At 32.0% G+C, this 144,179-nt stretch overlaps 11 protein-coding genes and 3 long non-coding RNA genes across 21 annotated transcripts; 6 read left to right on the top strand and 8 right to left on the bottom strand.

Moving 5' to 3' along the window:
• The first annotated feature begins 6,722 nt into the window (after window positions 1-6,722).
• LOC128040631 (uncharacterized) lies at window positions 6,723-14,710 on the top strand. Its single transcript, XR_008195436.1, has 2 exons — window positions 6,723-6,866; window positions 14,398-14,710. It is a non-coding gene; the product is annotated as an uncharacterized LOC128040631 (long non-coding RNA).
• Window positions 14,711-16,901: 2,191 nt separating this feature from the next.
• On the top strand, window positions 16,902-17,694 carry LOC128040632 (uncharacterized). The gene is made up of 2 exons (XR_008195437.1): window positions 16,902-17,280; window positions 17,411-17,694. It is a non-coding gene; the product is annotated as an uncharacterized LOC128040632 (long non-coding RNA).
• A 4,009-nt stretch (window positions 17,695-21,703) lies between these two features.
• LOC105778846 (pollen-specific leucine-rich repeat extensin-like protein 3) lies at window positions 21,704-24,340 on the bottom strand. Its single transcript, XM_012602604.2, has one exon. The coding sequence runs from the start codon at window positions 23,524-23,526 to the stop codon at window positions 21,886-21,888; it is 1,641 nt and encodes a 546-aa protein (XP_012458058.1). The 5' UTR covers window positions 23,527-24,340; the 3' UTR covers window positions 21,704-21,885.
• Window positions 24,341-36,033: 11,693 nt separating this feature from the next.
• LOC105779532 (uncharacterized) lies at window positions 36,034-43,514 on the top strand. Its single transcript, XM_012603323.2, has 15 exons — window positions 36,034-36,349; window positions 36,677-37,079; window positions 37,172-37,349; window positions 37,433-37,572; window positions 37,908-38,757; window positions 38,921-39,021; window positions 39,239-39,383; window positions 39,469-39,537; window positions 39,636-39,681; window positions 40,453-40,919; window positions 41,053-41,132; window positions 41,722-41,857; window positions 42,123-42,318; window positions 42,868-42,950; window positions 43,053-43,514. The coding sequence occupies exons 1-15, from the start codon at window positions 36,250-36,252 to the stop codon at window positions 43,173-43,175; spliced, it is 3,117 nt and encodes a 1,038-aa protein (XP_012458777.2). The 5' UTR covers window positions 36,034-36,249; the 3' UTR covers window positions 43,176-43,514.
• A 1,120-nt stretch (window positions 43,515-44,634) lies between these two features.
• Window positions 44,635-47,947, top strand: LOC105779533 (B3 domain-containing transcription factor VRN1). Of its 3 annotated transcripts, none has more exons than XM_012603326.2 (4): window positions 44,635-44,981; window positions 46,441-46,942; window positions 47,026-47,225; window positions 47,303-47,947. In XM_012603326.2, the coding sequence occupies exons 1-4, from the start codon at window positions 44,922-44,924 to the stop codon at window positions 47,657-47,659; spliced, it is 1,119 nt and encodes a 372-aa protein (XP_012458780.1). In that variant the 5' UTR covers window positions 44,635-44,921; the 3' UTR covers window positions 47,660-47,947. The 3 variants fall into 3 exon arrangements, with proteins under 3 accessions (XP_012458780.1, XP_052485066.1, XP_012458782.1); XM_052629106.1 differs by lacking the exon at window positions 44,635-44,981 and adding an exon at window positions 45,077-45,594; XM_012603328.2 differs by lacking the exon at window positions 44,635-44,981 and adding an exon at window positions 45,608-45,793.
• A 1,226-nt stretch (window positions 47,948-49,173) lies between these two features.
• On the top strand, window positions 49,174-51,632 carry LOC105779535 (B3 domain-containing transcription factor VRN1). 2 transcript variants are annotated; one of them, XM_052629300.1, is made up of 4 exons: window positions 49,174-49,382; window positions 50,263-50,824; window positions 50,903-51,108; window positions 51,206-51,632. In XM_052629300.1, exons 1-4 carry the CDS (start codon window positions 49,287-49,289, stop codon window positions 51,452-51,454), a joined length of 1,113 nt encoding a protein of 370 aa, XP_052485260.1. In that variant the 5' UTR covers window positions 49,174-49,286; the 3' UTR covers window positions 51,455-51,632. The 2 variants fall into 2 exon arrangements, with proteins under 2 accessions (XP_052485260.1, XP_012458783.1); XM_012603329.2 differs by having other exon boundaries at window positions 49,175-49,382; window positions 50,278-50,824.
• Window positions 51,633-60,480: 8,848 nt separating this feature from the next.
• Window positions 60,481-61,752, bottom strand: LOC105779537 (uncharacterized). The gene is made up of 2 exons (XR_001129029.2): window positions 61,407-61,752; window positions 60,481-61,149 (listed from the first exon to the last, which is right to left on the bottom strand). It is a non-coding gene; the product is annotated as an uncharacterized LOC105779537 (long non-coding RNA).
• A 3,234-nt stretch (window positions 61,753-64,986) lies between these two features.
• LOC105780835 (uncharacterized protein At4g06598) lies at window positions 64,987-69,148 on the bottom strand. Its single transcript, XM_012605353.2, has 5 exons — window positions 69,002-69,148; window positions 67,529-68,242; window positions 67,083-67,158; window positions 66,838-66,964; window positions 64,987-65,595 (listed from the first exon to the last, which is right to left on the bottom strand). The coding sequence occupies exons 2-5, from the start codon at window positions 68,221-68,223 to the stop codon at window positions 65,402-65,404; spliced, it is 1,092 nt and encodes a 363-aa protein (XP_012460807.2). The 5' UTR covers window positions 68,224-68,242; window positions 69,002-69,148; the 3' UTR covers window positions 64,987-65,401.
• Window positions 69,149-72,211: 3,063 nt separating this feature from the next.
• Window positions 72,212-75,437, bottom strand: LOC105780209 (magnesium transporter MRS2-4). The gene is made up of 4 exons (XM_012604404.2): window positions 74,793-75,437; window positions 73,224-73,672; window positions 72,738-73,019; window positions 72,212-72,649 (listed from the first exon to the last, which is right to left on the bottom strand). Exons 1-4 carry the CDS (start codon window positions 75,151-75,153, stop codon window positions 72,371-72,373), a joined length of 1,371 nt encoding a protein of 456 aa, XP_012459858.1. The 5' UTR covers window positions 75,154-75,437; the 3' UTR covers window positions 72,212-72,370.
• Window positions 75,438-75,893: 456 nt separating this feature from the next.
• On the bottom strand, window positions 75,894-81,456 carry LOC105779956 (transmembrane 9 superfamily member 1). Its single transcript, XM_012603984.2, has 12 exons — window positions 81,175-81,456; window positions 79,575-79,767; window positions 79,380-79,484; window positions 79,102-79,119; window positions 78,909-79,006; window positions 78,673-78,825; window positions 78,385-78,519; window positions 78,118-78,284; window positions 77,577-77,671; window positions 77,112-77,485; window positions 76,608-76,881; window positions 75,894-76,393 (listed from the first exon to the last, which is right to left on the bottom strand). Exons 1-12 carry the CDS (start codon window positions 81,271-81,273, stop codon window positions 76,326-76,328), a joined length of 1,779 nt encoding a protein of 592 aa, XP_012459438.1. The 5' UTR covers window positions 81,274-81,456; the 3' UTR covers window positions 75,894-76,325.
• A 14,344-nt stretch (window positions 81,457-95,800) lies between these two features.
• On the top strand, window positions 95,801-98,791 carry LOC105779388 (serine hydroxymethyltransferase 7). Its single transcript, XM_012603133.2, has 4 exons — window positions 95,801-97,191; window positions 97,432-97,834; window positions 97,976-98,077; window positions 98,178-98,791. Exons 1-4 carry the CDS (start codon window positions 96,133-96,135, stop codon window positions 98,390-98,392), a joined length of 1,779 nt encoding a protein of 592 aa, XP_012458587.1. The 5' UTR covers window positions 95,801-96,132; the 3' UTR covers window positions 98,393-98,791.
• Window positions 98,792-101,142: 2,351 nt separating this feature from the next.
• LOC105779385 (UDP-glucose:glycoprotein glucosyltransferase) lies at window positions 101,143-117,109 on the bottom strand. The gene is made up of 37 exons (XM_012603130.2): window positions 116,788-117,109; window positions 116,180-116,623; window positions 115,909-116,062; window positions 115,284-115,455; window positions 114,615-114,688; window positions 114,304-114,400; window positions 114,111-114,223; window positions 113,873-113,988; window positions 113,234-113,291; window positions 112,443-112,595; window positions 112,236-112,334; window positions 111,966-112,124; window positions 111,416-111,484; window positions 110,562-110,650; window positions 110,272-110,434; window positions 109,713-109,847; window positions 109,511-109,616; window positions 109,324-109,418; window positions 109,094-109,206; window positions 108,767-108,977; window positions 108,493-108,561; window positions 108,201-108,343; window positions 107,763-107,864; window positions 106,713-106,860; window positions 105,268-105,324; window positions 105,061-105,191; window positions 104,835-104,923; window positions 104,372-104,721; window positions 104,187-104,279; window positions 103,549-103,613; window positions 102,957-103,059; window positions 102,682-102,840; window positions 102,445-102,585; window positions 102,269-102,312; window positions 102,064-102,178; window positions 101,818-101,970; window positions 101,143-101,728 (listed from the first exon to the last, which is right to left on the bottom strand). Exons 1-37 carry the CDS (start codon window positions 116,946-116,948, stop codon window positions 101,546-101,548), a joined length of 4,926 nt encoding a protein of 1,641 aa, XP_012458584.1. The 5' UTR covers window positions 116,949-117,109; the 3' UTR covers window positions 101,143-101,545.
• A 2,924-nt stretch (window positions 117,110-120,033) lies between these two features.
• On the bottom strand, window positions 120,034-127,919 carry LOC105779386 (membralin-like protein At1g60995). Of its 2 annotated transcripts, XM_012603131.2 has the most exons (14): window positions 127,514-127,919; window positions 126,803-126,865; window positions 126,248-126,685; window positions 126,093-126,174; window positions 125,609-125,670; window positions 125,414-125,508; window positions 125,178-125,257; window positions 124,150-124,233; window positions 123,659-123,775; window positions 123,213-123,298; window positions 122,972-123,078; window positions 122,397-122,488; window positions 122,239-122,315; window positions 120,034-120,742 (listed from the first exon to the last, which is right to left on the bottom strand). In XM_012603131.2, the coding sequence occupies exons 1-14, from the start codon at window positions 127,664-127,666 to the stop codon at window positions 120,257-120,259; spliced, it is 2,022 nt and encodes a 673-aa protein (XP_012458585.1). In that variant the 5' UTR covers window positions 127,667-127,919; the 3' UTR covers window positions 120,034-120,256. The 2 variants fall into 2 exon arrangements, with proteins under 2 accessions (XP_012458585.1, XP_052485065.1); XM_052629105.1 differs by lacking the exon at window positions 124,150-124,233.
• Window positions 127,920-134,287: 6,368 nt separating this feature from the next.
• LOC105779389 (12S seed storage protein CRD-like) lies at window positions 134,288-137,406 on the bottom strand. Of its 4 annotated transcripts, none has more exons than XM_052629447.1 (4): window positions 137,381-137,406; window positions 136,861-137,084; window positions 135,289-136,021; window positions 134,288-134,617 (listed from the first exon to the last, which is right to left on the bottom strand). In XM_052629447.1, exons 2-4 carry the CDS (start codon window positions 137,054-137,056, stop codon window positions 134,461-134,463), a joined length of 1,086 nt encoding a protein of 361 aa, XP_052485407.1. In that variant the 5' UTR covers window positions 137,057-137,084; window positions 137,381-137,406; the 3' UTR covers window positions 134,288-134,460. The 4 variants fall into 4 exon arrangements, with proteins under 4 accessions (XP_052485407.1, XP_052485406.1, XP_052485404.1 ...); XM_052629446.1 differs by lacking the exon at window positions 137,381-137,406 and adding an exon at window positions 137,279-137,304; XM_052629444.1 differs by lacking the exon at window positions 137,381-137,406 and adding an exon at window positions 137,216-137,301.
• Window positions 137,407-144,179: the final 6,773 nt, after the last annotated feature.

The following is a 144,179-nucleotide window of genomic DNA, read 5'->3' as shown; positions in this document are numbered from 1 at the left end:
AAACATTTTCAAAGTATTTTATAAAACTTGTAAGAGTACTCCAAAACATGTTCTAAATGTGTTTTAATTTATCTAAATATGTTTGAGTCAATCCAAAATGTTCGTAAGTGTTTTAAACTCATTTTATACAAGTCTGAGAAGCTCAATTGGTACTTGGAGGCAGTTCTACCAATAGAAGCAAGACAGAGAGCACCCCAAGCATTCGTCCAGACTTCTGGGGGACTTCTATCAATACAAGTCCACTTCTACCCATACATCTTGTGAATTGTATCGGTATAAGTCTGTCTGTAATGCTTCCAATGACTAGAAACTATCCCCAACAGCTATAAACGGTCACAAATTTTCCCTTGTTATATATACACATCAAGAACACTTTCAAAATACAAGAGACGAACATCCAAGCGTAGAAATCAAGAGAAAAGCCTTCAATTCTTTATATTCATCATTTTCTCATATACATATTCATTGAGAGCTTATTGTAATATCTTTTTCACTCTCAAATATTTGTATTTAGAGTTTCAATTTCCAAACACACACCTACTAGAGGTTCATTGTCAGTTAGCTCATCTTCTCTTTGTTGTAAAAAAACATACTCAAGGTTTTTGAGGTATAAAATCTTAAGTTGATTGTAAAAGGTTTCTAGTTGAGCCACAAAAGCTAAAAAGTTTTAGTTAAGGCATAAAAATTACGGGGAACGTTCTATGAAAAAGATGGGTATTGTAAAAGTTATACATTTTTCTTGAAAGGCAATAATTCAAGTATAGTGAATTGGGAAATCCTTGGTTGAAGTATACTAATGTAATAGAGGTAGGCAATTGGGGCCGAACCATTATAAATCGAATTATCCAAGCTTTTCTTCCCTTTCCTTATTATTTAAAAAACTTTTTAGAAAGTTTTAAAATATCAATTCACCCCCTCTTGGTATTTTCGGGTCTAACAATAATTTTTGAAAATAATTTCAAAACATCAAAATAAATGAAATAAATTGTTGATTTTTTTATCCATCGATAATGTTAACCGATTTGCTACTATAATTTTGAATCTTAACATTTAAAGGTTTATATTTCAAAACCCAAATTTAGAATTTTCGACTATGGGATAAAAAGTAAAATTTGACAATTTCGCTTTAATCCTTAATTTTTTTTTACCCCGATCAATACTTAAAAAAAATATTTTTTGAGTGACCAAAATAAAAGTACAAACATAATGTGGCATGTACAATTAACCGTTATTAAAAATTTAACACTTAGATGACAAAAATTTCGTTTTAAGTGACCAAAATAAAAACTCTCAAAAATTGAGTCACCAACTAGATACTTTACTCATTGTGAATCTTTATTCATCCATGGCCACGTCGAGGTAAACCTGCCTCCCAACTCAATCATTTTTGTAACCAAAGAGCAAAGAGTTTGCAGACAAGACAGACACAGATAAAATCACATGTTTTTCTTTTCTTTTTTCACTCAGAAAAAAATTTCAAAGAGACCACATTCAAGTTATTTCATCAACACTTCTTTCCACTGATTCAAATGGACACATATTTCACAAGCTCTCTTCAAGCAATTCTGAGTTAAAATCTTGTGGAGGAAAAAAAAATACTTTCGAGAGAATTTTATCTTCTACTTAAGAGTTTGATCTAATTCGGTTATACCCAATGATCTCACATCATGTCCTGATGTTTATGCTAGTCAATTTCATGTAGTACCGGAGCTAAAAAAATTTTTTGGAGGGGATGGAATTAAATTGTATATTTTTACGATAGTAAAAATGTAATTTTATCATTTTAATAGTCTATATCTTTATAATTTTTAAACAATTAAATCAAATTTGTATCATTTTTGGGAGACCAAAGTGTAATTTTGTCATTACTAATTTAAAATTTTATAAATTATAAAGGGCCTAAATGAAAAATTTTCCATTTTAGGGGGAACCAGGGCCCTTGCCAGCCCCCTGGCTCCGCCACTGACTCTATGAGATGGAATTTTCTTACGAGCTAGTAACACATAAAAGGTCAAAACTCCGGGTCCATTACCTTAATTACAAGATTGACACCCTACGAACTTACACACATGACATAAACAAAATATTTGTCATTCGTACATCACATATATTTGTTATTTTGATATGCAATCAAGATCAATTGATTTCCAGGAAATATGAAGCTAATACAAGGATGACATGTGGCGTATGCGGAAAGGACCAGAGATGGCCTTTTAAGACCCATGCATAGACATTAGAACCGACCCATATGTGTTTGTCTGGGTATTTCATGTTCTTGAATTATTGGTATTCTTTTCTACGTTAAATCAAAAAACACATCAGTCATTTTGTTAAAAATTTCATCCATTTGTATTACTAAAATCTGATGTGGCTGACGAAATAACCAGAAAGTGATACATGCTGTGCCACGTGTACCTCAGAAATGGATAGAGTTTTTAATAGAAAGACCAATCTGTTGTTTGATCTGACGTATAAGGACTAATTTGTCTATCTTTTTAGAAAGGGTAAAACGCAATTCAACTCTTAATACAAATGTCTCCATAGTACTTTTACCATTTTTTAGCTGATTGTTGCATTTAACTTTTATGAGTTTATTTATAGTCTTATTGTAGAACTTCTTGCAAATTTGCATACAAGGACGGGACAGTGCTTGGGGGTAGGTAGGTACTTGATCCAAAATGGTAAATTTATATTTAGTATTTCGTTGTAAAATTTTAAGTTAATATATTATTAAAATTGTATTTGGTCCTTCGAAAAAATTATAATTCGATTTTGGCCCATCTGAAATGGTAAATTTATAATTTAACCTATCAAAAAATTGTAAAATTTTAAGTTAATGAAATGATGTAATTATACTTTAACCCCCTCTAAAAATTGATACTTTTAACTCTAGCTCCCACTTCCTTGATTGCAAATACGAATTTCAATATGCTTTAGGGTGAAGCCTGGGATAAGCATGCCCCTTCATCGAATGGAATTTTTTTTTTTATCTCCTTCCAAAATTTAAAGCATTCAATTTAAAGCTTTTTAGTTAAATGAAAAATTTTCATTTTGGCCCTTATGAAGAATTATAAATTCAATTTAAGTCATTTAACTAACCCTGTTTTTTAAGTTTTGACCCCAAAATCTTATAATTTTATCTCGACTCCCTAAATAAAATTATTGGCTTCTTTGCACTATTGATGATGATGAACGTAATGTGTCTATGAAGGACTAGAGGTATTCATGGGTCAAGCCTGTGTACGATATTAATAAGTTTTAGCTTGTGAAAGCAGAGTCCAACGTTCAAATTTTGCCTAAACTTATTTGTATTTTTAAATGGTTAATTCAATCTTATTTTGGACCCACTCATATTTTTTTATTTTTTAAAATTGTATTATTTTTAATTTAATATCTATGGGTCAAGCATGTGTATCATGTGTGTTGAAGAGTAGATAAAAGAAAATGTATCAAGGGAAACCATCAACTAGAGGTGCTCATGGGCCAGGGGGCCCGGCCCGATGGCCCGCCTGAAATATGGGAGGGTTTGGGTAAAAATATAGGCCCGAAATATGGGCTTGGCCCGGCCCGGCCCGATATAATAAATATATTTATTTTTAAAAATTTTTTTAATTTTAAAATATTTTTAAAATACTTTTTTAAATTTTAAAATATTTTTAAAATATTTTTAAAATACTTTTTTTAATTTTTTAAATTTTTAAAATAAATTTTTGGTATTTTATTAAAAAATGGGCCGGGCGCGGGCCGGGCACAGGCTTATGATTTTTTCCCGGGCCGGGCCTGGGCAAAATTTCAGGCCCATATTTCGGGCCAGGCCAAAATTTTTTATGGGCCTGGCCCGGCCCGGCCCATGAGCACCTCTACCATCAACCATACATTAATCAAATAAGCCACATGTCTTCCTACTATGTATAAATTTAGAATTTTGTTCTCGTAGTTTTATTTTAAGGAATTTAATTCTATTTTTTAAAAATTTTAAAATTTAAGTCCAACTATCAAAATTCTTAAAATTATTTTATTAAATTTAGATTCATTACAACGTCATTTTTATTTACATAGCTATTAAGTATCTTTTTATTTCAAAGTATCACACCAACAAATTTAACAACAAAAAAAAATGTTAAAGATTAGACATAAATTTGAAATCTAAAAAGTAGAATGAATAAAATTATTGAAAATAAAAGCACATGAATTAAATTATAAATTCTGAAAAATATATGAACTTATGACATATTTTAACCAACCAAATATTGCGAGATTCGAAAAGGTTCAATTCCATGATTAGGCTCATCAACATTATATGTATAATTTTATAGAAATTCTGATATGTAATGCTCATGTTTACCATGCATTCAAACATGAGTTTTTTTCATGTCTATTTTATAGTTTATATTTGAGATTCGTAATTACTTTTTTCAATAATAATACACTCACGTAGAACGAGAGTTACACTTAGGGGTAAGTGTTCGATCAAATTGGGTGAAAATTTTCGAATTAATTGAGTTGACGAGCCCTATTTTATCATCCTAACCCGATTTGAAATATTTTCGAATCAAGTCGAGTAAAATGAAATTCGAATCAAATCGAGTTAAATTAAAAAATTAAACATGTCAAATTAAGATCTTGTTACAGTATAACTAATTTCATGTTGGAGCAAATAAATTTGAAACCATATATATTTGAAAAATATTTCAAATAAAAAAACGAAGATACTTTAGTATGATAAACTTATTAATTAACTTATTTAGGTCCCAAAATTATTATTTTAGAAAAAATTACATTTTAACTTTCTTTATATATTCTTTAGAATTTTTTTTTAAAATTATTATAATTTTAAAAAAATATATAAATTTTGAATTTTAAAATATTTTATTTTTTTGTAATTTTTTGAGAGAAAACCAATTTACTCATTTTTAAAATTGATAGGGACCAAAGGGGTGTTTACACCAATCTATTATTTGAATTGTAAAATTCAAATTGATTCGAACTCATTCGAGTTGACTCGAATCACTTATTTGAGTTGACTCGAATCACTTATTCGAATTGACTCGAATAACTCGAATCCATTAACTCAAAATTTAAATTTTTTTCGATTTTTTCGAATCGAATCGAATTTCGCCCACCTCTAATTACACTTGAGTTCAAATGAGATAGTTAGTACGATAAACCTATATTTTGTACTATTTACATGGGTAAAAATGTACGATAAATATACGCAGTGGCGGAGTGTAGTGGAGATCAAAGGGGACCATGGCCCCTCTTAAAATGGTAAAATTTTAATTTAGGTCTTTTATAAGTTATAAAATTTTGAATTAGTAATGGTAAAATTACATTTTGATCCCTCCAAAAATGATAAAAATTTAATTTAATCATTTAATATTTATAAATATATAAACTATTAAAATGATAAAATTACATTTTTACTATTGTAAAAATATATAATTTAGTTCTATTACCATTAACAAAATTTTAGGCTCCACCTTTGATTGTACGTATGTATTTTGGCACGGGAATTTATGCTGTATACAGTGACATTCCCAATTCCTACAAGATTCCGTCATTTTCAAGTCCCTGTACATGACAAGATTTTGAGATGACTTCATTTTCATGCAATTTAATTATAAAAATACAAAATGGTAAATTATAAACTATTATTAAATTTATGTTTTAATCACTTAACTTTAAAAAGTTACAAAATGGTCATTAACTATTCAAAAGTTTTCATTTAAGACACCGAGTTGTTAAAATAGTTATTGTATGGCCTTATCTATTTGCATCACTTGCACCAATCGAGAATCCTCTATAATTCGATTTTTTCATGATACAAATTTAAAAACCACGAATCTACGAACCAAAATCCAAACAGTTTTTTTCTCTGATCTCCAATATTGACTGTCAGATCGGCTTGGATCTAAGATATGTTCTTCTAGTCATAGATGGATATTGATCCACAGTACCAATTGTCAAATCGTCACTTGGAGCTCGCTAGCCGGACTTTAAAAAACATATGAATAGCTCAGTGACCATTTTGTAATTTTTTGAAATTGAGTAGTCCCTCTATTATGTTTAAATTTATGATTTAATCTCTATATTTTAAGCTGACATATATAATTCAAGGTTGTACTTTCTTTTTCTTTTTATTATCATAGATTAGTGGTTAAATTTCAATTTTAGTCCCTCTATTATGTTTAAATTTATTATTTAATCTCTATATTTTAAGCTGACATATATAATTCAAGGGTTAAATAGTAAATTAAACCTCAAATTATACACTCTTAGCAATCATTTATTATTTCCTTTTGATTAAAATGTGCGCATAGTTTTTGTATTTTTCAAAATTAGTTTAGCCCTTATACTTGTATTTTTAAGAATTTAGTCTCTTTACTTCTCGTATTTTAAAATTTAGGTTCAAATGTTAACACGGTTAATTTTTTTTGTTAAATTAGTTGTTGTGACATTTTGAAAAAAAACTACTCACTTACGAGCCATATAATTAAAAAATGATGTTGTAACTAACCTGAATTTAACAAAAAATTAACAGTATTAATAGTTGGGATTGAATTTTAAAATCTAAAAGATAGAGACTAAATTCCTATAAATACAAGTATAAGGACTAAATTTATAAATTTTGATAAGTACAGGGACTATTCCTATATTTTAACTTTTTTGTTTGCCCACTAAGGCCGTTCAGTGGTATGTAAACACGAAACCGACATCATGAAGCTCAGAAAAAGAAAAAGAAAGAAAGAAAAAAAGCAGCAGCAGAAAGAGCAAAGAGCTTTGCGACAATGTTGGTTAAGAGAATGGAGATTTGCATAGAGCTAGTGAAATTCGCTATAAAGTTTGTCATTGCTCAGGTCGAGAAGGTGATAAACGAAAACCTCCGCCACCGCAGGCCGCCCCCGCCGGTGGCAATGAGGATGCGGTCTTTGTCCCCTCCGCTCCCAATCGTCGGGCCTTTTTAAAGAATTCTGTTTTTGTAAAAAAAAAAAAACATTGCAGGTTTCGACCATTTGGTAATTTGCTCTTTCTATTGCTAGCACTGGTTTCGAGATTTGAATGATAATGCCGTTAAAATATTTTCTATTGCACTTTCTGTATTTTAGAATATTTTCTATTTTTATTTTCAGGAATTTAACGGATTTTCATTTTTCATGATTTCAGATATAAATGATAATGCCGTTAAAATTTTTATGTTAAATTCACTTGTATTATATATATATTTTTAAAAAAGTACTCACTAGATTGCTGTGTAATAAAGAAAATGACATTGTAATAAATCTTAATTTAATAGAAAATTGTTAACGGTATTAATTATTGGAGTTGTATTTTAAATCTTAAAAGTAGAATGAATAATTTATTTGAAATAAAAGTAGAGGATTATATTTTGAATTTATGAACGGTACGGAGATTTAGGCATATTTTAACATTTTTGTTTCTATCAAACTACAGTATTGTTTAGGTTTAATATATCATTTGGTACCCAAGTTCGATACTTTTTTCTAATGCGGTACTTGTATTATTTTTTTTATCCACTCTAATATTTACATTTGACAAAAGTTATATATTTTATTACCCAAAGGTAACGATAACTTAGAAAATTGGCCCTAACGACATCGGGCAAGGGCTATTACCTACCAAGCTTATACACTTAGAAAATTGGCCACTAGGAATAACCTGCATTGAACCAGGTATGGTGCCCTTTAAACTGCAATTCCGCAACCCACATTTAAATTGCATGGTGAGATTGGCAAAATCCCATACAATTGGCCCTAACGACATCAACCATTGAATACCTAGCACCACATCAAACCCTTTGACTGATAACACCAAAAAATCAGTAACACATTTATAACCTTGTGCCTCCCATACAATAGCTCTACAAAGTCCATGAGTGTTTAATTTCACCCCGTTTGCCACCAACACTTTCAAACTAGGCTCAGGTTCGATGACCAGCTTCAACCTTCTAGCTACCTTGAAATCAATAAAATTGTGTGTACTACCAAAGTCTACCAAAACCACCACCTCACATTGGTCAATAGTTACTGGAAACCGCATGGTATTGTGTCCCTGTGATCCATGTAAGGCATGTAATGACAATACAGGAGATGAATTCCCAAATCATAATTCTGTTGTTTCCAACTGCTCAGGACAGTCCTGAAAATCCTCTTGAACAGGACTTCTTATGTCTGGACAACTGTCCTCCCATGGTTCCACAACCAACTGGTACATTTGAGACTTCGAGCATTTATGGCCTGGAGAATATTTAAGACCACACCAAAAACAAAGCCCCTTCTTCCTCCTATCCTCTAATTCGGCCTAAGACAAGGACTTTGAGGGTACTCTAAAATTAGACTTCCCATTTGTTGACTCACTTGTTGAATTTAAACTACTGCTTCCCCTAAAACTCCGGGTCACAAGAAGTAAGGGTCTGCCCACTGGACTACCACTAGTAAGCAGATTTTCTTTTTTGACTGGTTCGTGTACAATATTCTCCACCTGTCTCGCTAGGTTGTACCCCTCTACCAGTGTTTGAGGTTTAAACAACCTAAGGTATTGACCTATCACTGGCTTGAGATTGCTGAGGAAAATGCTCAAGGCGTAAGGTTCAGGAAGGTTCAACTGATGCAATAAACTTAAAAACCCATCATGATACTGGTCTACAGAACCAAGTTGCTTGAGGGTCACCAGTTCTGCCATGGGATCCAAAAAAGAGTCCAATCCAAAGCGCTCCTTAAGTCCCCTCGCATAAATTTCCCAAGACAGTTGATATAGTCCCCCATGTCGCAGAGCAAAAAAATGATGCCAATCAAGAGCCTTACCTTCTAAATGCAACATAACCAACCGCACCTTTGCGTGATCCCCAATTCCCTCCTCTTCAAAGTACTGCTCAAGCTTGGACCACCAACCTCGAAAGTTCTCATCATCGAATGACGGACATTCCATCCTAAAAGTGGAACGATCAGCTTCCACCATCACCCCACGTGAAGACATACTTGAATGACCTAGCTCTGCCATTGGAGATACTACTAAGTGCTTCTAAGATGAGAACCCATGTGGTGTTCCCAAAATTTCTTTGCCTTTACTGTTCACCGTTCCGTTCACTGCCATTGGAGGTCCATGCCCAAAATATTGTTCAAATAAAGAATGAAGTTCAGAACGAAGCTCCGTACGTACCTTTAATTTGATTCCCTCCTGTAGATCATTCAACCGAACATCAATTTTTGCATCCAACTGAGAGAACTCTGTTTGAATGTGAGTAAGTTCCCCTTGAATCTATCCAAGTTCCTTTTGCATTCTCGTGGTTACGCTGTCGCCTGTCATGAGGATCGAGAAGCTCTGATACCTTTGTTGAAGAATAAATCGAGATCGGACTAGAAATGAGAATAGAATAGAAGAATTTAGAGAGAAAAGAACAGTGAGAGAATATAGACTGAAAACCAGATTCAATATTGCATGCCTTTCTTTCATTCTGTTACAAATCATATATGGAAATCAATAACTGCTACTGTAATAGACAAAACGCATCCGTTTTGACAATGTAAAACTCACCGTATCACTAAACCACTTTAATAAAACGCGACGTTTAACTAACTATTATTTTAACAGTCTTAACAGAAATCTAAACAAAGATATGACCGTTAACGACCCATAACAGAACCATACCTGGGAGGGGCTTGTGAAGCCTTTCTCTGTTCTGTGCCGAGTGCAGAATGAAGGAGTAGAGGGGTTCTGGAAGAAGCGGCACATGCAGGAGGGGAATAACCTAGGGTTTTTTTATTAAAAGGTTTTAAATGGCTTTTTATGTAGCATACAAAAACAGTGCCGTTTAATGGCCATGGACCTGCGCATTTTGACCACTGGTGGGCTATTTACGCGTTGGGTCCTTTGTTTTTTTTGAAGTGTGTTTAATCATTTTTTTAATTTCTTTTCAATTTCGCTACATGTTTTATTACTATTTCATTTCAGTCCATGTTGTTGTGCAGTGTTTGAGAGGTTTGGGTAAATTTCCCTTTGGGTCCTCCTCATGTTGCGCGCATTTTGATCTGGTCCCTTTTCATGTTTCCTATCTTTGAATTCGGCCCTTAAACTCTATTTATTTTCATTTTAATCCTTAATTTGTTGTTTTAGTTTTTTTTTAGTTTTTTCATATATTATTAATTATGTTATATTAATTATTACTATTATATTATTTATTATTATTGTTATTATTATTACTATACCTATACATATATACGCGCATATGTATTTTATAATATATATATGTATATTTCAAATGTTTTTAATACATATACATATTTTTATATATTTTATTATTATTTTATTTTCCGCATTTTTTATATACATATATATATACATATTTTCATAATTTGTTAATATATTATACTTATACATTTTATTTTTTTGTAAATGCATGTACATATTTTATATATTTTATTATTGTTTTATTTTCATGACTTTTGTGTACATATATATATATATATATGCATTAATATTTTATAATACATATACATCTTTTATATTTCATAATCCATGCACATATACATGCATTTTCAATAATATGTATTTATGTACCCTTTTAGAATTATTATAAGTGTTTTGTGTATTTCACGTTTTAATATATGTATACTTATATATACATGTTTTAATATATGCATATGCATATACATATTTTCAAAATTTACTTATATATTATACTTATATATATACGCATATGTACATACATATACATATATGATTTAAATTAAAGTATTTGTTTCATGTTGTATATTAACATTTTATCATACTTTTTAAAGAAAATATGTTTGATTTCACTAAAGCATTAAAACCATTTTTTTCAAAGGCTTTTCAAAGGCTTTCAAGATTGTAATATTCGAAATTTGGGATTTTTGAGAAGATTGAGCCCTAACGTATTGGGTTTCATTTTTCCTAATCAACCCTAAATAATCTAGAATATCTTTTTCAAAACGCATAAATATAAAAATCATTTTCGGGAATTCAACATGTGATGTCCTAACGTATTAGGCATGACATATCGTTTTCTTGATATGAGAGTTTTTCCTATAAAATAAAAGCGATATTCAAAGTTTGGGGATTTTGAGAAATTGTACCCTAACGTATTGGGTCTCGATTTATTCGTCTGACTTAAACAATTGATTATCCTTTTTAGATTTCATCATTTGAGTTTTTTTTTAATATTTTTAAAATACTTTTTTAAATTTTAAAATATTTTAAAAATATTTTAAAAATATTTTAAAAATACTTTTTTTAATTTTTTAAATTTTAAAAATAAATTTTTGCTATTTTATTAAAAAAATGGGCCGGGCGCGGGCTTATGATTTTTCTCGGGCCGGGCCTGGGCAAAATTTCAGGCCCATATTTCTGGCCGGGCCAAAATTTTTTATGGGCCCGGCCCATGAGCACCTCTACCATCAACCATACATTAATCAAATAAGCCACATGTCTTCCTACTATGTATAAATTTAGAATTTTGTTCTCGTATTTTTATTTTAAGGAATTTAATTCTATTTTTAAAAATTTTAAAATTTAAGTCCAACTATCAAAATTCTTAAAATTATTTTATTAAATTTAGATTCATTACAACGTCATTTTTATTTACATAGCTATTAAGTATCTTTTTTATTTCAAAGTATCACACCAACAAATTTAACAACAAAAAAAAAAAGTTAAAGATTAGACTTAAATTTGAAATCTAAAAGTAGAATGACTAAAATTATTGAAAATAAAAGCACATGAATTAAATTATAAATTCTGAAAAATATATGAACTTATGACATATTTTAACCAACCAAATATTGCGAGATTCATGATTAGGGATCATCAATATTCTATGTATAATTTTATAGAAATTCCGATATTTAATGCTCATGTTTACCATGCATTCAAACATGAGTTTTTTTCATATCTATTTTATAGTTCATATTTGAAATTCGTAATTACCTTTTTCAATAATAATACACTCATGTAGAACGAGAGTTACACTTAGGGGTAAGTGTTCGATCGAATTGGGTGAAAAATTTCGAATTAATTGAGTTGACGAGTTATATTTTATTATCCTAACCCAATTTGAAATATTTTCGAATCAAGTCGAGTAAAATGAAATTCGAATTGAATCGAGTGAAATTGTTCGAGTTAAATTAAAAAATTAAACATGTCAAATTAAGATCTTGTTACAGTATAACTAATTTCATGTTTTAGCAAATAAATTTGAAACCATATATATTTGAAAAATATTTCAAATAAAAAAAGAAGAAGATACTTTAGTATGATAAACTTATTAATTAACTTATTTAGGTCCCAAAATTATTATTTTAGAAAAATTTTACATTTTTAACTTTTTATATATTCTTTATAATTCTTTTTTAAAATTATTATAATTTTAAAAAAATATAAATTTTGAATTTTTATAAATATTTTGATTTTTTTTTGCAATTTTTTGAGAGAGAGACCAATTTACTTATTTTCAAAATTGATAGGGACCAAAGGGGTGTTTACACCAATCTATTATTTGAATTGTAAAATTCAAATCGATTCAAACTCAAAGCTCGAATCACTTATTCGAGTTGACTCGAATAACTCGAATCAATTAACTCAAAATTCAAATTTTTTTCTATTTTTTCGAATCGAATCGAATTTTACCCACTTCTAGTTACACTTGAGTTCAAATGAGATAGTTAGTACGATAAACCTATATTTTATAATATTTACATGGGTAAAAATGTACGATGAATATACGCAGTGGTGGAGTGTAGTGTAGATCAAGAGGGACCATGGCCCCTCTTAAAATGGTAAAATTTTAATTTAGACATTTTATAATTTATAAAATTTTAAATTAATAATGATAAAATTACATTTCGGTCCCTCTAAAAATAATAAAAATTTAATTTAATCATTTAAAATTTATAAAAATATAAACTATTAAAACATTAAAATTATATTTTTATTATTGTAAAATTATATAATTTAATTTCGTTACCCCTAACAAAGTTTTAGGCTCCACCTATGATTGTACGTATGTATTTTGGCATGGGCATTTATGCTGTATACAGTGACATTTCCAATTCCTACATCACATGATTTTGAGATGACTTCATTTTCATGCAAATTTAGGAGGAAAAAGACAAATCCAAGGGAGCGTCTAAGCGACGCCGTTGAAAAATGGTAAATTATAACTAAGGTCATTAAACTATTAGTAAATTTATGTTTTGACCACTTAACTTCAAAAAGTTACAAAATGGTCATTAACTATTCGAAAGTTTTCATTTAAGACATCGAGTTGTTAAAATAGTTATCGTATGGCCTTATCTATTCGCATCACTTGCACCAATTGAGAATCCTCTATAATTTGATTTTTTTCATGATACAAATTTGAAAATCACGAATTTACGAACCAAAATCCAAATAGCTTTCTTCTCTGATCTCCAATACTGACTGTCAGATCGACTTGGATCTAAGATATGTTCTTCTAGTCGTAGTGGGTATTGATCCACAGTACCAATCGTCAAATCGTCAAATCGTCACTTGGAGCTCACTAGCCGGACTTTAAAAAACATTTGAATAGCTCAATGACCATTTTGTAATTTTTTGAAATTGAGTAGTCCCTCTATTATGTTTAAATTTATGATTTAATCTCTATATTTTAAGCTGACATATATAATTCAAGGTTGTGTTTTCTTTTTCTTTTTATTATTATAGATTAGTGGTTAAATTTCAATTTTAGTCCCTCTATTATGTTTAAATTTATGATTTAATCTCTATATTTTAAGTGACATATATAACTCAAGGGTTAAATAGTAAATTAAACCTCAAAACACTCTTAGCAATCATTTATTATTTCCTTTTTGTTAAAATGTGCGTATAGTCTTTGTATTTTTCAAGATTAGTTTAGCCCTATACTTGTATTTTTAGGAATTTAGTCTCTTTACTTATCGTATTTTAAAATTTAGGTTCAAATGTTAACACGGTTAATTTTTTTGTTAAATTAGTTATTGTGACATTTTGAAAAAAAACTACTCACTTACGAGCCATGTAATTAAAAAAATGTTGTAACTAACCTGAATAGTTGGGATTGAATTTTAAAATCTAAAAGATAGAGACTAAATTCCTATAAATACAAGTATAAGGACTAAATTTATAAATTTTGATAAGTACAGGGACTATTCATAGATTTTAACCTTTTTGTTTTCCCACTAAGGCCGTTCAGTGGTATATAAACACGAAACGGATATCATGAAGCTCAGAAAAAGAAGAAGAAAAAAAAAAAAAGCAGCAGCAGAAAGAGCAAAGAGCTTTGCGACAATGTTGGTTAAGAGAATGGAGATTTGCATAGAGCTAGTGAAATTCGCTATAAAGTTTGTCATTGCTCAGGTCGAGGAGGTGATTAACGAAAACCTCCGCCACCGCAGGCCGCCCCCGCCGGTGGCAATGAGGATGCGGTCTTTGTCCCCTCCGCTCCCATTCGTCGGGCCTCTTTAAAGAATTCTGTTTTTGTAAAAAAAAAAACATTGCAGGTTTCGACCATTTGGTAATTTGCTCTTTCTATTGCTAGCACTGGTTTCGAGATTTGAATGTGTACTAAACTGTTCAATTGTACTTTCTGTATTTTAGAATTTATTCTATTTTTATTTTCCGGAATTTAATGGATTTTTATTTTTCAAAATTTCAGATATAAATGATAATGCCGTTAAAATTTTTATGTTAAATTCACTTGTATTATATTTTGAAATTTAAAAAAAAATACTCACTAGATTGCTGTGTAACAAAAAAATGACATTGTAATAAATCTTAATTTAATAGAAAATTTTAACTGTATTAATTATTGGAGTTGTATTTTAAATCTGAAAAGTAGAATGAATAAATTATTTGAAATAAAAGTAGAAATTAAATTTTGAATTTATGAACAGTACGGAGACTTGGGCATATTTTAACATTTTGTTTCTATCAAACTATAGTATTGTTTAGGTTTAATATATCATTTGGTACCGAGTTCGATACTTTTTTCTAATGCGGTACTTGTATAATTTTTGATCCAAGCTAATATTTGCATTTGACAAAAGTTATATATTTTATTACCCAAAGGTATGGATAACTTTTTGTGTTTAATACGAGTTTTAGAGTTGATTTAATAAAACTCAATTGCCACTATTGTCGGGTTTAAATTTTTCTTTAATAGAATAAAATTAGTGTTAATTGTGAATTTGTTTATTTTTGCATTTAATTTTTCAAATATAATAGATGAATATGATTTATTTCAACTTTTAGTGTTGATTTGATAGAAATTAATTTATAATATTATTAGCTAATTATGAATTTTCATCAAATCAACGCTAAAACTTGAATTAAGCACTAATAAGTTAACACTGGTTGAAGGTATCAAAATATATGATTTTTGTCAAATACAGATACCATATTGGGTAAAAATAATATAGGTACCATATTGAAAAAGTATCAAAATTGAGTACCAATTTGTGTATTAAATAGAGTAGGCTAATGTTTTGTAGGAGTGGTGTTTTTTCTAAAACTAAGAATATTTTGATTTTCACCTAAGTTGGTTTTTTTTTAAATCAAGCAATTTAATTTTTAAAATTTTGAAAGTAAGTAATTAAGGACAACTAATTCTTTGTATTAATATCTTCATTAATTGTACATAATTTAAATTGATATAACAAATTTAGCCCTCGATGTTTATATATATTGTCAATTTGGTTTTGATTCTAAAAGGTTCAACAAATTTAGTCTCAATATTTACACAAATTTTGTGGGCTAAATTTATGAAATCAAGACCAAATTGACAGAAAGTATAAACTTTGAGAGGTACATTTGTTATTATACCAATCAAAATTATATACAATCAACAGAAAACATTAATGCAATGATTAATTGTCTTTAATTGCTCACTTTCGAATTTAACAGGGATTAAATTGATCCACTTTTTTTAGAGGGATCAATTTACTCAATATTGATATCAAGAGGGACTGAAAAAGTCCTTTTACCGTTTTTTGACATTTTTTTCAATAATTAAAAAGTAAATATATTCGAAAACTTCTTATGTAAATGGTTCTAATTAGAAGTGATCATGGGCCGGGCCGAGTCGAGCTTGAACAAAATTTTAGACCTATTTTCTATGCCCGGGCCCGGCCTGACCCGAAATATGGGCCAAAAATTTGTCCAAGCCCAGCCCGAAAGAAAATTGTTAAACTCGAGCCCAACCCGGCCCATATCAAATATATATATTTAATATATATAATATATATATTTGACTAAAAATAAATATATATATATGTGATTAAAAATAAAAAAATATTTAATATATAATTTGGGTCGGGCCTGGGCCAAAAAAGTTTTACCCGAGGCCCCACCCATTTTCTAAACGGGCCTCGTTTTTTTACCCAAACCCATATTTTGGGCCTATATTTTTACCCAAACCCTCCCATTTTTCGGGCAGGGTAACCCAACCCATGATCACCTCTAGTTCTAATATTTCTATTCTAGTTTTTCGATAAATTTTGGTTTTGGTTCTTCTATTATGATCAAATTTAGGATTTAGCTTTTTTTTTTCTTTACTTCAATTTGATATACTTTAATTATCTACTTTCATAATGTCATTAGTTAATGTTAGAGATTGTGTGACCCGAATCCCGTCTCTTGTTGAAGAAATAAATACAGAATTTGATTAGAACAGAGTTTTTAACCTTTAAATAGATATAGTCGAAACTCCTCTTGTATCATTTACTTTTCAACATTAGTGAATTTTTTTCTCCTCTGCTCATAGTTTTTTCTCTAAAAAATTTTCATGTAAAATTTGTGTATTCTTTTTTTTTTTGAAAATAACTGTAGATTGGGCTTTATTAATAAATTCAAAATACATAACAAATTTCCTATATAAGACCAGGCCCGATTGTAAGTTTTGGCCCAGCAACGGAATAAACAAAGCAATAATAAAACTATGGACGTCAAAACAGATCCTAATTCAACCTAAGGACAGCAGAAAAAGCAGAGACGGAAGTTTCTAGAATCCATTAATGCTGCTGTTGTTTTTGCCCAATCAACAAAATGACTTTTCATCGCCTTGTCACTTCAGCTTTCCTTTCTTCTTCAAGACGCATACACACTCTCGAGGGAACATTAATTTCAACCTTTCCTTACCAGCCCTCATTCAGATTTACCCCATTTCATCTTCTACCTTCCTGATCAATCCGACTCTCCCTCTCTATCCCTTTCCTCTTGATCTTCTGCATATTCAGGGACTCCCCCAACCAGGTACACTATTACTTTATCCTTCATCGTTTCTTTTGCTATCGTATGCGCAAGACTGTTAACTGCTCCTGGGACATATTCAAATCTTCATTCCTTGAGTTTTGATAGTAGCTTATGAATATCGCTAATGTAGGCACATACCTGTGATTTATCTGGGATACTTGACTTGCACTTTTTTATTATCGATAATGAGTCTCCTTCGATAATAATTTTTTCCCATTTCCTTTCTATGTCGATTTTGGTCGCTTTCCGGCATGCGAGCGCCTCAGCCGCAAAGGCTGATGTAAAATTTGTGTATTCTTATTTTTCCTTTTCTTATTGCTTTGCGATTATTCTGGTACCATTATCGTCTTCTATTATAACAATTAACATTGTTAATATTTTGGTTAAAATATTGACTTAAATTTTTCTTCAAAACATCACTTCCTGCAAGAGGTGATGCTAGGGGCACCTAAAGGCTTTCGCACTAAAAATGGTAAATTTATAGTTTAGCCTTTCTAAAGATGATAAAATTATATTTCATCCTCTCTTTAAAAATTATAATTCAATTCTAATTTTTTCAAAAATATTTTGACTTTGCCCCCCATTCGGACACACAAAACCCATGTAAGCCTGATGAGTTGAAAAGCAAAGCTCTTAAGAATATATATATATATATATATATATATATATAAACATTTTAAACTGTAATAGTTAATGATGTTAACTACGTAGAGTAACTAAATAAATTATATAAAAAAATGCTAAGAGCTATCAAATTAAAATATAAGGATTAAAATTTTAAGTCAAGTACAATAAAAGGATCAAAAATAAAATTTAACCTTTTATTTTTTTTAATGTTTTATACCAACTTTATTGTTAGCAAAAGAGGTACAGACCTTATGACTTTGCTCTTTTCGAGAAAAAATATAAAAATTATACATGAATTTTGATTCGGTGTAATTTGATACATGAACTGAAACTTTGATTGTGGTTCAAATGCATACATGAAATTTCAATTTTGATTCAATCATACACGTTTAAAGAAATAAATCTCATTATAGGTTTTTATTATATCTGCTCTTTTTGATACAATGCTTAGAACTAATCTATAGCCCCTCCCAACCCTTTAATAGGAGGATATTGCGTTAAAATCGAACCCACGTCCTCTTGCACTGACAACAATACTAATGCCAATCGAGCTAACTCAACCGACAATGTTATAATCGTGTTTTAAATATACGTAAATTTTGAAATATAATTAATTTTTAAAATTTATCTCTATTTTTATGAAATATCAAGTGCTTTTTTTAAGTAAATTTTGTGATATCGTATTTAAAATTTACCTTTTTTTAGTTCAGATTTATTTTAATTTATTTCTTATAATATATCAATCTTATTCAAATTTAAGGAGATGACTTCATTTTCAAGCAATAAAGTAGAACAAAACAAATCCAAAACAACGTTTACGCGATGGCGTTTAAAAATGGTAAATTGTATCTAAGGTCATTAAATTATTAATACGCTTATGTTTTAGTCACTCAACTTCAAAAATTAGACTTTTATTTAGGCTGACAATATTTCAAAGTTGCTCATGCAAGCTGATATTTTAAAGGAATTGTTCACACAAATTGACATCATATCGGGGTTACCCATCCGAGCTAAACCAACGATACATATAATTTGAGAATCTATAATAAATGATAAATCTTGTAACATCATGTAAATCCTTGATTAATTACGTGTATAACCTTAGTGGCATGTCATACGTATCCTAACTTTTTACTAAGTTCTCACAAGCATCAATTCCGTATAAATAACATTATCATTTATTGTACACCATTTCATTTTTATATAAGACATATACTCAGTCAACATTAGCATTTTCATTTTGTTCTATTTTCATATAACCAACATTCTCATTATTTTTACTATTCAGGTCATTTTTTAGTTATAAGTGCCAAATTCACTAATTCATTTCAATCTAACACATAACTAAAATAGAAAAAGTCAAAATAACATAAAGTAAAGTAAGCAACTTTCATATGAACTTACTTGACCAAAACAACAACCAAGATGAGACTTCAGGGATTAATCTATAATTTTGCTTTTCCCCATTTTCTCTAGTTCGATCCAATTTACTATCTATGCAATTATTTTATTCAATTCATCAATATTAAACATTTATTCATTTTATCATGTCATGAATGAACCTATAAAATTTCATTTTCCATTCTCCTAAAGTTTTACATTTTATTCAATTTAGTCCCTAATCTTGAAATAGCCATAAATTTAAATTTGAAGCTTTGGTTTAAAAATCGACTTCAATTATACCACTTAAGGAATCTCTACTTTCTATTATTACTAAAATTTCACATTAATTTCACAATTTATTCACTTTAGTCCTTATGTACAAAACTAACAATTAAACATTATAATTTAGTCCTTTTTCACATAAAAGCTCAAAATCTATCAAATTAACATCAATTTATTCAAGAAATCATCAATGGAACCTTTTAAAAACTTCAACAATTTTGCAAATTAGTACATGGACTAGCTAAATTAAGCTCTCATGACCTCAAAAACATAAAAATCACAAGAAAAGGACTTAGAATTACCTACAAATTGATGGCCGAAAGTCTTGAAACCGTTAGATGGTTTTTCCCTTTTCTTTGCTAATCACACTTAACGGTTTTAATCATCACCATCCACTGACTTATATTCCAAAATGGTTAAATTGTCATTTTGGATCTTTGATTAAATTCAATTTAAGTCCCTAAATCTTTGACCAATTAAAAAATTATAGCGATAAGACTTTTTACAATTTAGTTCTTGTACCCTAATTAAGCAATTAATAGATAGAATTGAAGGATCAAGCTTTAATATTCTTTTATATCATCTAAATATTTACGGACCCAGTTTATGAAAATAGAGTTCTGAAACTATCTTTTCCGACACCATTGAAAATTGAACTATTACATAACGTTAACTCGAATTCCCAAAAACTAGTACCTTATTGAATGTGTGTTTTCTAACGTTTCAATAATAAAAGGTTTGAAAAATAAAAGGTTGAAATTTCAAGATTTAATTAGAGTACTATGAAAATTTACAAGATTTTATTGTTTGAGTAAATCAATTGTACAAAAGCAAAGAAAAAGCTTTCATATATATATATATATAAATATATATATATATATAAATATATATATATATATATATATATATATATATACACACATATATATACACACATATATTATTATTAATTTGTTTTTGAATGACAATTTTAATGATTCACTAGATTTAAAAAAAACCAATTATTTTATAAATGATGATCAATAAAATATTTCTCGTATTTTACGGCTAAAATCTATTAATTGTCTTAACTTGAGTCTTAGCTTGAAGGGATGTAGTCAAGGGACTAAGCATGGGCTAAAATAGAGTACTTACATTTTTAATTCTCTAATAATTAATAATTAAATTCGATTTTATTGTATTTCTATTTTTAATCTCTCTTAAGAATTAATAATTTTTTTAACAATTCTATTATAGTTTCCGATCATATCTGTTCTTTTTGACACAATGTTTAGAACTACCCATAGCCCCTTCCCAACCTATGAATAGAAAGATAATGTGCTTCAACGCACTTAAACCCACGTACTCCAAAATGAAAATTTTGACTTCTTTCAACACATTAGGGATTACGAATTTAGAAGCATGGAATTGTGTACATGAATATGAATAAAATAACCTAAAAATTAACTTAACATCATCTATGTCATCATGTTTACTAAAATATTATCAACAAATTTTGTAAGTTTATAATATAATATAAATATAAATTTATATTGGAGCGATTATAAAATAAAATCAAATAAATACAAAAGTATAAATGGATAAAGACTAGAAAAATAATTAGGTAAAATCCATACACGATAGTCAGTATATGGTAAAATTAGAGATCCGCACATTATAATTGAAGACTCAAACTTGAATATTCAAAATAACTAGATGCAATGCAATATAAGTACTCTTTGGGAATTTTTTTATTTTTATTTTATGCGAATTTTATCGTAACCATGAACAAATGGTAAAGGTCACGTGTAGGTATACAAAATGATATTAATCAATAATATTATTTAAAGGTTTGATTGAGTTGATGACACTCTTTAATCGGATCTCAATTCAGGTTGTGAAATTACCAAAAATTATTACTTTTATGAAGCAATCAATATTATTTTAAGGGTATTATTGTCTTTTATATTCTTATATAAAATTAGAAAAATTTTATACATGTAATATATAGGATTTGAAACCAAAATATTATGATCTTTACCAATTCAACCAAAACCGAATGAAATTAAACAAATGATTTTATTGCTATTGTTTGAGTTAAGGCTAAAATTGACACATTCGAAAAATACAAAGACTAAATTAATCAAATTAAAGTATATAAAATTAAATCTACAATTTTGATAAAGTATAGGGACTAATAATAAGTTTTAACCTATTAAAAACTAGGAGATTCAATCTCTAAAACAAAATATAATCCCAACAGTAAGATATTGGAATTTAACAACATGACTTCTTACCCTTTTTATACAAAATAAAAAGGTTTTATAATACTATTTAGTAGCCTGGGAACATGGGTGGAGGTGGTGATGAATATTGGAATCCCAAGTTTGGCGGGAGGTGAATTCCCTCGGTAGGTCGTGGTGGCGGTGACTTAACCGGTGGTGGTGGAGAATGGACAGGTGGTGGAGGGGAGTAAACTGGTGCTGGTGGTGGCTTAACCGGTGGAGGTGGAGAATGGACAGGTGGTGGTGAGGAGACGGGTGGAGGGTGAATTGGTGGTGCTGGTGGCCTAGAACGCTCGAGTGGGGATACTTCTTCTTTACCTGCTTGTTTAATAGGAGTCTTCGGAGATTCTTTAGGTGGTGATGGTGGAGGATGATGGTGTACCGGAGTTGGCGGGTGTGGTTGCTTAGGCTGTTGAGGTTCCGGGTTTGGCTTTGGTTTATGTTTTGGCTTGTGTGGCGACCTACCCCCGCCGCCGGCACACTTATCCTTACTACAATCAACAAGTTGGCTTATTACAGGTTGGCATTCTTTAGTTGATCTTTGTTTTGGTCGACCAGGCAAACAATTATAGGTATCGTCGAACACAATGTCTTTCTTGGAAGGTACTTGACAATCATTAGGCTCATTTTGGAAATAGTTGCGAGAGAATGTGAAATTAGACAACTTCGGCAACTTACAAACATTTTCCGGCACCGTTCCGGTTAGCTTGTTGTGTGAAAGATCTAAGGATTCGATGTTTTTCATACCGGCAAGGCTTTCTGGCAATGAACCCGTGAATGCGTTCGAGCTAGCGTCGAATATCGTTACGTTGGTAAGCATCCCGACTTCCTCTGGGAAACAACCGACGAGGTTGTTGTTCATAAAGATAATCTCGTTCAAATTAGACATCTTACCGATACTGTGTGGAATACATCCTTCGAATTTGTTATTGGCGAACGTCACGACGGAAACGGTTGATTTACCGATCGCTTTAGGGATGGTGGATTTGAACCTATTGTTGTTCAAAAACAAGGCATCCAAGTTCTTTTCGAAGAGTTCGGGCGGTATGCTACCTTCGAAGTTGTTGTACCTTAGATCAATGAACCTAATGGTAGGCCATGAAAGGGCAACTTCAGGGAAAGGACCGACAAAACGATTATTGCTGATATCAAATTCATACATCAACTTTAGTCTAGACATCGTTTTAGGTACAATCCCACAGAACCTATTGGAATTTAAATGGATCAACGCGAGATCAGTCAGGTACCCCATCTCAGCTGGAAAGTGTGCCGCGATGTCAGCATGATTAAGATCAACCCCTGAAACCACAGTTAAGGTCTTGTCATCCAACGCCTCGGAACAAAACACGCCGGTGTAATTGCACACATTGGAGCCTACCCAATCGCCAGTCTTGTTCATAGGATCAGAGTATATAGCCTTTTTCAAAGCCTGAAGGCCGATGTATGCTTTCTTCAGCCTCTGGTTGGAAAACGTTAATGATACTTTAACCTCATATTCGACTTCCGGAGGGAGTTCATCGTTAGGAGGAAGAGTCTTAAGCTGGCGGCGAACAATGTAGGCCGCTTCTGCATCGGTTAATGCAAAGGTGGTGGATGTTGGTAATAAAGAGAAGAGAGAAGAGAATAAAAGAAAACAACCAAAGGCCTGTAATATTTGAAGCTTATACATAGGATTGTCAATGAGGGACATTGATGTGAGGAGGATGATATTGAGCAATGTGAAAAGGGCATGGGTTTAGACAACAAATGAAGGTGATGGGGGAAGCTTGTTGGGATCATTTTACACACCACACAAATTTTGGAGGGGGTGAATTCTAATTTTAGGAACCAACATTTGATGGTTGGGGCCTCTGTTTTGTAAGCCCCTAATTAACTATTTGACCTAGTCTTTTCTTTTTTTTTGATTACATCTCATTCTTGTCCGAATGACATGGTTGGAATTGTCTTTTGTTTTTGCTAGGTTAAGGTTATATATATAAAGTTAAAGTATGCATATAGTCTTTACACGTTTTGAAAATTAAGAATTTAGTCCATGTACTTGTATTTTTGGGAATTTAGTCTCTCTATTTTTCATATTTCAAAATTCAAGTCCAACTGTTAATACTGTTAATATTTTTTTAAATATCAGGTTAATTACAACATTTTCTTTAATTACATGACTGCCAAACGAGTAGCTTTTCATTTCAAAATGTCAAAATAACAAATTTAACAAAGAAAACAATGTCAACAATTGGACTTGAATTTTGAAATCTGAGAAGTAGAGGAACTAAATTCCTAATTCCCGAAAAGTACGAGAGCTATAGGCACATTTTAACCACTATATAATATATATCAAATAAATTTTAATTATGATTTTTTTAAAAAGTTTAAAAGGTTAAGATTTAAACTAATAATTGGTTTTCGAAGCACGTTACGCATTGGGTCAATTATTTTTGGACTAAATAGTTAAATTTTAAAGGTTACAATATGTTCCAAGTTTTGTATTCTCTCTCTATATATGAGAAGTTTAGTTCATGTATTTTATTTTTAAGAATTTAGTCTATCTATTTTTTGGATTTATAAATTCAGGCCAAATTGTTAATACTGTTAAAATTATTCATTAAAGTTGTTGGTGTGACATTCTAAATTTTTTTAAAAATACTCACTCGATAATCATATAATGAAAAATGGCATTGTAATGTACTTGAATTTAATAAAAAATTAACGATGTTAACAATTCTTTAAATTTTCATCAACATTTTAATTAGAATAAAATATTTAAGCTAATTAATGATATTATGAACATTGACGTACTAAATTAAGTAAAAAATAAAGCATAAAGATTTAATCTCAAATTTGAGCACAATATAGTCCAAAAACACGTAATGATTTGACCTAGTCTTTTTTCCTAATTACATTCTTGTCCGCTTGATATGGTTGGGATTTTATTTTATTTTTAGGTTAAAATATGCCATAAATTTATATACTCTTGAATATTTAGAATTTAGTTTCTTTGCATATCATATTTTAAAATACATGTCTAATTGTTAATCTTGTTAAAATTATTTTGTTAAATTTAGGTCCATTGCAACATCATTCTTTTAGTTACGACTACCACATGAGTATTTTTTATTTAAAATATCACACCAACAAATTTAACCAAAAATATTAACAATGTTAACAGTTGAATCAATTTTGAAATATGAAAAGTAAATGGACTAAATTCCAAATTTGTGAAAGGTACAAGACTTATGGCATATTTTAACCTTAAATATATAATATATCAAACAAATTTTAATTATGATTATTTTAAGTTTTAAAGTTAAGATTTAAACTAATAATTAAGTAATAGAGCAATAATGATTGAAACAAATAATTTTTACAAACAATTATGTTGAATATGAGTTGGTCAAATTAATTGGACAAGTCCTTATACTCTTTGTATATTTGAATTTAGTCTCTTCATTTTTAGATCTAAAATGCAAGTTCAATTTATTAATATTATTAAAATTCATTTGTTAAATTCAAGTTAATTGCAATGCTATTTCTTTTATTATATGGCTACCATGTGGGTAGTTTTATAATTTCAAAATGTTACACCAACGAATTTAACAAAGTAATTTTAATGATATTAACAATTAGACTTGAATTTTTAAATCCAAAAAATGAAGAGACTAAATTCTAAATATGCAAAGAGTAGAGGGACTTGAAACATAATTTACCAACAATAAATCACGTAGCGAATTTGGGGCTCTTCCAAATAGAGTAATCCTGATACACCATTAAGAGCATATTTTGTCATTTGGTCGGCAACTTCGTTTAGAGATCTTGAAATATGATGAAATCAGGCTTTTCAATTTTGGGTTAGCAATTGATGAATTAGACACAATTCCATCATTTTACTACTGACACCGCCAGATATAATAGTTTCTACTAGAAGTGCATATCACACTCCATATCTATTTGTCTAAAATTCCTCTCTGAAGCTATACTCAACCCTTTTAAAACCGCTCTTGCTTCACCTCTGAAAATTGAATCCTTACCAACCCTCATCAAAAAGCCACATAACCAATTTGCATTTGAACCCCTAAACACTCTTCCAATAGAAGCATTATAAACATTCGACGAACTTACCCCATCTGTGTTGAGCTTAACTCATCTTCTATCCTGTGGAAACCAACACTTGCTCGTTACCAGTAGAATAGAATGCATTATATTGGTGTTCGATCCCATGTAACTCCTCGCCCATGCAACACATGTATCCACAACCTCCCGTACATAATTATGGCTATTAGTCAAAACAAATTTATTCTAACCTTTTCAGAGTAACCAACATAGTATGGAAAAAAGAGTTTTGTCATTTAACATCATTATTATTATTTAACTACGTGATAGTGTCACGGGCCAAAGTGCAAAGCCCGTGACCATGCCACAAGAAGTGCCCTATGGAGGTCTATCGATTAGATGGGGGACATTTAGCCCACGAGAACTGGCCCGATTCAGAGAGCTATTAAAGAAGCCTATCAGATTGAAGCCTGGTTGGCCCGATAATGAAGACATGGCAACTTAGGCTAACTTTGGTAACTAATCTTAGAAGATAGAGAGAATCGTATCTTGTAAAGATTAGATTAGATTTTATATGGTAAATCTTGTAAATCCCTAAAATCAAGGGATATAATGAATCTCGTCTGTCGATGTAAATGTATCTTGACTGTCGGTTTAGGGGGAGCTCAACTATAAATAGAGAGCCTCCCCCTCATTTGTAATCATCCATTGTAACTTGAATTCTTAAGAGTAATAGAATTCTTGAGCATTTACTCAAACACTTTGTGTGCATTTTTTCTTTGGCTTTCTGTTGTTTTCTTGTAGCTTCTTTTGGCACAATCGCTTCCGCTATACAAATTGGTGCCTTGGAGGAATTCTAAGGAATCTTCACTTTTGGGCGTAAAGGCTGACTTAGGCGAGTTTGGAGCAAACGGATCGCCTAAGGCCGCACGGTTTGCGAGACGAAAGGTCTAGCCCCGTGACAATAGATCATATTAATAAAATTTAAAATCAATTAAAATTTACTAAAACAACATTTTGGGTGTAATAGCCCGATTTTAGGCTTAGTCGGAACAGTGGTTTCGGGACCACAAATTCGACGAAAAAAAAATGTAATGGCTTGAATTTTCAGAGGTGTCGGAACGGTGATTCGAGATCACTAAATTCGACAAATGGGTAGAAAATATTATTAATTTAGTAAGTATAAGTTAAATATGAAGTTAGGAAAATTTTTGAAATAGTGAATAGTGCACTAGAAATAAATATTAAAATAATTAGAATCGAAATGAGGAATCAAGACCTCGGGGATTTTAAACTGAGCCATAAATATTTTATAAATATTTATGGAGTGTTAAAAAGTTAGTATTAAAGTTTCGTTAAGAAATTTTAAAGTTCCGATAATTAATTGAACAAAAAGGACTAAATTGTAACAAATGCAAAATTTTGGGAAATGATTAAATAGCTTAAATGATAAAAGGAAGAGGGCTTAAAAGACAAATAGACCCAAGGTCTATTTGGGCTGGATGGCAGAGGCATGAAATCAGCAAGAAAGTAAGGAGAATTAAGGGCAAAATTAGAAAATTGCAAAATTTGCTTAATAAAGTTAGGACCCAAGTGGAATTATCTAGATTTCTCTTCATTTTTCTGAATTCTCATCAGCTAAAACACCATGGAAGGGCTTCTTCAAGCTTGTTCTTCATATTTTTATTACAAGTAAGTTCAATTCTTGACTATTTCTTGAAATTTTGTATTTTATGACTTTTACAACTAGGCCCACTTGTTAAATTCATTAGTTTTGATTTTATGAAAGAAGTTGAAAGTTGATATGAATATGTGCTGGAAGTATATGATGATTTAGTATGAAATTAGAGCTTTAAATTGTTCATATGCTGATTTTATTGAAAGAATTGAATAGAAAGTGAATGTTTGGGACCTAATAGTAAAAGAGTTTGAAGATAGAGTTATATGTGGAAATTCTGAATTTCAATAGTTGTGTAACAACTTATAATGTCTAGTAAAGTACTAATTGAGAAAATTAGATTAATTGAGGGGTTAATTGAGAAAGGACCGAATTGTATAAACTGTGAAATTTGGGGCAAAATGGAAATCAACATTTTGCACTAAAGCAGTTTTGGACAGCAGCAGTAGTGTAACTTTGAAAAATCACCAAAAATTATAGAGATTGAATTAGAGGATGAATAAAATATGAAACTAAAGCTTATTGAGTCTAGTTTCTTATAAAAGAAATGATGTAAGCAATGGAATTGTAAATCATGAGATATAATAGATTTTGTGAGACAAGGTCAGAATGAATTCGGGTTCCCCTGTTCTGACTTTAGAAAATCATTAAAAATTGTAAAAAAATGATTATGAGTTATAGTTTATATGGTTAGAATCCTTAATGAGTCTATTTTTAGAAGAAACAAGCTAAAACATCATCCGAATTCTGTACAATGAGATAATTAATTTTTAGTGAAGAGTGGTCGGAATTGTCAGATAGCGAAACAGGGGAAACTTTAAAGAATAAACTATACTATTTGGCTAAACCAAAAATTATGAAAATTTTATGGTATGAAGATATGTGAATCTAGTTTCAGGGAAAATTATCGGATCTTAATTTGGAGCTCTGTAGCTCCGGATAAAAATAATTTAGTGACTCTGACTCGGATAAATAGCTTTGAATATACATGTTAGTGAATATTGAAATTATGGTTAATGTTTTTTAAGTGTGTTATACACATTAAGGATGTGGAATGGAGAGGAGGAGGAGGAAAATTGGGAAATATATGAATGATTCGTGTATAAATGGTCATATGTTTGATTATAACTCATAAACGATGAAATATGAATGATGCTTATTTTTGTGCATTATTGGTCATGGTTTAAGCTCATGTGTGAAAATAAAGTTTCATAGTATGTGTGTATGGTATATTCAGATATGATTTGGCATGAAATAATACCATGAATGGTTTATGAATTAACACATGTTGGTAAGCCCGATATATGAATAAATGATCAAATTGAGCGGAACGCGGATTTGAGTACTTCCGATCAAGTGACAAAGTGATAAGTGGTAACTTTAGCTACACTTATCTGATCAAGTGACAAGTGGAAAGTGATAAGTAATAGCTTCGGCTATACTTATCTGATCAAGTGACAAAGTGATAAGTGATAGCTTCGGCTATACTTATCTGATCAAGTGACAAAGTGATAAGTGGTAGCTTTAGCTACACTTATCTGATCAAGTGACAAGTGAAAAGTGATAAGTGATAGCTTCGGCTATACTTATCTGATCAAGAGACAAAGTGATAAGTAATAGCTTTAGCTACACTTATCTGATCAAGAGACAAAGTGATAAGTGGCTACACTTATCTGATCAAGAAACAAAGTGATAAGTGGCTACACTTATCTGATCAAGAAACAAAGTGATAAGTGGCTACACTTATCTGATCAAGAAACAAAGTGATAAGTGGCTACACTTATTTGATCAAGAAACAAAGTGATAGGTGGCTACACTTATCTGATCAGGGACAAGTGATAAGTGATCATACGTAAGACCATAGTTATACTATGGCAAAGTGAAAGTGAAGTACTCAATTTTCCGTGACTGTTCCTAATTTGATTAAGGATGGTAAGTGACAAATGGGCCCGAAAGAATTAAAGTAAATGGATAAGTGGTAGTGTATTTATATCGAGACGATGTTGTTATTCAAACTAAAGTGATATTTTCATTGCTAAATTGAGAATTTCATAAATGTGTTATTGAATGGTATAATCAATAAACATTGAGTTAAATGGTAAATACGTATTAGTTTTGAATTTGATGTCATTGAATTGTACGTGAATTAAATGGAAATTGCTAGTGATATGATTTAAATTATGAGCATGAGAAAATTGCGAATTGAATGAAATGGAAATGAAGCATTAAATTGCATGAGTATGTATCGGGTCTCGCAGGCCCTAATTATTATGATTATAATATTTTGAGGATATATTGTGAAAAGTTATAGAAACATGTTAATTATTTTGAAAGTTTTAATTTTGATGAAATTTTATAACTCGGTTAAATACGTTTACAAGTGTATGTGTTTTGGTAATACCTCGTACCCTATTCCGGTGTTGGATACGGTTAAGGGGTGTTACATTGGTTTTGTGAAAATAAAAATCTAAGTATCATGATAGAAGCACATCAATACACAATCAAATAATATTTAAATTAGATTTATATAAAAATTAATTAAAAATTGAGTTATAAGTAAAGGGGTAAAGTGTTTATAAATAATATTTATTTAGGTTTGGATTCGTATTTTATTTGTTTTGTTTAAATATTTATGTAAAAGTAATGTTTAATATACACTTTAGTCTCTAAAATATATTGTTTTTCTCACTTTGATACTTAAAGTTTTTTGACCTACTTGAGTTCCTAATATTATCGACGTTTTTAATTCAGTTTCTTAGTCCTCTTAATATTAAAAATAATCAGTTGGGATATCTAACCAATCATAAACATCACGTGTCATATGTTGATGCCATAATGATGTAATCATCAAAAATACAAATACAAATATATAAAATAAATATATATAATTTTTTTAAAAAGTTAAAAATATGTTAGAATTTTTAAAAGTTGTAAAAAATTAAAATTATATAAAATTATAAAATTATGTAACAAATATATTTACAAAAATTAATGTAAATAACAAATGCGCCATGATTAAATGGTAAAGTATCAATAGTAAAAATTAACGAGGCATGGGTTCGATCCTATTATGTGTATATAATTTTCTATTTTATATAAAATATATAAAGTTACAAAGATACCCTCAAAATAATATAATTTATTTTGTAAAAAATGTATTTTTTCTTCCAATTGAGTTAATTCTCGATTAATCCGTGACATCAACTTAATTAAAAACTTTATAAAATTATAATTTTATTATATAGATATCTCACAGTGAAACACATACGTGCTCATACATATATCATATCATAACACCCACATTATTATAATTATAATGACTCACAAACATAGCGATGGGTTTGTTAGGTAGAAGATTGAATCCAATATCACTAAATTATTTGCCATTGAATTATTCAAAAGTTTTTATTTAAGTCATTGTGTTGTTAAAATCGTTATTGTATGGTATTATCTGTTTGCACCGTCTGCACCAATCGAAAGTTTTCCTTCCCCTTCTCTTCTACAACTCATTTTTTTCTTCATAAAACAACTTTGAAAGCCATGAATCTTCGAACCAAAATCCAAACAGGTTTCTTCTCCAATCTCTAATATTAGCTGTCAAATTAATTTGGATCTAATGTATGTTCTTCTACTCGAAGATGAATATTGATATACAATACTGATCGTTGAATCATCGTTTGTAACTCATCAGTCGGACCTTTAAAAAAACTTTATTCACCTATTGAGTGTATGTATGCAGCAAATAAGGTGAGTTGATCCAACATTGGCACGATTCACTTTTGAATTTTGATTATTTTTGTTCAACTTTGTTTCTTCGTGCAGATCACTCCTGCCCTGCTTTGAACGTGGTCGTCACCTCCCCCAAACCCATCAGCCCAACCCCACCCCACCCCACCCCTTGTTTTAAAGGACCCTTATTCAGGGTAAAATATGTTTTAAGAATATCCACTTAGCCTACTTAAATTTGAATGGTTTAATTCACATTTTAATCCTTGAAATATATCGTTTTCTTTATTTTGTCTTTTAAATTTTCTTCTTGCTCATTTCAGTTCTTAACGTTATTAGGCATTCCCAGTCATGTTAAAAACTAATAATTGGGATATCCAACCAATTATATGCTACCATGTGGATATTGTGTTATAATTCGATAAATCGGAATTTATAATTGGTGATAAATTTGAATAATTTTTTTTCCAATTTATTTTAATAATGAAAAATTATTTTTTAATAAAAAATACCTAGAACTACCCATAATTCATCCTCAACCCTTACATAGAAGGATAAACGCGCTTCAGTGCACTCAAACCCATATCCTCTTACACAAGCAATAATATTAATACCAATCGAACTAAAACTCAATCAAATATTATTTTACTCTCTCACAGATAAATTATATCTCTACATCAATATCTTAATTGGCAAATAACTTTTTTAGAAGTGAACTGCATATTTAAATATTAACATACAAATTCATTGGCTTAATATTTATAATTACAAATACAAACCAAAGGTTTGTATCTCTCTAAATTCAACTCTGTTGTCGAGCGTTTGACTATTCTAAAAAATTTTGGTACAACCAATTGAGTTTTAGCTCAATTGGTATCAGCATTGTTGCCGGTGCAAGAGGACGTAAGTTTGAATGTACTGAAGCGCATTATCCTTCTATTTAAGCGTTGGGGAGGGGCTATGGGTAGTTATAAGCATTGTATCAAACAGAACAGATATGATAAGAACATATAATGAGATTAATGTTAAAAAAAATTAGTACAAAAAATAGATAACATATACAGTATGGTGAATGAAGGAAGCTTACTCTAAACAATAAATAATGAGCTAAGTCAAATAAAACATGCTACCAATAAGACTGGAAAAGCATTCAAAATTTATATATTTTAAAATATTAAAATTTGGTTAAAAAAGATCCAATTTTATACAAATTGAATCTATTTTAATAAAATAAAATTTTGTATAAGTTTTAATATTTTAAAATTGATTGGCGAATGTATACTCCATTCCAAGATACAACCATTTTTAACATTAGTTTATAATTTTATTACTTTTTTTATTATCTTTTACTATTTCCATTTTTTTTATAGATTTTAGGGTAAATTAACCCATTAGTCACCCTAAAATAGTATCTCTATTTTGATTATTCTATTTTTTAATTAATTTAGTCACTACCATTAGAAAAATTGTTCAAAATGGTCACTCAACTGCTATCTCATTAACAGATTGTTGATTGGACTTGCCTTTGTACCACACATGGCAATTTATGATTGGCTGGATATCCCAATCAATCTTTTTTAATCTCCAAAGGATTGAATCGAGAATGTATGATAAAATTAGAGATTAAACTGGGAACATCTAGTAATGTTAGGGATTGAAGTGGGTAAAAAAAACTTTAATGAACAAAGTGGGAAAACAATATACTTTAAGGACTAAAATTTGAAGAAAAAAGAATAGCATAAATCTCTTTTACACTTGCTAAGTAAATTGTAAAAAAAAAAAATCATACCATTTATATTATTTATAGAGGTATTTATTTATTTTATGGAGACAATAATATTTAGTTTCTGAATTTGGCAATTTTTTTACCTTGGTATTTGAATTTTTTTATCCTCATTGGTTCAAGAATTTGGCATCATTTTCAGATTTGGTCCCTAAACTCAAAATTCGTTAAGTTATTATGACGTGACACTTTAAAATTGTGTCATATCATCGTTTGAAATTTTTTAAAAGAAATAATTTTTTTTTCGTTTTTAATATTTCGTTATTTTTAGATTTTATATAATCTATTAAAAATTTTAGGTGCACACCTCATCATAATCCAAATTTAGGGTCAAATTAGGAAAAGTTACTAACTTATGAGATTAATGTAGAAAAAATTTCAAGGACTAAATTGGAAAATTGTAAAGTTTAGAGAATAAACATTGCTTTATCCCTTTATTTTATTCATTTGTTCATTTTTAATTACATATTGAACCACTTTAAATTTAAATATAGGATAAATTACACCGAAGATCACTTTAAATGGTGTTCTTCCTATTTTGGTCACCCTAAAATGGTCACTTAGTCGTTAAACCCTAAACGAATTGCTGACTAGACTTGCAAAATAAAAATAAAAATTGTTCTTTTAGTCCCTTTAAAAATTACAAAATTTTTAAGTTAATCACTTAAATCCTTATCTAAAACCCATATTAAAATCCAAAATTTACATCCAAGTCCCTTCTTCTTCTTTACTCTCATTATCCTCCTTCAAGCCCCCAAAACAACCTTCTTAATTGTTCTAAAATCCCACTAGAGCACACCAAACACTACAACGATGTTGTTTTGATATCTTTGGTGGAGCCTGTTGCTCTTTTTTCCAGCCCCACCATCGTTTCTAATAACTTCGACTTTAAAATCGAGTATTAGAACTATGGAGACTATATTGGAGTGTAGGTTGGAGCACTTCGGTGCATTTCATTTTAGAGTGTAAGTTGGAGCACTTAAATACGTATATTAGAGTGATGAATGGTTATATTTTGTACATACAGTGTATGAATCACCAAAGGTTACTAAGGGTTATGAATAAAATTTGAACTAAAACATTATGTTATTTTGCCGTTGAAATACTCGATTTTAAAGTTGAGGTTGCTAGAAACAATGGTGGGATTGGAAAAAAGTGTGGCAGGGCTCTATATAAAAATTATATCCTAGTATAATTCAAACAAAAAATGTTAGTCATTGAATGATGTGTAAGTTTTCGTTTTAGTCGTTACAGTTTTCAAAATTGTTTCTTTGTCACCCGACTATTAAGTGATACCTTCTTAGTTTGTATAATAATAATTTTAGTCCTTAGCTTTTATATTTTCCATCAAATTGACATTGATTCTTATAAAAAAACTCAAAATTGTTAAAAATAGAAAATTCTATATAAAAATTTTAGAAAAATAAAATCTAAAAAATGTTATTGTTGAAGAACTAATATGTATGAGAAATAAAAAAAAAATATCATTCAATAGAATCCAATAACAAATTAAGAATAGAACAAAACAAAAAAAAGTTAGCTCATCACTTCATCAATGTTTTTCGAAACCAAACTAGTAATATTTTCAGGTCAAGTTCTATGCTCCTGAAGAACATCTAGAATTGATATTACAGAGGCTTGTGAAATAGACTCTGATGCCATATTTTTAGCCAAAAATACAAAATATACCACAATTTTCTTCTTCAAACTTAATTCAAAAATTCAATTTATTTAAATTATTTTTCAAAACCGAAATTGTAAAAACAAATTATATTCAAAAAATTTCTTTTATTATAAAAAAAGCTTTTGTCAATAAATTGAAGAGGTAAAAAACAGAACTGATAATTTTGATTAATGTTTTATTTTTCCTTTGTTTTTAAAGAACAAGTATTGAATTTTTTTACAGATAATACAAAGAGAAAAATTGGAGGGTTTAAAATAATTTTCCTCATTTTCTCTAATTGTATTTATTTTTGAAAATTTTAATTACTTTTAGTTTAATTTTAATTTTATAATTTTCTAAATTTTAAAAAGAATTTTAGTTTTTGTTTATCATTTTATATATCATTAGGGTCAATTTGAAAGAAAATATAAAATTGTTATTATACTAATTAAAAAGTGCCACTTAAAGAACAATTTTGAAAACTTTAGTGACCAAATTGTAACTTATTCTAGTTAACTAGCCAAAATGAAAACCTACCTATAATTTAATGACTAATGTTATAATTTCCATAAAATTAAATCAATGTTAGACAATATAAAGAGTAAATTTTAAATATTAGGAGAATACGAAGATCGATGATAGAGTTAAACTTAGGCTCCGTTTGTTTCACCGTAAAAGGTTTTCCAGTTAATATAAAATTACCCTCTTATTTCCGTAAAATGTCTTACCAAATTTTTTTCTGTAAGACATTTTTCAAACTGATAAGACTCTGTTCATTGTAACACTCCCGTACTCGATCCGAATATCGGGTCAAAGCACCGGGATGTTACATTTTCTACAATTCACTTATCAAATATTTTTTTATAAACTTTTATAAATTTTCATTAGGTTAAATATGCTCCAAGCCCCTATATCTTCACACATTTTTAATTTAGTCTAGTGCTTTTATTTCAATGAATTTAGTCTATTTACTTTTTAAATTTTAAATTTCAAATCAAATTGTTAACCCTAGCTAAATTTTTTCATTAAATTCATTAGTATGGCATTTTTAAATAAAAAATTATTTTTTTAATAAATTAATTTTAATAATATTAATAATTAAACTTGCATTTTAATTTTTAAAAAAAAAGAGACACTAAATTCTTCGAAATAAAAGTAAGGGACTAAATTTTAAATTCACAAAAAGTATATGGACTTGGAGATAAGTTTAACCATTTCATTATATTCCAACTCGACCCGTTGACAGCTCTTCTGTTTTCCCCCGTCTCTATTATCTCTTTCTTTTTTTCTTTTCACGTCTAAAGTAAACACTTGCTGAAGCTGATCCAAGAGAATATATATATATATATATATATATATGAAAAATACTCAATTATTCTCAGTTTCTTCTCCGGTGTTGAATTTTCTTCCATTTTAATAAAGATTCTGGGAATTCAAGAAATTGACTTGAATTCCCCGAATTGGAAAAAAAATCGGAGATAATACGAAGAGAAAGAAAATCAAAGAAAAAGGTGAAAAAATGAAGCCGATGGAGACGATACAGGATCTGATCGACGAAGCCAAAGTACGGACAGTTTGGTGGGTCATAGCAATCTTTGCCGTCACTTACTTCTTGTCTCGTAAGTTAACTAATAAGAAGATTTCAGTAGCAGTTCTTTGGTTTATGTTCGTGTGTTTTTTTTTTGTTATTGATTTTTTTAATATGTTATTGGTGAATTCTTTGATTTTACTTCACTTCTGTAGTTAAGTTTCTTGGAATTGTTTTTTTTTTGGACAATTTTCGTTTTATTGGAATTAATTGAACATTTGGATTTTTAATTTCTGTTAATTGGTTAATTTAGGGTTTTCTATTTGTGTTTTGCGTTAATGTGGTTTGATTTCTGCTATAGGAATTGGTTGTAAATAATTTTTTCCCTGTTTTGTTCTGCTTTTGTTAATTGATGCAGATACAAGTACATCAATGTGGATGAATTTACCTGTAGCAGTTCTTATACTGTCGGCATTGCGAATTTTAACTAATGAGGTTGAGTTCAGATGGAAAATTAAATCAGTTCGTCCGCAAACTTATTTATCTCATTTGGAGAAGAAACAGTTGTCTGTGAATGATTACCGGCTTTCTAGCACACCACCTCCGCCCAAGTGGAAGAGGAAAATTGATTCTCCTATGGTGGAGTCAGCTATGAATGAGTTTATTGGTAAAATACTCAAGGATTTTGTTACTGATTTATGGTATTCGGAGATCACTCCAGATAGGGAGACCCCTGAATTGATGCGTGCGGTGATTTTGGATGCTATTGGTGAAATATCAGGAAGGGTGAAAAGGATAAACCTTGTTGATTTGCTAACAAGGTAGGTTTTTGGTTTAACAATATTTTCCAATTGTAAAATTATTTGATGTTTTTTAAAGCTCAAGGATTTCAAACGATTGTCTAATGTTCCAGGGATATAGTTGATTTGATAGGGGACCACTTGGATCTCTTTAGAAGAAATCAAGCTGCAATAGGTGTTGATGTTATGGTAACATTGTCATCTGAGGAGAGGGATGAAAGACTGAAACACCATCTTCTGGTTTCTGAAGAGCTTCATCCTGCATTGATTTCACCAGAGAGTGAGTACAAGGTGTGAGTGGAGTGTTCCAAAGAAAACACATTTTGCTTTTTCATTTTATGTTTTTCTTTGTTTGATTCTGTGTGTTTTTCCAGGTTATTCAGAAGCTTGTCGGTGGAATTTTAGCAATAGTATTGAGACCACGAGAAGCTCAATGTCCTCTGGTTCGAACTATTGCCCGTGAGATTGTAACTTGCTTGGTATTGCAACCTCTTTTGAAATTGGCAAGCCCTGGGTAAATTGTTAAGCTATAATTTGTTGTGTGTTTAATTCTAAGATAGTTATTAGTTCTTCATTTAAAGTTGCAGTTACAGTTATCTGAGTTAGCCTAAACTTTTAGGTCTAGATTTTTGGCGGTTGATTTGGCAATGCATTCTTATTAAGTGTTTAGAATATAAGCCATGATGCTTGGAATGGCACTCTTAGTCTTGACCAATTTAGGTAAAAGGATAGGCAGAGAATGTTTAGAAGTTACTTGTGACGATTCATTTTTCCTGGGTAAAAATAAGCTTTGATCTTTTCCTTAATAAAGTTTCCTCCACCTTTTTCCCTTTTATGTTTTGTTCTCAGGTATATCAATGAAGTGATTGAACATGTTCTACTTGCCATTAAAGATGATACAAATAAGATGGTGGTTGGTTCTGATCAGCCTTCAGTAGGAGTACATGGTGACGATTCTACCTCATATAAAAAATCTTCCTCAAACAGTCAAGGAGCTGATTTGACTTTGGCTAGAATTGATGATAGGAAAGAAACATATTCAGATTGTAACAGATATGAGGAAGAATCAGTACAGCCTCGACCAGCTGATTGGGCTCGAATATTAGAGGCAGCAACTCAAAGAAGAACTGAAGTTCTTGCCCCTGAAAATCTTGAAAACATGTGGACTAAAGGAAGAAACTACAAAAAGAAGAACAAACATGAAAAAGCAGGATTTCAAGAATCTATTACAAAGGATTCTGTGACAAAGAGTGCAGTATTAACAGGGAATTCAGGCAGTGAAATCTCTACCAGCAAGTTTGGAACTTCAACTGGAAGGGAAGAGAAAAATGTGATGCAGCTGATGCCTGGTTTAAGTAATGACACTCAGTTATGTGATGATAACACTACCGGCACGAAGTTGGAATTGGAGTTTAACAAGTCATCATCATTTGAAGGAGATCATCTTGTCGGAAAACATACTGATGCCAGCAAGCAAGCTGCTGATGGAAATAAGAATAGGCTTAGGAGATCCAGCAGTACCTCTGACTTGAAAGTTAAACCTGATATAAAGAAGGCACTTACAGGAGATATTGGAAGGCCAATTTCTGAGTTCTACAGCCATGATGTTGGCAGGCATAGTGAAGAATATAGTGGCAAGATTGCCTCTAATATGGTGCTTCACAATGAGGAACCACACACTCCAAAACTTACATGTCGGGTGAGTTTTCCCGTAAAAATTGGTGCAAGTTATGCTAATACAAGTTTGAACTGCCAGATGAATCCAAATGTGACATGGAATCTAAATTAAAACAGCTTCTTGAGCTTGATGGTGTTGAAACATGATACGTGATTGATTTGCCATCCTGTGTCTACCTCTGCAGGTTATTGGAGCATACTTTGAGAAACTTAAATCAAAACCATTCGCAGTTTATTCAATTTCTGTGACAGATGCAGAAAACAGAACTTGGTTTGTCAAGAGAAGGTTTTATCTCACCAAACACTTTTTTTCCCCTTTAAAAATTAAAAATAAAAATCCATTTGTTTAAGGGTCTTTACTTGTTTGATTGCCCCTTTGATATTTTAAAGTCTTCAGAGTTTAAGTCTCTACATGTTTGTCTGAAGAGAAAAACATAAAGCTCCAAAATTTTGATTGATTTTCTTTTTGAGTGATTACTTTTTTCTGTTTTTTTTTTTTTCAGATACAGTAACTTTGAACGGTTGCATAGACATCTTAAAGAAATTCCTAATTATACATTGCATTTACCTCCCAAAACGATATTTTCATCAAGCACTGAGGATGCTTTAGTTCATCAGCGCTGCATTCAGCTTGACAAATATCTACAAGTAATTTATTTCATAGCGGTTTTTTTTTTTTGGGTAACATATTTACTTTTAAACCTGTTGCTTCAGCTAAGCCACCTTTTTGCAGGATCTGTTGTCTAAAGCCAACGTGGCTGAACAGCATGAAGTGTGGGATTTTTTAAGTGTTTCCTCAAAGGTTTGTGTGTATCTTTGTGACGTAAGGTGCTACTTTGTTTCCTGTGGGTAGGATGAATGACATCTGATTCATGTTGTGGTTGTCTTTTGCTTTTGAAGAATTACTCGTTTGGAAAATCTTCTTCGGTGATGAGAACCCTTGCAGGTATGTTGTTCCGCTTCTTGGTTATCACTTAGCATGCTATTCTCGCTGTTTATACATGGGTTCCAGCTGTTAGCTGCTGCCAACATTACTTCAACACATCAAGATTGTCCTGAAAAAAGGGTTTAGAGATGCTCCAAGTGGGCTTCTAGATGTTTAGGAATGCAATCGTGTGCATTACATTTCCATCTAAAAGTACAGTTGTCTGCTAGATGAGGTGTAGCAGTATTACTTGGTTCACCTTTTACACTGATTCGCTTTATGTATCTCTACTTCCAGAGATTACATGTCTTGTTACTCTGTTAAAATTCTGTAGCTGGTTCTTATATGTGTGTGTGTGTGTGCTGTGGGAAGAGGCATGCAAATCCAGCTCTTTGATCAGGGACCTATGCACATATCATTAAGCCAATTGGATTGTGCAATTCAATATTTTCCATTTTACTTGCTATGGTGGTTTACTTTTAATTTTAAATGATTTGAGAATAAAAATAACATAGTTGTGTTACTGTTCTTCTCACTGTGAACTCTTTAGTATCGCATGAATATTTGAATCTATATGCTTGGTTGTCCTACGGCCTATTATCTTAGAATGGTAAATGATTATCCTTTGTCGAATTTACTGAAAATCATACATGGATCTTTTGGTTATTGGTTTGATTCTACCACTATGGTCTAGAGTTTGGTTTTAACTTGGCTGGTTTCTTGCTTAATATTTTGATCATTTTTATTGCAGATTACTTCCTGACTTTTTCCATTTCTCCTGTTTATAAACAGTCAATGTGGATGATGCTGTGGACGACATCGTACGCCAGTTTAGAGGAGTATCAGATGGCTTAATGCGCAAAGTTGTCGGTTCATCTTCTCTTCCTATTGAAGCCTCTTCTTCAGCTGACAGGACCTTGTCATGGAATGCAGATGAGATGGCTAAGGACATTTCTAGGCAAAGTAACTTAGAAACAGTGAATAGTGCTTCTGACAATGACGAACGGTACAAGGATGGTAGCCATGATCAGGATGATAGATCTGGTCCACAAGGTCATGGCTCGCATTCAGAGGATGAATTGAAGTCAAAGAGTTTGCCACCAAAGGTGATAGAACAAGGTGGAGAACCTGACAATTTTGTTCCTGAGAAACAGGATTTAGGTGTGAAACCTGAATTACTTGGCCAGGGTGGATTTCCTGAAGTAAAATTTTCATCAACATCCAGCCCTTGGGAGGATCCAGTTGGAATGCCCCCCGAGGTAGCATGCTTTAGCGCTGCTTTTTTATTTATCTTTTTAGTTCCTACTGATAATATGATTTTAGCTTATTCTAAGACATTTTTTGCCACCAATACTTGGAAGTTCAAATGTTTACCTATTGACTTTTGTGCAGTGGACACCACCTAATGTGAGTGTACCTTTGCTGAATCTAGTTGATAAGGTGTTTCAGCTGAAGAGAAGAGGCTGGCTAAGGTGAGCTAAGTTTTGATTATTTCCATAGTTTTGAATTAATTAATTGTTGAAATGTTGTATTCTACCATTCGGCTAGTATAATTTGGAAAGATTCTCATAAAATTATATTGGACCTTGGACTGAGGTATTACTAATGTTTCTTTACCTGTAATTTTGATTAGTTTGTAAATTATGTGGTCATTTTAGTCTAGATTGATTATTAAGGGTATATTTGCTCAGTTATTTAAGCCGTATACATTGCTGTTTTGTAGCATAGGAGTGGACTGGTTGATATGGTGGGTTGATTATCTATCTTGGAACCAGCAAAAATAATAATATCTTCTTGAGTAATCTGTTGTTCAATCTTTTATGAAAAAGGTTGCATGATGAAACACTGCTAACATAGATTTAAATGCTTCAGACTACTGGCATGCTTGAATTATCAATTACTGCTTCAAGCCTTTTTCTTGTTTCCTTTTATCCAGTGGTAATTGTCTGGTCTTTCAGTGTGTGGGATCTTGTTAAACTTTAATTGCACGTTATGATGTTCTAAAATGACACTTTTCTAGAATAATTTTGCATAAACATGCGTATTATTTCATTAATGCAGAAGACAGGTCTTTTGGATATCTAAGCAAATATTACAGCTGGTTATGGAGGATGCCATTGATGACTGGCTTTTGAGGCAGATTTATTGGCTTCGGAGGGAAGACACTGTTGCCCTAGGGATTCGATGGGTTCAAGATGTAAGTGCTAAACACTTTAGAAGCATTGAAATTTAACTAAGACTGTTAATTGGCTCAGCATCTGATGCTGTAAAAGCATGACTTTTTGTCATTAGGGTCTGCTTAGTTTAGTGGAAAAGTGGAAGGATTGGAAGAGTGGAATTGAAAAGAGGAGAGAAGAAACAAAATAAACTTTCGATTTTCTTTCCTCTTGTTACCTAGTAAAAAGACTCGAATAGCCATGCACAAATCTTCTATTTCTATTAATGTCCTATTTTTCTCCCAGGTTCTATGGCCAGGTGGTACGTTCTTTACAAAATTGGTGAACATTCAGAGCAAATTTGGTGATACCCAACAGCCGAACCAGCAACTTTCAGGGACCTCCAGCCAGTTTAGTGGGAGTAATGTCTCTAAACCTGGGTCCTTTGAGCAACAACTTGAGGCTACTCGTAGAGCTAGTGACATCAAAAAAATGCTTTTTGGTAAGTATGTTTTTTGCGTTAGTGGTATCTTGTCATCATCAGATCTGGGGTTTACATACTTGCCGTCCGCTCGATAGTTGCTTCAGATGGTTTACAATGTTTTTGGAACCAGATCGGTGGTTGAACCAATCAAACCACCAGTTTGGGCAGTTCAAAAATAAAAAATTATTAAAAAAACCAGTTCAATCATCAATTCAATCGATTTTTAGCCCGGTTCAAACAGTCCGTATCGGTTTCTGAGTCAACGATTTTATATCTCTCACCAGACCGGTACTCCGGCAGGTTCCCAGTCTAACCAGTCTGGTCTGGTTCAGACAACACTGATGGTTTAGAATTAATTCCTTAGTGCAGAGTCCAATGGTCATGTTTCTAATTAAAACCTCTCAAGTCACTTGTGTCTGGTTTATATTAACAGGTTTGTTGATATTAGCTCATGTTGTGCAAATAATTGACCATGTTTATTATTAACATGGTTCATGATCAGTTTATTTATAAATATACCTTTATCTTCCCCGGAGCTACACTAAAAGATTTGACCTTTTTGGGCAGATGGAGCTCCGACGACCTTAGTTAGCTTGATCGGGCATAAACAATATCGACGGTGTGCAAGAGACATTTATTATTTCACTCAGGTTGAGTTTTTATCTTTCTGCCAGTGAAATTTTTGTACTTTCTTTTTAGTTTTCGATATTTTAGACTTTCTGAATGCATTTATATGCCATTATCCATTGCAGTCCACTATATGTGTGAAGCAACTTGCTTTTGCGATATTAGAACTTCTACTCGTATCTATTTTCCCCGAGATGCGGGAACTTGTGAAGGATCTTCATGGCAAGAAACAAATTAAAGTCGCGTAGGATTTCCGTTTTGGATGATCGGACTCAAGGAACCTGAAAAATACCGATGTAAGTCTACCAGTACTATTCCTCTCAGTCATGTTGACACCAAATTTAGACTTGACCATTCATATACTTGTGTTGTGTTCGTATAATATTTTTTTTCGTGTTGTGTCCGACATTTCCAGTGTCGATTAGGAAATAGTTATTGTAAATGTAGATATAATGGTCTGTACAGAAATCAGTTCATCGCCGTGAAGTAGGAATTTGCTGTTGATTTTGTGTTGGAATTTTTGGAACATTTAAGAAACATAGTGACCGATAACCTGTATTGATTCGTAATGGAAATTTATGCCTTTATTTGATTGTTTATAAATTAATAGGATATGCAAGAAGGGATGGTAAAAAATCTGAAACCGACGGACTCCAACTCAATCGGTCGGATTTTTCTTTTCTTCCGAAAATGAGGTCAAGTCAGGTTGGGTTAATTTTAAAATTTGTCTGAAATTATTTTTTCGAGTCGAACTCAAATAGCCGAAGATTATTTGTATCTCATTTATGCTTCTAGTCTTAAGATTGAGAGTAGGCAGTCTAAGAAATAGAAAGACTAAAAAGTATGGGGATTTTTTTATACAAGGATCTACTTTTGCTGTGATAATAGTTGGGTCATTAGAAAATACAAAAATAACAAATATGAAGAATTGTTTCAATCTGTCAGTTTAATTTGGCTCAATTGATCCTTAATAATTTATGATTCAATCGATGAATAATTTTTCTCAGTCACCACAAACTCTCAATTATTTGCTATCAAATATCTCTTTTAAATTAAAATCGTAAAATACAAAATTAAAAAAGAACAGTATGAGGATAAAAATTTTGATTTAAATTTAATCTAAATTTAATAATACGAAGTAATTTGTCTTCCTAAATTATTTAGGTTTTAGAAAGAATAATTCAAATATTAAATAATTTGATTGGAATGTCTTAGTGCTTGACTTTAAAATTAATTAAAGCATTAAAATATTCGACTTCACTTATTATTAGATAATTAAATTTAGTTATAAATAGAGGAAATTAGCTATAGGTTGTATATTTCTGTATTTTTATTAATTTCACAATTTAATTTCTATATTTAAACAGTTGAATTTTTAATAATTTTCTCATCCAAAATTTCAGTTTAATCATTAAAATTAATAATATTTTTCATCAAAATTTTCTAATTCAACACGTTGATTAAGTTATATTCATATGATGTAGCATATAATTGACAAAAAAATAAATATATTTTGACTAATTTTGATAAAGATATTAATAATGCTTGGATTAAAATTTTTTAATAAAAAATAAAAAGGTTTAAAATTTAAATTTTTAATTTTTAAAATATAAAAACTAAATTTATCAAAATACAAGTATTATTCGAACGCCCTTACTTAGCTCAAATTCCACGTGGTATTTCCACTCAGTGGGTGAGTAAGTGAGTCCACAAATGCGATAAAAACTCGGCTCAACTTTTAAGCTCAAGGGTTTCTTTTAGAGCGCCAGAGAAGAAAAAAGAAAAAGAAAAATCAGTAAAAAAGCAGAAAGAAGAAGGGAAGACCCAGATCTCAAATCTCTTTCTATCAATGAAAGGGATAAAATATATATTGTATATATAGATAGATACATAAATGAGTAGAATTACATGTAATTTGAGAAAGTAAGCTTTTGTCCTTCAAATTCAACATCATTTCACATGGTTTTGAAATTGAGCTGACCATTTTCTCCAAAATGCCACGCCCTTTTTTCCATAAGCTTATTCTCTCCACTACCCTTCAACACAAGAAACTGGTAAATTACTAATAAAACCCCCAAATTTTCTCTCTTTTTTCTTTCAGTCTCCATTTTTGTTTTTGGTTATGGTTTTATCTGGTTTTTTTTTGGTGGGGCGGGGGGGGGGGTTAGCAAAGTAGTCTTGAAAAATGATAGAAATTGATTATGGGTTTTGCTTGTTTTGTGTTTTATTATTATTATTATTAACTTTTTTTAATGGCAAAGTTGAAACCTTGGGAGCTTCGAAATCCCAGTGTTGGAGTCTCATTTTATGTAAATGTGTGGATTTTTTTAGTTAAGTTTGTTATTCAGTACTTCTGACGAGTTATTATGACTGAAATTGATGATATGGTTATAACTTGAAATTATTATTATTTGTTAGATTTTAGGGTTTAGGGTTACTTTTTCCTTTCATTTTAGGGTTCAGTTTTGCAGGAAATACTGTCCTGAAACAAGTGTAATCGAGTGGCTATTTCCGACTTTTCCATTTTTCTCTTGAAGTATCCGTGGGTCCGTCACGCAGGTCCTTGTCATGTAGCTGAATAGAGTGAAATGCTTGTTGTTTGAAATTTTAAGTGGTGTGATGGTTCAGTTTAATGGGTTTCATTTGGTGGAAAAAAGGTTCAATGGTGTAAGTTAAATTAGTTTGCCTTGTAAAATTTTAGTTCATCTCTCATGATCTCCTTGCATTTGAGTGAAATCATACTAATTTGTACACTCCGGACCGATCTGCCGTGTTTTAAAAGCTGGTATATGTTTGGTTTGAGCTTCCCGAATGCACCCCTTAATGTGAAAGGGGAGTGTGGAAGTCACAGCACATCTATGTGATGGTAGGATAAAATTCTTTGTTTCCCAGATTTTGTTGGATCGAATAGGATAACTAGGGCCAGTATACCTCATGTTTGTTTGTTTTTTTTCGGGGTAAAAAATTTTGTGTTTCTAATACGAATGGAATCAATCGAAACTGAAAATTAGAAGTGCAGCAGGATCTCTATAGAATGTAATATATATTTCTAGCTAGGATTCCATGAGAGTATTATTTGCCTGACTTTCAGATAAAGAAATCGAGATAATACCAGCTGTCTTATTTATGTCACTCTTCATTGGTGCATATTATTTGGATCGAGAATCCGATGACTATCATCCATGCTTTGCTGTCTTTTGTATGACATTCTCCTTGTACTTATACTGCTAGTAAGTTTCTTCAATTTGGCATCAAGTGGTTGGCATGTAATGGTATTTTATGAACCAGATAAGAAAGTTCATCGACATTGTATTTACGGAATTTAGATTTTAATCTTTTATCCTTTTTTGGTTGTTTGGTCATTGGAAAAAAGCATATATGGATTCGGTTTTTAGCTATATGATTATAGTAGCCATGTTTATGTGTTATGATGTATATATGCACTTAAACCATTCAAGTCCCGATTTTATTATTTGTCAGATAACTAAGCCTAACTTGATTTGGGTTCTGCAGAGGATCCCCGATAACTTTGTTAAGAAATTCGGGGACGAACTTTCTGTTGCTGCTGCTCTCACTGTTCCTGATGGTCATGTTTGGCGTGTAGGAATAAGGAAAGCCGACAAGAAGGTTTGGTTTCACGAGGGTTGGCAGGAATTTGTAGAGCGGTACTATATCCGTGCAGGCTACTTATTGGTTTTCAGATATGAAGGGAATTCTTGTTTCTGTGTTAGTATATTTAGTTTGTATAACTCGGAAATCAACTATCAGACTAATGCTTTCGTCGGTACACAATACTATCATAGAAAACCGTATCCATTTGAAGAACTTGAAGATGATGAATGCATCTCTCCAGCACTGCAGAATTTGTTTTCCAGGTCTAAAGTTAATAACTGCATGAACTGGAGCGGTGAAATCAATTTTCGTGCGTTAAAGGGCATGAATAGCCAATCTTTTCGAGGTGCAGTGCTATCAAAACCAAACAAGCCTGGGAGGAAAAAGCAGAAGTTTGATCATGGTAAATTCTCGAAACTGTTTTTTTTTCTTTTTTGCAGTGCATAAGGAATCGGAATTTCTCATTATTGTTTGTACGAAATGTAGCCGAACCGGATTCATCTGTTGGACGTGAATATGATGTGTATACAAACTTTAGATTATACGAAAGTGCTTCAGCCCGAAAGAGAACCGTGACAACAGAAGAAAGAGAGAGGGCAATTAACACAGCCAAATCGTTTGAGCCGATGAACCCTTTCTGCAGAGTTGTCTTACGACCATCATATCTATACCGGGGATGTATTATGGTGAGTATTGACCATACATGTCTTCTCCGATTCAACCTATAGCATACCTCACTGTTCTTTTTGATGTGTCGTTGCAGTACTTACCATCATGCTTTGCTGAGAAGTATCTAAGTGGGGTTTCGGGATTTATTAAACTTCAGCTTCCAGATGGGAGACAATGGCCCGTTCGATGTCGTTATAGAGGTGGCAAAGCCAAGTTTAGTCAGGGATGGTACGAGTTTACGTTGGAGAATAATTTGGGCGAAGGAGATGTCTGTATCTTCGAGCTGCTCAGATCAAGGGAATTTGTGCTTAAAGTTACTGTATTTCGTGTAAGGGAAAGCGCACCAGTCTCAATGAAATGCCGCCCCGAGTTAAACCAGCTAACATATAGTGAACATACCCTTCCAGATGATGTGAAACCGATCCGGGTCGATAAGAGCATGCCATTTTGATGTCCATAAAAAGCTTTTAATGGGGGGAAGATTTTTAGTTGCCTAGAAGAGTAGATACAAAATTTTTCTTTTGTGGGGTTTGTTTAGGACTGTAAATGGAGCAATGAAGGTGATGATGATGACGACGTTGAACTTTGAGGGAAGGAAAATGGGGTGTTGGGATTTGATTTTTGTGGTCTGTTTTTTATTGGCTTGAAATTTTCATTCACTGCTTTTGGCTTGAATTCCTCGTGACGTAGTTTTTATGCTACATTTTAAGTTGGGTAAATTATACTCAAGTTCATTAAACTATTAGTAATATTACATTTTAGTCACTTAATTTAAAAAAAAGTTATAAAATAGTTATTTAATTATTTAAAAATTTATATTTAATTCAATAATTTATTTGAAAGTATTTATTTAAGTAATTTGGCAGTTAAGCTTTTTTTTTTTGTTAAAGTCTTTAGCGAGTTTCGGGTGACAATTAGACGAGTCAAATTGGTATAGTGGATCAATACCTATTAAACAGTAGAACATAGTTTAGATTCAAGTTGATTTGATGGTCAATAATAAAGATTGGAGAAAAAACTTGTTCAGATTTTGATTCGAAATTTGTTACGTTCAAAGTTGTTTCATGAAAAAAATTAAGTTGTACGAGAAAATGAGAAAGAGAGCTTTCAATTGGTGTAAGTGGTGGGAACAGAGAAGATCATATAATAATAATTTTAACAATCCAAATGACAAATGAAAATTTTTAAACAGCTCAGTCATCAGTTAGTAACAATGGGTGTAGTTTACCCTTTTAACTTAACAATTTGAAAAGGGTTAATATAACTTTTAGTCCTTACGTTTTGTAATTAAGTCTATTTTGGTCCTTCAAACTAAGTAAATGTATTGTTACCAAATTGATGGATTAAAAAATTATAGGTACAAAAGTGTACCTAATTATCAAATTAAAAGTTATATTAACCCATCTGAAAACATGTAGAACTTTCACATCAGAGAACATGGTAATTTGAGCTATAAATTTGAGGGTCTCTGTGCAATTAACTCTTTTTAAAATTGTCAATTACTTTTGTAGTTTTCCATAGCAAAATCACAATTAATAAACAAACATGAAACCAATTGTTTTTTTATTACAAAAAGTAAGCAAATTCCTTTAGATTTTAATGAATCTGGTAGTGGTTTGGACCCACAGTAGGATAGGACTAGTTTGAGGGTTGGTACTGCATGAAAAATAAAGTTCTGACTCGGTGATTCAACTATTAAATTTTTTTTTTCAATTAGGCAATTAACTAACATAAAAATAAAAATATCCAAAAATTCAAGATAACTGAGTGAAAAAAAAAGATAAAAATTGAATAATTAAATGATCATTTTATAACTTTTCATAGTTGAGGTGACCAAATAAGGAATTTAATAACAGTTGAAAGATCATTTTATAATTTTTCATAATTAAGTAGCTAAAAAAGAAATTTTTAATAATTGTTTACCAAAGAAACCAACTAACCAAACAAACAAATAATCATTTTTAGTGCATAAACATAGAAAGTATCAAACTATCAAAGAATACATAAAAATCCTTAGGATTTGGTCCCCAGAATTTTTATTTTTTATTTTTGTTTCAGATGATCAAAGAAAAGCAACAATGTCACAACCAGTGGGTCCATCTTTGCCCCTGAACAATTCCTCTTGCATCTTCTACAAGTTAATTGTGGCTTCCATCCTTCAAGACAAGAAGCTAGTTAAGTCCTCACTTTCTCTCTCTTTGTTTGGTTTCTGAGAAAATTTACATCTTTTCTTTTTCTTGCATGAAAGGGTGTTTTCTCTTTCTTGTGGGTTGGATCATCTAAGATCAGTGTTTGATCTTTAATACTTGTAAAGTTTTAAACTTTATTTTGGTTGCTGGAAATTGCTGATTCCTAAAGATTTGAGCTGTTCATATTGCTACTTTACCTTTGTTTTTTTTTCCTCTTTGATTTCTGGGCTTGTGAGGGTTTTGTGTGATTTTGGGATTGAAGCCAAAAATTCTATGTTAAAATGGATTAAATTGAATTATTAATTTTTGTGCGGAGTCAAAAATGAAAAAGAATATTTTTTTAAGAGGGATTAAATTGAATTATAATTTTAAGAGAGGCTAAAAAGGGAATTATACCATTTATCAGGGAGTATAGACATACCTTTTCTTTTTAAGTATCGAGATATCACTTTATATTCGAGCTTATCAATACTTGGCTTGACTCAACTGCTCGCAACTCTTATCGAGCTTTTTATTATTAATATATTTTTTAAATATTTTTATATTACTAAATTATGTTATTAGCCTTAATATATTATTAACTTAAGTTTTATTATCGAGTCGAGCTCGAACTTAAGTATGTACAAGCTTAATTGAGCTCAAGAATTGATAAACAGGTTTAATTTGAACAAGAGTAGCTCAATTATATCAAGAGCCGAATTTGGGCTTAAAAGTAGATGTTCAATCGAGCTCAAGCTTGCCAGTATTTGGGTTGGCTCGATTAAACCCCTACTCATAGCGGGCGGGAGAGGCTTGAAAATCGTTGTCTGAAAATCCTTGCATCAATGAACCAATACTATGATCTCTCTGATCGATTCTGACTCAGGTTTTGTACTCGCAGAGGATCCCGAATAAGTTCGTCAAGAAATTTGGTGATGAACTCTCTTCGGTTGCTACGCTCACCGTTCCGGGTGGTCGTCAATGGCTAGTGGAATTGAGGGAAGAGGACAAAAGAATATGGCTGGATAATGGTTGGAACACGTTTGTTGAATACTATTCCATCTGCATCGGGTATTTCGTGGTCTTTAAATACGAAGGTAATTCGCATTTTGGTGTTCATGTGTATAATCTGAAATCTTCAGAGATCAACTATCTGTCGAATAATTCTCGAGAACCTGGTGATTTTGCTGAGATTACGGGTTCTAGTTCGTACTTTTTGGTCGATAAAGATGTCGACGAAAGTCTAGATCACGAGAAGAAGAAATATAAGATCTCTACAGGCCTGCATCAGGAAAACGAGTTGCGTGATTTACGAGCAACGTTTCAATCTACTCTAGACAAAGGCATTCAGTTTAATGGGGTTGAGCTTATGAGTATCGGAGATGAAGGTGGACCATGTTTCTCGAACGAAACACTAAGATACACTATAAAACAAGAAGTTGAACCTAGTAAGCTCGATGAACTCGAATACTTTCTTTATATAAGGTATGTTACTGATTGATTTATGTTGTTCTAATTCATTGAAGGTATGGATGAACAAGAGCCGTTCCGGAAATTCAAAGTGAAAGAAGAGCTTCCTACCCTGGACTCACCAAGGGTTCTTCGGAGACGGAGAGATGTTACGACAGAAGAAAAACAGGGTGCATTTCATGCGGCTTCTATGTTCAAACCCGACAATCCTTTCTGCAGGATTATATTGCGACCTTCTTATGTATACAAGGGAGTACTTCTCGTAAGCTATGTTACTCAGACTCGGCCCTTTTGATACAATTTATTGATTGAGCTTCGAAATATTTGTAGACTTAACTTCGTTTTCTCCTTCTGCGCAGCATTTGCCCCGTTGCTTTGCTCGGAGATATCTGAACGGAGTTGATGGGGTCATCATGCTTCAGATACCGGAAGGGAAAAAGTGGCCGGTTCAATGCGTTTATTGTAACGACAATTTGAAGTTCAGCAAAGGATGGGCCGAATTCGTCCTGGATAATAATTTGGATGAAGGAGACGTTTGTATATTCGAGTTGATTAATACGAAGGAGATCGTACTGAAAGTTACCATTTTCCGTGCTCTTCGAGACTGAAATCAGGATAGCATTGAACCCGAATATAACCGAGTCTTCCGTTCTTCAACTAAATAATACTCTCAGGTACATCTTTCATGTAGGATATGGTCATGGAGTTTATGACTGCCTTAGCTTAAATTTGTATATATAGTTATACTCTTTGCTATGTTATATTTCCAATTTCTTTCTTTTTCAAGATTTTCATGTATTTGGAGGATTTTTGGAGAATTATTCGTGTCAGACATGATTGTCGGACATGGATACCTAAAAAAATAGTTTTCCGAGCTTAATTTCGATTGGTATAATAACAAATATAGCACTCAAAGTTTATACGTTTTGTCAGTTTGGTCGACATTTAGCTCTTAAAATTTGTGTAAATATTAAGACTAAATGTGTTGAATCTTTTAGAATCAAAACCAAATTGACAAAATATGTAAACATCGAGTGTTAAATTTGTTATTATATCAATTAAAATTATATACAATTAACGGAATATATTAATATTAATTATTTTTACTTACCCACTTTCAAAATTAACAAGGATGATAAAATAGGACTCGTCAACTCGATTAACTCAAAATTTTTTCTCTCGATTCGATCAAACGCTTATCCGTATTCGTGTTTATTGAAGGGCCCATGAATTAATTAATTAATTAGTTAATTAATTAATAAAAATCTAAGAAAATCATCAAGAAGCACTGCTTGAGATGAAATGGGACATTACATCATTGTTAAGATAAAAGCATAGAAATAAATGAACCTATATCACGAGTACACCTCAAATGATAAAATTTTATTTTCTACTTAATTTGTTTTGCAAAATCTAATTATAATATATTTTTAAAAATACATTACGAACAAAATCTAGGTTTGATTTGTCGAATTTTAGATTAAGTTTCGTAATATGATTATAGGACTGTAAGATTTTGAGTTAAATATGAGACTATTCATTTGACTGAAATGTAAGATTTAAGTATTTGGTTGATTTAAATATAAGATTGTCTAAAATACATTTTACTCAATTGTTCTTATTATAAAATTTATTTTTAGCTAGTTTTTAAAAAAAAATAGTCTCAATTTTCATAAAATTATGATAAACTATTATTGAAAAAATATTCAGTTTGCACTTGAAAAACAGTTTCTTTCTAATTACTATTAGAACATATTCGAACAAAGTTGAACTAAACAGATTAAATGCAAAGTGAAGCAATGAGCAAAATACGAAGAGAATTAATTATATGGAGCCTCGTTCAATGAATAATTTTATTAAACAATCGTTCGAATCACCTATTGGCTTAAATTCAATTTACCCTTATACAAAGAAGTAACTGCAATCTCAATACCGACTCCAATTGGTACAAATCATTCATCCAAATATCTCACAATACAATCAATAAACCTATTTATCGGCCTCTAAAAGTGATCATATATCAGTATTTTGGTAAGCTTTAAACTCTCTTTTAAAAGCTGAAATTATTCCATTAATAATCACGAATGTTTATCACATAAAAGCTGTCATAGATCAGTTTTCCAGTTATTCCAAAACTTTCTCAAAAGATACGTATAATGATAAATATTTTCAACACTTTACACTTCTCCCTTCTCCTTCAACTTAGTCAAATGGACGAGGGTGATTTAAACTAGATTATAATACAAAATTCCTTCCTCAATTGCTGTATAACAAGATTAAAACATAACTCGTGTAATTAAAAAAAGTCAAACATGTCAACTCGAAAAATTTGACTACACCAAAGTTGTTGCTCTATCTGTCATTCGAACAAGACAGTCAAAGTTTCCAACAATTACAATTCTTACTTTTTATTACAATTTATATATTAATAAGTAAATATATAATGTTGAAATAAATTTATAAGTCATAATTATAATAATTCATTAAAAGTGATTACAACACTACTTACAATTATAATTATAACCATAATTAATATATTAATAAATAAATTATTATATTTTAAAGAAAAATATTTGTTTTAATCAGTCTTAAATTTTATTTAAGATAAAAGCTTAAATTGATTAAAATAAAAACAAAAAAGTAAATTAGTCTAAATTTTAAATTGATTAAAAATTCATTGGTGTCAATGATTGTGGGTGAAGGCAGTGCTCAACACTCGCACCAATTTAGTGAGTTATTATTTATTAAAAAACTAAAAACGAAAAAGTTTGAATTAGTGAGTTTTAAAAAATATTTTTTATAAAATTATTATTTTAATAAGTAAATTTTATACTAAAAAATGAGTATTCAATTATTTATAATTTATTTATAATAAAGTAAAGAATCAAACTATGCTAAATTAAACTACATAGACTAAATCTCACATTTGAGTATAGTGGGAGGGCCAAAAACAAAATTTAACCAACTATAAAACAATAAGGCGGTTTGACAAGGCAGTGACGATCGCGCGATTCCAACAATATAATCGCGAGTCGGCCTTAGCGTACGTTATCGAACGACCTTACATGTGTGTATATTTAGTAAATTATAAGATGAGGACAAAATCTTATCAGTAATGTGATTAATGCGATTCGAGTTCAAATTGCTTAAAATAGCAAATAATTTGATCATCAAATCAGTACACGGGCTGGTTCTTGCATATATCGAGCTCTAGTCAGCTGTCCTATTTTTTTTTTTAAATCACTTTGATTCATTTTATCATCAAATTCCCATCCATAATTAAAACAGGAAAAAATGGGTATTTCGAAAACATTGAAATTATCAATGAGTTTAGAGACCCAAAATCATTGTTCTGTAATGGTTCTCTCTCAGCCATGTAAGAAAAACAGGGGAAAACAGGGCAATCTAAATGGCTGCCTTTAAAAAAAAAATTCCCCTGTTTTGCTCTTCATACAAGTGAATAACAATGTATACATTCCAAAAAATTTGAGCTTAAATTTCATTTTTATGAACAAAACTTGAATAACCATCAGCATCACCCTTGAAAACTTCAATTTTGTAATGTGGACCTGTAAGTGTATCATCGTCTTTGTTAAGAACAATAACATCACCGGTATTTAACTGTTTGAACCGGACAAATTGGATCCAACCGGAAACTATGTCGAGTTTCGGAGCAACCCCAGATCGAATAGTGCAATGAAAGTTCCATAAGATTCCGACATCATCTTTAACCTGCAACTTTTCTTCTCCATCTCCATGGCTCCGTTGTGATTGTGGCGAGGCTTGTCAACAGCTGTCTGGTAATGATAATGATCTTTCGATGTCGATTTTCGTTGGAACTTTAACGAAAATCGCCATGTTTTTTAGCAGAAAAATTTGGTTGACTTAAAGATCAGAAAGGGAAATGGGATCAAATATTTTCTACAGACCCTTTCTGCATGCTTCGCAATTTCTTCATATGATGTAGAAGTTTGAGCATAAATTTCCTTTTTATGAACAAAACTTGAGTAATTATCAGTATCACCATGGTCCTTGACAACTTCAATTTTATAATGTGGACCTGTAACTGTATCATCGTCTTTGTAAAGAACAATAGCATCACCGGTATTTAACCGTTTGAACCGGACAAATTGGATCCAACCGGAAACTATGTGGAGTCTCCGAACAGCCCCAGATCGTATTGTGCAACGAAAGTTCCATAAGATTCCGACATCATCCTTAACCTTCAACTTTTTTCCTCCATGGCTCCGTTGTGATTGTTGCAAAGCTTGTAAGCAGCTGTCTGGTAACGATAGTGTTCTTTCGATGTCGATTTTTGTGAGAACTTTAAAGAAACTTGCCATGTTTGAACTGAAAAGTGGTCAAGTTTATGCTTATGGAGTGGCTATATATATACATAAAGAGAAAGAGAACGAGAGCGAGAACAAGACTGGATTGAAAATTGAAAACGCCAGATAATATAACACCAGGAATCGTGCGATTGCGATTTGGGTGTTTTTTTTTCTTCTTGATTTTTGTTAGAATAAAGAAAATATTTTCTCACATGTCATTTTCATTTGGTCTTGTCTTTCTGTTTAGAAGGGAAGACTTAGAGTCGCTCGAGATTTTGCAATTTAGTGGTCGTCACCTGCTGCCTCGCGCGCCATTCTTCTTCTTCTTTTTTTTCTTTTTTAAGCCTAGCTTTAGATATGATTATCTTTGAATTTAATATAACTAGTAATTTTAATTCTTTCGCACACGGTGGTTCGGTCTGAAAATTCGTCCAAAAGTGGAAGAATTTGAGAAAAATATAGGCTCAAAAAATAGATTTGGACAAAAAAATAGGACCCGTGCCTTGAGTAAGTTTTTCTTGCTCGGGCCGGCCGAATTTGTAAAAAAAAAACTTGTTATTTTTTGTTGTAGTTCATTGTTTTGGTGTCGTTTCACTATTATATTAGTACTATTTTGTTGCTATTATTTGGATATTATATAACTCTTATTTTATTGTTAATTTGCTACTATTTTAGAGATATTTACTTGCTAAGTTGCATCTAATCTGACTGTTATTTAAGTATAAATAATTTTTAAATTTTAATTTCAATTTATTGGGAAACATTTATTTTAGTGTTTTGAGTGTATTTGATGTATTATATTTTTTTAAATTTATTTTTAAATACAAATAATAAAATTGAAAAAAATTAATACGGTCGGGCCAGACTCGAGTTTTAGCTTTTTTATCCAAGTTGAGCTTGGACAAGATCTTAGGCCCATTTTTCGGGCTGGGTCAAGGCGGGCCCAAGCCTAGAAAATAGGCCTAATGTTCTATTGAGGCCCAAACTCGACCCATGATTACCTCTAATCACACCTTAGTGAATCTCATTTTTGTATTTCAAATACTCGACCTCTCATCACTAAATTCTTCACTTGAGAACTTAGTTTGTAAAACCAACAACAAAATTATTTACAATTTTCGAATATACTTTCACAAATAACATTGTTCAATAAATTGATAAGTGCTCTAAAAAGTTACATACATAAACCTATATTATAATAATGAAAAAAGCAAGGTGAATTGTTGAAAGGTAAGTCTTCAAGTTTAGTACAACCCAAAGGACTTGATACAATCGATCTGATCTGATCCTCAGAATATGTTTATTCAAGTGAATTGATCTTCATTAAAAAGCTTGAATAATCCTATGATATCAACATAACCCAAAGATTTTTTTCTAATAAATGGTCAATCTTCCAAATATAGTAAGTTGCAATCTATCATAATGGTATAGAAGTGACACTTCCATTAGCATATTGTAATGACTTCAACACCTTTCACTTTTGGTAAATTTTTTTAACAAAACCAAACAAACCAAGAAACTAATCAACTAAATAACCATAATTAAACAAATTAATCATTAATGTTTTGTATAGATTTCGTATCAATAATTAAGTATCAATGTTAGCTGGAGGAAACCTATTTCGGGTTGTTACAAGTTGAATATTGATGGTGCTCGTAAGCCATCTACTGGTGTGTCTACTTGTGGGGGTGTTATACGGGATTGAAATGGAAAATGGGTTGTTGGGTTTTCTAGACTCCTCATGTAACACCCCTAACCCATATTTGTAGTCAGAACAGGGTTACGGAGCATTATCAAAATTTATAAATCAAATAACAGACATTTTATATCATTTAGCAATCATATCAGAAACTAATCAAAACCAATCATATTGTCCCTTATGTGAGCCGTCGATGCCCAAAATACACATTAGAAACAAGTTGGGACTAATCCAGGTACTCAGAAAATTTTATGGAAAATATTAAAAATTTTCAAAGGTGCAGGGGACGCACGCTCGTGTGGCCAGGCCGTGTGTCTCACACAGTCAAGAGACACATTTGTGTCTCAGGCCGTGTGGGCATTCGAAATAGGGACACATAGACGTGTCTCAGCTCGTGTCCAAATTTGGGAGCTCTCTAACTTAGGTCACATGGCCGAACCACACGCCTGTGTGCTAAGCCGTGTGAGCATACTGACTTGCATTTAATAGGTGCAGGGGTCACACGACCAAGCCACACGCCCATGTACTAGGCCGTGTGAAATAATTTGAGCATTCTGTTTTTCAATTTAAAAGATGCAAGGGACACACGGCCAAACCACACGCCAGTGTACTAGGCCATGTGTCACACACAGCTGAGACACATGCCCGTGTGGACAAAAATAGGCTATTTTCCAAGCCACATTTCTCACCCAATTTGTCTTCAACCTATATCAACACTTTTGCACAATAACAAGACATAACAATGCATTCAAATCAAGCCAAAACTAAGTTTATACATGACATATAACCACATATATCCAAGTTTTCATACTTACCAAATTGACCATCTCAATCCAAACATTAATATGCCTATACGATTTCCATCATTCAACCATTTTAAACACATATCCAACATGATAAGGCCATATACATATATATCAAAATTTATCAAACACAAGCCATTCCAATGGTTAGTTACAACCAAAATATTTACATGCCAACATTGGCTAATTAACCTATACATGTCATTATATCCAAAATTAATTTACTCTTTATACTGAAATAAGCAAATGGATAGTGTGAGTGATCTCCGCCGAGCTTCCAACCCAACGAGCTTCTAAATTACTATAAAATGGGGAAAAATAAGTAGAGTAAGCTTTAAAACTTAGTAAGTTCGTATAACATGGAATTTAACTTACCATTTATTTCACATTTAAGGTAAGCAAACTAAACATGTTCAAATCAATTTGGCCAAAAGCCTAAACACATATCCTCATCAAGCATGTTACTCATGTAATTCATATAATAACTCATAATCACAAATGTACATAGTCATTAGGCAAGTTTCACACACATGTATCTTTCATCTCATTTATCAACATTTCAAGTAACATCATTTTCATATATTTTAGGCATATATGGGTAATAATTCATTTCGTACTTGTATTGTTTCATATCAGAATTTTATCCGTTGAATCATTTAAAATATAGATGGATACACGGGTAGTACACACTAAGTATACAAAATTATAATCCGTCAATTCATATAATATCTGTCAATTCATATTCAAGAATGCTCATGTGAGCATATAAACGGGTAGCTCTTTCGAGCCATATAATAGGAAGCTCATGTGAGCCATGTAACGGGAAGCTCATAAGAGCCATAATTGGGAAGCTTATGCGAGGTAATATCGGGAAGCTCTAGAGAGCCATAAACGGGAAGCTCATGAGAGAGCTTTAAATCGGGAGGCTCATGAGAGAGCTTTAAATTAGGAAGCTCGTAAGAGCCACATGTCGAGATGCTCATAAGAGCTAAATAACGGGAAGCTCGTGAGAGTCAAATATCGAGAAGCTCCAGAGAGCCATTAATCGAGAAGCTCCGGAGAGCCATTTATCAGGAAGCTCATTGGAGCCAATTATCGGGACGCTCTTGCGAGCTGTGGTGTGTCCACAATACGTGCAGGATCACAACCAATCGAGAACCCTTAATGACAATGTCATTTGTATCCATTGAATTTCTTAAGCTCAAACGAGACTTAACATTTGTCAGACATTATCAGATATGTGATCCATACTTATACATGAAAATTTTATATATTTGACATACATAAAATTCAATTCAAACATACAAATATACAATTTAATTACACAAACTTACCTCGACAAATGTTCGTAGACTTGTAAGCTACTAATCAGATACTTTTTCTTTTCCTCGTTCTAACTCCGTACTTGGTCTATCCGGATCTATACGAATGAATTTAGCTCAACTTAATACAAATTCACATTTAATTCAGTCTAATACACATATTTGGAAAAATTACTATTTTTCCCCTATACTTTTAATTAATTACGATTTCATCCTTAGGCTCGGAAAATAAAATTCATACTATTTAATCCTTATTCCAAGCCTAGCCGACTTTCATATGTCACAATAGCAGCCCATGTATTTCATAAAATTTAGAATTTTTTCATGAATTTTCCATCTTTTCAATTTAGTCCCTAAATAATAATTTCATCAAAATTCACTTTACAAAAGTAGTTTATCTATCAACAACCTTTTATTTTCTACTATAAAACTTCATAATTCAACTATATTCATCTATGAAAAAACCCTAATTCTTTGATAGTTTTGCAAATTAATCCCCGAGATAGCTAAATTAAGCTATTACGATCTCGGAAACATAAAAATCATTAAAAACGAGACAAGAATACATACATAATTAAGCCAAATAAGTTTGCTAGAACTAAACACCATAGCTAGGGTTTCCATGTCTTTAATTTTAGGAAAGATGATAATCTGATGATATTTTGTTTTATTTTATTTTTATCATCTTTAATTATTTCATCTTTCCAATTTAATCTTTTCTTTAAATTTTCCAATGATGAATAATCATCCTTATCTACTAACTCCACTAAATGGTCTATTTTTATATAAGGACCTCAAATTTTAAATTTCATAGCTATTTGATCCCTTTAGCTACTAGAATTCAACTTTTGCACTTTCTGCAATTTGGTCCTTTACATCAAATTAGACATGTAACCAGTAAAATTTCTTAACTAAATTTTCATACAATATTCTTATCATACTGTAGACCATAAAATAATATTAAATAAAAAATTTTTCGAAATCAGATTTGTGGTCCCAAAACTACTATTCCGATTTCACTAAAAACGGGTTGTTACACCTCAGCTCATGTTCAGTATGGGAAGTGGAGATATGGGGTATGATTGAAGGACTCATGCTTGCTTGGAGGAGTGGACGGCGACGATTGGCTCTCAAAGTGGACAGTATTGATGTTATTAACATGCTGACCAGCGATGTTAAAGATGGGAGATAAATTTAATTCGGAAAGCTCAGGACTATTTGAAGAAAGAGTGGAATGTGGTTCTCCAACATGTTTATAGGGAAGGCAATAAACTTGATGATAGTCTAGTACCGATGGCTTGGGGACAATCACCGCAGAGTATTTTCTATTATTCTCCTTCAGTGGCGCTTTTTGATCAATTTGGTACTGATATTATTAGTGTTATCACAGTAAAAATTGTACCTGATTAATTTATATATTTCTTCTTCTATGATAAAAATAATAATCAAAATACTAAGTAAGAAGTGGAAAAGTAAATGTGTAAGCCAATGTAAAAACCATAAACCATTATAAATGATTTTTTGTACAAAAGATTGCCAAATTACTAATTTGGTATGAGTGCAAGTAATCATTTTGAAGGAGCAGTCCATGATCCTGGATTTTCTAGATGACTTTCACCTCAGCCTGTAGCCTGCTGATGATGCGGTTGTTGGATTCAATGGAGTGAGTTGATCAATCATTTGTTTTCTGAGTCTTGTTGGCTGCTCCTCAAGCTCACTCGTCGCATGTGTACAACCCAGATTTTGCCCAGGCCCAATTCCTAAAACAGAAACCCAAACCCACTTAAAATTAACCCACCAGCCTAATACCCAATTGCAAAATCCAAACGAAATCAAACCCAACCTAAGACTTAGCCCAATGCCCCAAATGACACCCTGGTCCAAAACCTAACCCAAAACCCTATTAAACCCAAGCCCGGAGCCCAAAACGAGGCCCAACCGGCCTAATCCCAAAACGAGGCCCAATTCTAAAACCAAAGTTAGCCTAGGGTTTCAGAACTGAAACCCTAAGCGCCGCATCTATGGTCTTCAGACCTTTGGCTTTCTGGCGCCGTCGCCATACCCTCGTATCCGTGGCCCTATCTACCACTACCGTTTGTCGTGTCACATCCGCCCCTACTCTCTGCCTTTGTAGCCCATCATCAAACGCTGCAAACAAGTAAAGAAAGGGACACAACAACAGTAGAAAATAATAACTCAATCGGCTATAAAAATCGAAGCAAAAATGTAACATTTTCTTCTCCTGGATACGAAGATATTTTTTAAAGAAATAAAAAAGAGAAAACAGTTGAAAGGTGATTCCTTTAGCATTGCCGATTCACATTCCTTCTCTTCTCTGTTTATTTTTCTTTTTCTTTTACTTATTTACATAAATAAGTGAAATAAAAAGGTAAAAGAAAACGTACCTGAACGCCGTGTTTGGGGTGTCGCCAGAGTCCATCGGGTCACTGAAAATGGACGGGGAAGGTGACTTTTCGGAGTTTCTCCCTTGGCCTTAGGACCATGAAGGTCCGATCTACAATCGGCCTTTGAATCGGGGTTTAAAAAACTCAACCTTTCACCTTCCGACCGCCGCTCACGGCGGCGCAGACGCCGGAGAACGGCGACCGGCACGGCGGCGATTGGCCGGACGATTAGGCCGGAGTCTGGGCTGAAAGAAGGGTGGGGGAGAGAACTTTTAACCTTTTTTTTTTTGAAATAACTAGGCAAATGATTTTTTTTCTCTAAAACTAGGCTTTTATAGGCCCCCCAAAACGGTGTCGTTTTGGGGCAAGCCTCTCAGGCCAAAACGACACCGTTCTGTATGACCCGAGTCCGACCCGACTATTAAGCCCAGGATCCGCGTGTTCTTCTTTTTATTATTATTATAATTTTTGCCACAAGATTTCACATTTCTCACGACTTGGTCCTTAACGAAGCTGCGCGTTTTGGAGAGGGTGGGGATATTTCCTCCTTTAGTCCCTCCTTGTTATTCGCATACTCGATGGGATCCTTTTTTTATTCATTTGCGAATTGGCCACCAGACTTCTGTATTAAGTTCGAATTAGTCCCTTTCTTTGTTATTGTTGCTATTAAATTAATTAATTTTAATAATATTGCCCTAACTTTCGCTATTATTATTATATCTGATATTGCTATTATTATTGTATTATTATTACTTATGTTATTATTATTACTATTATTGGCTCATTTATACATTTTTAAGTGATTAGATTTAATTTACATACTTGTATTTTCTTTTATATTTTATAATATATATATATATATATATATCTACATGCATACTTTACTTTCATATACATATATATACTTACATAAATTTTTATCTAATATGTATATACACGTACATACTTTTATTTATTAAATATTTTTTTATATTCCATATTTTTATACACACACATATACGTATTTATGTTTTAATTCATTTACATATATATGTACATATACATATTTATGTGTTTTATGTATATATTATAACTTGTTTATATATCTATATATATATTTTATATATTTCATGATAGTTATATGTATATATGTACATGTTTACCTATATATATATATATATATTTTATATAATAATTTCAGAATACATATATATATATATATTTTTTTCATGTTTTTTATAAATTCATATGCATACACTTATTTTCACAACATACATACTTATAATTCATATATTTTTGTATTCTATGATCTACATATGTACACATGTAAATACTTACATTTTATATCTTATAATTCATATATACATCTTTTATATTTCCATAATTTTATGTATATACATACGTATTTCCTTTATATGTACCTACCTTTTATATTTTGTAATTTTCATATATTTTTCCTTTAATTTCATGTTCACTTATGTATTCATCTATATGCCCATCTTTATGCTTTAGTTTATTTATTTATTTATTTGTCATGATATATGTATGATTGATTTTTTTTATTATTCGTTTTTGTTCATTTTTTATTATTTCATTATGCATATAAATATCATATTGCAAAAGGAAAAATATTTCTAATTGAGGCAATATTTAGCGTTTGAAAATTCGAGAAGACGTGCCCTAATGTGCTGGGTTTTGATTTTTCTCGTTCAACCAAATAGCTAAATGTCCTTTTAAAAAATCTCAAAATAAGGCAATATTTTGCATTTGAGAAATTCGAGAAAAAGTGCCCTAATGTGCTGGGTTTCGATTTTTCTCGTTCAACCAAATAGCTAAATATCCTTTTAAAAATTACAAAAAGGTAATGTTTTGCGTTTGGAAATTCGAGGAACGTGCCCTAATGTGTTGGGTTTCGATTTCTCGTTTAACCAAATTGCCAAATATCCTCTTGAATTTAAATTCATGCCATTCGAGTTTTTTTTAAGGATCGTATTTTAAATTTCTTTAAAGTTTTTAATTTTTCGACACTAAGACATTAAGTAATCAACTAGGTACCAATTTTGGGCGTTACGAGGGTGCTAATACTTCCTCGTACGTAACCGACTCCCGAACTCGTTTTTTGAATTTCGTAGACCAAACTCGTTGTTTTAATAAAATTAAATTGTTTATTAAAAACAACCGCTTTTAAAGGTGACCTGATCACACCTCATCAAAAAAAGATTGGTGGCGACTCCAACTTTCGTTTTCATTTTTCAAAACCCAAGTCGACCCGTTTTTCATTCAAAAAATGGTGTCAACAGCATGCTTTCCTTCAAGCTTCACAATTTCTTCATTTCTGCAACCTTTCTAAGAAGCATAGCAACTTTTGATATACATTTGAGCAAAACTTGAATAATCATCACCATGGCCCTTCAAAACTTCAATTTTATAATGTGGACCTGTAAGTGTATCATCGTCCTTGTAAAGAACAATAGCATCACCGGTATTTAACTGTTTGAACCGGACAAATTGGATCCAACCGGAAACTATGTCGAGTTTCGGAAAAACCCCAGATCGTATAGTGCAATGAAAGTTCCATAAGATTCCGACGTCATCTTTAACCTGCAACTTTTCTCCTCCATGGCTCCGTTGTAATTGTGGTGCAGCTTGTAAACAGCTGTCTGGTAGTGATAATGTTCTTTCGATGTCGATTTTTGTTAGAACTTTAATGAAAATCGCCATGTTTTGAACAGAAAAATTTTGATTCTTTGAGGTGGTCGGGACTGGTCAACCTTTTTGGTTATGGAGTGGATATATATAGTGAAAGAGAAATAGAGAACGAGACTCGATTGAAAATTGAAAATCCAGATAATGCAGCAGGAGGCATCGTGCGATTGTGATTTGGGGTTTTTTTTTATTGATTTTTGTTGGGTTAAAGAAAAAAAATGTTCTTACATGTGGCTGTCATTAGGTCAAATGTCTTCTGTAATAATCAAAGTTCATGGTCGCTCGAGATTTCGCAATCCAATGGCTGTTACCTGCAGCGTCGCGCGGCACTTTTTTTTTTTTTTTAATTTGTCCACTGAGTATTAATTTTAATTTAATTGATATCTTACTGTTGCAATCAAATGTTAATTGGTCACATCGATTTGATTGGTGACACTAATAGATCTTTTAAATGAGTGGTGTGTTTATTTTTAATTATGATAAAAATAGTGATAACAGTAAGATTAATTATTGCAGTGATGAGATTAAATAATATAACGTGAGAAAAAAAAAAACTAAACGCACTGTACTAGAACTCACCGCCCATCCAAAAGGAACTAAGAATCGGTCAAATAAATGGGTTGAATTAGCAATCACTCGGAATTAATAAATAAAAATAAAAAATCAAGATTAAAATTAACGGTTGAATCTATTTTTATAAAAATTTTAATATTTTCTATTAATTTATTTTATCATTATTCGTTGAATCAGGATAGAAGTTTACGGTTGAACATCGAATAAAGAATTAGTGATCTGATCAATACAATGTAAAAAACTGTAGTAACTTGAACTCAATCGAATTTTATTTTTGTGATTTGATTTATATTTAATTTTTTTTATGATGTAAAAATAAATATTTTATATTTATAGTAGTGAAAATCAATTAAATGGTATTTGTTAGAATGAGTTAACATAGTTTTTAAACCCTAAACCCAATTTCAGTTCAAGCAATACAAATGTTTAATGGTATTTGCTCAAGAGAAGCTGAACATTCACCATACATAGATTGGGAATATGGAAGTTGTAAGAGTAATTAAATGGATCTAATTATGAAAATGGTGAACCTAATTTCTTCTTCTTCTTCTTCCTGCTCCAATTGCAGAAACCGAAAGGGTCGTCTCGGCTTTTGGGGTACGCGGAATCTACTTTCGTAGTAACCTCACACATGTTTTGTGTCGTCTCATGCGATGAAGAGTTGAAGACGGGTACAGCGTCCGGTGTAGAAGAAGAATCTATATAACGGAGGTGGCAGTGGCGGCTAAATTAAGAACTTAGATGCGAACTGGACCGGTGATAGGGTCAAGAGAGGAACTGGTATCATTATGTTTCAGAGAGAGGTTTGCGAATTGGGAATCAAGATCTCTACTGCTAGAGCATTGATGGCTAGACGACGGCTGCTGTTGATTTTGCTGCTGGTACATGACTCGTAACCGACCGATCTCCCTCTCCAATACCTCCTGCTCAACTGAGAAGAAACATGGATGCCTAATTCAGTCTTTATTCAAGAAATTTTGATTCTAATCAATTAAAACAATTACAGTTCATAGCAACATAGATCAATGATGGCCCCTTAGCCACATTGACCTTTTTCTATCATGCTTTTGGAAGATCTAATACATTGTTAAGAGAACCTGGTATGTTGATATGATAAGTTTTTTTTAATCACCCAACTATGAAAAGTTAAAAAATATCATCCATATATTCGAATTTTTCTTTTTCGGTCACCAGCCATGGGAATGTAACTTGACAGCTTTTAAAATTAACATAATAACAACTTTAACCCTCAACATTTATATACTATGTGAATTTAGTCACGATTTTAAAAAATTTAACTCTCAACGTTTACACATTGTATAGCTTGGTCTACCTTTTTTTTAAAATATTTTTCTTTATGTCATTCACTTAAAAAGTAAAACCCAAAAAAACAAATTTATCAAAATATACTAAAATGAAAACACTCGAAAGTCCAAGATAATATTTTTTATCTTTTCTTATTCTTTTAAAATTAATCCTCGATATCACAAATAAAAGTAAAACTGCAAAAAGAAAGAAAAAAACAAATTATACAGTATATAAAGGTTGAGGGTTAATTGGTGATAAAAAAAAAAATAAAAGTGAATAATTGGGTGACCATTTGTAACTTTTCATAGTTGGTGATTAAAAAAGAAATTTACTAATAATTGAATGACTACCAGTGTAGTTCAACTTAAAATATTCATGTCCGACACCCATTTATGACGCACATCCAAACATGGATATGGGGCTACAACCCTCCAAAGGCACTCCAAATATAAGGAAAAGCCCAAGGGACATCTACTCATATCCAATGCTCATACCCGAGTCCCATTTGTGCTCTCGAGGAAGGGGGAAAATCAAAATTTCCAAGCATAGAACAAAACCAAAAGAATATGACATGGACCACAGCATCCTATCCCCCCCCCCCCCCCCTTTAACATGAAGAGAAAACTAGTAAAAGTGGCTCAAACTATCTGAAAAATGAACTCTCCGGTGATTTTTCAGATCAAAGTTTCTACTCCCTGGATTTATCACACCTCTCGTATTGCCAATTCATACAGGTCGAAAATATGGAGTATATACAAATAATTAGAAGGTAAAAAGAAGAAAAAAAAGTGAAAAGCGATACATTATGTAATGCAGGAAAAAAAAATCTAATCATAGCTTTAGAAGTCATGGGCTCGATGCTTACGATATTGGATAGCTTGTTCTTGAGCTAAACTCTCTAAACGTTGCTTAAGAGCTTTGTTCTCCATGCTAAGAATAAGATTCTGCTGGTTGAGAAATTCGAGCTCAGCTGAAACTTCAGACCCTTCTGCCTGTTATTTAAGAACCACATTTAATACTTCCATATTGAGGCATATACCGATCTGTAACTTCTAAGTCAATTTCAAATGTAAATAAATGTTTAAAATTTCAATTTGCACGAACTCTTGCCTGCAAGGCTTGTACATTTCTTTCGAGCTCAGCTATGTACTGGAGTTTACGCCCCCTTGAGCGTTGAGCAAACTGCCTGGATAAGACAATAACAAAAGTACTGTAATCAAACATAAGAAAACATAATACGAATTACTGTTATGCTTCCATAAGTATCAATGCATGAAAAACCTGCTAACAGACAATACAAAAGCAGGCTCATATACCTTAATCCTGTATGTGCATGAAAAAAAATAGTAGCACAATAGCCAACTAGTGTTATTCGTTGAGCTCGTAAAATGTAACTTTTAAATGATATTTGATAACAGTGTGAGATTCGGCTCAAAGTAAGCACAAGCAGGGAACAAAAAATAGCACAGAGGCCCTTGTAACCAGGAGAACACTGTAGGTTGCTTTACTGTATTTGTAATGTAATTCAATTTTGAAACAATAAAATGGCAACTCACTGCTTCGCACGTTTTGAGTCGGTGTCAGATGAAGAAGACTTAGTGTGAGAATTATCCTTTTTCTCGGAAGAACCTTTTGCATTAGGAGATGCAGATTCAGCAGAATCTTTTTTCTCACTTGCTGTTGATGGCGGAGCCTCCGGTTCTTCCAGTGTACATGATGATCCTAAACCTTGGATAAACGTGCTTTCTCTAAGAGAAGTTGAATCCCATGCCCTATTGTTTTGCTTTACCAAGTTTACATTGGCATGGAAAGAGTTAACCCGAGCATCTTTCTGATTGTGATGATCAAAGTCCTGATGCGTCCAAGAAGGTGAGGAAATCATACTTTTATATCTGCATTCATCCCGAGCTCCGTAATCTACGTTAGGTGCATTGGATACATCAATGAATGCAAAAGAATCACTAGATGAACGTCGATGACGACCTTTGTACATAGGAGTCTCTGGCTCGTTAAGGAGATCGTCAAGCCAAGAAGGTTGTTCCTCTATCAGATGACTTTCAGAGGAAGTACACTGGTGGTACGTACTTCCCACTCTAGACTTTTGAATCACTTTTGATCCAATTACATTGTTCGGGATATAATCGGTATACACAGGGGAGGCTATAGGAAAAGGACTTTTAGGAGGAAGCAAAGCGTGTTTTCCGGCAAACATCAAATTTCTTATATTTGTTGACCCCTTCGAATTCGCCATGACCAAGGACAACCAGTTCCTGCAAAGTAACATATAAGAGAGACTGATCATGTAGTACCCTTGTTATATAGCAGATAATGATCTAAACATCAAAATATCCATGTTCGATGCACAATATATGCGTAACAACGAGACATTCCGGTAAATATTCATGAAAACAAACCAAAAGATCACACAAGAACATTAAAAAAAAAAAAAATCATGAATTATACATTGCATACATATTTCAACTTATCGACCAATCACTGACTAGAGTATCAAAGCGAACACCGTAGTTACCAAACTCGACATCCCCCATGACCATGACCAATTCGAGCATCAATAACTATACATCCCCTAGTGTTGCAATCACTAAATCTTAGGTAACAACAACATTTTTTTTTAAGTAATCTAACTTAGTTTTCAATTTCATTTGAGAAAAAATGGGAAAAAAATGCAAAGCAAAATCTCTAAAAAATCCAATTTCTGGCACCATTTTTGTATCTAAAAATACTAAAACAACATTAAAGAACCCTAGATAATTTTTTTCTGAATAATTAAAAGTATAAATAAATATTAAAATCTCCTAAGCTAACAAAGGAATAGAATAGTGAAAACCCAAGAACTGGAAACTGTGATTTCTTACTATTTTCCACATTTTCTCAATACCCAAAAGAAATCTAAGATTAAAAAAAAAACACAAAAGCAGCTCATGAAATTAAAAGGAAAAATCATAAGCATTGAAGATTGGGTATTAAATATATCAAATAATTTATTTATTTTTTAAATTAAAGCTTACCTTTAGTGGATTGAAGAACTTGAGATCTCGAAAAAACAATGCTTTAGTGTTTCTTATGTATTTTTTTTTCCTGAATCTCTGCGTCTCTATGACTATTTTTCTGAGTTGAAAATCTAGAGGTAGGAAGGGACTGAACTGAAAAAAAATATAAAATATGAAAAGGGCGGAAATGTTTTTTTACAATTTAACCCCTCTAAAATACTGTTTTTATATATTTACTCAAGTCAATTTCTAGTTTTTTTTCTTATAACAAGTTGTTTATTAATAAGAGTTATTTTAAATTGGTCCTTAAATTTCAAAACATTCTAATTATATCTTTAAATTATCGATGTTATATCAATAAGATCCTTTCGTTATTAAAAGCAGTTAATTTAACCATTATATGACACGTCAAATCTTAAATAGATAAATTTAAAATAAAATGTCAAAGAAATAGAACGTTGCCTCGTAACTTTTAAAAGTTAAAAAGTAAAAATAAAAAATAATATAATGAGTGAATGATAAAGCTTCTATAAAAGCTTTGAAAACCTCAAACTAAAAATTTTAAAACATTCATTTTGAGATATTCATTTTTTAAAATTTTATTTTTAAATCATATCACATAAGATTCGATGTGTCATTTAAAGTTTAATTAATGTTTTTAGTAACAAAATATCTAATTGATATAACTCTGATACTTTAAGGATATAATTATAATAATTTAAAGATTAAAGACTAATTTAGAATAAAATAAAACATTTGGGGATGTTTGGTGCAATTAACTCTATTTTATATTTACCTTTTTATCTGTTTTCTCATTTTAGAAAAGCCGGGTTTGAGTAGAACATTCTTAATATGTGAAAAATTGAATATAGTTGTTTATTAATAATAAAACGGGTTAATTCGTTTTTGGGTCCTGAACTTGGCAATAATTTTCATATTAGGGCTATTTTTTTCATGTTAGTCCCTGAACTTATTAGTTGTTCTTTCACTGGGGCCTGAAATAGACAATTATTCTAGCCTAATTTTCTTTTTCCAGGTTAATCCATTAAATTGACATTTGTTCCTACATTGAAGCTTGAACATTTTCTTGTCTGATTTTTTTTTAAAAGAAGTATCAGGGACTAACTTGAGCAAAAAATTTCAAACTCTAATGTTGAAACAATTGTCAAGTTCAAGGACTAATTTGGACCCAAAAACTCCAAACACTAATGTGAGAATAATTGCCAAGTCTAAACCCCAATGTAAAAACAATTGCCAAATCTAAGTCCCAAATAGTATATTAACCCTAATAAAAAAATCAAATCTCAACTAATTTTTTTTTAAAAATTTGATAAACTATCAAAATAGTCACTTTTGTTTGTTTCAGGTTACATTTTAGTCACTTAAATTTGAAATGTTACGTTTTAGTCACTTATGTTATTGTGTTGTAACATTTTAATCATTTAGCAGTTAATTGCCATTAACAAAGGTAACGGTAAGCTGACATGTTACGTTAAATCATCATTTTAAATGAAAATTTTAGGTTAAATTATACAATTGATCCCTATATTTTTTTCATTTTGAGTAATTTGTTTTTTTCTTTTATATTTTTGAACTTTCTTTTCTTTTTTCTATTCTCTTATGTTTCTCCCTCTATTTTCCTCCCTTCTCCATTTCTTTTAGCATAGTTTTTCTATGTTTTCCATTTGTTAAAACTAGTCCCTATACTTTTATTATCTTGAACAAATTGTATAATTTAACCTAAAATTTTCATTTGGAATGATGATTTAACGTGCCACATCAGCTTACCGCTGCACTGTTAACGGCAATTAACGGCTCAGTGACTAAAATGCTACAACACAATAACATAAGTGACTAAAACGTAACATTTCAACCATAAGTGATTAAAATGTAACCTAATACAAATAAAAGTGACTATTTTAAGAATTTACCCAAAAAGATTATTAAAAAATGGCGGCTGCATGCAGAATATCTCGTTTACATGGTTTATTTCCAAAAGAGGGAGGAAAGTGGATTGGATTGCATTTAGTTAATGCGGTGCAAGTTGTTGGCTTAAATCATTATTATAACTATAAACACTTAATTCCACTATAGGACTTGAAATTAATTTCATCCTAAATCTCAAAATATATCATACGCATCCTATCAATCAAGTCTCATTAGCTTAAACATTAAATACTAACTTAAATATAATAAGAAATATATTTAGTATATATTGATTAAATTGTAAATAAATTTGTACCCTATACAAGATACGTAACAAAAAAAAAGTCTTCTCAACTTTTATCGACACTATTTTTTCTTTTTTAATATGGCAAATTTATAAAATGCTGGAAGAGTACGTGTGTTTACAATTTGTTCTCTGTGGTTTGTTTTAGTATCTCATGTTCATTTTCGATTCATGTTCGGGGTTCAAAACTCTTTCTCTTAACAATATTGTTTCCAAAGTTATATCTCGCGATCTCTTGAGAGTAACTATTGCACCTAACACTAATTGATGTGTTCAATGTGTTTTGAATGTATTAAATATCAAATCTAAAATAGTATTTATTGCATAAATTAATAGTTAAGGTGAGAAAATAATTTAATCATCTTGTGAAGATTCAATTAGAATATTTCAAAGTTTAAGGATAAATTTTGAAATTAAGGTGGTAATTTGGGTCTAATTATAATTATTGATTACTAATAAAATAGTAAGTAAATTACATTAGTAGTCACTAATTATGAAAAGTTATTAAATGATCACTCAACTATTTATTGGTTACCCAATTATCTTGAAATTTTTAGCGTTTTTATTTTCATATTAACCAAATGATAATAAAAAAACCCAAAATTGAATAGTTTAATAATCATTTTATAGCTTTTCATAGTTAAGTAATAAAAGAACACTTACAATTCAGTGATCATTTTATAATAACATTTCATAATTAGATGATAAAAAGTGACCTCTACCATAATTAACCCCAAAATAGTAAGCTCCAATTCTCAACAAGAGGTGGAAGAAAGTACATCAATAAACAAAGACAACCAAACTCCACAAACATACAACATCATCATACAGGATTAGTTCATAAGCATTACATTAATTAAATGCATAAAGAAAATATTAATTAATAATCAAAATATAAGTTTATTTTAAATTTCCATATTTTAATGGACTGAAAATTGGTATTTATCATAGATATCTATAAGGATGGAAACATTCATGTATATATTCATGCATACATATAAAGAAAAATGTGACCTTCAGTTTTCATAGATTTAAAGCATGTATCAGAGAATTTGGATAATTGGCCTTTGATTTCTGTACATACTTCAATTATATCCCATTGATGGGGCACAACTATGGTGAAAAGCACATTCATAGTTGATGATGAAGGATCAGTTTTAAGAACCAATCAGCTTCTTCCATCTGGCATATCCTAGGATCAGAAGGAAAATCAGCACACACCCGACTGTAATACCTCCCACAAAGATTTCAAATATCCCCTCCTTGTTGTTCCATGTAAAAGGGATGTTCATGCCGAACCATCCAGCTATTAATGTCTCGACGGCTATGGCGAACGATGCGATGGTCAACGTCAATTGGAGTTGAATGAGTTCGTTTCGTTGGTTGTCAAGTTGGATGTTAACGTAGTCTTCTGTGTCATCGATGTATTCGCGGACCTGTGAATTCAACAGAAGAAATGGTGATCAAATCAAGGAGATGAAAGTCGATACATCGGTTCTGAATAATACAAACAGAGATGCTCACAGATAATATCTTGTTTCGCGTCCCGTCCAGTTGCATGAAATATGCCTCGAGCAACATCTCTAGATCCTCGACATCGTCGTCATCTAAATTGTGGCTGCTCACCAAACTTGCACTCCTGTTTGAACTAAGTCGAGGTAAACGAGGCGAAATAGTAGTGATGCTATTTGAGGCTGCACCTCCCGACAAAGCCTCCAATTGCTGATTTTGGATCCACTTTCTCGTCAAATACAAATTTGACATATCTTCATTGTCATCCAACAAATGTTCAATTTCATCCCTCACCTAACATTTTAACAGGTAATAGTTAATGTTTCACATATAAAATACATTGAATATTTGTAAATGATGCATCTTTTAGATGTGTCATGTAATTGGGCTTCCATCCCTTCAAGGACACGCACAAACGGGCACCTAATCCAGATAAGGAGCATTCTCCTTATTAGCAACAGTTAGAATGTTGAAAGAAATAACATGCATCAAAAATACCTTCTGTACACGTGCAAGAAGACGAGTGAGATTGCTTTTCAAACTCCTAACATGTTCCAGATTCTTGGTACTGACATTTCGAGCCAGTTCATCCAACACAGGGTAAGCATCCGTCTCAAGTTCTGCCACACTTTTGTCCAGAAACGAGCAGACAACCTCTAAAGCTATCTCCAGAACCTGAAACTCAAATGGAAGCTCACACTGCAAACCCTCCATGGCTTCTGGAACTGGTAACCACCGTCCGCCAGTTGAAACATGAGTTTCACTATCATTAACATCCGCTGCGCCTGCTCCTTGTGTCTTATATGCACTTTTATGAGGAAGTTGTAGTCTTAGTTGATCCACGAATTGAAGCACCTCCTGTTGTAGAGGGTCCAGTATAAGAACTTCTTCAGCTGTAACTATTGCCTTTATAAACTCTAAATTCACAACCATGGCTTTCTCCCTGGCTGAAAATGATAATGATGAGTAAACAAAGAATCCGATATTCTAGATTGTTTGATACAAATATCAGGATAATGAAACAGACCATGGTACAAAACAGACTGAAATAAGAAAAAATGGAATAGACTCTCAAGTGTATAAAACTGAACCATAATTCACACCCTTCCTCTTTTGAGAGCAGACAAAACTACAAAAGGAACACAGCAACGAGCAGTATACTCATGCTCGGTTATCACAACTAAGTATTTGCTGGCATCACTTGCAAAAAGATCTCCAATCACATAGGTTTTAACTGCTAAGCAACTCATATGATTAAGAATGGTGGGGTCATGTAATACCTAACATAGGATTTCTTTTTCTAATTGAGATCCACCTAGACACAATATTCAGCTTACCGTCACGAGCATAATTAATAACCAAAGCAAACTAAACCTTTAATTATTACCTGATAACCTAAAACATTCAGTCTCTTCCCATTGTAAAATCCAATTAAAATTCAACAATTACCAAAGAGTAACAATATATATCCAAGAGTCGGCAAGAAACCAAGAACAATAGGAATCCTCGTAATCAACATGCAAGATCGATAGTCAAGAAACTGCTTTGCTTATCAAATCCATAACTAATATCAGTATCTAGGGTTTGGCTAGAAGCTGTAGGTGAGAGTGTCGAGTACACGTATGTCTCTGACACAGCTATGTTCATTTTTTCTTTTCTAAATTTTTCCGTATATTTGGAAGGTCCTTGGAGTGTCATATGCCCATATTTAGCAAAAATGTGTAGTGTAGAACACAGGGACTTCAAGCAAACTTTGGAATGGCACTCATTTCCAACCAAAAGGTTGAGCATTTTTATATAGTTCTGGGCTATACCCAAAAAAACCTGCACCTTAGCAGCATATGCAATTCCACTCTAAATTCACAGTTCTTTTGCATTTCCTAGTTTACACTCCTACTTACAAGCTAATAGTACCCTGAATCCTCAGTATTTAAAGAAATGAACAGTATATCAGCCGAACCCTAAAATCAAAATCTGAAGTCAGAAAAAGGCTAACTGCAATCACTCTAAATCCATTGAAAGCGATTTCACAGAAGAATTTCAAAGAGAATAGTAGCTTAAACATACCAAGAATCGTTGATGAGTGAGAGAAGACAGGGCCAAGAATCCTCAAATCCCTAGCAGGAATCGAAGCCCTCTTAATTATCGTACTCTTATCATATTCCACCAGCTCCGATACCCCCATCGCGTCGAATCTCATCCACAGCCTTGCTCCCGCCGCCTTCTTCTTCCCCTTCCCCGCCGCCACCACCCCACCACCACCGCCTCCTCCACCAATCAAGTTACCGGTGCTAGGAGGCGGAGGCGAAGTTGAAGAAGCGACGGCTCCAGCAGTCGGTATCGGCTTTGGCGATTGAGGTACCGCCGTAGATTTCGGACGGCGACGCCTAATAGAAGGGCGCCGGAACGAGAAGGGGCCTTTTCCCATTGAAAACTTTGATCACTTACAAAATCTTTTTTCTTTTCTTTGGATCAAGTGAACATGGAAGTTAGTTCAAAGCTTGGAGTTTCTGTTTCGATCTTTTGGCTTCTCCCTTCCCTTTCCGATTCCGATTCTTCTTCTTCTTCCATAAACGAATGAATTTCACTCTTTAATTTAATTATTAATTCGTGTAGGGATTAAGTTGGGGAAGAAAGATTCTTGCATTGTCGAAAATACATGTTCTTATAATCTCACGCTGCCCCCACCTTTGCGTGGACGGCAATAATATTATAAAAGTAAGATTGATGCTTTTGACATTTTTGAATTTGGTGGCTTTAATTAAAACCCCAATAATAGTAGTAGTAGTTAGACGTGATATCAGTTTGCTTCGTTTTTCTTTTCAAAAAATGATTTTTTTTTTTTTACTTTTTAAAGTTATTTTCGCTTCATGAATACTTATAAAAATTATAAATTAAATAAAAATAATTTTGTATCATGAACTGAACCGAATAGATTTTTGTACTAATTAAACCAAATCAAATTCAATAAAATGGAACCAAGTAGACATTGGTTTCTTTTCCTAAGACCGCTAATTCTCGGTTTCATCAATCAATCAATTTTTTGTTTTGTTCCGGACTGGTGTACCAGTTGGTTCCTAGTCCGATCCGGTTTCCACAATCTTTGACAGAAACAATGCTTCAATATGCATATAATTAAACCGTTAGTGAAGCCAAAAAGAAAGGGGGGAAAAAACATATGCTGAATTCTTTGAGAAGTTCCTTTATCCCCTAACAAAATGTGCAGATACTTTAGCCATTTTGAGTTCTTACAGACGGGACACACGTATATGCAGAAGGGGTGAAGGACAAAAAAGTATAACCAAAGAGTACTATTTTTTTAACTGGTTTTTTCAGCATTCTAAATCAGGCTTCGATTACATTTTGTGTCAAAATAGAAATGAGGCAAATAGAAAAAGCAAAATCTCATGGAAACCCACAAATACCAATTCCCCCTTACCCTCAAACCCTGTGATTTCTCATCTCTAGGATTTTGCTAGGTCTTGACCCATACCCCCCTCCTGGCTGGAAGTTTCATCTCATCATCATTTATTGCCTCAGACGACAAATAAAAATGCTCACAGAAGCGCTGATGGTTATACTTTCAAACATTTTAAGGATTTAGTCGCACTTGATGTTTCTGTAGATCCTCCTTACAAACAGATTAGAACCGAGATAACCGACGGCTCCTGCATTTTGAAAAGGAAACGATAAAAGAACCCACATTATTATGTAGGAACAACAGATGCCATAAACTCCAATACTGACTGGCAAGGAACAAAAGGAAAATAAACAACACTAACAAAAATGAGAGAGAATGCTTATTTGGTATGAGCACATAAAGAAGGCAGGATAACCATATATTTATGGATATGATAGATATTTATATGTTCCAAAACTCACCACAGAGAATTCCCAAACCAAGACAAAACATCAAAGTATATCCGAAGTAGAAGCTGGTCTGGAAGAAGCCTGACATCTTGGTTTTCACATGGTAGTAGTAGACGGAGTACAAATAGACATAGATTGCAGTTGAGGCAGCAGAGAAGAATGATGTCCACTGCCAATGGTAGTTCTCAGCATTTAGCAGGAAATATGTTCCCACGATTGTCACACAAATGGTCACAATGATTAGAATCAAGAAGACTAACAGCATAAAGCCATAGACATAATAAACCTGCAAAATGCAGAGATTTATTGAGTCTGAAATTACTAAAATACGGATGCACAATCTCCATGTCAGAAAAGAAATGAAGACCATGTTCTAGTATTCATCAGCATATATGTATTTAAAAAGGAAGCAACACTTAGTTATAGTCTATACAGCATAAGAAAGAGTGAAAGATTGCCTAACCAGATTTTCATTCACCATCAAGCAAATAAAAAACATAGGGAAAAGAACATTACCTTGTAATTCCAGAAGGATGTGAAGACAAAATACATTTCAATGAATATGCTGCCAAATGGCAGAAGTCCTCCCATCATAGAGACCACAGAGGGTGTAAGATACCACTTCTTTTCCGGAATTGGGCGAGGAATGGTCTTCACACGGCATGGATTATTTGGAGCACCACTCCAATTTCTTCCAACAACTGTACCAAGAAGGGCCAAGGGGAATGAAATGAAAGCCCAAATCACAAAAACAACCACCATTGTACCAAAAGGAATTGCTGCTAGAGATCCATAAAATATGGCGATTGTGTTCAAGATGAAACCAATCCCAAAGCACATAAATGGGAACAGAGATGCTGTAAGGATCATAGCCTTTATCCAATTTTTACCTGAAAAAAAAAAATCCAACTTTTTTGAATGAGAGATCCATGAGTAGAGGAACAAATGCAAGCAAGAAAGGATAAGTGATCAAGCACATACCCCCATTGCGTGAGTACATTCCACCACTTACATAACCAGAAATGAATGATGTAAAAGCATAACACAGAATAAAAGTTGTGACAATTGCTCCTCTCCTGAACCAAGTGATCAATACATAATTGTTAGTACTCAAAAAGATGAAAGTTGAAATGCCAACACCAAAGAACAATATGGTTCATAGCAAGAACTAAAACAAGGAGAAAGATAAATCATTTGGTCAAACTTGAATATATCAAACAGAAAAAGGCTCATAAAAAAAGTCATCATACAAAGGGATTTAACACGTGGGTGAATTTTTTTCTCTTTTTTATTTATCTTTTAAAAGTAAAATGTACTAGAATAAAGTTGGTAGTTTTTCCATGTAAGGTCACTTTTTCCTAATGGATGGTTATTTGGTTTTTTTTTTTTAAGTAAAAGAAGGCATTAATACTTTTAATTTCATATTTATCAAAATAAATTTATTTAGTTTTTTAGTCAATTCTCAAACTAAGTTTGTGTTGCCAAGTCTTGGATTTTAACTCACTATAGCTTCTCAACATACCCGACATACAACGTTCCCACAATTGCCAATAAGATGACAAGGAGAACAAGCATCGCTAGCTGAGCACCTGTGCCAACAACAGCAGAAAGCAGGGCCAAATAGCGAGGAGGTCGGAAAACATCACCATGAACGAGTTTCCAACCAGATTCTTCACTCACATCCCTTTCCTGAGAGCATATAGATGAAATAGCAAGCAGAACATGAATTTTCGAACAACAAAACTTTCCTTAAAGAAGAGGAAAAAAGAAAAGGCCTAGGTATTATCACCAAGCTTTCCAGATCATCATCTTCCCGAGCATACTTTGCATAGTCATTTCTCAGAGTTCGCATCAAGATCATTGACACCAAACCAGTGAGGAAGATAACCATCATGAATGAATTGAAAACAGAGAACCAATGAATCTGCATATTGCAACATGTATTTAGAGCTATCAGAAAATTAAACGAAAACAGAACAACCTAATGGGAGGCTTATGAAAATAAATGTTGTTGCAAAATAGATAACTAAAAAAGAATCCACTGAAGTAGAAAGTTTTCACCAATAGTGATACTTACTTGGTGCTCAAAGAAAGGATAGTCCAAATAAACATCAAAGCGACGAGCAAAAGTGACATTAGTTTGAAGCCATTTGACAGAGTATGTCAAGTCCAATACTCGCCCTGCTTCCAGTGGTTTTGGACTCTCTTGAGTGAGATTGACATGAATAATCTGCGAGATTGGAGCGTGGTCACTAAAAATAGCAGATTCAAAAATAAGGAATGGAAGTCGTCTGTATGTCAGGAACCACAAACCTGGTCCTTATTGTATTTAATAACAATATTCTTATGAGTGTAGAGGACATGCTTGCCATTATCACTGTTCTTATCAGGATGCAGCTCACCAACAAAGCCTAAAAAGTTAAAAAAGAAAAAGATAAATTATTCAGTAACAAGCAATAAGGATTAATAAACCAGATAAAAGAAAAATGAAGTAGACTATGCATACCCCATAAAGGCAGATCATCTGAACTTTCAGCATCGTTTAGAGCACAAACATGGCAAAAACAGAAAAGCAAGGAAGATAGTAAGTGCTCCTACAAAGTAAGCCATATAGATAAAATGATACCTAAATCCAGCAAACATCCATTCAATGCCAAAAGAATTCAAAGCTTTCAGATCCTGAGATCTTCAGTACTCGTCCAAGCTGTCAAATATCAGTATCTTTGTAGCTCTACTTATGCACACTTACTATTTTTATATAAAAGAATGAAAAGCTAAACATACCCATAAAGAATTCAAACCAATAACTGTTTTCAATAGCATCCTTGAATTGTCTGACCTTCGCTTCATCAAGTTCCAATTGGCAAATAGTACTTTTGTCAACATTCTCTGTTGAAGAATAAAAAAAGGAGCAGAAGGAAATAATTACGAAAGGAATTACAGCAATTGAATAAATTCTAACAATGAAAAAACACATACTTTGGAACTTTATATCGATTTGGCTATCAATTAGTTCATTTCCACCAAGGACCTCACCAAGACCACCCCACTTGTGAGAAGGGTTGGTACCCGGATGACAAAATGGAAGGCTGTAATAGTTGTATGTTTCTTGTGGATTGTTGTATGGACCAACTTTATTCACCCATAGGGTAACTGGGTCATCTGATTGATACTGAAAGGAAAACCAATGCAAGACTTGGTAAGAGTTACGCATAGCTATTGAAAAAGAGAAATGCAAGACAAATATTAAAAAAATCTAAATATCAAACCAACATTGAAAGAACAAATATAAACTTAAGTTCTCATTGGGAATAAATCTTATTTAAATGCAAAGAAACACACAGGATAGATTGACGTAACATTGATCTTGAGAAGGATTGACAGCATTCAAAAAGATACTTTGAGAAAGCCTATTAAGCCTAGATCCCAAAAAACTCAAATAAATGAAATTAAAATACTCAGTTTACCAATCACCAATACTAATACATATGAACAAACATATGCTGGTAAGAATATTTGCCAGGCAACTGATTTCTAGCTGATAAGTCAGTTCAACAAGGAATGTACAGATAAGTTTTGTCACATCTAACCAAGCCATACTGCTTATATTGATAATTCAATTCAAGACTGAAGATCAAATTTCTTGGTCAAGGTGAACAATTGTTGACTCAATATCAATTATCAGAAATCGTATAAACAAATTTTCAATCTACTCTCCAAAGCATTCAAGGAATGCATGACCTTATACCTAGTCAAGAAGGCTCATCTTGCAACCCAGCCATGAAGAGAGAGAGAGAAGGAAAAGATTTCAAATGTTAATTCTTCCGCATCATTCTGAGACACTTTACAAGTTATAATATACTTAATACTAAATGTTTGTCTTACTATGGCAAAGGGTAGGACATGATTTATGCAAATGCAAATACATTCTCAAGTTCCCACAAGAATTCTGCCAGTTAACTGAACTCTTCCAAGCATATCTAATCAAACCCATCAGATCCAATAGAAAACCAATGTTAAAAAGAATAGTGTAACAATTAATCCACCAAATAAAAAGTTGAAAAATGCTAATATCTACATTTAAACATGAAGAATTGGTCTTAGACAAAACATCCCCATGCCAGCTTCGCTACAATTTGATTTACCTCAAAACTAAACTACCTAACTTGAACGTGAAAAAAGATACGCTTAATCCTCTATATCAACCTCTCGACCATCCATAGACAATTTGCATTAAGATTTGTATAATAAATTCCAAAAACGACACGTATATCACGAATAACCTAAACGAGGAAATGATACAACTCGAGCGTGTATACCAATCTTTACATCACATACATAGACATGCACGTAAACGATATAAACCATTTCATAGATAAATTTACATCAAGAGCTCATCCATCAGAGATCCACATCTTACACCTGATAATTACAACATAGTAACAAAAAATTCCACACGTAAATCATGAATTTCCACAAATCAAAGGCAACAATTAAACCTAACCATAAAAGAAGAAAAAAATTAAGAAGGAAAAAAGTTTGCAGATAGGGTTAGAGGGGGGAAATAGAGGTTATTTACCTTGTGATCTGACTCGGAAGCGAGAGCGGGAGAGAGGAAGAGGAAAAGGAAGGCGAAGAGAGAGAAAGATCGGACGGCGGAGAAGACGGAGGAAGACATAGCCGACGATGGTCGGATCTGCAGGTCCGGTGCACTACGCTGATGAGTTTCTCTCCCCTTTTTTCTTGTTTGTTTTTTTTTTTTTTTTTATCTTTGTTAAAGATTTGGGAGAGAGTTGTCTTTTTTTTTATTTTTTTATTTTATTTGTAAACTTTTTTTTTTTTACATGAACAAGCTCTCTTCTTCTCTTCTAGTTTCTAGATCGGTGACATTTGACTTAGAGATGTTCTCACATGAGCCGGGTGGGTCGGGTGGATCTAAATTCGGTTTTAATATTTTTATTTAAATTTAATTAGAAAATATATAAATATTGATATAAAATTATTTTTATATATTTTTTAATTTTCAAATAATAAATCGGGTTGAATTAGATCAACCTAATTCAAAGGAGTCTAGGTGGACCACTCGATCTATGAACATCTCTACATTTAACTCTTTGTACATTTAGAATTTAATTTTTTATTTTTATTTAAAATTAGTAATCTAATTATTAATAGTGTTAAATTTTTACTACATTTTAAGTTCATTTTTGTTATATGATTACTATGTGGGTTTTTTTTGTTTTATTTCAAAATGTTACACTAATAAATTTAACAAAAGAATTTTAACCGTGTTAAACATCATATATGAATTTTAGATTTGAAAAGTTAAAACTAAATTCGAGAAAACAAAAATAAACGACTTTGTTAATAAAATAAATTTAATGTTTAATTCTAGTTTTATAATTGTTTTGGTGAATATTAAGTGTTAATGTTATTATATTTGAATTTTTATAATTTTGTTAATAAAATAAATTTAATGTTATTTGTGGTTTTGCCTAATTTTATGTTTAATTTATTAAGTGTAAAATATACTCAATGTCACGTTAAAATAGGTTTTATCCTATTTTGATCACTATAAATTGTTTTCTCAATTTAGTCACTCTAATTAAGATAATTATTCAAACTAGTTACTTCGTTAAAATTTCGTTAATCTACTAACTGATTCTTGACATAGCACATTAGCCAAATGAATGACGACACATGGTATCTTTTTTTAACTTTTGATTAAAGCTTAGGGATTTCTTTGTAATTAATTCAAAACATTTTTTTCTTTTAGTGGATTAATTACATAGAGGTTCCTAAGCTTTACTAAAAAGTGAAAAAAAAAAAAAGGTCTCATGTGTTGTTATTCAATTGGTTAATGTGCCGCGTCAGCAATCTATTAGCGGATTAACAAAATTTTTAACGGTAATGACTAGTTTGAACAATCATCTTAACTAGAGTGAATAAATTGAAAAAAAAAAATTAGAGCGACCAAATTAAGACAAACCTTTTTTTAGAGTGACGTTTGGGTATAGTTTACCCATTTATTAAATACAATATTATGGCTTTGATTTTTTTTTTAAGGATTGATTTAATAAAAGTTAGATAAACTACCTCCAACATCACTAAATTATTAATAACTTTATATTTTGGTCACTCAACTTCAAAAGACTACAAAATGATCATTAAACCATTTGAAAGTTTTTATTTAAGTCACTAAACTATTCAAAAGTTTTTATTTAAATAACTGGATTAAGTTTTTTTTTAAAGTCCGGCTAGTGAGCTCCAAGTGATAATTTCATGATCGACAAGTAGATGAATATATTACAAATCCAAGTTGATCTAACGGCCAATATTAGAGATCCAGTAAGAAAGCCGTTTGGAATTTGGCTTGCAAATACGTGACGTTCAAAGCTATTGCATAAAAACAAATTGAATTGTAGAAGATAATGGAAAAAAGAGCTTTTGATTGATACAGACAGTGCATATAGAGAAGCCATACAATAGCGATTTTAATTGCTCAATGACTTTAATGAATACTTTTGAATAGTTTAATGATCATTTTGTAACTTTTCGAAATCGAGTGGGCAAAACATAAACTTACTAATAATTTAGTGACATTATATGTATTTTACACCAAAAGTTAATTGTTAACGTTATCAATTAATTACAATTTTAATCAAATTAGTACTAAAACTTAAATTAAACACTAAAAACTAATATCGCTTTTTTGCATAACAATATTAATAATTTTATTAAATAAAAAATAAGTATCATATTAAAAAATGATAAACTACAAGGGTCTTGGCCTTTAAAATTGAAATTTTAACTTTAGACCCTTTAAAATTTATAAAGTTTTAAGTTAGTACTGATGGAGGTTTCTCTCCTCAAGAATCCTATGTTGCAGTAGGGTCAAGATGGAGCTCAGTTACTTGGCTTTACAATGACAGTTGGCAAATCGAAAAATTTTCAAACCAAGGCAAGGGCGATATATGAGGGATTTTCTATTGCATGGAAGGAAGGTTTCAAACATATTGAACTGGAAAGTAACAATACCATTCTGATTGATATTATTAGCAACAGTTATGCATGGGATAATAGCCTTTTAGAGATATGATTTATCCACTCTCTACTTACGAAGGGCTGGCAAGTTAGATTCTCACATATTCCAAAGGAACAAAATAATGTTGCGAAGTACTTGGCAAAGATGGCATTTAAATACGATTTACACTTTTAAATAGCTTCCAACGAGTGTTCGAGCATTGTTGTTGATTGATCTTTAGCAACTTGGAACCATGAAAAATTCTCATTAGAGTTATGTTGATACTTTTTTTCACCAAAAAAATTTATTAAATAATAAAATTACATTTTAACTCTCATAAAATTATACAATTTATTTTTTTTTCTCCTAGAAAATTGTTTTGCATACCATGGCCTATGGATGGCAGCAACCATAAAAAGCTCAGTTGCTTTCACCACCCTTTCCTCAAGGAACTAGCTCGGACTTGCGAAGGACAATCTCCGCCAAACAAAATCCCTCTAAAAGCTAAATAAACGACATGCGACACCACTGCCTCCCCATGTTGCAAGCTTCTCATCACCTATATGTTATTCTGTCTTCATCTCTTGAGAACCCCCACTAATTGTTTCAACGATCGCTTCCATATTTCGGGTCTAAGTGCCCCGAGCGTGGTATGGTGTAGTTTGATGTGTCGGTTTCCATCTCCATGGGGTTTCTCGTTCATGAGGATTTGTCGACAGATAAGAATGAATGCTGCATGTGAATAATCAGATATTTAGATCCTTTGTTGACTCTGGAAACACTAAAACAAATTAGATTTTTAATTCTTGGATTTGAATTTTTGTGGAGAGAAAAAATCTAATTTTTTATTCTCCTATTAAAAAGAGATAAAGATAACGTAAAACCATAATTTTATATAACCCCTTCTCAACCAGACATACAGGTATTGTCAACAAATACTTTTGCAATCTCATAAAATCATCATCCAAACTAATGGTTTAAGCAATAATTTAATTATTTGATATACAAGTTCATAATAAATATTCTTAATTGATATTTTATTAAAAATAAAAATATATAAATAATACATAAGACCTTCTTCGATAAGAGCTCGAAAACTCTTTTTACTATATCTCAATTTGCATTTTAATTTCTCTACTGAAAAAATGAGTAAATAGTCGTTGTATGATAAATAAGTGAACAAAATAGTCATTCTATTAAAATTGCTGTAATAGCCCGATTTTAGGCTTAGTCGGAACAGTGGTTTCGAGACCACAAATCCGACGAAAAAAAAATGTAATGGCTTGAATTTTCAGAAGTGTCGGAACGGTGATTCGAGATCACTAAATTCGACAAATGGGTAGAAAATATTATTAATTTAGTAAGTATAAGTTAAATATGAAGTTAGGAAAATTTTTGAAATAGTGAATAGTGCACTAGAAATAAATATTAAAATAATTAGAATCGAAATGAGGTATCAAGACCTCGGGATTTTAAACTGAGCCATAAATATTTTTATAAATATTTATGGAGTGTTAAAAGTTAGTATTAAAGTTTCGTTAAGAAATTTTAAAGTTCCGATAATTAATTGAACAAAAAGGACTAAATTGTAACAAATGCAAAATTTTGGGAAATGATTAAATAGCTTAAATGATAAAAGGAAGAGGGCTTAAAAGACAAATAGACCCAAGGTCTATTTGGGCTGGACAACAGAGGCATGAAATCAGCAAGAAAGTAAGGAGAATTAAGGGCAAAATTGGAAAATTGCAAAATTTGCTTAATAAAGTTAGGACCCAAGTGGAATTATCTAGATTTCTCTTCATTTTTCTGAATTCTCATCAGCTAAAACACCATGGAAGGGCTTCTTCAAGCTGGTTCTTCATATTTTTATTACAAGTAAGTTCAATTCTTGACTATTTCTTGAAATTTTTGTATTTTTATGACTTTTACAACTAGGCCCACTTGTTAAATTCATTAGTTTTTGATTTTATGAAAGAAGTTGAAAGTTGATATGAATATGTGCTGGAAGTATATGATGATTTAGCATGAAATTAGAGCTTTAAATTGTTCATATGCTGATTTTATTGAAAGAATTGAATAGAAAGTGAATGTTTGGGACCTAATAGTAAAAGAGTTTGAAGATAGAGTTATATGTGGAAATTCTGAATTTCAATAGTTGTGTAACAACTTATAATGTCTAGTAAAGTACTAATTGAGAAAATTAGATTAATTGAGGGGTTAATTGAGAAAGGACCGAATTGTATAAACTGTGAAATTTGGGGCAAAATGGAAATCAACATTTTGCACTAAAGCAGTTTTGGACAGCAGCAGTAGTGTAACTTTGAAAAATCACCAAAATTGTAGAGATTGAATTAGAGGATGAATAAAATATGAAACTAAAGCTTATTGAGTCTAGTTTCTTATAAAAGAAATGATGTAAGCAATGGAATTGTAAATCATGAGATATAATAGATTTTGTGGGACAATGTCAGAATGAATTCGGGTTCCCCTGTTCTGACTTTGGAAAATCATTAAAAATTGTAAAAAAAATGATTATGAGTTATAGTTTATATGGTTAGAATCCTTAATGAGTCTATTTTAGAAGAAACAAGCTAAAACATCATCCGAATTCTGTACAATGAGATAATTAATTTTTAGTGAAGAGTGGTCGGAACTGTCAGACAGCGAAACAGGGAAACTTTAAAGAATAAACTGTACTATTTGGCTGAACCAAAATTATGAAAATTTTATGGTATGAATATATGTGAGTCTAGTTTCAGGAAAATTAACGGATCTTAATTTGGAGCTCTGTAGCTCCGGATAAAAATAATTTAGTGACTCTGACTCGGATAAACAGCTTTGAATATACATGTTAGTGAATATTGAAATTATGGTTAATGTTGTTTAAGTGTGTTATACACATTAAGGATGTGGAATGGAGAGGAGGAGGAGGAAAATTGGGAAATATATGAATGATTCGTGTATAAATGGTCATAGGTTTGATTATAACTCATAAACGATGAAATATGAATGATGCTTATTTTGTGCATTATTGGTCATGGTTTAAGCTCATGTGTGAAAATAAAGTTTCATAGTATGTGTGTATGGTATATTCAGTATATGATTTGGCATGAAATAATACCATGAATGGTTTATGAATTAACACATGTTGGTAAGCCTGATATATGAATAAATGGTCAAATTGAGCGAACGCGGATTTGAGTACTTCGATCAAGTGACAAAGTGATAAGTGGTAGCTTTAGCTACACTTATCCGATCAAGTGACAAGTGGAAAGTGATAAGTAATAGCTTGGCTATACTTATCGATCAAGTGACAAAGTGATAAGTGATAGCTTGGCTATACTTATCTGATCAAGTGACAAAGTGATAAGTGATAGCTTCAGCTACACTTATCTGATCAAGTGACAAGTGGAAAGTGGAAAGTGATAAGTGATAGCTTCGGCTACACTTATCTGATCAAGTGACAAGTGAAAAGTGATAAGTGATAGCTTCGGCTACACTTATCTGATCAAGAGACAAAGTGATAAGTGGCTACACTTATCTGATCAAGAAACAAAGTGATAAGTGGCTACACTTATCTGATCAAGAGACAAAGTGATAAGTGGCTACACTTATCTGATCAAGAAACAAAGTGATAGGTGGCTACACTTATCTGATCAGGGACAAGTGATAAGTGATCATACGTAAGACCATAGTTATACTATGGCAAAGTGAAAGTGAAGTACTCAATTTTCCGTGACCGTTCCCTAATTTGATTAAGGATGGTAAGTGACAAATGGGCCCGAAAGAATTAAAGTAAATGGATAAGTGGTAGTGTATTTATATCAGGACGATGTTGTTATTCAAACTAAAGTGATATTTTCATTGCTAAATTGAGAATTTCATAAATGTGTTATTGAATGGTATAATCAATAAACATTGAGTTAAATGGTAAATACGTATTAGTTTTGAATTTGATGTCATTGAATTGTACGTGAATTAAATGGAAATTGCTAGTGATATGATTTAAATTATGAGCATGAGAAATTGCGAATTGAATGAAATGGAAATGAAGCATTAATTTGCATGAGTATGTATCGGGTCTCGCAGGCCCTAATTATTATGATTATAATATTTTGAGGATATATTGTGAAAAGTTATAGAAACATGTTAATTATTTTGAAAGTTTTAATTTTGATGAAATTTTATAACTCGGTTAAATACGTTTACAAGTGTATGTGTTTTGGTAATGCCTCGTACCCTATTCCGGTGTTGGATACGGTTAAGAGGTGTTACAATTGCACCGTTAAATGTTCTTTTTTGTTTATATAAAAAAATTTAGTCATCAACCTTTACATGTTTAATCAATTTGACTCTACTCTTTTATTGGAAGTAAATTAAAAAAGGGTTAAAAGGCTTTAGCAACAAATTTTAAAAAATCAATTAAGCCATTTTAAATTTTAAAAATCATAAAATATAAACAAAATTTATAAAAATTTTAAAATTATAAAATTATAAAATTTTTATTAAAAATAATATCAACTCAATAAAAAGTAAGGGTCAATTTTTTAAAAGTCTTATGACCATTAAATTTTAATGAGTTGGCATTATTATTTTAATAAAAATTTATAAATAAAAATTTTTATAACTTTTTTATTAATTTTGTTTATAAATTTTATGGTTTTAAAATAATTTCTAAATTTTAAAATGGCTTAATTTTTTTAAAATTTGTTTTAAAGACTTTTGAACTTTAGCCTTATTAGTTTCAAAATTTTCTTACTTCTAATAAAATAGTAGGGTCAATTTGAATAAATGTGTAAAGGTTAAGAGCTAAATTTGTTATTATACCTTATCTATAAACACCAAAATTTAATGGATGGGCTGTTTTTCTCACTTATCTAACGTATAAGAGTTGATTTGCCTATATTTTCAGTGGAGAAGCTAAAATGTAATCCAAAGAGATTTACGATATTTTATCGACCTTCCTTTAACTCTACTTGTAAAATTAAAAAACTTCATTATTTCTTATCAAATAATAATCCAAGGAATAATATATATAAATTTTGAAAAAACTCCACAATCAAAATTATATTACTATCACATGTCTTTTAATTATATTAAGAAAAGCACACCCATAATAACATAATCTCATTTATGCCCTTTTTATGTGTTTTCAAACTTTATTTCTTTTAATTAAGAGTAAAAGAATTTTTAATCAAACTTAAGCTCGAGTATAAATAATCAAGTTAATCAAATATATAAAAATTAAAATATTTTATTAGGTTTGAATAAATGAGTTTAATCGATTAAACTTTAATACGTTTTTTTTTTCTCGAATTGAGCTTTAAAACTAAAAGTCAAAAAGCTCGAATTTATACTTAAGCTTGAGTTCATCTTGACACAATTAAACCCTAAGAAGATGAAGTTAAGGAGAGAAATGTGTGGGGAATATAAGCAAGATAAAGAGATCTAAAGAATACATTGTGGATGTTACAATTATCATCTGAATCTTGGCCTAAACACATCTTAATTTAGATAATTTTTCCATGCCCGTTTTATAGTTCATGTTCGAGGTTTGTGGCTACCTACTCAAATATGTGTTCCCTTTTAAGAGTGCAATGCATCTTATTATTACACCCAACACTTATTAATTCAATCTAGATAGGTTAAGTATTAAGGTTTTAGGCAAAACTTGAATCTGTTCTAGGATCGGATCATTATTGGGCTTATCTTGTCTCATGAATTCCATGATACTATTGAGAATATGTTTAAGCACAAAATTGGCTATACAAGCTTTTCAAAATCTCTATATAAAGGGAGGTTAGCTAGGCATCGGTTCTAATCATTGGATTTTTTACTCTTTAGGTGCGAGCGGTAGTGTAACACCCCTATACCCGGTTCGACCCAAGGAACTTGATATATGGATATTACATTTGGTGCCAAAGTGATTTTGGCTAATCACTAATATATTTGAACATTAAAAAAAATAAAGTTTTCATGACTTATATTTTAGTCCCTACTACTTGGAACACACTCAATCTTCCTAAGTACATGCCATTCTATTCAAAATTTTGAAATAGACCCTCTTGGCACTTGGAGATGTGATGAGATGGATGCTCACAACCTCAATTACAACTCTTCAAAATCACTGTACCTAATCTGCGCACGGAAAACAAAAACATACGCTGAGTAAAAACTCAATGGTATTTCTATAATTCGAATATTTAAAGACAAGATAATATAATAGGCACAATTAAATTATAAGGACATATTAATGTCTAATATCATAACTATCATTTTTCATTTATTAAACAATATCCTAATTCACACAATTGCTATATAAATGGTTATTCACATATCAAACCATATTTATTCGTACAATGGCATCAGTCGTGCAATACTCAATTCATGAATGCATCATTTCACACCATACTCAATTCATGAGTATTTAACTCATATATTCCATGTATTGCCAACATATTTCACATTCTATTTTCAATTCACTATATCACTTCCATTTCTCATACCATGCAATTTCAATATCAATTATACAACTTTATTATTTATTTACCCTATTAACATGACTCGAAATTATTCATTCATTATCATATGTTTCAGTTCCAATTCACTTCACAATTAATACCCTCAATTCTTGAAATTACACAATTACCCCAACTTTGATAGTTTTTCAATTTAGTCTCTCACCAATTAGTCTATCAAATGAGCTAACCTTTCTCAATTGACAAAGTATCTAAATATTCTAAGCTATCATATAGCCTTTGATCAACAAAATTTTAATATCAAACCCTAATACTTAATCTTTTAACAATTTGGTCCTAAAATCAATATCTATTGAAATCACTTAATAAAATCATCATATAACAAAATTAAAGCTCTAAATCCATGTTAAATCACAAACATTCAGTATTCATAAATGGTAACTTACAAAATTACCCATAAAATTTAAAACTAATGAAATAGATAGTTGAACCTAATTGTAAAATTCTTAAAAACACAAAAATTACAAGAAATAATCAAGAATTGAACTCACTTGAAGTAAAACTATGAAAAACCAGCTTTATGACTTATGAGCTCTCCTATGGCTGTTTTTGGCTGAAGATTGATGAAGAAATGTCTAGAAAATCTTTTAATTGTTGTTTTATTTGTTTAATTTCAACTAATTTACCATTTTGCCCTTAGTTCACCCTATTTCATTATTTATTTTCCACACTCATGCCGTCCAGCCTTCCCATTTTAGGCTTATTTGCTCTTCAAGTCCTCCCTCATTTAGCATTTAATCCATTTAATCACTATTTCTTTAGTTTGCAAGTTTTACACCTTTTTCAATTTAGTTCTTTTTATTTAATTAACTATCAAAACGTTAAAATTTTCTAACGAAACTTTAATAATACCTTAATGGAACTCCATAAATATTTATAAAAATATTTATGACTTGGTTTATAGAATCGATGTCTCGATATCTCATTTTGGAAACCAATTAACCTAATAAATCCCTCTAAAACTCAAATTACCAATGCAAAAATCTTTATAAAATCACATTTGACTTGTAAATACTAAATAATAAATTTTACGAGCTTACTTATCGGATTTGGTGGTCTCGAACCACTATTTTCGACACCATTGAAAATCGAGCTATTACACCCAATGTCTCATCGAATAAATCCGAAGTAGTAAATTGGCACCCAGTGTCTCATCGGTTAAACCGAAGTAAATTGGCACCCAGTGCCTCATCAACTCGAAGTCGAAGAAATCCCTAAACTCTTCCAATCCTATGACATGCCATTTATATCTGACTCAGTCTGATATAGTTAATAGGGTTTCAATTCACTTTCCAAATACAACAAATATCCAATATTCAAATTTCACATTAATATTCATTTCAATTTAAATAATCAATATATTCATAATATATGTATCAATTCAATCCATTCAATCAACTTTCAATTCAATTCAATGTCAAAGTGCCGAATACTCACCTCAACACTTACCATATGTATTAAATAAAAAATACAACAATTAATAACTAGTTTCGGATTATAGAAATATAAATAAAAATTTCAAGTTATTCGATGTCGACTTTATCTTCCCCTTTTTAGTCAAAGATTCCGTAAAACGTTAGCTACGGAGTTAAAACAATTAAAATTCATCAATATAACACAATTCAATTTCATATTGAATATTTTAATTTTGACTCAATATTTTCCTAATTTTCAATTTAGTCCATAAACCGAGACTAACTTTATTTCTTTACAATTAATCTTATATTTTATACAAATTTCACTTTAAACTAAATTTAACTCCCTATTTTCACTTAAATCCCTAAATCTCAAAATTTTCACAGTTTAGCCTCTATTACTCAAAATTTACAATTTATTCTACAATTTAATCCTTTTCATTCCTAACTTAAAAACCTATCAATTTAGTCCCTAATACTAAAATTATTCAATATTAGCAACATTTAAAAACTCAATAATTGCTAAAATTTCGACATAGGTCGGGTAGTATTTAACATCGGGATTCCAAAAACATAAAAATTACAAGAAAAAGGGACTAAATTAACTAACCAATTGAACTTAAAAACTTTGAAACCCTAGCATTGTCCCTAGCCTTGTCTTTCTCCTTTCTTTCTTTCCTTTCTTTTTTCTTCTTTTTCTTTTCTTTCTTTCCTTTCTATTTCGTCTTGTTTCTTTCTTTCTTTATTCATTTGCTTATTTGTTTTGTTTTATTATATTTACTTTATTATTATATTATATATATTTACTTAAATATTAAGTAAACATATTATAATATATATTTTAACTTCAAACTTTTATAATAATTTCACCCTTATGCCACCTTATTTATAAACTATGGAAAAATTGCTTCTTTAGTCCTTTTAATTTTTTCTTTAATCTATAATTCAACTTTCACCGTTTATGCAATTTAATCCTTATATCTAATTACTCTTAATTCATGCAAATTCACCTAACCAAAACCTAATTAACTACACAACTAACTTCGTAAAATATTTTTAATAAATATTTGCGAGTCCGATTTACGGTAACAGAGTCTCGAAAATACACTTTTCAACACTCGTGACTATAGAGTCGTTACAGGTAGAGTAACGAATGTTAGCTGATGGTATTGTTAGAGTCAATTTAAAGGAACTGGACAAAATATTTGTTAGGTTGGGATGCAATAGATTAACAGATGTTGTTAAGAATTATTTCCCATATATCTTTTAAGAATCATGTACCTACTTAATGTGATACGATGTTTAGACGAAACATTCTTGAAATAAGAGTTATTCCATAAAACCAAGCTTCGTTAGTATGATTGTCGAATAATTTGAGAAAGCATGAGTATAACAATACTTTTAAGTATTTTTTATATTATAATTTACCCTTTAATAACTTTCTACATCTCCTTAATAGCAATTCTACAAATTTTGGCTCTTCCTTTTCAACTTCATAAGCTATAGTTTTAAATTTGTAGCTGTCTAATTTATACTCAAAGTCATTAAATTATTAATAAATTTACGTTTTGGTCACATAATTTTAAAAAAGTTAGAAAAAATGTCATTGAACTATTTGAATGTTCTCATTTAAGCCACTGAATTATTAGAAAGTTTTTATTTAAGTCAATGCATTGAAAAGTGTCTTTAAAAAGAAAAATTCGGTTAGCCAGCTCCAAACGACGATTCAACAATTAGTTCGAAAGATCAATACCCATTAATGAATAAAAGATCATATCTTAGATCCAAGTTGATCTGATAGTCAATGTCATAAATCAGATAAAAAAGTTTTTTAAATTTTGGTTCACGAATTCGTAACGTCTAAAGCTATTTCATAAAAAAAAGTTAAACCGTAAAAGAAAAAAAATGACTTTTGATTGGTACAAACAGTTCAAATAGAGAAAATAATACAATAATAATTTTAACGATCCAATAACTCAAATAAAAATTTAAAATAATTTAATAATTATTTTGTAACCTGATTAAAACGTAAATTTATTAATTTTATTTTTCAGAAAAAATAGGCAATAAAGCTGAGACGCTTCATGCCCTCCTGAAGCATCACCGAATTTTTTACCGTTAATATCTGTAACGGTAATGTTTGGTCCTTGCCGTAAAAGTAAACCTCCGAGCTTAAAATAGCACGTGTTAAAGGTGACAAAAATAGTCACCGAATCCACCAACCAGTAAGATTCACTCCAATATATTTTTATCCACTAATATTTAATACGATAATTATCACGAGCACATATAAAATTCATTTATTAAATATGATCATCAACTTATGAACGGTAATTAAGCATGCATTAAATATTAATGCATGAAAAAGTAATAGAGTGAAGGCAAACTAGAAGTGCTTATGGGTTGGGTCAGGTCAGGTTCAGGTTGGGCTTAAGTATAATATTAACATATTTTATGCTTGATTAAATTTGATTCGATTCAAAATATGAGCTTCAAATTTTGCTCAAACTCGCACATATTTACAAAATACTAACTTAAACCCTTTTTATGCTCGCTCAGATTATTTTTTAAAATTTTTAAAAAATATTTATATTATATTATTTTAATATTTAATAATTTTATATTTTTTTATTTATTGAACTTTTTTATATAGCTATCTTAATATTATTTTAATGTTTACATTAGAGTAGTATTATATATTTAGTATAGGTTTATTTTTTTAATATGTTAAATTACATAACATATAAAAATAACATAATATAAGCTTAAAAATGGGCTAGGCTCAGGTTTTGAATGTTCAAGCCTAAGCCCAACCCATATTTTAAACAAGTTTAATTTTTTTTACCCGATCCCGTTTTTCAGGCTTAATATTTTAATCCAAAACCTCTCAAATTTCGAGTAAGCCTTCGGGCCTGGACGGATAATTCGACTCATAAACAGGTCTAAGTCAAACCCACCAGATAAATGGCAAAATGGGTTATTTTTTTATCAATTTTATGAGGCCTATTTATTATTATTTTTTATTCTTCTTTTTTGGGTTCATTATTATTGGGCCTCCTCGAGAGGCGCCTGTTTTATTGTATGGGCCATCCACAGCCCTTTAGTTTACTGGCCACTTCCACAATACGAAGACCACTTATTCTTTTTTAAAATCTTTATTTTTTTTTGTATTTTAACAATTTATTAAGTAAATATATTTTTTATAAATTATTTAATTATTTAATATTAAAAATGTTCATTAAATACTTTAAAGTAAAAATGGTTCCAAAAAAAGCTTACTAATTTAACTTTCGGTCCCTTTTTTCTTTTTCTTTTTAAAAAGAACCTTCTGAAAATTGAAATGATAGATGGATTTTTAAGAAAATCCATTCGGATTTCAGTTTTTCTAAATGGAGTTTAATATTAATTTTAAAAATAACCCTTTTATTGAGTTAAAGAATATAAATACAATATATATATATATTATTTATAACGCCTTTCTTGAGTTGGTGTCACCCATTCATTAGGTACTAAGTCCCAACTCAATTAAGAAAATTGCTTTAATTGGGTACTTTAGTTTTTTTAATAAAATAAAAAAATAAAAATGATGATATTTAAACTCATGCCAATTTGATTGTTAAAACATTAAATTTACCACTTAATAAAAGTTTCATTTTGATTTGTATTATGCATTTTATTTTAACATATATTTATAAAAAACTTACTGAGTTGGTGTCAAATCACCCCAAAATGAAAGAAAAATTAATGTTTGTTAATTCCGTATATCATGTCAAGAAAATTAACAAATATTAACTTTTCCATCTATTTTGGAATGATTTAACAATAAAACAAATTTAAGGTGAAATGATTTATTTTTATAAAGCTGAGGACTCAAAGTCATTATGCCAAAAACAAGATAATTAATAATTGATAATTTAGTTATTTTCCTTAAATTTATCATCTTGATTGTAAAATGTATATAAATTAATATTTTATATATTTTAAAATTTAAAATTTTGAATTTATATGTCAAAAATATAAATTAACATTTTTATATTTAAGATTTTAATAAATTTAATTTTTTAAAAATATATCTAAAAATTTTTATTTTATAAATATTTGAATTTTTAAAGATTTAATTTTTTTTTTGAAAGTGATGAAATTGTACATTTTTAGAACTACAAGGGACTAAAATAAGGGTATAATTCGAATAATTTAAGAAAAAACTAACCCTTTTCGAGTCTCACTCTCCTAGCTGTAACCAATAGAGGTGCAGTGAGCAAGCTGGCAAAGCCATACCCTTGGAAGGCTAAGCCACTGCCATTTGTCTAGGTGCATACCCTTGGAATCTTTACCGGTCCCCGTCGGTACTCACATCCCCTTTCTTTGGCTTTACTCAGCTGAAGGAAGCCGCTAATAATTGGTTAGTGTGGGTAAGACTTGGGGGCGGTTTCTTATACGCACTGAAAACACCAAAACCTAGAGTTTTCATTTGGATTTCGCTTTGTATTCCTTAGTTGCTGTGGTTATTATTGGTTTTTTTTTGGTTTGGGTTTTGTTTGAATGCAAGCTTTTGTTCCATGGATTTGTTATCTCAATCGGCTGACACTTCATCAACGCTCTCTTTAGGGTTAGTTTCATCTTCGCCGCAATCTCACCGTACCCAGATCGCTGATGACTCTATTAGTCTCGAGGTGGACGGAAGGGACACCGCGCAACCACTGTCGCGTTTCGCTTTTCAGCTACTCGAGCCGGAGAAGAACCGGAGGTGTCTCCGAAATGGGGATAGAAATGAAAGTGAGTGTTACGATGATGATGATGATGGTGGTGGTGAAGAGAGTAAAGAAATCGAAGAATTTCATTTATTAGGGCATACTATGTGCCTCAAAAGGCGAAGAGACGGCTGTTCTTCTTCTGCGTCGTCAAAGCGAATGACGCCGGAGCCCGATCTCGAGACGAGAAAAGCGGCCGTGAAATCATGGGGCAATCAACCACTCAGTGTAGCGGATCCCGACGTGTTCGACATGATGGAACATGAGAAAAAGAGGCAATTCATGGGAATCGAATTGATAGCTTCCGAAAATTTCGTTTGCCGGGCCGTCATGGAAGCACTCGGAAGCCATTTAACCAACAAATACTCCGAAGGGATGCCGGGAGCAAGGTACTATGGAGGGAATCAATACATCGATGAAATCGAAACTCTTTGCTGGAAACGTGCATTGCAAGCTTTTGGACTAGATTCTGAGAACTGGGGTGTGAATGTACAGCCTTATTCGTGTACATCTGCGAATTTCGCAGTCTATACTGGGTTGCTATTGCCCGGAGATAGGATCATGGGATTGGATACTCCATCAGGAGGGAATACCAGTCATGGGTATTATACCCCACATGGTAGAAAAGTATCTTCTGCTTCAATTTTCTTTGAGAGTTTGCCATATAAAGTGAATCCACAAACTGGGTATATAGATTATGAGAAGTTGGAAGAGAGGGCACTTGATTTTAGGCCTAAGATATTGATTTGTGGTGGTAGTTCGTATCCGAGGGAATGGGATTACGGAAGGTTTCGACAGATTGCGGATAAGTGTGGTGCTGTTTTGCTTTGTGATATGGCTCAAATCAGTGGACTTATTGCTGCTAAGGTCTGAAAACTGTGAAGAACTGTAATTATTTGATAGGTTATTTGCTTTATGTGTTGCACTAAGGCTTTATTCATGATTTATAGCTTCTGAACTATACCTGTTTATCCTGAAAATGTTTTGTTGACTTTGGTGCTTAAACTATTATTATTGATTTGCTCATGTTCTTATTGGCTGGCATTGAGATTAGAAAACTGGTTATAGTTTAGCGGCTAAAATGTTATTTGATGTTTTTTTTTACAGGAATGTGCGAATCCCTTTGGTTACTGCGACATTGTTACCTCAACAACTCATAAAAGCCTCCGAGGTCCCAGAGGAGGTATAATTTTTTACCGGAAGGGTGCAAAGCGAAAGGGAGGGAAGCTTCAAAGCCAAGGAGATGACAATGAGCAATACGATTTCGAGGAAAAGATAAATTTTGCTGTTTTTCCATCTTTGCAAGGCGGACCACATAATAATCATATTGCTGCTCTTGCTATAGCATTGAAGCAAGTGGCTACACCGGAGTACAAGGCCTATATGCAGCAAGTGAAGAGAAATGCTCAGGCCTTAGCATCTGCTTTGTTAAGAAGAAAATGCAGGCTAATTACAGGCGGCACGGACAACCATTTGATACTCTGGGATCTAAGACCTTTTGGATTGACAGGTATATAAACATATGATATGAAGTTGAACCTACATGTTCTTTGCCTTTTTGCTTGCAATAGATGGTCTAATGATCTCGGCTGAGAAAATTTGACCCAAAGTGGAAAACAGTGATTCGGAACTTGGATGTATTTGTTTGTAGGTAAAATTTACGAGAAGGTCTGCGAGATGTGTCATATTACCCTGAATAAAATTGCTATTTGTGGTGATAATGGTGCCATTACTCCCGGAGGTGTAAGGATCGGTGAGTTTAGTTTCTCACTCAGTTAAAGGTTGCAAGTCATTTATTCATTTATGGGGGAAGGTTTAGGCCGTCGTAATGACTTTTATTGTTGATTCTGCAGGTACTCCTGCTATGACTTCAAGAGGTTGCGTTGAGTCTGATTTTGAGACAATTGCGGACATTGTCCTAAGAGCTGCACATGTCGCCAGCATGATTCATGGGAAGTTACAGAAGGCCTCTGTGAAAAGTCTACATGATAATAAGGATATTTTGGAGCTACGAACACAGGTTGAGACTTTTGCTTCTCAGTTTGCAATGCCGGGATTTGAAATTTGAATGATTCTTGAAGGTGTACCTCACACCATTGGTTGCATTCTGCCATCTAAACAAAAATTGGAAGCCGCCCCAAAGTAGCTACTGTAACTTTATTGGCTACAGATTTTGCAGTCGCTGAGCTTTGTGAACCAGAACACAAACTCTGCAGAGGAATTGTGGTTGCTCAAGGGTTATTTTCCTGGCAACCAAAGGTTCTGTTTTCATAATGGTGGCAGAATGTCTGAAAATATTGCAACAATTTTGGCAGTTCTCTTTAGTGACATTTTTCTCTTCCTTGGAACTTGTTTTAGTTGTGTTTGCAGATTGGTGAATTTGGATATTCTTATTTAAACCCAGGATTGATTTGTTGACAATGATGATTCAGTAAATGTAGTGTAAGATCGAGAATTCGTTGTTTGACACAGTGAATCATAAATATTTACTACTCACCAACTTCATGTTCATATGATCATATATCCCTGTAATATTGAATACAGTATCAGATTCTAAAATTTAAACAAACCAGCCACAGAAGAATCTGCCCTCTGAAGATCCTTGCTTTCTATTGAAGCTAATATAATGTCTATGTATAATCACTTCAAACACCTGGACTTTAACCTGTCTTTTGCATGCTCACTACGTGGTCAATGTTAAGTCACGTCAAGACCTACTCGAAGATTTCATTAGAGTTTACTGTGAGCTTCCTGTATTCTCTTATTGCCACTTGAAGGTTCCATTATAGGAAGCTCATCGTGATTCTACCACTTGAAGGTTTCATTACAGGAAGCTTTGACCCTACCACTTGATCATTTTGGCAATCTCTTTAGATAACCACTACTCGCATCAAGTCCATTAACTGTATAAGGCTTCTTCACTACTCTGAAAAGGTCAAGGCACCATTTTACCTAAAAAAGATTATGCCAACTTTCTACAAAACCTCCCATTTCTCCCCGAACACATAAAAGCATCATGAAAGAATCTCGACACCGTCACTTGAACTGTCTTTAACCACCTGCACCCAATCCAACTATTATCTGGATAGTAGTTTTGCTTTTTCTTCCATGAAAGATTTGATAAGTAAGATTCATAAAACATGTGTTTGAACTTTATGATTTATTGATAAACAAATAAGATGGTGATGCCCTAGGATGGGTGGAGAGTCATATAGTGGCTGGAGAAAGGTATTTCGGGTTACTTGAGCGCTCACGAGGTCCCAGATTATATACATGGGTCTTCTTTTGTCTTGAGGTGCAATGTGTCATTACACGACTGAAACACTAATAGATAAGTGACCTGTCTTAATTAATTTAGGTAAGATATGCTACGATATGCATATAAACTGCATAGATTAAATAGAATGACCAAGTGTACCTTGCTTGATGTGGTAGTAATCGGCATAGATAGATTATAGGGATTTTATGAAGCGAAATACCTACTTGTTAGTTGAGGGGTTAGCCCTAGTGTCCTTGAATGAAAGATCACAACAAAAGAGTTCTAACGAGAGAGGTTCAAGCTAGATGATTGATGGCGAAGAATAGAGTGATTCTCTATAAACCTATAGGCATTCTTCGACTTTGGATTAGACTGTTCTACCTTCGCCTAAAAAATGATTTTTTTTTATCTACCTATGGCTGCAAATGTACAAAAGCTTTTTCCTTCACCTATTCATGAAAGAAATCATCAATCTCTCATCTCAACAACCCAACCTTGGTTCTATATTAGTGTAGTGAGTGAGTAAAATTCCATTCGATTCAAAAAATTTTAAATTTCATATTAATGGAATCGAGTTATTCAAGTTTGAACCGAGTTTAATTTTATAAATTGAATAACTCAAATAATTCAAATGGTGTAAATACTTTTTAGGTCCCTATCAAGTTTGAACCGAGTTTAATTTTATAATTTGAATAACTCGAATAATTCAAATAGTGTAAATATCCTTTAGGTTCCTACCAAGTTTAAAATGAGCAAATTCATCTCCTCAACAAAATTACAAAAATAACTTTTAAAATTCAAAATATTTATAAAATTTTCAAAATTTATATTTTTAAAAATTATAAAATTTCAAAAAATTCTAAAAATATATAAAAAAGTTAAAAATTTCTAGAATAATAATCTTGGAGACCTAAATAAGTTTTCATATATATAGTTTCAAATTTATGTACTCTAACATAAAATTAGTTATATTATAACAAGATTTTAATTTGATGTTTAATTTTTAATTTAACTCGAACAATTTCACTCAATTCGATTTGAAAAAAGAAAATGAATTAGGATATAAAATAGAATTCATCAACTCGATTAATTCAAAATTGTTTTATTCAATTCGATCGAACGCTTACCCATACCTAGTAGGGGAGTCAAATTAAATTTTAATTGAAAACTCATTTTAATAAAATGAAATAAATGATCAAATTAGGTTACTAATTTCGATTGAAATATATCTTTTCTACAGCTCAGATCTACCTTAGATAATGGTATAATAATAATTTATTTAAGAAATGTTCTCATGAATTGGTATAATAATTACAATTTGGTGGCATTTATTAAAATATTATGACTATATATCTATTTTTGGCAAATTCCCCAATTTTCTTTTTCTAATTTTATGGATCAAATTTTCGCATATTTGTTAATTCCCACATTGTTCATCCACTGATTAAATTAATTATAATATGGGAAGTAATGATGAGTAAAATCAAATGGTCCAAAATTGTACATGACCTAGAACTAGCACAGGCTCTTTCATTTTTTCCTTCCATCCAAATAATAAGTTTTCTAATAAAGTAATTTATTGGGGATACATGGAAACCCATAGCCCCCTCCAGTAAGGTAATAAAAAAACAACCTTTGTTCATCCTAGGCATACAAATACAGATACACAAAATATAGATAAAAATATTACAAAATCCCATGTATGAAACTATTCTATCAAAATATCATTAAAAAAAAATTCTTCTTTCCTTCCTAGATCTTAAAAGTATCAGTCTACATATATAATAATTGCCATTAAAATGCCCAAAGTTAGCAAAGCTTGGAAGTTCTCTTCCCTATGGTAAAAAGCTTTAGTTTCAGCTCAGGAAATGTTATCATGGTTTTTTGGTTTGAGAAAACAGTCACCAATTTTCTGAGGCAAAATTGAGTATCAAAAACTAGTTTTTTCCTAATCCAAAAGTTTCATAACTCTGCCTTCGATTCTAGATCGTCCGATGATTGGTCATTAGAGGAAGTCTCAGGTGATGATGATGATGGTGATGGTAGTGGATCAGGGTTTTCCAGTTCATCACCTAATATTTTGGCAGTGAATTTTCTAGCCTCAAAGTCAAGATCTGTCCACTCAGAAACTATTCTTCTAGCACCCTGAGCATTGGCATATAATAACATATATAAAAGTGGTAAGAAGATAATAAGAATCACCAGCGTATATATATAGAAGAATATTCAATTACCTGAAGTTTTGGTTCTTTTGTCATTGGATTGTTGCAGAGATCAATGGTTTTAGCCCTGGATTTCGTGGCATTACCACACCATGATTCACACCATAGCCATTCTTGGGGTAATGAAAAGATTGGTACTGTGTGTTGAGCGTAGTTTGGAAGATCCTGAAATAGTAATGATGGTTATTTGAATATCGTATACTGGTTGATGTATATTAAGCCAAGATGGTCAGTGATGATGTAATGAATTTAACTTGCCTGATCCAGATTGGCTAGACTGTTTGGATCTTTGCTAAGACTTTCATAAAAGACTCTTAAATTATCCCCTGCTGCTGTCTCACGAAACTTCACCAAATCAACCACGTACAATGCACTGTAGAAGTACAAAACGTTAAAATCTATCTGCCTATGCCATCTTAAGGAGAGAAATTTACAGTTGTACAATTTTATAGTAATTGCAAACCTTATATGGTATGGTCTGCCCCGCAAATGCTCTCTCCAGAACCCCTGTACCAAAAGAGGAATAAGGAGAACATGATTAGACTAAACAGGTATATAACAGTTCTCGTTACCAGGTGATAAAAGAAATGAAACAGAACCAGGGAAAAAAAGTCAATTTTGCAGGTGGCAGCACATTACTTGTCTCCAAAACCGATAGCCATCCATGTCCTTATTGTTATCGCAAAAAGGAGTATATGCAAGAGGTCTTCCCTTTATATCCATGTCATAGAGATCTCCCATATCTGCCCTCACAACTTGATCAGCATCAACAAATATAACCTGCACGTGCATTTTCATCCAATAAATTGGCAACAAATGCAATAGAAGAGTACAGTTGTCTAACAAGAACTGAGGAAAACAAAAAGGATACAAAACCTTTTCCAATGAAATGGGAAATATAACATCGAGGAACAAAATCTTATATGCCCAGATAATTCTCTGCTTTTCTGTTTGCTTATGCAACCATGTAGGCCATTTGTAGGTAACTAGTTCATAATCAAAGCCATATTCCTGAGCCATATGCGGAATCACATCCTGCATAACCCGAAAGCATATGTGCATTAGACATGCTTTTTAAATCATTATACACTAACAAGTGAAACAGAAGTGCTATACTAAGATGGAACGAATGCCAAAAAGATATATGCAACCTTGAACTGAGGAGACAAGTAGTTCTTTATAAACCAGAATTTCACTGGACGGTGGGTATTCTTTAGTACACTTAGAATCATAATTTTAAGGAAGCGTTCATATCTGCAAAAAGCAATCAAAGAAAAGTAAAAAATTATTGTGGATTAGTAATGTTAATATACCAAAAATGTTGTCATCGCACAGGCAGATCATCAAACATGGGAATGTGTGAAAGAGCTTAGAAACTTCATAGATTACAGTATTTTAAATTCAGCAAGAGCAGAAGTCCTATTTTAATACAAACTGGTTTAAAAGTATATTATCTACCTTCCAGAGTCTGTTTCCCCGAAAAGAAAGTCTGGTTTCTTGTATCTTAGAGGAAAATGTAAAATGTACTTAAAAACAAGTTTCACATATTTCGGACAAAGTTGAACTTACCAAGGTAACAGTATGAATACAGAATCTACATCAGCAGTTTTATTACACCAAGGATGAAGGTTATCAAGGGCAAAAACCTACTTGAATGAGCAGCCGCACATGCTCACATCTATACATATAAACATGTAAATGCTGAAAACTCTACTAACCAAGAGCATGGACTTTAAAACTTACAAATGTCCTGAAGCAATTGAAAATATGTTAATCGTTTTTCCATGTCGACCGCCCTTCCCATGATCCTGTGGAAGGAAAACAAATCAATGATTCCACTACTTTTGAGGACAAAACTAGATACAAATATCACATAATAAAGCACAAGTAGATGTGCCCACAACTCATACCATAAGGAGAATGAAGGAGGAAAGGTCTTAGAAAATAAAACTAAAAGCCACTCATCTTTCAACTGTAATGGGGGTTCTGAATGGTGATGAAAACAAACACATTTACATGCTACTGCTATATTTACAATTTTGATCCACTCACCATATCATTAGACCTGAATCATAATAAAGTCTGTACTCCAGCTGCACCTAGAAACTAATATCAAAGGGAAAAGAAAAACTAAGCAGCTTATATGCTCCCTCTCACAAGGCTGTTGTAGACTTATTTTGACCTTGGTTCAGGGGCCAATCATTCTTTCCCTTTTCTTGTATCATCTTTCTTATTATTCCGATCTCTTCTCACAGGTTAATATTTATATCCATTTCATGCAACAACTAATCCTAAATTACGGTTAAGTATAACAGCACAAATGAACAGGGAGAGAGAGAGAGAGAGAGACAGAGAGAGAGAGAGAGAGAGCGAGAGCTCACCACTGAACTATCAGAACTCTTTTTTGATTTCTCACTGCCACCAATAAAACCAGAAGCCCATTTGAGAAGGTTTGAATTCCAGCCATTATGACCCTGCCAGGCAGCATACATGCACAAAGATTCCTCAGTCATCCATGAGCACTAAAATGAAGATGGAAAATAACATTACAAACAAAAAAGCTAACCTTTTCTTTTGAATGCTTGTCATCATCAGATGAAATAAGCAATTTTTCTTGCTCTTTTCCCTTCTTCTTAACTACTTCAAGATGAACAACTTTGCCCCTTAAATCATTTATAGTGATTCGCTTTGACAAAGATTTCTCTTGATTTCCATAATCACCACCATCTCTAAAAAGATACAGCTCAGAACTTCTGCCTGGAGCAAGTTGCAGGTACCAAACTCCAGGAGACACTTTCATCTGCCAATAACCCAAGTTGGCCATCACAATAGTATCAACCAAATGAGGTGTGTTCTTTGTTCCAAGAATTAGTTGAAGACCTCTGGGAGGGTCACGATCCTTCTCAGCACAATGACCTAAATTACACACCCAAAAGTTGAAGTCTTAACAGAAAATGTACACAGTACTCATTCACTACTCCAGTTAGGCTCATAAATTTCACATTATTTCCAAACAAAAACAAACTCACCAGTCAGAACAAGAGCTTCAAGTTCAAAAACTGCTTGCAATGTCCTTATGTCACCGAGGTTCTCAAGCAAAATATTGTCCAGGTCATGACTGATGTATTTATATATATGAAGAGAGAGATTAGTCAATGCAGTAAGGTACGTAATGTTGCAACTATTCAACATTGCATATGGAATAAGTAGGAAAGGTAATAGACAAAGGAAGAAAATAATGACAAAGAAGCATACACAGCAATAACAGGCTCAACAAGCCATGGCTCAGGTACATCCAGGTTCATGGTGAGCGTCTTGGACAATGGCATATTTGCAAAAAATGCTTTTGGACCATTTACCGTGTAATCAGTACTGCTAAAATCTTCCTGCAAGGTTCTAACACAGCTAAGACACCATTCTTGAGTGTTCAAATTTGAGTGGTTTCTAAAGAGAGATGCATACCATGGTTGGGATCACATATCTGTAGTAGTTCTTCAGAGGAAGATCAACCAGGGAACTCTGCCACAAAAGTAATTGCTTAACATTTTCCCATGAATTTTGCAATTAGAGGACTTCAAGCAAGGAGCAGAATGAAAGCAAAAATGATCATGCAGCATGCTTCAATTAAAAACTTGATAGAAGAATGCACACCCTTATTATAAAGACTGAAAATTTCAAGGTAAATAACCCCAAATTGTGTGACGTTTACTGATATTTTCACAATATTCTCATCATAATGAAATAGTCATATAGTCAGCCCTCTCTATAACAGCCACCCGCTATAACGGCATTTCGCTATAACAGCCAAGTTTCTAGAAGAACCAATTTTTTTATGTTTTATTTTAATCCTCTATAATAGCTTTTCACTAATAAGAGCAACATCCATAGTTATGAAGTACGTTCTTTATTAAATTAGTTCTCTATGGTCTAAATTTTTAAGTAAAATTATAGCTATTTCATATAAGTAAGCCTATTAATTATAATTTATTAAATGAAAATGATCTTAATTAAAATATTGTTTGAATAAAATGATTAAATTTCACATGAAGAAATCTAATAACCATATGAAATCTAATAATCATATTGAAGATAATCTTCAATGAGTGGAATTAAAGATATCAATTCAATATTCTACTATGAGTTTAGAACACCATAAACTTATAAATAGATTACTTGAATTTAGTAACTCATGATAAATTAATTAATTTAATTTGATAACTCACTCATTAATTGAACTTGTTAGATTTATAAACTTTATAATTAATCATGTGAAAGAATGTAACATAAAATATGCATAAAAGCAATAATTCATGAACCTGTTATATGTTTTTTTTTTTTTTTAATTTTGTTGATTTGATTTCCACTTTCTTTCTTTTTTGAATATAATTCTCACTATCTTTATTTGATGAAAATTCACGATATAAATTCTATGGTAAGCTTACAACGATTATCTCTCTATAACAACATGCTGTTATAGGTGTATAACAGCCACTTCTCTATAACAGGCAAAATCTGGGCAGACAAATAGGGCTGTTATAGAGAGGGTTGACTGTATTACATAATTTGCCTGTGCTACATGCAGTCAAAACTCTTTGCTTCTATTTTTATTATTCTTTTTAAAATTTATCTCATGGAATGACCTTTCCTCATCCTGTACAGGGACTGAGCCCAAGGTCCAATGCTATTTTGCCCTTGGCATGAGCATGTACCTTGCCCCATTCCCCGATTAGACTTTCTTTTCACAAGCACCACATTCTAGACAACCAATACCAAAAATATGGACTCACCAAGAGTGTTAGTACAATGTGATTAAATAACAATGCTTTTGTACGTTCTATTTCTAGAATAATCTCTCTATCCAGGAACACGGGATAACTACTACATCCAAGCTTATAAAATTAACTCACCATGGGATTTAGTACAATGCGCATGCTTGGATGAACATACTTAGCCAGAACACGAAGAAGTGACGATAGTTTCTGTCCTGATGGACTTAAAGGATCAACAACCGCATCAATATGAATACTGGAATTTTCATTGTTGAGAATAACAGCACTGGGGAACATTTCAAAAGGTAAAAGGGCATGAGTTAGACATTTGAGGATGACAAGTCAAAGAAGTGAGGACTAAAAACACAAAGAATCAAACATACAATATTAAATCAACAGCAAACATGGGTAATCAATAAATATGAAGTCTAATTGGATAGCTGTAATTTAAAAATATAACAATGAAACCAGTATGCACTAGCTTTAAGAACATAAGTTGAGGATTTCAGAAAGTAAGGAGGTTAAAAGTTAAATCTTATTATACTGTTACCTAAGAACATTTTGTTTACAAGAACATAAATGTTACATTTTTTTTCATGTAGAAGCTCAAAACGGCTCAAACTGGATTGGACTAAAGCAGTATGTAAAGATTTAAAAAAAGAAACTCATTGTTGAATGTTGACAGAGGATGAAATGAAAGGCAAGGAGGTAACGTAAGCTACATCGGCCACTTGCATGATAACTTTGGTCCTGACTCCTGATGTCTTTCCTCAAAATCAATTGGGATGATCACAAATCCATTCAGTTGACAAATGATAATTGATTAAGCATAGAAAAAGATGTCTGCTAAATTAGGAATATGGTGGACTAGAGAGGTTGTCAGGTTGGTAGGAAAAAGAGAAATAATCATGGAATCGAGTCTTGAACTATAGATGAAACTTTTGAAGAAATCTTATGGCCACCATGCTATTCTTCTGTAAATATCTCAGGAGTCATATATAGCACAGAAATATGGAGATTTATCAGAAGAAACTACATTATTAAATGATACATGAAGATATCAACTTTCAAAAAGAAAACCAGAAGACAAACTGTATCATGATTTAGAGAAAAAAAAATTCTGCCAAGAATACAAGGAAAAGAAAGAACAGAACCTCATTGGCATCAAAATGCTTTAGAAGTACTTACCTATATTGTGCATTCAAAATCTCAAAGCGTGCACTTTCAGCACTTCGATCCCTCGTAGCCATTGAAGACGATATGAGCATAATAATATCACTAACATATTTACTGCAAGCATGAATAAAATCAGTACAACTCCGTATGTCTAGCCCAAAAACAAAATGTTGAAAAGTACAGCATTATATCTGCCATAAAAGCAAAAGTTAGGTCCCCAATCAAACTTAAAAAGGCAATCGCCAATCAGGAAGAAGTATCAAAATCAGCACAATCAGTACCTTGTGCAAGTTATTGGGCCAAGAGATCCACATGCAAAGGGATAAGTACATAGTAATCTTAATAAAATTATTCCCCAAATACCTATGTGGGCATACACAGTATATGCTGGCTTGAGCATGTAGATCACGAAAAAGATGACTAGCAAGAAAGAGCAGAAAACAAACCAACCTTGTTAGCATGTCAGGGTCAATGCCATGCCAGCTAACTTCCTCAACAATCTCTACAATGTGTTTTATTCTATGATTAAACTCAACAGACTCCAGAAGATGCAGATCATCACCCAGAAATACACCAGCATCAAGAGAAGTAATCTGTCACATAGAACAATAAGAATGATATTTAGCATAACTAAATCAGTATCATAACCAGCTAGAACACCTGGATTGTCAGTGGGAACAGAAAACAATGAATCAGTCCAACAATAATCCTAAAAATTTATGACAGGAGAAATGAGACAAACCCTTCCATTGGTAATGACTGCATTAACACCAGATGATATACCAAACTGTCTATATAAATATTGTGCCACCTGGATAAAATTGCAATTTAACATATTAATATCTATATGAGAATTAGAAACAGAAATGAACATTGATCCAGAGACTAAATCACTAACAACCCCCTTATAGGAGAAACTCAGATTGGAACAGGATTAAAATATGTCAAATCAGAAAAATAAAAGCATCCAGTTAGAGCTTGAACATCCTATAAAGCAAAAAATCAACTAATATTACCTTATTCAAATGTTCGATCAACTTCAGATTGTAAGCTTCAGATAGAGAGGATTTATAAGTCTTAGATGGCAGTTCATTTGCCTCAGCAAGTTCATAGACCTTATTAATAAATGCTTGAGTGCTTTCAGCTGCTGCAGGAGATCTAAGAATGTACTTATGCTCATAAAATGAGCATACTTGATCTAAAAACTCCAATACTTTCTTCTTATGACTGCAAAAGCATCAATAATGCAAGTAATATCAGATCAGAGTTAATAGTGTAAAGCATATTTACAAGATTCAATTTCATGAAATAAAAGCATATAAAAACACTAAGACTTATGAGACCTATATGAAGCCGCAGTAATCTCAAAGGTCTTCACAAGTAGAATATTGGACAAATTAGCATCCTGACCAGCAGTAAATAGCACACCGACACGAGCATTTTTGGACCCTTGAATCTGGTAATAGTACAAGGATTGCTAGACCATTAATAATGATAGTGATGACAAGAATAATACCATGAGAAGTTAACAATCAAACAAGAACGAAAGCAAAAGTCATGGCATAATGAATACCAGATAGCGAATTGCTTCACGAAGTAACTTTATTCCTTTTCTAGATGTGACATCAACAGCAAGAAGATGAGTTACAGGCTTCACATCATCTACAGCTGGAGTTGATCAAGTCATTAAACATCTTAGAATTCAAATAACTAGAGGAAACAATAAAATGAAATTAATAACTAACATAACGTCTGCTTACTTCCTGGAGAATGTAAGTAATTAATTTCATTCAGTACAGATTCCCCTCCAAGGGCTGGTGAAGCTAGAGATACAAACCCTGGCTTGACTTTGCCACCAGCAATAATCTACATCCAAGCAATATCATATTAGTACAAACATATCATAGTAACAATATCTAAATTTAGATGGCATTGTTACATAAAACCTAAATGACACTTTACCTGGGGGTTATAGCGACTGACACCATTTTCAGATAGGAATTTGTCCAGTACATTAGTGTGAGAATTTATTTTCCCATAGTAAACTTGTTCTTGTATCCTGGGAAGCTCATCATTCATGGCATTTATAAGAGCATCCTGCCAAAATAAACACAAAAAGGCTATTTATTTGAACTGAAATTTTAAAAAACTTTATGATGAATGGCTATAAAATCATCATGATAGAAGTCAATAATAGAAAAAAAAAAAAAGGAAGAAGAAAGATACATATAAATAATTAAGTACTAGATATGGTAAATCATCAAAGGAACTAAGACATAGAAGTAATCTGCAAAATCTAAACGTAAAAGAAACTAGCATACCATTATAATTTTCTACAAGGGAAACCACATTTAAAAGAAATAAAATACAGGCTGGTAAAACGGACTCATCAAATATAGGTGCCAATTAAGAACTTTCCCAAAAAGTTAATAAGCCCAAACACATAAAGGGACACCAAATAATAAAAAAGCTACAAGTTAGGAAAGTATGGCACAATTGGATATATGAGTGTTCTAGGTACCTCACTAGAATCAAAGACAAGACCATTCATCAAGAGGCAACACTGCAACTTGTTGACACCCAGCTTAAAAACAAACAATGAGCTCTCTTGAGACAATTCCTTAAAACTCTGTTCCTTTTCCAGCTTTAACAGTATTTCTTGTGGTGGAGATTTAGCTTTCGGTCTACAGAAACAACACATATTGATTTACCAAGCAAATATAAATCTCCCAAAATTAGAGGAGCATCAAAGGAGAAAATATGACCAGCATGTATAAGCAGTATAAGTCAACAAATATTTTCAAAACTTACAATAATGTTTCCACAAATGCCCCTTCAATATGGTGCATTTCAAGAGCCTCATCTGTAGAGTCAGCAGATTCTGTTCGTAACCGATTTATCTATCACAAAGTACGTCAAAGTTTTAGTTAACACTGTCAAATGCATCATGTTAGTAAATTGTGATACAGCAGATTCAGCCAAGGGAATAAAGGAATCATGCAAGGTGTGTCATACATCCATTATAGTTCTTAAAATCATCCATAGTTTTGCAATCCTCCTTCCTAGTAGAAAAGATAGTAATCTCAGCCTAATATAGAGAAGGTTTCAGATTTCCCCTCACTCTCCCTCCCCCACTTAAAGGATCCATTTATGCCTACAAAGTATAGAAACAAGTTATTTCCTATTCTAGGGCATAACATGGCATTTTTTAGAGATAATAAAAATAACAATAAGAGCAGCAGCAGCAGGAACAAAAAACAAAAAAGTATTATGTTGAGTACATGTCATTAGCAAAATAAATAAATAAACAAAAATTTGTGGATAGACTCGTCACATTAAAATTTCAAGTACAAAGTCTACTTGTTTAAATCCTATTATGATTTGCAAAATACATGCCAAAAGCTTATACAAGCGATGGGTATATCAATAGCTGAAAGAGAAAGATGATTTTGTAGGATGAAAATAAGTACCATAACAAGTTTTAAGTTAGTCAAGGCTAACCTCAAACATCTTTTTCTCCCAAGCATATAAATTTCAGAAAGTATTGCAGATAAACAACACAGAAACACTGGAATACAATATAGCAAAAACTAAAGAGAAATAAAATTTACATCCAATCAACAATAGAAGCTACAAGCATAAAAAGTGGCTAATCAAACCCATACATTGCTCAAAAATTGGAAAGCCGATTGAATCCCGTGGTTTTCCTTAATATAGATGAAAAGTCGTATAATCTGCAAAGAAATTGCAATAAACAATGTGCATAAATCGTATTGACTTTTATCAAAGAAAGACAGGATTAACTGAGGCTATTCAAACAGGCACGGGTCAACTAAACGGTATTCCTATAGCAATCGGGGTTATGGATTTTCAGTTTATGGGGGGGAGTATGGGATCCGTAGTAGGCGAGAAAATCACCCGTTTGATCGAATATGCTACCAATAATTTTTTACCTCTTATTCTAGTGTGTGCTTCCGGAGGAGCACGCATGCAAGAAGGAAGTTTGAGCTTGATGCAAATGGCTAAAATATCTTCCGCTTTATATGATTATCAATCAAATAAAAAGTTATTTTATGTATCAATTCTTACATCTCCTACTACTGGTGGAGTGACCGCGAGTTTTGAAATAACTAAGGAGAAACCATGGTTCAGCATAACAATATCAAATTGCACAGAAGTTAAAACAGAGAACATTAGACTAAGTTAAGCAACTACCAAACTGGATTTATCATCCTCAAGTTCACCATCATGCTCAGATGAATGAAGTTCGCCACCACTCTGTTCAATCTTTTTGATGAATTGTGTAGAATACAGTATCACCCCAAATCTCATTGGGAAACTATTCTCATAGAAAGATGTAATCATATCGATAGACTGCAAGATTCCAGTTGGAAATTATGATAAGAAAACTTATCTGAGAAAGAGAATGAAATGAGAGAGGGAGGGAGGGAGATGGAATCATCCAGAAGATGGAAGAAAACATGCCTGAAGACCAGAAACTGTTGATGGATCAAGAACATAAACTGCATGGAACAGATTCTTACGAATATAACGTAGCTGGCCGGGAAAGACTGGCATTAAGATCTGCACAAAATGTTATCAGAAGACATGCTTTCCAGCAACCATTAACAGAAGCTCAAACAAGCAGAACCTTCATATTCTTTAGAGAGATTCTAGGATAAGTTAACATACATCATTTATATTACTCCTCCAACGCCTATACATAGCATCCTCCTCCAAGTTATTGAGATAATGAACATGGTCAGAACGAAAATCAACTCGGAATGCATCAGACTCAGGAGGAGTCATAGTTGATAGAAGTTTCCTTATAGTGCTACGGGGGAGCTGAAAATAATAGAATCAACAGGTTAATATAGAGGATGATGCGTGAGATATATCCCAAAATTACCCAATAAGAAGCTCATGTATAATAGAAGGTCTTCTAAAAACAAGAAAGAAAGAGATTCATCAAATATATATGATCATTAAGCATGTTAATTGGTCAGAAATAGCAGAACAGGGTAAGCAATAGCAGAATCAATTTGATTTTAACTGTTAACAATAAATTAAACACGCAACGTAGAACAGATTCATAATAGGTTAATTACCACAACAAATGGCTCTTATATATTACATTCTTGCATTCTTCACATGAAATTAATTATCCAAATCCTGATTGAAAGAAACATTAGATATATTTTCCAGGGAGCTATAAAACAAACATCTAGGCATTCTGCTTCAATATTTACACTACTATCCCCTGTTCTCAAATACTGTATTTTCAAACTTATTTGAACAAGTTAGGAAACGTGTATCTTTGTTCAACTAAAGGCAGAAGGGGAATGAAAGGAAAAAAAAGTTACTAATTTAGATATTTCATTAATAAAGTCATATATTTCGAGTAAAGTGGATATGATATAAAGGAACACTTTTTAGCAGCTTTAACTAATCAATCAAACAAAATGAAACTTAGAATTACTAACCTTCAACTTTGAAAACTGATCAGCCAAGGATAGCTCCTGATGGACCAGGTCAATCAATCTAAGAAAAAATTGATTGCAAGAAATATAATATCAGAGATTCAGAAGTAATACTATATCGATCAAGTTGCATAAAGGAATTCAAGTAAAGCATATAAACCCTTGAAAGGGTGAAAAGCATTAATATAGAAATAAGAAATTCCACAGTGATAATATCCCTTGATTACATTAAAAAATTCAACAGTATAATGCTTGCAAAGAATACATCACAATATCAAACATCAGGTTTTAATCAGGAAAATCCTAATGCAGCTGCATAAATTGTTTTTACTTCTAAGAAAGTCTTCTTTAAATTAATTCCAAATTTCATGATAGGGTTTGTGATAGAATTCAAAATTTAAGGACTGAAAATCACAGCAGATGATAATTGACTTTAATCCAGAAAGTACTAAATTTACATGATAAAAGCTGTTCTGTTTTATTTTAAATTTTAACAAATAAATTTGGTTAAAAGTTTTTTGGCAACAATTGCCAAAATCTTCAGGTATAGAGGGGCCAAAGATAAATATTTAAAAATGTCATGAATTCTAAACAGAAAATCTTCAGTGAGAAGCAAAAGAAAGAAGGGAGAAAAAGCATTACAGATAAAGGTCAATATCTTCGATATTGATTAAAGCACCATTCAGAGCCATTAAGGACTTGCCAGGAGGGATCATTCTCTGGTTTGCAATTATCTCATCTTTAACTGAATCATTGAGCTGAAAAATGCATAAATTTGTATAAATTGATTAGAAAAACAAATTTGGGCACTTTATTGTTGGAGTCTATATTAAAAAACATTACAGCTGCTAAAACATTGAGAGAGTCACCAAGAAGTTACCTTCATCCGAGATAAGGAAGACACAACACTAGGAAAATTTTGGTTGATTTCTTGCATTGACTGCAAAGGATCAGAGGCTTGTACTATTCTCTGTGCAGTTTGATGTCCTAAATCTGTTTTAAGGGAAATTTTGCATTTTCAAGATTAGACATGCATAACTAGAAAGAAAAAGAAAACCTTAAGTAAAAAGTACCTTTCAGCTCCCAAACATCAAGTGTGTCCGATATTGTTGATGACAATAGATAATCCCTGAATGCCATTATCTCTGAGGTAAGGTCAGGTTTGCGCTCCTGCAAAAGGAAATAGAAGAAAATGTTAACTTCAGGACAACATAGGTGCAAGTTTTATGTTAGAAATCATTATGACCAGAGTTGACTCCTATCCAAGGAGAAAGGTCCACTCCTTTAAGTTAATATTTGAGTAACTAATGTTCCCTGAAACAGTTGCAACTTGTATTGGAAGAAAATAAGAGGAAAAAAAGAGGGAAGGTTGATTATGGCCAACCAGAATTTTTGAAAATATAAACCCTCTGACTTCTTGACTAAGATCTTCAGTCCGAGGATCTTCTAGTGTTACACCTGCAATTCAAACCTCAAGTCCTTAGATACCTCAATCAACGCAATAAAGCAAGCAATTATAAAGCAAACAAGCATGCAAGCTAACCAAAAAAAAAATCCATGAACGTAGAGCATCTATTTGAGATACTCACATTTATGATAAAACACCAATAGGCATTCCCAACAAGTTATTGTATTACAATTGAGAACCATAAAGAAGATAAGGTGTATTCATATAGAGCAAATCCTTTAAAAGAAAGGACTAATCAAGGTTGAAAGTTTCTGAAAGCCATAGAGCAAACAACTTAGAACAGTTCCAAGACAGGAGTGTTTGTATTAGAGAGCACAATAGAAGCAAAGAAGAGCTATAAATAAACCAAAACATCAACCACAAAAATCCTGCTACATCTACCGAGGGAATATCACAGTAGAATCCAAGTGCAAAGATCAATAGTGGCAATTGACAAAAGGAAATATACAATAACCACGTAATACATAGAAGCACTGGAAAAATAATAATACGTGGAAAAAAAACCTATTGACTAAATTAATAATACAGAGGTCATGCAGAAGTGCTGGCTTTTAAATTTGCAATTGCTCCACCAAGAGTGCTAACCTTTCTTTACGGTGCTGTCATCCATGGCCTTATACTCCATATTCTTCAATGCAAGCTCTACCCCATAGCCACCCAAGTTTAAGGAATCCCTTGCACCAACAGCCCCACATTGGCCAACTTCTCCTTCACAACCAGAAGGTAATACTGGTCTGACAACATACTTAACTTTTCCCTGGACATAAAATGAGGTAAATCAGAGAATTTATAACAGCCATTGCACCAAAAAGTGTGATATCATAATCCTTATAAAAGAGATGAAGGGAAGCCTAGTAAGGGGAAAAAACTGTATGCAAATAGTATTCTGTCAGATCAGTAGCATGCAGTAATTCAAACAAAGCATATAAATGAATCAATTAGATCACGCTGAGTCAGCTTAAAACAAATGATGAAGGTTGCCACTAAGCACCAGATGAATCTCAAATAAGTTATTAATTCAAACAACAGGTCTAGAATATTTTGATTGCAATAGGTAGTTTTATTTCAGATTATGCTTATCAGTTAATATGTGAATAAATATTGTTCATAAAACAATAAAACTAACAGGAACTATCAATATAGCAAAAATCAAATGTGTCATCTGGCTTATGAGTAAAAGAAAATCTAAATCAAAGAATGAGAAGGCAACCTCTTTGGCAGCTTGAACTAGGGTAACATGGAACTCCCTAAAACATTCTGTTCCAAGAGCACCATACAGAATAGCAACAGGGCTCGCAATATTCGAATCAAAATGAATGTGATCAAATTCATATAATTCAGGCTGCTGAAAGGAGTCTCCATTGCTGGAAACCAACAAATGAAAGTAACAACTAATCAAATTATAAGTAACTTTTAGGCGTTCCAAACTGAAAAAGATAGTTTTGGGAAATAAAACATATATACACAAACAGCAACATTACACTTCATTAGGTCCCAGAAGCCACGACTGAAGTTCTGCAACCTCAAAGAACAACTCCTCACCAACGTCCACCCAACAACATTTCCCACGAGGGCTTTTCGGGTTTACACCGACAAGCAAGGGATCCAATTTTTTAGTTACCACAGCTTCACTATCATCAACCCCACTCGCATTGTGCGAATAACTATCATCAGACAACGGAAAAGAAGAAAGAGACTCCTCGGCTAACTGACGGTAAAGCACCAATCTAGGAGATGCTGATCTCAAAGTCAAGGAAAATTCAAATAACGATGCCAATTGTTCACTCAAAAGAGAGCTGCCATGTTTCAAAATTTTCACAAGGCAATCTTTAGCTGAATGAGAATCATCATCAGTTTTTCCAACAAGTAGCCAATCATCAATGAACTCCCAAAACAGATTCTTCGACTCTTTTGAAAGTAATTCGCTGTAACAATTAGGGAAAAAAAGACAAATAAATAATCCATTCCCAAAATTACGCTACGAGAATAACATCTAACATAAACAAATAATCAAATACCAACAGATACGAATTCCACAACAAGGGAATCATAAACCAAGTAAGGACAATAAGAAGAAAAGGGAACAGACCCGGCTTCCAAAAGCAGTGGAGTACCGGACCATTTAGCGCGAATCGCAACTTGAACGTTCTTTGGTCTGCGATTTTGAGCTCCAACAAAAGTGAAACCAGAAATTAACAAGCAAGTCAGGAGGATCAAAATGCAAAACCGAGATCTGAAACAGGTATCCATTGGGGTAAAATCAAAGGAGATTTTCCTATTGGATTCTATATGGTTTCATATAGAAAATGGATCCAACATTTATGGTGAGCAATTAGAGATCGAGACTTCGACGAGTAGTAAGTGACAGAGGGACGACTATCTGAGAAGACTTCGAAGAAAAAAAGCAAAGGCAGGGCGTTTATTGGCGGCTTTATCGTCTTTGTATAGAAAAATGAAGGGCATTTTCGGAAATCTAGAACTTTGAAATGAAGTATTTTATTTGGGTTAATTGTATCAAATTAGTCCCTCTATTATTAAATAAATCAATTTAGTTCATATACTATTAAAAATAATCAAATTAAGTCCAAACTGTATGAGACTTAACGTTTTCTATGTAAAAATATCTTAAAATCTAATTTTTTAATTCCAAACAAAATATTCCATTTATAAAATCATAAAACGTTAAATTATTAACTCTATTAAATAGTAAATAATATTTTTAAAACAATAAATGTTAAGTCTATTCTAATTTGACATTATTTTATTTTCTCTAATAATATAAAAATTAAATTGATCCATTTAATAATAAAGAGATTAATTAGATACAATCTCTATAATATAGGGATCTCCCAATTACTTTTACCATTTTATTAGTTAGAATCACATCATTTTACATTAAATTTAAAGCATGTAATTTGTAATGGAAGATTGTTATAAGTGGATTTTCTCTTAGACATTTTCATGAGTCAGGTTATCTATTAAGGATGGAAGGCTCACTCGAAATATTAGGCCTAAAAAATGAACTTAGACAAAAAAATTTAAACTCGTTTAAAATATGAGTCGGACTCGGGCTTGAACATTTAAGGCCTGAGCTCAGCCTGACCCAACCCTTTTTAAATTTATAATACTTTATATTATGTAATTTATAACACATTAAAAAATAAATCTATATTAAATATATAATACTCCTTTAATGTAAACATTAAAATAATGTTAAGATGACTATATAAAAAAATTTAATAAATAAAAAATAAAAAATATTAAAATAATATAATATAAATATTTTTTAAAAATAAAATGGGTAGGGCCTAAAATGGGTTTGGGTTAGTCTTTTGCAAATATTGGCAAGTTTGGGCAAAATTCTAAGCCCAGATTTCGGGCGAGCTTGGACAAGTATAAAATATATTAATATCATGCTTAGGTCCAACCCAAACCCCGCCTAACCCGGCCCATGAATATCTCTATTTTTCTCTCATCCTTTGTTACTCGAGTTTAACTCTTTTATCTGATGTGGTAATTTTTGTTATTTTTTAGTCTAATTTAATATATGTATTTATAAAAGTTATATATATTCGTACCCAAAAGTAATATTTGGATGTTAATACTTGATTTGATGGAAGTTAATTACTAATATTATTAGGTTTTAATTTTCATGATTCATTAATAGAATAATTTTAGTGTTAATTCGAATTTGTTTAATTTTGCGATTAATTTGTTCAATACAATCCAATGGATGTGATTTAATTCGATTTTAAGATTAATTTGATGAAAGTTAATTGCTAATATTATTAGGTAATTATAAATTTTCATCAAATCAACTTTAAAATCCGAATTAAATACTGAAATATTATCTTTAGGTACTAAAATGTATAATTTTGTCAAATACAAGTATCACATTAGAAAGAAAAAAAAAGCATCGACCTTATGCATTAAGCCTTTTTTTTAACTTTAACCCCAACTACATTAAGCTCCAATTAAATATAAAGTTAAGTCGGATCGAACTTTAAACTCAAAACAAACTCTAATAATATTGTTTTCTAGAATTAAGATGTTTAATTAATTCTTTATATTTAATTTGTTTTATTTTTCATTTAATAAAAATAGTTGAAAATCTTTAAATATTTTAAAAGTTGTTTTTAAAAAAATTGATGAATTGAAATTATCCTCTTAAATAATTAATTAAAATTGGAAACACAAAACAAAGTGATACCAACTTAATTAAAATTGGAAACACAAAACAAAGTGATACCAACTTAATTGGGACAAAAAATCATATTCTTTCCAAATTAATACAGCATAAATTGTAGTGTACAAATCTATTATATAAAAGCGAAATATAAGGGAGTAAATGGAGGTGCTTATGGGCCGGATTGAGTTAAGTTTGAGTCGATTCTAAGCATGATATTAGCATACTTTATATTTGTTCAAATTCGGCCCAACCCGAAATCTGTGCCTAAAATTTTGCTCAAACCTGTCCATTTTTGCAAAAGACTAACCTAAGCCCATTTAAGACCCGACCCGCCCATATTATTTTTTAAATTAGAAAATATTTTATTTTATTTTAATATTTAATAATTTTATTCATCTGTTATTTATTGAAATATTTTATATAATTATCTTAACATTATTTTAATATTTACATTAGAGTAGCACTATATATTTAGTATAAATTTATTTTTTAATGTGATCTAAATTACAATAAAAATAGAAAAATTCAAATTCAAATTAAAATAAAATTAATATATGATAAAATTATATTTTAACCCTAAAAATTATATTTAATCTCTTTAAAATGATAAAATCATAAATTAATACATGATAAAATTATATTTTAACCTCTAAAAAATTATACTTTAATTGCAATCCCCTACTTTTATTAATAAAATTATATTTTAACCTCTAAAAAATTATACTTTAATTGCAATCCCCTACTTTAATTGCAATCCCCTACTTTTATTAAAAATCATAAATTAATACATGATAAAATTATATTTTAACCTCTAAAAAATTATACTTTAATTTTTTAAAAATATTTAAAAATTACTTTTATTAAAAACTTACCATTTATTTTAAAAATAATTAATTAGTTTCATTAAAACGTTTTCCATTCTTGTTCAAGAACTCCATTTTATTTTAAAAATATATTTTATAAGTTCTTTTCACCATCATAGTAAATATTATTTAATTTAATAATATTTAATTCAATTTTAAAAAATCAAAATATGACCATTGTTATTTTTTCAAAATTAAACCATTATCATCATAATCCAATCCTTCTGCATTGTAATACTTTTTTAGAAATTGAATATTAATCTTGTAATTTTAAAGTTCATCATTTGCCAAATAGTTAATAACATAACATAAAACTTCAAAAAAGTCTTAACAGTTATGTTTTTTTTAATACAATTTCCTACTTTTAAGTTGGAATTGTTCATTGGTTTTGTGCCATGTATTAATGCAAGTTAAGCTTTATATATGATTAGAACATTAGCCATACAACATACATCTAAAACACTAAACTCTACCAACCTTCATCTCTTTCGTAACGGCACCTGGGGCTACTGCACGTTCTGCATTGCGCGGTTTTCGTGCGGTGGGTCAGCATAAACCTGTCCTTGCTCTCTCACATCTCTAAACATGGAAAGAAACGAACTAAGACCTTCAGATGAAGCACCTCCCAAGATCCATAATAATAATGAACTGAATGAACTCATAGTTCTGGGATTAGGTCCAGCTTCAGCTTGCTGTAGATCGGGTTGTGCTGGAATCTGCATCGGGTTTCCGTTCTGGCTTATGTTTTCATTTTCCGACTGTCTTCGAGGCCCAGCAGCTTCTCCAGCTCCATTGGCTGGTACTTCTTGGTCAGATCCAGGTCTCAACCCTGGCATAGAGGTCGGATCGGGTCGAACTGGGCCAGGATTCCTGGTGTTTAGTCTTGTAATGTGTAAAGTAGATGCAAGTATAGTTGAAGATGTGATATGGAAATCCGGATGTTGCTGAAGCTGAGACCGCCGGTTTTGCATAAACCTTTGAAGGGTGGGTACCTAGAAGCATCGTATAAGTGCCAACAAATGTAACATTTTAGAATTGTGTAACATTATCATACTTATATCGAACATGATCTTAGATAGTAATAACAGTGTTATAACCTATACATTATGGACAGTTTCATTTTCGGCATGCGGTATTTGTCATGTCATCAATTTTTTGAACTTAAAATTGTAAAACTAAATTAATTACAAACATATTTTCCCGATATTTGTTCAAACTCATTAAACTCCAAAACAAAAGGAAAAAGAACTCTATTCAGAAAACCAAAACATGAATTTTCCGAACAAATATAAATGCATGTTGTGGCTCTGCAAATGCAAAAGATACATTGTTTATTTCCTTCGCTCTTCCTCTCCCTCTTTAGTCTTTTCGTTAGCTGCTACACCCTCAAGACTCAAATCCAAGCTTTCTAACTCCTCTTCATTCTATTTCATCACACTCACCTCACTACCAATGATCTCTTTACGACCACTAGTGTTTCTCTTTCATATATATACCACCCTCTTAACTCTCTCAAACTTACTGGTTTCATTCACACAAGCACAGTACACAACCTAGAGAGCCGCTTTGTTTTTCTATGATTTGCTGAAATTGTTTTTTTAGGTTTTTGGTGTGGATTCTTTGTGGGTGAAATAGGGTTCTATTTGGTGTCTCGGGTTGTGTATTTATTGGAGAGGCTGTTTCACATTTGTTGCATCAAACTGTTGTTTCCTTTCATGAACTATTTGTTAAAATGTTCATTTATGGTTTCAATCCATATTTGTTATTCATCAGTCAATTAAATGATATTAGAGAGAATGCTATAACCTATGTTGCTCCGACTCTTCATTTTTTCTAAAATATCCATGTCCAAGATACATTCAGATATGGATATGGGTGTGTAATTCTCAAAGTACATGAAAAATTTACAAAAACTGAGTACACCCATGTCATACATGTCTGTGTCTGACACTCACTCCCCGAGTTTAAGTAAGATAGGTTACAATCACTCCTAATCATAACCATTTTCATGATGCTGGAATGTGAAATTTGTACTTCTTGGTTGTTCCATCTTAATCAAAATCTAGTTTTCTGCCAGTATAATGACACCTTATGTGATTTTCTTAAACATATAATTATATTACATGCATTAATTAAACACAATATTTAAGGTTCTATACTTTTCACATTATTTTATAGGTGATTAAGGGTTTGAGCCTTTTATGTGTGTTTCTCAGTTTCCTTGTTTATCTTTCCTTCTTATGTTAATAAATTTATTAAAGTGAACTTTAAATTTATTTAAAAGTTAAAACAAATAGGTCAACAATTACTAAATTATAAATCCACATGAAATGACAAAAGAAATTTAATTAACTGGAATTTTATTTTATAATTCGAAACCTATGTGAATAAGAGGTTAAAAGATAAGGCTGTGAATATTAGTAGCATAACAAGAGATCCAAATCATTGTACAGTAAATGAAATTGTCAGGCTGTTCGATAATCATTACCTCGAAACGATTCCAGAAGTAAAGAATAAGGTGCTGCATAAATGCTGCAGTAGTCGAGAGAGCCAAATACGAAAACCCTGGAGAATTTAGAAATATAGACTTCAGACAAATAAAATAAATTCCAGTAAAGCGATATTTTGAAAAGTATTGGATGATACCATAAGCATAGCAGAAGAAATAAATGTGAAAGACCAGGAAGTAGAGCAAAAAGAAGCGAGGAAAAAACTTCATTGATATTGGAGTCCTAACACTGCAATTTAGAGACAGAAGCAATCATATTAAATAGGTATTGCATTAGAAAGTAAAAAAGTATATGTGTTTTGATGCATAGGCTTACATTGTACATATTAACCCAAACCCAATCAAAAAGCAAAATATAAAAATAAAAAGACACCACGATCATCTCATCTAGGTGAGGTGACTCCCAACATATGGTAGAAAGATTGAGCATGCCATTTTGCTCAAGTTTATGCTTGCCTGTACCCACCACCTACCCTATGTTACTCAGACTCGGGTGTGAATGTTGGATATGAGTATGTTTTGGTACATGGATATGTTAAACTTCTCTAAAGCTTTTCTGCATATTTGGAAGGTCATTAGAGGGTTATACTCATTTACGAAAATGCGTCGGACATGAGTACTTCAAGAAAAATGAAGAGTTGTAGCAACATAGCACCTATATACCTACATGCCTACCCAAATTTTACTAAGAGAGAGAGAGAGAGAGAGAGACCTGATTAGTATAAATAATTCACATAACCAGACCAGAATTAGAACCATGAAAGCCAATAGCTGATCATCATAGAACTCGAACAGAAAAAATAGGATGCCAATCATAATCTGCAAAAAAACAATGGCATGTTCTGTAAGAGGCTAGTGGCAACTCTTGGAAATTCAAATGAAAATTTAAGATATGTTTTATGATCAGAAAAGGCTTTTAAGAGTACTTATTTTGAGATATGATTTATGCCTACCGGTACAAATACAAGTGATTCAATCACATGCACGAATATCAATTGAAATGTTGGAAGCCTATGTCGAGCATGGTGTTGAAGCTGCACTGCAATAATTTGAGAAAAGGATATCCAATCATATTTGTAGATTGTAGGAATAATGGTGCATTACAGCAATATGAAAGTACTGCCACTCCTATAGTTGCAGGATTCATCCATCAATAAAATCTGATTGAGAGATTCCTTCATTGAACTCTAGGCAAAAAAGCAAAAAATATTCTAGAGAGTCTAACCACAATTGAAGTTTCATCTTAAAGGATTTTGAAAAGGGTGAGAAATTAGCATCCATTTTTTAATCATGAATTTCTTCAAAAATATATGCAATAGACACAATTCTATAGATAGACAAATTTCAAGATGCTTGCACCATGTCACATATCCTACCAAGAAAATGGAATTTAACAAACCTGTGAACTTCAACATGCGAGTCTGAGTTTCCCTCAATGTAAATGATACTGACATGGTGGTTGTGAAAAATACGAACAAAGACATCATGAGCACACCACATTTGGTGACAAGATAGTCTGCAATGAAACCAGATAAAAAATACATAACTCACAGGAAAATTTCATAAACTTGTGTCAACACAAGAAAAAGAAATGAAATAGGACAATCATATATATTATCATTTTTCTCACCATTTATATCTCTTTCTTTCTTATTCTTGTTATTTCTATCTTTATTTTTGTGTTTTTTCAAGTATATGCTCTAAATTATGTTAGCATCTTTAAGTGCAGATGGGCAAATACTTAAAAACCACACCCATTGGAGATGGAGTAGTAACTAACTGCAAAATAAATAGGGTCAAATTACATGCACAAGTGATATTGTAGCGTGGTATGGCCAAACTTGTGTAATAAAAGATTATAATGTAATAAAAGAAGTTAAAACTATAAACCTCCAACTCTAGCAGAACCATCTGGTAATTCTCGTGCATAAGTGAGATTATAGAACTCCTTTGTCTGAAAATTATAAAGATAACCTGAAATACAGTTCCAAACATGTGTACAGAATAAAGAGCAACAAATAAGCCCAAAACTCACAATGCAAAAAAGATCAACCAAAATGCATCAATATGATCCAATTAATGCACAAAACCAACCATCATAATGCATATTCTAAATTTAGCCTTTGTTTTTGTAGACTTGTGAGAATCAGATTGTGGTTATCAGAAGGTTCGTTTTTCGCTGAGAATTATATTGCAGGCTAACAAAACTTTAGGGAAAAATAGGCATACTGCATAGTTTAGCCTGTGAAGTGGATCAGTTTAGCCGAACTGAAGTCCTACCATGATGTTTGTTCCATTGTTAGCTCATCAAATCTCGAAATACTTGGAAACTAGCATTATTTAATTATTGTGAACCAGCATTCCTTGAATTCTTATCAATAGTTCTGATTATTGATTTACAGTCTCTCCTATTTTGATGTTGAATGTTGATCATCATTTAAAGTTGGTGACAATCATTCACCGCTTCTTTCCAAAAATAGAATAGGCTACATACAAGATACGCCAAAATCAGCCAAAGCTCAATTTAAGTAGAAGGTGACTGAAAGTATTAAGGTACAACAAAAGCCAACATTAAGAAGGATCTGTGGAGGGTTGGCTTATCATCACAAGATGACCACTTTCAGCACTAATATTGACTTACACAAGAGATACTAAATTAGTGAATATATTAAAATGATTTCCACTAAAGATTGTATTCATATAGAAGTTAAAACTGGAGCAGGACATAGTACTCGGCTTTTCATCAACAAAATTTGAATTAGATCACTGTGTTATTTGGCAAACAGGAAGAAGTATAATTTGCCATGTTAAGTGCCTAATAAAATGATAACTGTGCATGAAAAGGTAATACAATCATAAAATGAAATCAGCAAAGACATCCAAGGAACTATATCAAATGTTGTAAAACAAAGTATTACCTTTACCAGGCTGATGCAATAAACTATTCATCAAAATAGTGTCATACCCAACAAATCTATTGATTAGAAGTTGCTGCCACCTGCAAATATGACAGCATTCATTGGTATATGGCTTCTTTATTTTGTTTGGTCACAGCATTCAGATCAAGAACAAGTTGATAAAGCTGATGAGATGATACACTCTTAAGAAAAGATGAAGATGGGAGAAGCACATGGTAACATTCAGTAAATATAACCTGTTACCAAAACAAGGATGTCGGGCTGATATGCTAATATTAACAGTACGTATGTTGTGCCGTGACTTAGCTGCGTCAGGCAGCAAGAAGTAACCCTGCAACAGTAGCACTTTTTATAAACAAAAGATACTAAGCTTTGAATGCAGCAAAGATTCACCAAGACAGTAGCTGAAAAATAAGCAAGAGAGAAAATACCTTTTCCATAGTATAGAGATAAGTCGGTTCAAATGCTTTACTTCTTCTCTCAAGCCAATGCACTGCAATCAACAGGACAAAATTTTATAAAAATTATAAGGAAGTATTGCACATCCTAGGACACCCAAAAAATGCCAACTTAGATATAACATATTGTGTGTGTCTGTGCGCTGTGGGAAAGCGATTAAGTAAAATATTATTCAGTTCAGCTTGCACTCAGAATAGGCTTACTAATTATTGGCAGCACACAGGCAAAGAAGATTGTTATATAATGAGTACCAAATTAATCTAGAATTGCATACATGGCAGCAGCTATTGTGATTTTGATACTCACGCTCAATGAAGCAAGAAACAGAACCATTTACAAGAAAGAACCAAACTCTTTCCACATTAAGAAACCCATGGATTCATTATTAAATATCTTTGAATAACCCTAATTTGCAGCAGGAGAACAAAGATGATCAGACAGAAGGATGCGATTTACCTGCATATGAGTTAAGCCTATCCAAGTGAAGTATACGCAACCATTTAGGAACATCAAGATTTAAATGAAAACCTGTTATATTCTGCACTTAAGAAGTTCAACTCAGCAAAGAGAAGTCACGTAATGAGGACATGGTCATTTCCTTATTCACTCACCCACAACTTCTGGAAACTTCCAAAGATCCGAATGCCATGTCTCCAAACAAATGATAAACGTCTGTACCACTTTTTACCAAAGTGCACAAAAGCTGCTTTAAATGTCTGTTTTGCTGATAAATAGAAACCATTACGTGTCTCCTCTTTCTCGATTTTAAGAGCTGCGTCATCAATAGTTGGCTTAGAACTTTCACCATTGGTAGAGCATTCTGCTTGCTTCTCAATAAATTCATCATCAGTCTTCCAGAACTTCAATGCCAATTTTCCCTTCCTAGCACCAGAACCAAACCAGTTCAACCAAAACTCGGCATCCAAGAACATCAACCCATCATCATCAGCATTTGCAACTTCTATGTTTTCAGTTACAGTTTCCATGTCAAGATTATTTACAACAGGGGGTTCAGACTCACTTTGTGACCACAAGCCAGCACTGGTTATCTACAACAAAGGACAAATTTGAAGTCTAAGGCATAATAGTTTGCTATTAAACAAAATCTCATTATCTTAAAACCTTATGTAGCATTAGTACGATAAAAACAAAATCGAATTGCCTACCTTAATCTGAACAAGTTGGACTTCATTTGATTCAACTCCAGAAAGCTCACTCGAACATCCAGGCTTCATATGCAAAAAAAGCAACATAATCATTCAAGTCTTCCATACATGTTTAGAAAAGCAGTTTAAAGAAGAGGAACTGAATAGAAGCAGAAAAAACAAAATCACATTCTGCCATCCTATGCCATTGACATCCTAAGTTCAATTCTTAAGTAAATAACAATATGCTGCACTGTGATATCAACAATTAAACAGTTCTGCCAAGTTATTGTCACAAACAATGAACCATCTCTAACTATTTCCATTATTAAAAAAAAAAAATACTTTAAAGGGTGTTTTAATCATGGCAACCATCAATAATGCAAAGCAATTTCTCAAACTTTGATTATGGAAGAAAGTAAATCTGCTACTCAAGTTGAACATAGAAACGACGTCTCATGAATTGAAATTGTGAACAATACTAAACCAGGATGAAACTATTAACAAATATATATATATATATATATATATATATATATATAAGAAAAGTCGATCAAAGCTAAACCAGTTTCAATACTATAAAAACCCAAAAAGGATTTGATGAAACGTACATCAACTAAGCAATTACAATCCAATTAAACAATTTCCAAGGAAACCCAAAATCAGAAACCCCAACCACAAATCAACACAAAATAAAAAAAAATAAAAAAAAGCGGGTGAGAGTTGAAATACCTGTTGAACATAATTAGCGTGCATAACAACAAGAATACAAAAGGAAGTAATGGCAATAAAGAGATAGATATACTCCAAAGCTACTCTCACTCTTGGTGTTAATATCTGAGAAAATCTCTCTTGAACCCTTATAAACGTTTGCTCTGGATCCATATCTCTTTCTTTTCCTCTATTCCACAATTTTCAGATGAATCGAGCTATCATTGTTTTGCTTTTTTTTTTTTCTTGAAGAATTTCCTTTTTCTGGGTGTTGTTCATCTCAGACTGGTTGTAGGGTATTGAAAATGTTTTTCTGGGCTCATCACTTTGACTGGCAATCCCATTTTTTTAATCATTTCCTTTTTGGAATTTCTTGATGAAATGGACCAACAACTGAGGATGAACATTAGAAAACGACAACACTGGCACATATGGGTATTGTTGGTTGGGCTTGGAGCTAAGATCAAATTGGAGCATAAAAGTGTCGTACCAGATGAGAAGTCTGGTGTAAATAAAAGGTTAATTTCTGATATTAGTCCCTGTACTTTGCAAAAGTCGTGAATTTAAATATTGTATTTTAATTTGGTCATGTTTAGTCCTTGTACTTTTAAAATTTCAGTTATCACTAAATGATGACTATTAAATTCATTAAGTTCTACTATTTCCAAAATTTGATGCACCAAAATTATTATATGTGTAATGTCACGTCAGCTTGTTATTTTCACATATTACTCACTAAAAATCTAGTTATGGATTACCGAATGTCATTTCCGTAAAGAATGAAATCTCGAAATTCAAAAAGTATTGAAGAACATATACCAAATCTACAACTGTTCGCATAGTATAGGACTAGTAATTGAATTTAACCAAACAAATTTAATTATCATTGTTTGGGTAAAGACTAAAATTTTAGAACTCAAAAAAGTAAATGGACTAAAACTGACTAATTTGAAAAGTACAGGGACTAGAATTGGTCTAATTAAAGTATAGGGACTAAATCTACAACTTTAGCAAAGAACTAGAATCTAACCTAAATAACTATTAAAAGTGATTATATGCAGTTTGGGTTAATTTAATCACAAGTCCCCTAACCATGCTTCATAATTTAAATTGGTCTTAAGCCGCAAAATATTCTAATTGAGTCTTTAAAGTAGTGATATTTTATCAATTAGGTATTTTCATTAGCCTAACGTCAGGCGTAAAATATCTGCTCGATTTTAACGTGGTCGTGGAGTGCATTTAAAATATGTGGATAAAATTCTAAACACATACATACTACTAGAGCTGTCCATGGGCCGGGCCGGGCCTTGTTCGGGCCGGGCCCGGAAAATTTTTTCGGCCCAACTCTTAGGCCCGGGCCTGGCCCGACCCGAAATATGGGCCTAAAATTTTACCCATGCCCGGCCCGGGGAAAAAAGAGTAAGCCCGGCCCGGCCCGATTTTTAATAAATACAAAAAAAATATTTTAAAAATAAAAAAATAAAAAAAAATATTTTAAAAGTATTTTAAAATTAAAAAATAAAAATAAAAATATATATTTATTATATTCGGGCCGGGCCAGGCCGGGTCCGGGCCAAAAAAGTTGAGCCTGAGCCCGGCCCATTTTTTAAACGGGCCTCATTTTTTTGCCCAAGCCCATATTTTGGGCCTATATTTTTACCCGAACCCTCCCATATTTTGGGCGGGCCGCCGGGCCGGGCCGCCCGGCCCATGGACAGGTCTACATACTACTGTACGTACGGACAATTAGGATGATAAATTTTAAGAAAGTTATTTCATTTTCCCTGATACATTACATTCATGCAATCAAAGTGATAAGCACAAATGCGTTTAAATGTTGGTACACATATTTTAAATATATTTTCAACATTTGGTTTAATATTCAAGTTGGTGGTTAAGTTGACAAAATGATCTGATTGGCGTAACACCGATAATTCCTCAATTAGAGTATATTGAAGTCAGGGGCGAAGCCAAAACAATTTTTTAGGGGGCGAATAAAATTTTAATTTTTTATAGTCTATATCTTTATAATTATTAAATGATTAAATTAAAATTTTATAATTTTAGGGAGTACTAGAATGCAATTTTACCTTTACTAATTTAAATTTTTAAAAAATTTAAAAGGCTTAATTAATAATTTTTCATTTTAAGGGGGCTGGGGCTGCCGACCCACTAGATTCGCCACTAATTGTAATTTGAGCCTAATTTAGAATCTAAACCATAGTTTAGGATGTTGGTACAATTAACCTCTTTTAAGATATATGTTTAATCAAATTATAAAATTGGTCACTTATGTTTAAATACGTTTACATTTTAATCACTAAACTTTAAAAAATTATTATATTATCGCTAACATTATCAATTTATCATATTATGGTTACTCAGCTGTTAATTCGCTGATGTAATACGTTAAATTCAATTGTTCTTTTACACATGGATGGCATGTAGATTAAATGGGCTGGTTTAATGTTTTTTTAAAGAAAAATCATGTTTGAGAAGCTATTGAATTGGAGAGAAAAACAACTAATCCTTCAATTTTTTTTTCAGCAAGTTTAACTTTCGTTTCAATCGGTTTTTTAGTCGATTCAGTAGATTTTTGGTCTAATCAATTCAAAGTCATCTGCCGAACGATTTTCCAACTAATTCTCATTCCAACTAGTCCGACCAAACGCTCTGATTCGATTCAAACAACATTGGATTTTTGTATCTATAGCAGCTCATCTTGATTTAAGACTAGTTCAAATTCCTCGCATATACTTAAAAAAAAAGAATAAGAAATAATTGTATACCCAATACAAATATTAAAGAATACATATATTTAGGGTGTGTTTGGACAGTACAAAGTAATTAGATGAAAGTATAATTATTAGGGTAATAATTACATCCTCTTGCAATTACAAGGGTTTTTAATTCTCTAGACGTCCATCTGTTTGATCTTATAAATTGTAATTACTCAACTACATAATTTTAAATCTTAAAAAATATTAATTATTATAAAATTATACATAATACTTGAATAAAAATTTCGTAAACAAGTAACAAAACCTAAAACTAAACTATTGTATGTAGTATGTTAGGCCAAGAAAATATTCGACAATACTATAACTAATAAAATTAACAAGAAAAATAAGTATCTCATACAATTTTATCTAATTACTCTAGTATTTCATATTTGTTAGGCTATTCCTTCTTTAACATTAAACATACACTCTTTGTCATCAGTCGTTGGCAAAGTATAAATAAGTTTTTGAAGGGTTACAATACAATCACGTTGATTGATTGACCAAGTATCAACAATTAATAATAAATATTATGTAATTTAGTTAAAATCAATATAAACAATTTAAAATAAATAGTATGGAATTTAGTTAAATATAAGGGTTTACTAGAGGGGCATGCAGTGGCCTTAGTTGGGTGGTATAGTATCAACTTTAGCCCCTTTCAATTATGAAGTATTCAATTTAAGCCCCTTTTAAATAAGCTCGAAGTCTTGTCTAAAAATTTCGATAGGTTCGAGCAAAAATTATTAAGCCTAAAAATTAAGATTGAGCATAACAAATCAAGTTCGTTTAAAATATGGATTAGGCTTGAGCTCAAACGGTAAAAATCCAAACTTGAACTGATTCGTATCTATTTTTCTAATATATTATATCATGTTATTTATAATATATACAAAAATTACGTTAAACTATATATATAAAATTTTAATAAGTGAAAGAATATATAAAATTATTAAATATTAAATTAAAAATAATATAAATATTTAAAAAGTTAAAAACAATATATGGCTTAAAATGGACTTGGGTTATCTATTTACAAACATGAGTAGACTTGAATAAAATTTTAGACGTATATTTCAGGCTAAGCTTGGGCAAAAATAAAGTATATTAATAGAATGCTTAAACTCGACTTAAACTCAATCCAACCTATAAACACTTCTAGTTCAAACCCATTATTTAACCTTTGTACTCAAACCGGTAGGGGTTAACATTCTGTTATTTCGGTTAGCTATTTATATTTAACCGACAATAATTTACAATAACTGAATCAACTGACTTAGATTATCATAATTGACCTAACTAAAACGATTTAGCTTTGATCGGTTAACCAAGTTATATTGATTTTTTTTTTAATTTTGAAAGAAAAATTCATAATACAAATTAAAATTAAAATTCAACAACAATCAATCCCAATATAAATTAACTTATTAATCCAAATACAAAGCTGTCATCTATTGAATTGGTGAAGGATTGTGAGATGATGAAAGAGGGACTAAAGGAGGCGTCAGGGTGAGACACTGAATTGGTGAAGCTTTGTACCAAAGGGGGAAAATAAAAGATAGGTGATGGAGGTGCTGTCGTGAATTGGAGAAGAATATAGAAGAAGATAAAATGTTCTTAGGTTAAGTTTAGGGTTATTCAAATTAATCCAATTTATTATTTTATTTTCATTTTTAATTGGGTTGGGTTTTAATTTTACTTTGGGTTGGGTAATAACTTGGGTTGATTAATGGTTGAGTGGAAATTGGGTTTAAGTTGGATTAAATAAATTATATGTTTATAAAAATATATTAAATCAGTTTGAATCAATAATTTATATTAAAAGTGTTTATGGGTTGGGTTGCATCAGGTCTGAGTATGATATTAATTTATTTTATGTTTGTCTAAGCTCGACCTAATCCAAAATATAGGCTTAAAATTTTACACAAATTCGTCCATATTTACAAAAGATAAACCCAAAACCATTTTAGGCCTGCCCATATTATTTTTTTTAAAAAATATTTACATTATATTAATTTAATATTTACATCAAAGTAGTATTATATATTTAATAAAAGTTAATTTTTTAATGTGTTCTAAATTACATAATATATATAAAAATAACATAATATAAAGTATTATAAACTTAAAAACGAGTTGGACTAGGTTGGGCTTAGGCCTTTAATATTCAAGTCCAAGTCTGACCCATATTTTAAACGAGCCTATTTTTTGTGTCCAGGTCTAGTTTTTTGGTATAGTATTTTTACCCAAAATCTCTCCAATTTTAAGCGGAATCGATCCGTGAATAGATTTACCTTATATCATATTTGTAAATTTATTTGAAGATGAATAAAATTCATTGGTGTGTAAATTGTTAATTGAGTTTGAGATGTGGAAGAAGTAGAAAAAAGATTGCAAGGTTTGTGTTTTCTCATTTCATAGCCTCCATTGTAGGTTCCAAATAGTATATGATATGCATATTCATCTCTGTTGCTGAGCATTAATCTATATTTGACAATGGTCGGGTCTCATCTTTTAGCTAAGCTAGAAGAAGCAATGGATAAAATAATATAGAGATGGACCCACCATATTGTGAGTGTCACACCCTTAAGCACTTGTGTGCATTGTGGAGAAAAAGACCAAAAATTTTAAGATATTATATTAGGTTGGATCGGGTTTGAGCCGGGTCAATTTAAATTTTTAGGTTCGTTTTGTAAATTTGAGTTTGGTCCCATCTAAAAAATAGAATTAAAATTCTGTCCAAACTCATTTCGAATAAAAAAAATGCTAAATTCGAACTCAGCTTGCATTATTAATTTTTTATATAAAAATAAATTAAAAATATAATACATCAAATACACTAAAAACATTAAAATAAATGTTTCTCAACAAAATGAAAATATATTAAAAAAATCTTTATACTTAACATGAAGATAGTTGCAACTTAGCAAACAAGTACCTCTAAAGTAGTATCAAAATTAATAATAAAATAATAGTTATACAATATTCAAATAATAACAACAAAATAGTAGCAATATAATAGCAAAATGACAACAAAACAACATTAAAGTGGTAGCAAACAACAACAAAACAGTAGTGAAAAAATTTTAGACAAATTCGGGCCAATTTGGGCTCGAGTAAATTTTTTTTCCTGAGGCCTTAATTATTTAGAGAATGAGCATTATTTCTTGTCCAAGCCCATTTTTCGAACCTATATTTTTACCTAAACACTCCCACTTTTTGGGCAGGCCTTCGGGTCTGGGTGGGTGGCCCGACCCATGATCAGGTCTACTTTGAGCTATTTAAAATTTCCCTCAACCCTTAAATAGGAGGATAAATGCGCTTCAACACGCTTAAATTTTCTTCGTATAAATTTGTGGGTGAGTTAATTTAATCTGAAATAGTTATTCAATGAAGGTACAGTAAGCATTGTAGAATAAAATTATAATCTATATGAAATCTGTGAAATCTTTGATTACTTTAGATTATCTTAGGTTTAATGTTTTAAAATTTTATTTTAATAAAATTTATAATCTTTGATTACCTTTGATTGAATCTTTCTATTTTATTATGGAAATCTGTGTTTATGGCAACTTATAATTTTTTTAATATTACATGATAACATATAAACTGTGCCATATAGGCTTTGTTTATTTTTAATATTATATGATTTAGTGCTTTTAACTATTGATTATGATGATTAATGTTTTAATAATTGGATTAGTGATCGAACCAATTAGGCCATCAATTTCTTGTTTAACCGATTGATGGCAATTATAAAATTATAATATCAGTTCAATCGTTAATTTTTTTCCCCTCATCTCTTTTTACATATTCTAAATAATTTGTTCAAAGGTTAGTTCAATCCTTGTATCAAGATCAATATACTAGTCAGTTTTCAATTCAACCGGTCAAATTGACTAATTCGATTCGATTCGATTCAAATAATTCTAACGGTGATTATTGATATAATTTTTTTGGTGAAAAGAGAAAAACTAAATTCATCTGAATTATTGATATAATTTTAAAAAAAATCTTTATCAAGATTCAAAATATTTCATTATTTTAATATATTTTACATAACACAATAAATTTTTAACTTTTATAATTCAAATCGAACCAAAATTTTTATAATACAACTCATAAACCATAGTAATGGAACATACAGTCCATTTTTATTGAAACCCTAAAATGACACAATCATAGGACCTAGTACAAGTTCACTGGGGTAACAATAATGGTGCCAGTTTCCATCATCTCAATGAGTTGTTGATTTAGCTCTGAGCTCACATTAAGGCTCACTTGCAGAATTGAAGGACTTGTATTGAAAACCGAATTTTTACTCCCCATTTCTCCCATTATAGCTCTGCAATTCAATTCAAAAGCAGATTATATATACACGTACATGCAGCTAGTTATATATAGGGTAAATATATATTTTGGTACTTGAATTTGATTTTAAAGTTCAAATTGGTATCTAAGGGTTTTTGTTTTGGTCCAATTAGGTACTTGAACTTGGATTTAAGGTTTAATTTGGTACATGAACTTTGAGTTTTTTGTCCAAATTAGTACTTACGGTAAATGATTGAACCAATTTGAACTATGAATCCAAGTTCAAGTACACTAATTTGAACAAAAAAAGTTGACGTACCTTGAAACTTGAGGCCAAGTTTAGGATCTACTCCGACAAAAAACATTAGGTACTTAGAGTGAAGTTAGAAATTTTATTTAGGGGACCAAGATAAGATTATAAAATTTGAGGAGAGGGCAGAATTAAAAATCTTGTATTAAAAATACTTAAATTAAATTATCAATTTTTCAAAAAGGCTAATATAATTTTTAAAATGTACCTAAAATTGAATCTTTTTTTTTTAAATTTTGAGAGAGCCTAAAAGGCAATTTACTTATTTAGCCAAATGTCCCCTTATTGGCTCGTCTGTTAGGTATCAATTTGAATCTTGAAACTAAATTCAGGCACCAAAATATATACTTACCCATGTATATATATATATGTGAAGAAATTAAATAATTGGTTACCTAGTAGATGTTACGATTGAGATCAGTTCCAAGCCATTTTCATCAGCAGAAATGGCAACCATGAACAATTTTGGCACCACAAACAATTGGCCGGTCTCAACTTTAGTGTTCAACACAAGCTTGCCTTGAAGACCCACAATTTGTACTTCACCACTTCCTTTCACAACATACACTACTTGTGGATCCGATGCATACCATGGTGCCCTAGTGGCATTAGTTTCAAGTACCAAGCGACTAACATTAAGCCCCACTTGTTCAAGAAAGGGAAATTTACTGGGTTTTAAAGTAGTAAAATTGCCACCATTGTTAACTTCAACATCAGGTAATGAACCATTGATGTTTTGGGTGTAAATATTTAGTAACTCCTCGTTAGGTTTTGGGATGGTTTCGGCTTGTTCTTGGTTAAGCTTGATGAGCAGAAGGCCCTTTTGGTTACTTGTAAGTTTTTGAGCTTTTTGTGGAGAGATTTGGTAAGTTTTGGCAATGGATTCAAGTGAGAAAGCATGTAAATGACCCAGAGGTCCTGTTAACAAGAAATAGGTGATTTCGCCAGCAACATAGGCATTGGTTGCATCGGCCAAGAACACTATGACCACGTCTGAATCACCATAATTGTACCAACATGAAACTGATGCACAAGGGACTGGTATTATGTCCCCTTTTTTAATACCTATGAATGCCATTTTTTCTTTTGTGTTGGAAGCTGTTGTTGTCAATCCAACTCCACATTTACCTAACGAAATGCATAATATCAAATTTAACTCTCAGCGTTTTATATCTTTTGTCAATTCAACTTTTATTATTATTTTAACTAAATTTTACCCTCAACATTTCAAAAAGAATCGAATTGTTATTTTTTAATAGAAATACAAACCAAAGCATTAATTTTTTAAACATAGTAATCCGCAAGACAATTTACATGTACTTCTAGCTAATTAATTTTTAAATTTTTTTTGACTACTTTTACAAAATTTAAATTATTTATTGATATAGTATATAAAATTAACAGTGTCATGTTAACGTAAAGTATAATTAGACGGTCACGTGGGTTGCCACTAGACTCTTCATGAGCTAGGCTGCTGGTCCTAGTCCAAAGTAGAGGTGATCATGGGCCGGGTGGCCCGCCCGAAATATGAGAGGATTCGGGTAAAAATTGAATTTAGACAAAAATATAAAATTAAAAAAAATTGGCTTGGACAAAAAATTAAACATATGTTCTATGTTTATAATATAATATATTATTTATATATAGATATATTATATAATTTATAAAACATAAAAGAATAAATCTCTAATAATATATAATATTATAACGTAAATATTGAAAAATTAAAAATACTATCTATTAAAAATATTAAATTAAAAATAATAAGAATATATTTTTAAAATATAAAATGTATTAATATTATATTTAAGTTTTGCTAGCAACCTCCTAACCCAGACGAGCATGATGATGTAGGCATTAAAACTTGAGTTAGATCTCAGCAACAACCTTATTTCCCTCCCCAATTTTCAATGAGTAAATTTGGCATTATACCAAGTTAAAAAGAGAAACTCTTCCACATCACTAACCTTCAAGAACATAACCTACTTTGGAGCAATCCGCATAGTGTGGAAGAGCAAAGCCTCGAGGCTTCAACACAAGCTTACCAGCTGCAACTTTGGCCTCGCGGAGCACCGGAGAATCGGCAGCTGCCCAATTATAGTATCCGCCATCTTCTGTCTCCACGAACGTCGCCGGAAACTTGGGAGATAAGTCCAAATCCATTTTCTTGACTTGTACCTTTTCCTTACTCCTGCAAATAAATGGTATTACTATGTATATTACAAACACAATATATATATACATATATAGAAAAGTTAGGCAGCAGCTTTAGCTGTTTTCAATGCGGTGAAAAGTTCGCAAAAAAGTTGTCTCAACGTGTACTGTTTATAACCATATGGGAGTTGAAAAATGGATGTTAGTAGCGTTGGAGAAGAACACGTTAACCTATTTGTCATAGAAAAGCAATACTCCTTTCTTCAAAATCTGTACATGTAGTAGCTATAAGTAATAATTATAATTATAAAAAAGAGCAATTTGTATTAATACCTATTAATGTCGAAAGAAATATTTTTGTTGATGAAAACAAGAACTTCCTTGATATGGTATATTAATAGAGGTGATCATGGGTGGGCTATCCGGTTCGGCCCGACGGTCCGTCTAAAAAATGTGAGAGTTCGGATAAAAATATAGGCCCGAAATATGGGTTTGGGCAAAAAAATGAGGCCCGTTTAGAAAATAGGTCTGACCTCGAGTAAAACTTTTTTAGCCCAGGCCTGGAACGACCTGGCCCAAATTATATATTAAATATATATATTTATTATTTTTAATCAAATATACTTTTTAATCAAATATATATATTAAATATATATTTTTTTGGTGTTGTAAAATTTAATATGGGCAGGGTCTGGATCGGGCTTAGTAATTTTCTTTCAGGTTGGGCTTGGATAAATTGTTAGGCCCATATTTTGGGCCGGGCTCGGGCCTAGAAAATGGTCCTAAAATTTTATCTGGGCTCGGCCCAAACTCGGCCCGACTCATGATCACCTCTAGGTATATATAGAAATGGCCGTGGCGGATAGGCCGACAACCTATTTGTTTCTCAATCTGGAGAGTCAATATAGTAGTTACATCGGTCTCGATATCGCTTGAATCAATCGGAATGTTTTATTTTGATGTAAATTTTCAGTAAAAAATTAAAACTAAAATTTTATTGTTTATTTTAAATTTTATTAGTAGTCTCGATTAAAATTTGTTAATTTAACATGTCAAATTGATAAATATTGATGAATTTTTTTTTACAATTTTAGGGAATTTAATTTTTTAACTTTTTAAATATATGGATTAAATCTCAAATTTTGTTAAACTATAGGGACTAATAACGTATTTTAATCTAAAATTTTTATACAACATTTTTGGAGTTCTTACACCAATTTAATTAGCTGTCAACAAATCTATTCTCAATGATGGATGTTGACACTATTTTTTTGATGGAAAACGGGGTCGACTTGGATTTTGAAAATGAAAACAGGAGTCACCACCAATCATTTTTGGGGTGTGATTGGATCACCTTGAAAAGTGGTTGTTTTTAATAAACAATTTAATTTTATTAAAACAACGATTTTGGTCCACGAAATTCAAAAAAACGGGTTCGGGAGTCGGTTACGCACGAGGAAGGATTAGCACCCTCGATACGCCCAAAATTGGTACCTAGTTGATTACTTAATGTCTTAATGTCGAAAATTGAGAACTTTGAAGAATTTTAAAAAAATACGATCCTTGTATTAAAATAAAAAATAGAAAAGAAGCATATTTCACATTATTCGAGAAAGAGAATCGTATCCAGTGAGTTAGGACACAATGTCTCGAGTTCCCGATACGCGAATAAAAAATGCTTATTTTAAAAAATATTTTATCCATCTCAGATTAAAAAAACGAAATCACGACCAGTAAGTTAGGATGAGGTTTTTTTAATCTCGAGATCATTTAAAATTCGAATTTAAAAAGATTCGTGCATTTAGATTTATCGTGAAAATCGAAACCCAGTAAGTTAGGGTACGATCCTCTCGAATCTAAACACGAAATATTATTTGTTCAAAACAAATTTTGTTAAATAAAGTATAATAAAACACGAAAATCGTAACAGAAATGCGAAATCAAATTACATTGTTGTTATGCATGGGAAAATTATAATGCACGCAAAAGTATTATAGCAACAATATAAAATAAGATCGAACCTACAACATCCAAACAAGTAAAATATAAAACGAATAAAATTAAATCATTCATTCAAAATAAATAATGAAAATGAAATAAATAAAGAGTAAATACAATAAAAAACAAAGAATTATATATGTGTATATATATGTATATGGACATAAATTAAAATATGTACATATATATTATAAGAAAGGTATACATAAATATTGCAAAATATAGGAATATATGCATATAGATGAAAAGATATATACATATGTGGAAAATAAAATAAAATGAAATGACATAATATATATAAACAACATACGTATTTTAATATATATAAAAACATATATATATATGCATATAAAATTGAGTAGGTATATTAAATAAGTTAAATATATATATATATATATATATACGTATATGTATATAAAAACAATTGTATAATTATAATATATTAAAACAAATATATTTAAAAATTTCATGAGTGAATATAAGAAAACATAATACTAACAATAGTATCAATAAATATAATAATAATAGTAAAGATAATAATGATAATGATAAAAATAACTAAATAATAAAAAAAATTGCTAAAATATGGACTGAATCGAAATAAAAACAAAAGTATTGGGCGAAATCGAAATAAGAAAAGGCAAATGGGACTAAATCGTGTAGCGCACTGAAAGAAGGGGGACCAAAATGGTAAATACCCCAAAGCCCCAAAACGCTGCGCTTAGATGGGGACCAAAATGAATCAAAATAAAATTATGCAGCAAAATTAAAAAAACAAAAGGGATTGGATCGAGTTATAACGCAAAAGCGGAGGGGCCTATTGCGCAAATAGCCCCTCCGACGAAAACACGCGGATCCCTAAGGCCATCGGGTCGGGTCGCCGTTTTGGTCTCTGAACCCTAAATCCAAAAACGGTGCCATTTTATAGGGTTATTTAAACCCAAAATTTCTGGTAACCCTCATTTAGCCACCCTCTTAAAAAAAACTTTCAAAAACTTTACTTTTTCTCTCAACCCTCCGACCACCACCGCACCGTCGCCGCAACCCAAGGCCGGCGTTGCGCAACACAGGCTTTCTAGCCTTCGTTGTGAGGCATCCTTGAGAGCCATAGCTTTCTCAACCCGCCTGACCGAAGAAAAAGGATTTCCAATCCCCCCAAGCCCAAATCGGACAACGGAGAAGAAAACCTCCGACGGTGAGATCGCGGCCGGCTCGGTAAGCCCCTTCTTTTTCTTTTTTATTATTTTCTTTTATATAAATGTAAAACAAAAAAAAGATGAAAAACGAATAAAAAAACTGAAAAGAAAAGAAAGAAAAATAAAAAATCACCTTGAAACTTAGTTTATATTTTATTTCTTTTTGCTAATCTCTGTTTTTTTTTGTTATAAAGGGTACTCGAAAAAACGAAAGGTTACATTTTGTTGGCTTTTATAGCCGATCTTTGTTACTGTTTTCAGTCTTTTTCTTGCTTCTTTCTTCTTTGTAGATGCAAGTGGCGATGGGACGTGCGGCGGTGGCAGAGCGGCGGCCAGCAAGTGGATGACCCTAGGTAGAGCGGCGCCAGAAGACCAAGAGTCAAAGCATGCGGCGCTAGAGACGGCGCCTAGGGTTTCAAACTGAAAACCCTAGGCAGATATTTTTTAGAGAAATCGGGCCTGAGCTAATGGACTCCGGGTTTGGGTTAGGTGTTGTAATTGGGTAGTTGGGATTTGGGTTTAGTCTAGTTGGGTATTGGTTTTTGGGTTTTGCATTTGGGCTGGTCCATTTAATTTTGTAATGTAATTGGGCCGTTTGGGCCGAGGTTAAAATGGGTCTGTACAGCTGCCCCTCTTTGCTCGTTGTCGTGTAACGATAATAGAGCAAAGACAAAGAAAGACCCATTTTGCCCGGCCTCGCTGATTCTTGACTTGTTCTGGTGCTTCTCTCCTTTAAGTAGCTTTATTCCAGTCCACTGTGCTTTGTTGCTTCGATCCACTTCACTGCTCTTTAGAAATATGCGTCTTGTAGTTTCAATCTTCTTTGCAGCAACTTTAGGGGGACGAGATTCGTGGTTTTAGTCATCCCTCATCGCAACGTCGGGAGATAAGACTTGTAACTTCAACGCAACTTCGAGGTATAGGCATTGGCGCTTGACCCACTCCATAGCGTCGGAAGATAGAATTATCGGCTTCAATGTACTCCATTGTAACCACGGGGAGGTAAAACTGATGCGATCTACTCTCGTAACCCGAGAGATAAGATCCTTTGTTTTAATCCGCTCCACTGTAATCTCAGGGAGATAGGATTACTAGCTTCAATCTGCTCATTGTAATCTCGGGAAGATAAGATCGACACGATCTACTCTCTGTAACCCGGAGAGATAAGATCATTTATTTTAATCCGCTCCACTTTGTAATCTCGGGGAGATAGGATTACTAGCTTCAATCTGCTCATTGTAATCTCGTGGAGATAAGATCTGAAATTCTTGATGCATTCCACTTGTAATCTCGTGGAAATAAGACTGACGTGATCTACTCTGCTGTAACTTCAGAGAGATAAGATCCTTCATTTTAATCCACTCCACTGTAATCTCAGGGAGATAGGATTACTAACTTCAATCTGCTCCGCTGTAATCTCAGGGAGATAAGATCTTTCATTTTAATCCACTCCACTGTAATCTCAGGGAGATAGGATTACTAGCTTCAATCTGCTCCGCTGTAATCTCAGGGAGATAAGATCTGAAATTCTTCAGTCTGTTCCACTATAATCTCAGGGAAATAAGACCTGGTGCGATCTACTCTACTGTAACTTCAGAGAGATAAGATCCTTGGTTTTAATCCGTTCCACTGTAATATCAGGGAGATAGGATTACTAGCTTCAATCTGCTCCGCTATAATCTCAGGGAGATAAGATCTGAAATTCTTCGGTCTGTTCCACTGTAATCTTAGGGGAAAAAGACCTGTATAATGAACCTAATTATGCCTAATGACTAGGATGACATGATCAGAACGAATCAAATGCTCCTAACTAGATGTGTATGAATGACATGCAAAATGTCATGAAAATGATTCCTTAATGCTTAGGTTATCATCACACAAAAGCTTATTAAGGCTTTATCACTGACGTGCTACACCGCCTTCTTGCTCGGCTAGCATATCCAAAGAAACACTTAATCCGATTGCCCCCCACTGTGAACGTCAAAGTTCAATCCACTGGGACATAAAATTTGTACCATCAATCTCCCACTGTAACCCAAGGGTACAAAATTATGGCTTTTCTCAATCTTCTCCTATCGCAATTCAATGATATTGAAAGTGAAAACTCTTTGGTCCTTTACCTCATCCCCAAGGTGTCATACCAAATGCTCATGCACAATTGCAAAATTTTCTTCTCCAAGAAGACCTTTTCTTTTTGCCTGGTAAACATCGTTTGTTGGTTCATTGAAGCTTTGCCACCAACACGACATCTTGTCATATTGTTCGATCAATGTTTAGACAACAAAATCTGAAAGGATAGTCTTTAACTTAGACTCTTCCTTTTTAGATATTTCACCCTTTAAACTTGGTGTTTTCTAAACAATAGTCCTGTTTCAGGTCCCTATATTATTTAGAAACTTCTAGAGTAATATGCAAAACTTCCATTGTGAAAGTATTATTAGTCCATTAATCATTATTCTAATGCAACATGCTTGCAAAAAAAATCATAATGATAGGTAAAATAGAATTGATTTGAGAGCATAGCTCGAAATGAATAAATTATCAAGGATAGCAAGAATAAAAAGAGGAATTGATTAGAACATGTATCTTGAAAAAGAAAGAAGTATTCCAAGAATGACAAATTCAATATATAAATAGTATGAATGTCAGGTGCCCCAGATATTGCAGCTTGAACTTCTCTGTACAAACTTTCTGAAGACTTTCCTGAGTTTGACATGTGTTTAGGAGATCTACAGGACTTTGTCGATGCCCCAAGATGTCGCCTTACCCTTTCAGGTATAGCAAGATCACCACATGCCCCAATCTGATCACTTCATGCCCCATTCTGATCAATATTTGAGCCGCCCTTTTCGGGTTTTCAACTCAAATCCCCTTTGGCCTAAGGTGCCCTTTGCGGGTTTTCCCTTTAGCCTCTCCATTTTTACTTTTTCATTTTTTCATTTTTTTCATCTTTTTTTTTGACTTAAAGTGCCATTTTGCAGGTTTTCACATTGGTCCTTCCTTTTTCTTTAAATGAAGTGTTTCTTGACTGGATCCAAGTTTATAGGATTAGCAATCTCACTCAGGATCAGTGCTCCTCTAAAAATGGTCTTCTTTACAACATAGGGACTTTCCTAGTTTGACATTCATTTCCCTTTAGAATCCTTTCGTTAAGGAAGAATCTTTTTCAACATCGAACCCTCTTGTGGAATTCTCTGAGACGAGCCTGTTTATTATGGGCTCATATTATTTATTTATGGTACATCTGACCCTGATGAATAGCTTTTAACCCTTTTCCTAGGGCCAACTGATCACATCGTGATTGGATCCCTTCAACAAGTAATGAGGGGATTTTAATAGGTAGAACTACCTCAATCCTGTAAACCAAAAAGAGAGGTGTTGCCCCAGTACCGATATTCGACAAACAATGAGGGCAAATTGTAATTTCTCACTCAATCCTTGTAAGTCTCAGTAATTTTCCTGCAATTTTCGATGTTCAACTCTAGGAACTTCAGTGACGAATCGTGGTGTCCACTTCTGAGTTAATTTGAGACCTCAGCTATCGTGCTATTGTTTAAGCTCAATGCATTCTCCAATACGCTCTTCTCTGAAATTCTGTATCGGTATAGAATAACCTTGATCCACGAAGTAGCCTCTCAAAAAAATGAAGCAATGCCCATTAGAAGTCTTTGATAATGGTGATGTCCATGCCCCATTTTGCTCAAAATTTGAGTCACCCTTTTTCGGGTTTTCAACTCAGATCCACCTTTGGTCAAAGCGCCCTTTGCGGGTTTTCGCCTTGACCTTTCCTTTTCTTTTTCTTTTTTTTTTCTTTTTTCTTCTTTCTTTTTCTCCTATTTTTGACTTTGATTTTTTTTATTTTTGTTTTTTTTGTTTTTTTTAATCTGAACTCATGAGATCAGGCAAGTCCTGGTCATGCTTTTCAACCAGAATCAATG

The sequence above is a fragment of the Gossypium raimondii genome, chromosome 4 (genome assembly GCF_025698545.1).
Source record: "Gossypium raimondii isolate GPD5lz chromosome 4, ASM2569854v1, whole genome shotgun sequence".
NCBI classification, from domain to species: domain Eukaryota; kingdom Viridiplantae; phylum Streptophyta; class Magnoliopsida; order Malvales; family Malvaceae; genus Gossypium; species Gossypium raimondii.
This window is presented reverse-complemented; position numbering and strand designations above follow the sequence as displayed.

Coding starts and splice junctions, on each gene's coding strand:
- LOC105779389 (XM_052629444.1), bottom strand. CDS start 137,289: ATGACAAATAGGTTAACGTGTTCTTCTCCAACGCTACTAACATCCATT. Junction 137,085..137,215: donor CTCCCATATGGTTATAAACA/GTACACGTTGAG, acceptor ATTTATTTGCAG/GAGTAAGGAAAAGGTACAAG. Junction 136,022..136,860: donor AGTAGGTTATGTTCTTGAAG/GTTAGTGATGTG, acceptor GCATTTCGTTAG/GTAAATGTGGAGTTGGATTG.
- LOC105780209 (XM_012604404.2), bottom strand. CDS start 75,153: ATGGGAAAAGGCCCCTTCTCGTTCCGGCGCCCTTCTATTAGGCGTCGC. Junction 73,020..73,223: donor TTCTTGCACGTGTACAGAAG/GTATTTTTGATG, acceptor TTAAAATGTTAG/GTGAGGGATGAAATTGAACA. Junction 72,650..72,737: donor CGCGAAACAAGATATTATCT/GTGAGCATCTCT, acceptor TTGAATTCACAG/GTCCGCGAATACATCGATGA.
- LOC105779532 (XM_012603323.2), top strand. CDS start 36,250: ATGAAGCCGATGGAGACGATACAGGATCTGATCGACGAAGCCAAAGTA. Junction 37,080..37,171: donor CTTGTTGATTTGCTAACAAG/GTAGGTTTTTGG, acceptor CTAATGTTCCAG/GGATATAGTTGATTTGATAG. Junction 37,573..37,907: donor TTGAAATTGGCAAGCCCTGG/GTAAATTGTTAA, acceptor TTTTGTTCTCAG/GTATATCAATGAAGTGATTG.
- LOC105779388 (XM_012603133.2), top strand. CDS start 96,133: ATGGATTTGTTATCTCAATCGGCTGACACTTCATCAACGCTCTCTTTA. Junction 97,192..97,431: donor GTGGACTTATTGCTGCTAAG/GTCTGAAAACTG, acceptor TTTTTTTTACAG/GAATGTGCGAATCCCTTTGG. Junction 97,835..97,975: donor AAGACCTTTTGGATTGACAG/GTATATAAACAT, acceptor ATTTGTTTGTAG/GTAAAATTTACGAGAAGGTC.
- LOC105778846 (XM_012602604.2), bottom strand. CDS start 23,526: ATGTCCCTCATTGACAATCCTATGTATAAGCTTCAAATATTACAGGCC.
- LOC105779386 (XM_012603131.2), bottom strand. CDS start 127,666: ATGGATCCAGAGCAAACGTTTATAAGGGTTCAAGAGAGATTTTCTCAG. Junction 126,866..127,513: donor ACGCTAATTATGTTCAACAG/GTATTTCAACTC, acceptor TTGCATATGAAG/CCTGGATGTTCGAGTGAGCT. Junction 126,686..126,802: donor TCCAACTTGTTCAGATTAAG/GTAGGCAATTCG, acceptor CCTTTGTTGTAG/ATAACCAGTGCTGGCTTGTG.
- LOC105780835 (XM_012605353.2), bottom strand. CDS start 68,223: ATGGCGAATTCGAAGGGGTCAACAAATATAAGAAATTTGATGTTTGCC. Junction 67,159..67,528: donor GACTCAAAACGTGCGAAGCA/GTGAGTTGCCAT, acceptor TGTCTTATCCAG/GCAGTTTGCTCAACGCTCAA. Junction 65,596..66,837: donor AGAACAAGCTATCCAATATC/GTAAGCATCGAG, acceptor GTTTCTTCTCAG/TTGAGCAGGAGGTATTGGAG.
- LOC105779533 (XM_012603326.2), top strand. CDS start 44,922: ATGCCACGCCCTTTTTTCCATAAGCTTATTCTCTCCACTACCCTTCAA. Junction 46,943..47,025: donor AAAGCAGAAGTTTGATCATG/GTAAATTCTCGA, acceptor TACGAAATGTAG/CCGAACCGGATTCATCTGTT. Junction 47,226..47,302: donor TATACCGGGGATGTATTATG/GTGAGTATTGAC, acceptor GTGTCGTTGCAG/TACTTACCATCATGCTTTGC.
- LOC105779956 (XM_012603984.2), bottom strand. CDS start 81,273: ATGTCTTCCTCCGTCTTCTCCGCCGTCCGATCTTTCTCTCTCTTCGCC. Junction 78,826..78,908: donor TTAAATACAATAAGGACCAG/GTTTGTGGTTCC, acceptor CCAATCTCGCAG/ATTATTCATGTCAATCTCAC. Junction 76,882..77,111: donor CATCCTTCTGGAATTACAAG/GTAATGTTCTTT, acceptor TGCATTTTGCAG/GTTTATTATGTCTATGGCTT.
- LOC105779535 (XM_052629300.1), top strand. CDS start 49,287: ATGTCACAACCAGTGGGTCCATCTTTGCCCCTGAACAATTCCTCTTGC. Junction 50,825..50,902: donor AAAACAAGAAGTTGAACCTA/GTAAGCTCGATG, acceptor AATTCATTGAAG/GTATGGATGAACAAGAGCCG. Junction 51,109..51,205: donor TATACAAGGGAGTACTTCTC/GTAAGCTATGTT, acceptor CCTTCTGCGCAG/CATTTGCCCCGTTGCTTTGC.
- LOC105779385 (XM_012603130.2), bottom strand. CDS start 116,948: ATGGATACCTGTTTCAGATCTCGGTTTTGCATTTTGATCCTCCTGACT. Junction 107,865..108,200: donor GACCCTGACATGCTAACAAG/GTTGGTTTGTTT, acceptor TCATGCTTGCAG/TAAATATGTTAGTGATATTA. Junction 105,192..105,267: donor GATATGTGATCCCAACCATG/GTATGCATCTCT, acceptor AGAACCTTGCAG/GAAGATTTTAGCAGTACTGA.